At 33.4% G+C, this 144179-nt stretch overlaps 2 protein-coding genes across 2 annotated transcripts; both read right to left on the reverse strand.

Moving 5' to 3' along the window:
* Positions 1-36506: 36506 nt before the first annotated feature.
* On the reverse strand, positions 36507-37829 carry LOC126891007 (uncharacterized). Its single transcript, XM_050660185.1, has one exon. It carries the CDS (start codon positions 37827-37829, stop codon positions 36507-36509), a length of 1323 nt encoding a protein of 440 aa, XP_050516142.1.
* An 8826-nt stretch (positions 37830-46655) lies between these two features.
* LOC114339310 (uncharacterized) lies at positions 46656-99298 on the reverse strand. Its single transcript, XM_028289938.2, has 4 exons — positions 98748-99298; positions 89196-89462; positions 53955-54381; positions 46656-46897 (listed from the first exon to the last, which is right to left on the reverse strand). The coding sequence occupies exons 1-4, from the start codon at positions 99247-99249 to the stop codon at positions 46717-46719; spliced, it is 1377 nt and encodes a 458-aa protein (XP_028145739.1). The 5' UTR covers positions 99250-99298; the 3' UTR covers positions 46656-46716.
* Between the last annotated feature and the right edge of the window lie 44881 nt (positions 99299-144179).

Raw genomic sequence — 144179 nt, forward strand, 5'->3', positions numbered from 1 at the left:
TAGCATCACCGATTTCATTCAAGAAGCTTTTCTTAAAATAGTTCAAAAATATTTCAGATTCCATCCATCCGTTAGCTGTGGCAGCATATGTAGTTCCTCGAAAATCTTTTCCTTCAGGCGCAACCCATCCATCCCAAATATTTTTACCTTTAAAAACTATTAATGGGGCGCCTTATGTCCTGCTGTCGTTCTGGAAGAAGCAGTTCCCTTCTTTCCCACAATTTTTACCTTAGTAAGGGTCAAGGCAAAATCCTGATTCATCCAAATTCCAAATAAATTGTGGTTTATCTTTTAAATCTGTCATTTAGAGTCTTCTCTAATAACTGAAAATATTCGCCAATAAAAGGGTCCATGCATTTTTTCGGGAAAATTCAACCGACGGCGGTTTTTTAATAGATAAACCATGCCGCTTTGTAAATCCTAGGAACCAGTCTTCGCCGGGCACACCATTTTTAAAGGGAGTTTTAAGTTTATTGCGTGCGACATAATTACCTACGATGCTTAAGACTTCCATTCGAATTAAACCCACTTTTCCATGGTTGTGAGGCAGTCTACTAATTGAATTTCCATCTCCAACTGAATAGCCGCACTCCGGCTCTGGGTGTTGCTTTTTTTACCCCTTAGTCCTCTAATGCGATAACTAAGTGTCATCTTGGGTATCCTATTATTTCGACTTGCTTTATAGGCGGTAATTCTTCCACTATTGACTTCTTCCATTGCCAGTCTTAAATCCTCTTTTGAATATGATGAGGCCCTATTGGTTTTTCTAATATATGTCCTTCCCATTATTAAACACGATAAGCATCAATTTCTGGAACAAAGATGTTTATGTACTAAAATACATACGTAATAATGGTAATTGGGGAAAGTGTGTATTAGTACAAATTTGCCCGGTAACAATAGTACACACTTCGCCAGATTAAGATTTAAGAAGGGCAAGTGCGTACTATCAACAAATATTTAGAAAACTTTAATCTAGCATTAAAATACATTATTTAAAATGTTAAAATTATAAACTATTTCTTATCTTCTTAGTACAAAAAAAGTTTCAAAATTCAACGCAGAATGCCGATGGTAATTGATTTTAAATGGCACGTCTCGCATGAAATTCGTACTTAACCTTAGGTTCAGACAGAATGACACTTTTCTAGTCAAATAAAAGCAAACCAAATCTTGGTTTCAGTTGACCATGTAAGCTTTTGTATTCTTCTTTAACGAGTCATAGATGGCGATACTAGCAGGCGCGGATCTAGAAATTAATAATAGGGGGTCAGACGTACCGCAACTCTTTTTTGTCCAGATTTAGCCATACGACACACGCTTACTCTAAGGATAAAATTTAGTCATCTCAGATACCTACGGTATCAAAAGAATTGAGCTCTGGTTGACAGAAAAAAATAGTAAATAATAAAAAAAATACTTATAGACTAAATACAATAGGAGGGTCCATGGACCCGTTGACCTCCCTCTGTATCCGCGCCTGGATACTAGTATATAACCATATTAAAATATATTTTGACTTTACACACTTACCCCGAATACACAGTTACCCCACCTGACCTTAGTTTTAAGTGCGTTCAAGCGATACATATTAACTGGTGATATAATATATTATAGTATTTTTACTACAAAAGCGATATTACGTAGGTCAAAATTTTTGACGTAAGAGAACTGTCAAAACATTAGAATATGACTTTTCATTATTGCCATGTTTATAATAAACATGACAATAATGAAAAGTCACATTCTAATGTTTTGACAGTTATAAAACATGGCAATAATGAAAAGTCATATTCTAATGTTTTGACAGTTCTCTTACGTCAAAAATTTTGACCTACGTAATATCGCTTTTGTAGTAAAAATACTATATATGGGATGAGGAGTCTTTCATTTTGCATTTGGATATCGCATTAGTGTACGAGTCCGCTTAGGCCGATGCCACATTATGCGTTTTGACCGGATGCGTTTCCGACGCATCCGGTGAAAACGCATAGTGTGACAGATCGGTCCGGTTGCGTTGGAAGCGGATGCGTTTTGAGTCATCGGTACGCGCTTACTACCTGCACCAGACTAAACGCATAGTGTGACAGGTCGGTCCGGTTGCGTTGGAAACGGATGCGTTTTCACCGCATCCGTTCAAAACGCATAATGTGGCATCGGCCTTAGAGATCTTAATTGAATTTCGGAATGTTAATTGTTATATAATCGATCTGACTTCTTATGATCTTCTTTCTAGTATTTACTACTAGTGACTTTCTAGTGTATCATAGGCGCTTGGGTAGTTTGAATATTGTATTTGTCACAGATAGATTATTCTCTATGCCGAATTCTACAAAACGATATTTTCTGTCAATACGTTGTTCAAGTCAAAAATTGCCTACAATGTTTTCTTCTCTACCATTTCCTTTTATTTGGCATTGAAGTTTCCCCTTTTTATAATAATGTCAATATCTTGATTTTTCAGATGACTCATTACCCTTATTAAAAAATTTATCTATGTTATCTTCACTACTGCTGGCTGTGGGAGCATAAACTTGGATTTGGTTAATATCCACTGACTTTGAGTTTAATTGCATCATGATGTCTCTGTCCGAACTCTAAATTACAGATTTTATATAACTAGATACTTCTTTATGTACAACGATTGCCACGCCATTCCGGTGGTTATTGAATTCTTTTTCAGAATATAATACGCCGTGGTCGTCTTCGCTACATTTGCCAGTGCCCGGCCGCGAATTTACAAATCCTATACTATTTCAGTCATGGGGGCGACTGAATTCGAGTAGGTTTTGTATGCAGAATATTAGTTACATATCCTATGCTATTTCGGTCCAGAAATTAACTGTATCGGTGTAGGATTTGTAAGCGAATTTTTTGATTATTATTGAGCAAATGTCTATCGCCGGCAGACTCATGAGCTGAAGAGAAAGAATCGGTCTTGGGTGGGCAGCATTTGGAAAACTGAGAGAAACTTTTAAAAGTGAGTTACCCACATGTCTAAAGAGAAAAGTATTCGATCAGTGCGTCCTCCCAGTCTTGACGTACGGATCAGAAACACTTACCTTAACTAAAGCCTCGGCTACCAAACTAAGAGTCACGCAGAGAAGAATGGAGCGGTCAATGTTAGGAATAACTCTGCGAGACAAAATCAGAAACGAAGAAATCAGGAGAAGAACAAAGGTGACTGACGTCATCGAGAGGATAGCCAGGTTGAAGTGGAGATGGGCAGGACACGTAGCCAGAATGACAGATGGGCGATGGACGAAGAGGTTATTGGAATGGAGGCCAAGAGAAGACAAGAGAAGCGTCGGTCGACCGCCTACAAGATGGACTGACGACTTAAGAAAGGTAAATAAAAACTGGATGAGGGCGGCGCAGGATAGATGGGGTTGGAAACGAGGGGAGGAGGCCTATGTTCAGCAGTGGACTTTTGAGGCTGGATGATGAAATGTCTATACTGTTTCAGTCATGTAAATAAAACTAATCAAATATTTACTAAGTGGATTTATTATTATATCATAAAATTTAGATATGTTTTAAAAATTAAAATGAATAATACATATTTGGATAATGTTAAAAATGAAAAACAAATGAATAATTACTAATATACGAATATATACAGTATGTCTCTGTAAGTTGAAACCATATGGAAAACTTTTTATTATTGATTTTACGAAAAAAAAAAGATATTCTTCATAAAAAGTTCTGCATGGTCTAAAACCGAAGATGCAATCATCTGATATCGAGTTTTATCAATAATATACGAGGGATGTCAAAAAATATGAATTTGTCTCAAGAGTAAAATACCTTTATATATTTCACAAGATTGAAAATTGTTATTACAAAAATTTATTTGGACTTAAAAATAATTTTCTAATATGCAACTACATTCTTCTAATTGAAAAAAAATGATAGAATGCACGCCGGATTTATAAGACTTTCAGATATATTAAAAAAAGATCAATGTCCCTGGAATACCACAGTGCTGAAAAAATTTGTGACAACATTGGAAAAAAATGAAAACTCCGTCACAAATAGTATCTATGTTTTCTCACACAACTCGATTTGCCAGGAACCTAAAAATTCGAGTACAACCTACTGCTATAGCTCGAAGAAAGGATAGGGGACTAAAAGGTCGTCAGAATCGCATAGTCTGGAAGACCAACCACTCTGTAAAAAAAGAAAAAGAAGAAGCCTCACAACTTTAGTTTAAGCATAGAAAAAAACGAGTCTAGTGCAAAAAAAAACACTGACTTAACTCTGTTTAATAATTGAGTAAGTATCTAATATTAGTAAATATGTACCCATGTTAGATATTTTTTAATTCTTATACAATATGTCCCACTAAGTTTAAACCTTATGGAAAACTTTTTTATTATTACTTTTACGAAAAAAAGTTGTTCTTTATAAAAAGTTTTGCATGGTCGAAAACCTAATAGTCTAAGAGCTGGGAGCGGATTTTGTGCGTGATAAGTAATATGGAAAAACTATACGGGGATATGTTGAATTAGTTGTGTACATGACTTTCACCAACGGCCGGAAACCAGAGTTGGGGCCGAGGGTAGTTATAAGGGGCCAAAGTCGCGGATTTTATTATTTTTTTTATGACGCTCATGATCGAGATAGTGCACCAAAATTTGGGAATAAGTAGGTCATGACGTACCTAAGTAAAATCTCTAGGGGCTCAATGCTGCGTGGCCGACAAAGAGGTGGGTGTAGGGGTGAATATAAAAAATATAAGGGGTTTTTTGCGACGTTCGTGATTGAGATAGTGCACCAAAATTTGCGTATAAGTAGACCATGACATAAATAATTAAAATCCCCAGAGCCGGAAACCAAAGTGGGGAAGGAAGGTAGTTATAAGGGGTCAAAATTCCGTTTTTATTATTTTTTTTTGTGACGCTCATGATCGAGATAGCGCGCCAAAATTTGGGAATAAGTAGGTCATGACGTAACTAAGTAAAATCTCCAGGAGTGGAACGCTGCGTGGCCGACAAAGGGGTGAGGCAGGGGTGAATATAAAAAAATGTAAGGGGTTTTTTGCGACCTTCGTGATTGAGATAGTGCACCAAAATTTGGAAATAAGTAGACCATGACATAAGTAAGTAACATCCCCAGAGGCGGAAACCAGAGTGGCGGTCGAGGGTAGTTATAAAGGGTAAAAGTCGCGGTTTTTATTATTTTTTTTGTGACGCTCATGATGGAGATATTGCACCAAAATTTGGGAGTAAGTAGGTTATGACGTAACTAAGTAAAATCTTCAGGGGCGGAACGCTGCTTGGAGTACAAAGGGGTGGTAGGCAGGGGTGAGTATAAAAATATATGGGGGTTTTTTGCCGTTCGTGATAGAGATAGTGCACCAAAATTTGGGAATAACTAGATCATGACATTACTAAGTAAAATCTCCAGGGATGGAACGCTGCGTAGGGGACAAATGTTGTGCCGGGTCACAAAAAAAATAATACACACTGCGACTTTGACCCCTTAAAACTACCCTCATCCCCAACTCTGGTTTCCGGCCGGATTTTACTTAGCTAAGTCATGGTCTACTTATTCCCAAATTTTGGTGCACTATCACAATCTAGCACGTCAAAAAGAACCCCTTATACTTTTTATATTCACACCTACCCCCACCCCTTTATTGGCCACGCAGCGTTCCACCCCTGGAGATTGTATTTATTTACCTCATGACCTACTTATTCCTAAATTTTGTATTGTATTTAGTTACCTCATGACCTACTTATTCCCTACTTTGGGTAGCGGATAGGAACTCCTTTGGATAGTCCTACCAGGGAAAATGAATCAATCCCTGCCCTCCGTAGATTCCAGGGGTTTCCTGACCCGGGAAACTAGTACCTGTTTAGGGTCCCTTGTCCAGGGTTACGGATGAAGTCCACAACGGCAGCCATGGCGGAGAAGAACACCTTCGGTACGGTATGGATGGCGGACGTGGCAACCCCTTGATTTTAGGGTTTGTATGGAATCAAAACAGAGCAGCGTCTGACTCAGAATGAGCGGCTGACAACAGCGTCTGACCCAGAATGGGCGGCTGAATGAAAACTCGCCAACCCGTTTTAATGTCAAAAAACCCTCTTCAAAGAAAAACATGTCGAATCACAAAACAAACGGAATATTATCCCAGGTGGGTAGAGATAACAACTCACAGTCCCACACCGACAAACCGGTCCGCCTCAAGGATTCTGGGGGAGGCAAACATTCGACTAAACTAAACGTAGGTACATATAACATCAGATCCATGAATGAAGACACTAAACTCCACGAATTAGAAGAAGAACTAACTCATATACAATGGGATGTCATCGGTCTGTCAGAGATAAGAAGAAAAGGAGAACAAAAAATACTATTAAACTCGGGAAACATGCTGTACTACAAAGGTAATGAAGATAACACCAACAACGGAGTCGGTTTTATAATAAACAAGAGAATCGTTAGATACATACAATCCACCAAGGGTATATTAGACAGAGTAGCCTACATTATGCTTAAATTAAAAAGAACGTCGTTGAAAATTATACAGGTATACGTACCAACAAGCACATATAAAGATGAAGATATTGAAAACTTCTACGAAGAAATAACACTGGCTGTGGAAGAAAAGAAAACTAAATTGACGCTAATAATTGGAGACTTCAATGCCAAATTAGGGGTAAGAATGGACGAAGACGAACACAGAATAGGACAATATGGATACGGCGAAAGAAATAATAGAGGACATACATTAATGAACTACTTGGAGGAAAGAGAACTTTTTGCTATGAACTCGTTTTTTAACAAAAAACCGCAAAGAAAATGGACATGGATAAGTCCCAACGGCAATACTAAAAACGAAATAGATTACATCCTTACAACAGAAAAAGCCATCATCAAAGATGTTACAGTGCTGAATCGTTTCTCAACCGGTAGTGATCATAGACTTGTCAGAGCCAAACTCAGCATTAATAGCCAATTCGAAACAAAAAAGGAAATGGAAAATAGATCGAAACTAGATATGGGAAAACTTAAGAAAGCAAAAGAGGAATATCAACAAAAAATAAGGGAAAGTATACCGGCCACTAGAGATTTGGAAAACAAAAAGATCGATGAAATAAATCAGCTATTAACCGATACATTAGCAGAGGCGGGAAAAGAGGTAGCACAAACAAGAATAAAAAAGGAAAACTATATATCCCAGGAAACAAAAAACCTCATGAGCAAAAGAAAAACATTAATAGAACAAGATAAGAGAAACACAGTAGATTACAAAGAGGTAAACAAAGCTATCAGAGGGAACATCAAGGAAAGTCAAAGGATAGAACAGGAAGAAAAAATAGAAAAAACCATTGAACAAAATAAAAATATGAAGTGCTTAAAACCACAGCTTGGAAGCATACAGATTAATAGTATAAAGAACAAAGAAGGTATAGAGACCAATAATATAGAAGAAATTATACAAATAACACAAGAATATTATAAAAACCTCTACAATACAAAACAGAAACCAACACAAGAAATCCTTAAGCAATTACAAATAAAAATAAAAAATGTCAATTCCGACTTACAACCAGAAATCAGTAAGAATGAGATAAAAAGAGCACTCAAGGAGATGAAGAATAATAAATCGCCAGGAAAAGACGGGATAACTGTAGAAATGCTAAAAAATGGTGGGAAAACAACTAGAGAAGTTTTGTACACACTTATGAATAAAATATTAATGACAAAACAAATACCCAACACTTGGAACGAAGCAGTAACATTGTTACTATTTAAGAAAGGAGATAAAAACGATCTAAAGAATTACAGACCCATAACTTTACTAAATGTGATGTACAAACTATTAACCAAGATATTAACAAACAGATTAACAACTAAATTAGATGGATACCAGGCAAGAGAACAAGCCGGCTTTAGAAAAAGCTTCAGTACAAGTGACCACCTTTTAACGATGAAGATATTAATCGGAAAAGCTAACGAATATCATATCCCGCTATACATGGCATTTATTGACTTCGAAAAAGCATTTGATAGTGTGGAACACTGGGCAGTAAAGAATTCCCTACAAAACAGCAGAATAGACTACAGATATACCGACTTAATTACAAATATATATGATAAGGCAACAACAACTATCAAGCTAATGAAACAAACGGAGCCTATTAAAATAAACCGAGGAGTAAGACAAGGAGATACCATCTCGCCCAAGCTATTCAACCAAGCGCTAGAAGATGTGTTCAAACAACTGCACTGAGATGGTTTGGGTATAAACATAAACGGGCAATATCTGAATCACTTACGATATGCTGATGATATTGTATTAATAGCAGAAAGAAGTGAAGAATTACAAAGAATGATGGAAGAACTAGATAGAGAATCGACAAAGATAGGACTGAAGATGAATTACAGTAAAACAAAAACCATGACCAATCAACAAGAAGAACTAGTAATTACAGTGGCACAAACAAGAATAGAACAAGTAAAAGAATATATATATCTAGGAGAAATCACTAGATTAAAGAAAGAAAATCAGACCGAAGAAATAAAGAGAAGAATAAGGTTGGCCTGGGCATCATTCGGAAAACTGTCTTATATTCTAAAGAACAGAAAATACCCGCAATACCTAAAAACAAAAGTCTTCAATCAATGTATACTCCCTGTTTTAATATATGGCTCTCAGACATGGACGTTTACAAAAGAGAATATGGAAAAAATAGCAAAGACAGAAAGAGCCATGGAAAGACAAATGCTGAACATTAAATTATCAGACAGGAAAAGAAACGAATGGATCCGTAACAAAACAAAAGTGAAAGACGTCTCTACCCAAGTAGCAAAGCTTAAATGGAAGTTCGCCGGACACACCCTACGGCAGAAGGATGAAAGATGGACTAAGATGGTAATACATTGGAGACCATGGAACCACAAACGAAAAAGGGGAAGGCCACAGATGCGATGGTCAGATGACCTGAAGAAACACACTGGGTCAAAATGGATGCAAATTGCCCAAGATAGAGAGGCATGGAAGAAGGAAGAGGAGGCCTATATCCAAGGATGGGTGTTTAGGGCTGATTAGATAGATAGATCTCAATCATGAGTGTCACAAAAAAAATAATAAAAACGGCGATTTTGACCCCTTATAATTACCCTCATCTGGTTTACGGCTGTGAGGATTTTACTTAGTTATGTCATGGTCTACTTATTCCCAAATTTTGGTACACTCTCTCAATCACGAACGTCGCCACAAACCTCTAATATTTTTTGTATTCACCCCTGCTCTACCCCTTTGTCGGCTACGCAGCGTGCCATCCCTGGAGATTTTACTTAGTTACGTCATGACCTACTTATTCCCAAATTTTGGTGCACTATCTCGTTCATGAGCGTCATAAAAAAAATAATAAAATCCCCGACTTTGACCCCTTATAACTACCCTCGGCCCCAACTCTGGTTTCCGGTCGTTGGTGAAAGTTATGTACACAACTAATTCAAGAGATCCCCGTATAGTTTTTCCATATTACTTATCACGCACAAAATCCGCTTCTATCTCTCCGACTATAAGCTCCAATCATCAGATATCAAATTTTATTAAAAGTATAGGAGGTATGTCAAAAAATATGATTTTCTCTCAAGAGTAAAGCACCTTTATATTCCACAATATTGAAAATTGTTATTATCGAAAGTTGTTTGGAATTAAAAATTATGTTCTAATGTACAATTATGTTCTTCTAATTGAAAAAAAAAATTGAAGATACCTAATACCATTTTTATTTTTAACTCCGAAATTATTAATTTTACCAAAAAAAGTTAATCTTTATAAAAAGTTTTGCACGTTCTACAAAATAAGATTCAATAATAATATTTCACATTTTATCAATTTTATACGGGGTATGTCAAAAAATAATATGAATTTTGCTAAAGAGTAAAGTGCCTTTATTTTGCACAATATTGAAAAATTTTATTATAAAAAGTTGTTCAGAATTCAAAAACATGTATGAGTATACAATTACATCTTTTTAATTGAAATATTTTGAACTATAAAGGTATTTTACTCTTGAACAAAATTGATATTTTTTGACAAACCTTGCATAGAGTTATTGATAAAATTTGATAAATTATGGTTGTATCTTAGTTTCTAGACCATGCAAAACTTTTTATAAAGAATAACTTTTTTTTTTCGTAAAACTAATAATATCGAGAAAATTAATTTTGAGAATACAACACAAACAACTAACGATCACGTCTGTCTTAATTACTAATTCCCGTTCAAGAAGAGGCAATGTTTTATAAGGATGATTCCAGACATTAATTACCACATTTCTCGGTACGTTTAAAGAGATACAAATGACGCTTGTCTAATTAAATTTAATAAATAATACTCAAAATACGAAAATCGTATGCATATTTAAATTGGAAAGGATCAATAAAATTCTGTATGCAAAGAAATTCGAAAATAATATTGAACTTATTGAATATATCAGCCACAGAATCGTAAAAACGATCTTGTTAATGGCAAACATATCTTGTCTCTTGTTACATCTTGTTAACTCCGTATTACAACACTTTATACTTTAGATATAACCAAACAAGATTGTTTCTTTAGAAGAGCTTCCAACATGGACTGAAAAGGATATGGAGATGAAAAAAATTAATTCTTGAATTTCTTAATGCAAAATGCAAAAGCAGGAAATAAGAGCATAGCAAATATAAAACAGTCAGTTAAAAAAGGAAGAATAAACACACTAGAAAAAATATTTCTCAATTTTTATTATACTTTAAGAATAGAGACACATTTTTCCCATAAACTCGGGGAAAAATATTTTTGGCAGAACATACAAGATCAACAGCCAACAACAGACTACATAATAACAAATCGAGAAATAATACCAAAATAAACTGACTATTGAACGTATTTTTGATAGTCATTAGCTTAGAATTATTAATCAAATTCACCATGTCATCATCATTCTCTTTGCCATCAACATGTCCTGCCTAATCGTCTTAGAATGATTAATCAAATTCACCATGTCATCATCATTCTCTTTGCCATCAACATGTCCCGCCTAATCGTCTCCCCCTACGTCTTCTTTGGTCTTCCTCTCCTACTCCTTCCAGGAATCTGAATTTCAGCAATTCTTCATATTGGGTGATTAGCGTCTCGACGTTGAACATGACCAAACCATCTCAACCTATGCTCTCATTTTGGAATCAATTGGTGCCACACCAAGACTTCCCCTAATATACTCATTTTTAATTTTATTTTTTTGGTACTCCACTCATCCATCTAAGCATTCTCATTTCCGCCACATGCATTCGTTGTTCCTCTTTCTTTTTCACTGCCCAACATTCAGTTCCCTACATCATAGCCGGTCTTATGGCTGTTTTATAGAATTTTCCTTCAACTTCATTGGAATTTTCCTGTCACACAGCACACCACTCGCTTGCTTCCACTTCATCCATCCAGCCCTAATTCTACTGCATGCATCTCCATCTACTCCTCCATTTCTCTGTAATACCGATCCCAGGTACTTAAAACTATTGCTTTTACAATCAGTTCACCATCCAAAGATACCATTTTATTTGTAGTAACTCCATCTTTAAATGAACATTGCAAATACTCTGTCTTTGTCCTACTAAGTTTTAAACCTTTCTCATCCAGAGCTTGTCTCCACTGTTTCAGTTTTTGTTCTAAATCTCTTTCACTATTTCCTACTAACACGACATCATCAGCATACATTAAACACCATGGAATGTTACCCTGTAGTTTCACTGTTATCTGGTCCAAAACTAATGAGAATAAATACGGACTAAGCACCGAGCCTTGGTGCAATCCAACTTTCATATGAAATTTATCAGTCTCTCCCACACCTGTCCTAACACTGGTCGTTACTCCCTCATACATATCCCTCACAATCTTTACATATTCACCAGGGAGTCCTTTCTTCTTTAGTGCCCACCACAGAATCTCTCGAGGAACTATATCATATGCTTTTTCAAGATCAATGAATACCATATAAGCGTTTGTTTCTTTACTCCTGTAATTTTCCATCAACTGCCTTATAATGAAAATTGCATCTGTTGTTGATCTGACCTGCATAAAGCCAAACTGATTCTCGGATATTTCGGTCTCTTTACGTATCCGTCTATCAATTACTCTCTCCCATATTTTCATGGTGTGGCTAAGCAGTTTAATAGCCCTGTAATTTGTACATTGTTGTATATCTCCCTTCTTTTTGTAGACAGGTACTAGTATACTGCTTCTCCATTTGTCTGGCATTTGTCCAACTTCCATAATTCTATTAAATAAACCTGCTAGCCACCTTGTTCCTGTCTCTCTCAATGCTCTCCATACTTCCCCTTGAATATCATCTGGTCCTACCGCTTTTCCTTTCTTTATTTTTTGAAGTGCTTGAGCCACTTCCTCGTTTGTTATTTTGTTGACCATTGCTGCTACTGTCTCCGTTGACTCTACAGGCTGTCTGTCAAATTCTTCATTTATTAAGCTGTCAAAGTACTCTCTCTATCTCTTTTTGATATCCTTTTCGTGAACGTGTATTTTATTATTTTCAACTCGGATATATATAATCTGATTAAAATATTTTGCTTTCTTTGCTCTCTGTTTGGCTATTTTATATATCTTCGTTTCGCCTTCCCTGGTATCAAGTTGATCGTGTAGGTTTTGAATACGCTTCTGCTTTGGCTTTTGCTACTACTACTTTCGCTTCCTTTTTCGCCACTATATATTTTGACGATCTATGTCGGATCTGGTTTCTTGCCACTTTTTATATAATTTTCTTTTCTCTTTTATTTTTCCTTGTACAGCTGGTTCCTTAAAAAACTGATACGACTCTTAGTAAGATTTAATCATTTTAAGCAATGTATTTGATTCATCTGACATTATATTATATTTATTATGACAGACGAATAATAAAATAAACAAATAAATAACAAACAACAGATTACAATATGTTAATTCATAAATTGTAATAATAATTATAGGTCTAAATTTTTATATTATTTTGAATTCCGGCATTTTATAAAAAGTATATAAATGAGAGTTTTTACATAAAATAGGGTTTACATTATTATTAAGGAATAAAACAAACGACTTAACTCAACAATATATTAAATTGTAACCAAATTAAAAGGTAACTGGGCACTATCAGAGGCAGCAAAACATTTTAACATAAGCAGAACCACAATTTTTCTATTAATAAAAAATGGAGGGAACAAGAAACTCTCGAAAAAAGCGAGGAAGACCAAAACTATACTAAATTTAGGTTTGTAAAAATAAAATTAATATTTTATGATATCCCCATTAGCATTGATAACAGCTTGTGGCTTGTAGTCTTCGTTCCATCTACGTAAAAGGAACTATGAAGTTGTCTTCTTCAAAAAGCTCTTCCCAAACCTGTTGTATGCCATGCCACAGCTCTTCAGCTTTTGCTGCAGTTCGGTACCTAAGACGCGATGTTTTAATTCTTCGCCAAGTTATTTTCTTTCTTCCCGTTACATAATTCTTGCAGTTTTCACATCTTCAAAAGGATTCTCTTCTAATCTCTCCAAAAGCGTACGATCTTCGTGAGCGGTAGATATTTTTGGTCTTCCAGAACCTTGCTTTTTTCGAGAGTTTCTTGTTCCCTCCATCTTTTATTAATATTAAAAACTGTTGTTCTGCTTACGTTAAAATGGTTCGTTCGGCAGATAGTGACCAGCCATCTTCTAATTTCGTTACAATTCTTGCTTTTAGTTTTTTGCTAGCATGTGGAGCCAATTTTTGAGGTTGAACAGAATAAGTTATCTGACAAATTTTAAGATTTGGCAGTGACAATGACAGTGACAGTATGTAAATAATAAGTATTTATCCTTCAAAATACACTGCTCCACTTTCTACAAAATACGCTTTAAGAGTCGTATCAGTTTTTTTAGGAACGAGCTGCACTTCGTTTGACCACCACCAAGTCTCTTTATCCTCAAACTTTTTTCCTGACGTTTTCCCAAGTATTTCAATAGCAGTCTCTCTAAAACTACTGGCCATTTTTCTCCAAATTGTATTAGGGTTTCCTTTCATGTTCCAGCATATTTTGTCTACTATTCTTTCCCTGAATAGACCTTCTTTCTCATCTTTTAGCATCAACCACTTGATAAAATTCACCATGTAAAATAAGAATAACCTTAACTACCAATGCCCAAGAAAATATGCTCCAATATTTTTTTCCGCATTTTTTCATTCCTTGTGCCCATATATTTTAATAATAACGTTTTTTAGCAATAATTTTTCCAAGAATTGTATTCAGAAAACAAAAAAACAAGATAATAAAGAGTTTTTTTTTTAATTTTTTCGACGCATTTATCCTTTTAAAAGACTCTGCTGCTGTGTTAATTTGGGAACAAAAATATATTGTTAAATCACCAAAAAGGTTTTACATGTCTCCATTAGTTAGCTCGAGGCTTAATTGTCACAAGGTTTTTTATGTTTGTACAAATACAAGTGCAAAACAAGAGCACATATATTAGCTAAGGTAAAAAATCTGCTGACAAAATGACCGCTTTAGTCAAGAAATATGTCCGCGACCGTTCCTGTTGTACGTTTTATTGTTGGCATGAACAAAACACAGCTATAACTTTTAATTAAATCATTAATTCTCCAAAAATCACTTAATTGTGTCAGGCTAATTATTATCAACAACGTAAAAATGTACGAGGGACAAACCGTTAGTATTTAAATGAGTGCAGCCACTGAAGGTGGATATGAGCTATTATCTCCAATTCCGTTGAACCTCCATCGATTTTCATGAAAATTGGTGAGTGATTAGAGATTACCTTAAGCAACAAAAGTGACATGATGCCAAATTACAGTTTTACCCTCTAGTGGATGCCATCGACATCGACATTACCAGAAATCGACAGAGGGACAATTTTTAAGCAAAATTTTTTATACAAAGTTATTAAAACAAATCAATACTTTTTGAACTATAACAGATCAAACATTTAAATTTTTCGTGAAAAAATGCATGTTTTAAAGCGGTTTCTCATAAATAACTCAAAAACTATGTTTTTGGTACATTCCATGTCAAATCACTCAGGCAGAAAATTTTGGATCTCCGATTTGTCTGAAAATTGGTATATAGCTTCTGCGGGACGTAAAAATAAGATATTTAAGGTCAAAAATCTTCTTCTTTATTTCTCAAAATGTTATTTTATGCGATTTTACAGTGATTTGGTGTTTATTTAAACAAATTTGCATTTTCTGTCGTAAAGTATCAATGAAAAACATAATATTTTAATAGAAAGGACTCAAAAACGTCATTATATGGCATTATGACAAGTTATTTTGAATTAAAACAAGTTTTTGATCAAATTTTATACTGTAAAAAACGTTAAAATAACGTTTTTTACATTTTCCTTCATTCCCAAAATACGTCATCATCGATTTGGCTGAAAATTTGCCCACAGATAGCCAAAAGATAGGACTTTAAGTGGTTAGAAGATTTGCATTATATTACAATACCAAAAAAGTTACGTGCAGTAATATCAGACTCAAAAGTATATATTAGTTCAGTCGGGATAGCATTTGACGTTGAATGCCGAGAAGCCCAAAATTTTATTTTTCTGATCTTTAGGGGAGTCAATAGTAGCCTAAATTTAAAATCACGAATGAATTCCTCCGTTATGTTAGCCGCCATCTTGATTTTAAAGGAGAACCTGTTTTGCTCAATATCTCCGCCATTTTTAACTTTTTGACAAAAATGGTAGGAACTGAAATTGTTCCAAATAAATCGTATTTACAATTACTACAATTTCTTTTTAACAATTTTTGTCGTGAGGTCGATATTTTCGAGTTAATTTTACTTACAGTAAACGCCTATATTTTTGACTATAATATTGCATGTAACTTTTTTGGTATTGTAATATAATTCAAATCCTTCTCACCACTTAAAGTCCTATGTTTTGTCTATCTGTGGGCAAATTTTTAGCCAAATCGGTTATGATGTATTTTGAGAATGGAGAAAAATGTAAAAAACGGTATTTTAACGTTTTCTACACTATAAAATTTGGTCAAAAGCTTGTTTTGAATTAAAGTAACTTGTTATAATGCATACAATGACATTTTTGAGTCTCTTCTATTAAAATATTATGTTTTTTATTTATACTTTACGAGAGCAAATGGAAATTTGTATAAATAAACACCAAATCACTGTAAAATCGCATAAAATAATATTTTGAGAAAAAAAAGAAGAAGATTTTTTGACCTTAAATATCTTATTTTTACGTCCCGCAGAAGCTATATACCAATTTTCAGACAAATCGGAGGTCCAAAATTTTTTTTGCTCCAAAATTGAGTGATTTGAAATGGAATGACCCTTTTACAAAAAAGTTATTATTGTCAAAATTGAAACAAAAAAAAAACAAATAAATTGCTCACCCAAAAAAACTTTTAATTAGGTATGCTTTTTCTCATGAGCATCTTTCAATGCGTCACAGTTTTTCGATTTCATTCTAACGCATTAAATTGTATGTGACAGAAAAAAACGCACGTCGGTGATTACATTTCATCGGTGACATTTATAACATTTATTCTAGTTTTCAATAGATGGCGCTATAATCGAAAAAAATTGTTTACGAATTATATAATATATCTAAGAATATAATATGTACAATTTATAAGACTATACAAAGCAAAGAAAATACCGTTTTATCAATGCAATAAACACAATTCAGTTGTTTTTATGCCAAATTGCAAATAAAATATGACAACTGTCAGATTTAACTAAAATGTCATGTCACTAAAATGTATATTATCACGGACTTTTTTCTATCATTTGTGACGCACCGAAAAATGCTCATGAAAAGAAGCATATTCAGATTTAGGTAATTGAATGTATTCAACAGGTAATTGATTGCATTTTTTTGGCGAGTACTAAAATCCGAGTATTTAAGCTTAAATAACGCGAACACGATGCGTTTTATAAAATATACATACTGTTATGCTCTACTTTATCTCTTTTATTCGATTGATTAGAAAATTCTTAATTTAATTAATTACTCAATTATTTAAAAAAAAAAATAAAACGGGATAATACCCGAAGGTTGGCTGTATACCATCTAGTTAAATAAAATTAACATGAAGTAAAACTCCCTAGTGTAGTTGGTATATTTAATAAAAATTATAAAAATTTTTTAAAAATCCAAACGGATTACGTTCAAAACGTTTTCGGACTTATCAGTCCATCATCAGTGAACCTAAAAGTAAGTAATCTCACTTAGTAAAACTGAAAAGGGTGAAATTTTGAATGTTAAAAATTGAAAAGTGTGGTTACGATTACTTACTCTCTGTCCTTGCTAAATAGCCACAATGCCAAACACTGGTCAAGATGAATGTTCTAACTACATGGTGAAATCTGATCTACAATTTGGCTTACGTTGGATGCCAACGGATTAGTACTAGGTACATGATGCTCTACTCCATTAATTAAGAGATTTTTTTTATTATTAGGTCTACATTGAACTACGTTTAGTCTGTCAATGATTTAGAAGGAAGTTGAAATACTTCAAATGTCAGTAACATTGACATCCAGGAAAGGGAATTTTTAAGGTATTAACCAAGGTCAAGATCCAATGTGGTTATGGAAATTTAAGTTTAAGACTGTGTTGGAATTTTAATTTTTAATATTAGAATTTAAATTTACTATTTTTATAAAAATATTACAACCATTACTATAAACCTGACTATAAAATTAAATTTGATCGAACTTATTGTCATAATATGATAATGAAAACAAAATGTAAGATAGAATTATTGGTTAATGAAAGTTAATAATTTTTGGCCTAAAATAGCCTTGTGGGTGAAAGTTAAAACGTTGAAGTGATACAACAGTTGTTTAGTGTGTATAGAAATATAAATTTGTTAACTGTAATGTTGGTTGTATAAGTCTAGTAAGATATTGATTCTGTATGAAATTAACTATTTAAAAAAATTGGTGAGAATTGAGGTAGCTGATATAAGATTGTTAAGTGAAAAATATAAATAATTGACTGAATGTGAAAATGTGTTAGTTATACTCAAAAATATAGGAAATATAACCTTATGCATAGAAAAGAAAATGGAATTATTTGATTGTTAAATTAAAACGAAGTTGATAAAATGTGTAAATGAACAAAAGATTCAAAAGAAGTGCGTCAACCGGATGCACAAGACACAAACTGTATTTGGAAAATAATTAAAAGTTAAAAATAGTAAAATAAGAATAAAGTTGTAAAGTTAGAGATTAGAGTGGCTAGAAAGTTAAATGCAACATATTAAAATTTTGAATTTTTAAGAAAAAAATTTTTTAAAAATGAAAAATAAAAAGAAAAAGAAAAATAAAATAAAAAGGAAAAAGGACCTGTATGAAAAAGAAGAATTAAATGAATAGCGTAGTAAAACATTTTGGAAAAGACCAACGAACGAAGTAAAGACCCAAGCGGCGAATAGACAAATAGATAAGGTCAATGATTTATGAAGGGAAAGTAGGGTGAGAAAATGGCAAAGGGTGAATTAGTTGTGTTGGTGTTACTGGGGGTTGTAGAGTAAATGATTAGTATGAAAGGAGATTTTGGAAATAGAAGGAAGTGAAGTATGAAAAAGAATGAAAAAGAAGGTTAAGTTAAAGGTTTTATGGGTGAGGTCAGGAAAGTTGCTAAGTGTGAAGGATAAATTGAAAAAACAAGTAATTTAGGAAAACAGTTGACGGTGAATGGGAGTAAAATTGCGATTAAGGGAGGTTTGTCTATTCACACAATTGGGACTGGACCTCAAGTCTCGGATAATCTCCAAATCCTCATACAAGTCCAAACGGAGTGTGTTTTTCTGCTGTATATTGTGCACCAACTGGACACCCTCAGGAATCTTAAGTTCATGTCTATTGACTTTAAGGTGATGTGAGAAAGAGGAAGTAGTATCTCTCTTACTATGTTCTAGGGATCTGGTGGCAAGAGATCTACAAGTTCTACCGATGTAGGTAGCATCACAATCTGAACAAGAGAGTTTATATACACCACTACGGTTCATGTAGTTGATTGGATCCTTAGTATTGGTCAAACTCTTGTTAAGGGTGTTATTAACTTTAAAAGAAATTTTTGTATTATCACAGGAGTTGGTAATAATGTATTTAACTCTTTCAGATAGATTAGGGTTATGGAAAGGCAATGAAGCATAAATCGGAGTTGTTGTAGATGAAGTAGAAGAAAAAGCTGACTGTTGAAGTAATCTGAGCTCTCTTTTATGTTGGAGTTTATTGATGATATCAGGGTCATAACCATTGTTTATAGCAATCTGTTTAATGATGTTTAATTCTTTGTTAAATTCTGTAGATGAAAGAGGAATAGAATTTAATCTGTGGATAAAACTACGGAATGAAGAAAGTTTGTGGGAAAGAGGATGATTAGATGATGAATGAATTACCTGATCTGTTTGAGTGGGTTTACGGTAGATCCCAAAGTTGAAATGGTCATCTAGTCTGGTGATAGAAAGGTCTAAGAAATTAATGGAGTTAGAAGTTTCTAGTTCCATAGTGAAAGTGATTTTTGGATGAATTTGATTTATTTTATGAAGTAAATTCTGTGCTGAGTTGGAATCGCCTGAGATAAGAAGTAAACAATCATCTACATAACGGAACCAGTGTAAAATCTCAGTATTTTTTATGATATAGTTGGATTCTAAATGATCCATAAAAACATCAGCTAGGAACGGGGATAAGCAACTACCCATTGCTAGACCATCAGGTTGTTGGTAAAAGTTGTTATTGAAAACAAAGTAATCTTGAGATAGACAAATTTTGAGAATGTTTATGATAGACGAAGTGGTATTAGGGGTGATAAGAGTTATTTAAAAGAAGTGAGTTAACCAGACTAATAGATTCATGTTTGGGTACTGAGGTAAATAAATTGCTAACATCAAAGGAAAGCATAGTAATATTCGGATTAAGATTAATAAGTTGAAGTTTCAACTAATTGGCGAGAATTCAAAACTGTAAATTGGGGAGTGAAGTTTATGAAGTTCTTGATAATTTTTAGAATGAATTTAGATAAAATAAAACTATATCATAAAAAATACTGGGATTTTACACTGGTTCCGTTATGTAGATGATTGTTTACTTCTTATCTCAGGCGATTCCAACTCAGCACAGAATTTACTTCATAAAATAAATCAAATTCATCCAAAAATCACTTTCACTATGGAACTAGAAACTTCTAACTCCATTAATTTCTTAGACCTTTCTATCACCAGACTAGATGACCATTTCAACTTTGGGATCTACCGTAAACCCACTCAAACAGATCAGGTAATTCATTCATCATCTAATCATCCTCTTTCCCACAAACTTTCTTCATTCCGTAGTTTTATCCACAGAATAAATTCTATTCCTCTTTCATCTACAGAATTTAACAAAGAATTAAACATCATTAAACAGATTGCTATAAACAATGGTTATGACCCTGATATCATCAATAAACTCCAAAATAAAAGAGAGCTCAGATTACTTCAACAGTCAGCTTTTTCTTCTACTTCATCTACAACAACTCCGATTTATGCTTCATTGCCTTTCCATAACCCTAATCTATCTGAAAGAGTTAAGTACATTATTACCAACTCCTGTGATAATATAAAAATTTCTTTTAAAGTTATTAACACCCTTAACAAGAGTTTGACCAATACTAAGGATCCAATCAACTACATGAACCGTAGTGGTGTATATAAACTCTCTTGCTCAGATTGTGATGCTACCTACATCGGTAGAACTTGTAGATCTCTTGCCACCAGATCCCTAGAACATAGTAAGAGAGATACTACTTCCTCTTTCTCACAACACCTTAAAGTCAATAGACATGAACTTAAGATTCCTGAGGGTGTCCAGTTGGTGCACAATATACAGCAGAAAAACACACTCCGATTGGACTTGTATGAGGATTTGGAGATTATCCGAGACTTGAGGTCCAGTCCCAATTGTGTGAATAGACAAACCTCCCTTAATCGCAATTTTACTCCCATTCACCGTCAACTTTTTTCCTAAATTACTTGTTTTTTCAATTTATCCTTCACACTTAGCAACTTTCCTGACCTCACCCATAAAACCTTTAACTTAACCTTCTTTTTCATTCTTTTTCATACTTCACTTCCTTCTATTTCCAAAATCTCCTTTCATACTAATCATTTACTCTACAACCCCCAGTAACACCAACACAACTAATTCACCCTTTGCCATTTTCTCACCCTACTTTCCCTTCATAAATCATTGACCTTATCTATTTGTCTATTCGCCGCTTGGGTCTTTACTTCGTTCGTTGGTCTTTTCCAAAATGTTTTACTACGCTATTCATTTAATTCTTCTTTTTCATACAGGTCCTTTTTCCTTTTTATTTTATTTTTCTTTTTCTTTTTATTTTTCATTTTTAAAAATTTTTTTCTTAAAAATTCAAAATTTTAATATGTTGCATTTAACTTTCTAGCCACTCTAATCTCTAACTTTACAAATTTATTCTTATTTTACTATTTTTAACTTTTAATTATTTTCCAAATACAGTTTGTGTCTTGTGCATCCGGTTGACGCACTTCTTTTGAATCTTTTGTTCATTTACACATTTTATCAACTTCGTTTTAATTTAACAATCAAATAATTCCATTTTCTTTTCTGTGCATAAGGTTATATTTCCTATATTTTTGACTATAACTAACACATTTTCACATTCAGTCAATTATTTATATTTTTCACTTAACAATCTTATATCAGTTACCTCAATTCTCACCAATTTTTTTAAATAGTTAATTTCATACAGAATCAATATCTTACTAGACTTATACAACCAACATTACAGTTAACAAATTTATATTTCTATACACACTAAACAACTGTTGTATCACTTCAACGTTTTAACTTTCACCCACAAGGCTATTTTAGGCCAAAAATTATTAACTTTCATTAACCAATAATTCTGTCTTACATTTTGTTTTCATTATCATATTATGACAATAAGTTCGATCAAATTTAATTTTATAGTCAGGTTTATAGTAATGGTTGTAATATTTTTATAAAAATAGTAAATTTAAATTCTAATATTAAAAATTAAAATTCCAACACAGTCTTAAACTTAAATTTCCGTAACCACATTGGATCTTGACCTTGGTTAATACCTTAAAAATTCCCTTTCCTGGATGTCAATGTTACTGACATTTGAAGTATTTCAACTTCCTTCTAAATCATTGACAGACTAAACGTAGTTCAATGTAGACCTAATAATAAAAAAAAATCTCTTAATTAATGGAGTAGAGCATCATGTACCTAGTACTAATCCGTTGGCATCCAATGTAAGCCAAATTGTAGATCAGATTTCACCATGTAGTTAGAACATTCATCTTGACCAGTGTTTGGCATTGTGGCTATTTAGCAAGGACAGAGAGTAAGTAATCGTAACCACACTTTTCAATTTTTAACATTCAAAATTTCACCCTTTTCAGTTTTACTAAGTGAGATTACTTACTTTTAGGTTCACTGATGATGGACTGATAAGTCCGAAAACGTTTTGAACGTAATCCGTTTGCATTTTTAAAAATTTTTTAGAATTTTTAATAAATATACCAACTACACTAGGGAGTTTTACTTCATGTTAATTTTATTCAATTATTTTAATTTCTGCCTATGTAAAAACAAAACCAAATTCCAATTAAATTTTCTAATAAACTTTATTCTCAGGGCTAATTTTGCATTCGACGCAATACCTTTGATTTGTGGCTTCTAGTATCTCTAGTTGTTTACTCCTTCCAGGATAAAGCAGGGAAATTAAACACATTTAATATCAAATAAATGTAATCTATTATTATTTATCCAATATGCTGTATAAATAAGATTTGAAAAAAATGTTAAAATCTAAATTTGTTGCAACAATTTCTTACTTAATAAATCAATCTTTAATTCTGATGTCTCCTTGTTTTAACAAAAAAAAATTATTTAAATAAATTATTGTTTATTCATACTAAATTGAATAAAATTTACTTTTCTCTTTTTGAATTGATAACTTAAAGTTGGAATGACTAACTGAGTTATAGAACTGTTCAATGCAAACAAAATGAGCATATATGGTGTGGATATAAAAGTTCTCTCCATTTCGACAAATGATTTGACTAAACTTTTTGTTTCTTCACTCCTTCTTTTCACAGATTTCGTTGTCCTTGATTCTCCCACACGTACTCTTTTGATGTTGCGAAAAGGTCTCTCTCGTCCAAACTGCTTCAAAAAACAAACAAAACCAGGACTCGCTCGAAATCTCCACTCAGTTTTCTCCTTGCTCGATATCTTGTGCAAATAGATACCAATCAGCTACTCGTTCTAGATAGAACAAAGGAATCTTCCTCGGACACAGGAAAATTTTACTTCTCAACCGGTCAACAATTTAGTTTCAACTTCATTCTGCTCGCAAAGGCCGATTTCACCACTTTACACTGACTTCTCACTTTTCCAAAACTGGACTGCTCTCTCCCGATATTTATCACACAGTGACCACCTTTTCTCTCTCAAATTCCGACTTCCCATTCTCATCCTTTCCATCGATCTTTCTCTACCAATCAAAAACAACCTCTCTACCCAAACATCCATACTTTCCTTATAGAACTTTACCAACTTAATTTGTATCCAACTTTCCATTTTGTTAAAATTCTAAGAGACATCAAATTACTATCGTTTTTTCAAAAAACTAAACAAAAGCCCTTACATTGTAAACTCAATAAAATTTGTTTATCGATTAAACCTTCTACGAATTATTTACAAAAATCCTCTTGATGTTCACAAAACGAAATAACATGCACTTTCCAATATTTTCGAACCATTGTCTGTAAATCCTTTCAAAAAACCCATTAACGAAAACCACATTAACGAGTTCACCTTCCCCGAAAAAGCACTGTTTATTAACTAAATTAGACTCTATACAATTTTTGGTCATATACAGGGTGAAGAAAATCTATGATCTCGTGGTCTCTGATATAAATTTATTTTCTGAATTTTTCCAAAAAAACAATTCTACAACAATATATACTTACTAAAAACTTGTCAAAGTACTCAGAAATATATATCAAATGGGAACAAGAAAAAGATGATATAGCTCTTCAAAGTTAAATCAAAAAATAAAGTGAAACGTACGTCGATGTGTAGTATCTGTGGTAGTATCCTCGATACGTACTGTCAGAGTGTCAGTGGTAATAATTAGGAAGTGGCTACTATACCGTGAACGTATTAGTATGAGAGATAGTGTCAAATTTTTACGGTGATTTTAGCACGGATTCTATGAATTTGGAAGATAGTACTTGTTTGATAACGAAAATGTCTGTCAGATGGCGCGACTTCGGGGCTTTTAGGCAAGATAAAATTGAAAGTAGATGGAAAAACCCTAGAACTTATAAATATGTGAAATATTTATCTTCGTGCCTTACATCCATAACGGCCTAGTGGTTAGAAATCCTGGATCCTGTCTTTCACCCAGGCCAGTCGGCGTCGGAAATCCTTTTTGTTTTTAAAATTGACGTTTTGATTTGAAAAATAATTCGTTTTATAATACCACGTTTTTATTATTTGTACGACACAATATAAAAAAGTATTATAAAAACAATTATTTTTCAAATCAAAATGTCAATTTTAAAAACAAAAAATATTTCCGACGCCGGGAATCGAACCTGACTCGCCTGGGTGAAAGCCAGGAGCCAGGTATTCTAACCATTAGGCCATTATGGATGTAAGGCACTGAGATAAATATTTGACGTATAAGTTGTAGGGTTTTTCCATCTAAAGCCATGGGCCTCTAAGGCCTTTAGTGCTATTGTATATATATATTTTTCCATCTACTTTCATATTTTATCTATTCTTGCCTAAAAGCCCCGGTTTTGAGTTAGCTGACATATCATTTGTTAATAAGCTTTGGTTGTTACTGACTATAAAAATAACAGCCATGCTAAAATGCTCCGGTCTAACTTGATGCTACCTCCCGGACTATATTTTACAAAGTTATTTTATTGAAGTGTTTAATATTTTTCCACTATTGGGGAGATGGATGTGTAATAATTGTATTTATTAAATGTGGTTATATTAATATGTAAATATTGATCTGATAATACGTGGTAATTATTAGGAAATGGCTGTTATCCCGTGAACGTATTTTATAAAGTTATTTTATTAAAATATTTAATCTTTTTCCAGTATTGAGGATATTGATTACCTCGACATTAAACATAAAGATAAGATCTATAAAGCTAAATATAAAACAGTAACAAATAAATTAAGAAACGGTCACAACCAAAAAGTTAATATTGTTAAGAAGATTTGTGAATTACATAAATAAATCATTAATCTTTTGAATATATAGTACCTTTGGGAAAACAGTGATACAAGTGCAAATTTTTCACAAATTGAGTTATCAACACTACGATACTATTAATACTGGTCTTTGCCTGGGGACCAAAAGTCAGTATTACAACTATTCCTTTATTTAACTGAGATATATTTATTTTTTATAAATATAAAACTAAATCAACTTTATTCACAAATAAATAAAACTTTATTGATTTATAAAACCAAATAAACAAAAATGCAAATAAACCAATAAACTGTCACTCTTTGCCTTATCCCTATGCGGGGTCGGTTTCCCCAATTGCATTTCTCCACAAAGCCTTGGGTCATATCTAGACTTAGGCAAATATGCAAATAAAAAGGTATTAAATATGCGCATAAATATGCAGTGTTTTACTCAAAAATATGCAAGTTTATCCAGAAAATATGCATGTAATAAAAAATATTTAAAATATTTTTTAATTTAAAAAAACGATATTCTAATTATGGTACAAAAAAATTTTTGAAACAAAAATATAAATCTGGCTTCTATCTGAATACATAGAAAAACTTCTTTCGACATCAAGTGATGTAACTGGGACATTTTTCAAATTCACCATAATAGTTGGTTAATATTTACTTGAACCAAAAATGTCTCGCTAATATTTGAACCGCTCAGAAAGAACCTGGTAACCCCTATTTTTTCCATGGTTGTTTAAATTTTTGAAAAGTTTACTTTCCAATATGTATTACTTTTAACGTTTTAACACAATGATTCTAATTCTTTTATTAAAAATGTACTGTCTAACAATGATAATTTGGAGGAATCCAATGAGGTAATAGTTTTCTGAGAAAAACTGTAGTTTGATTTTATGAATCACACTGAACTGTTTATTTTCGGCATTTTCAAAGTACCACAATTACAGAGACAGGTGTTCACGGCTTATTTTACAACAAAAGTTAAAAAGACCGTCAAAGTAAAAATGTATACCTAGAGATATAAACTGGCAGATTTTGGAATTTTGGTCTTTTATTAGTTACGATACCAAAAATTTTGATACCAAGAGATTATAAAACAAAATAAATATTGAGATGTATAAACATTTTCAATTTCTTTGCAACACGAAAATGCAGCAGCTGCATAATACTCTCTGGTTAAATCACAGAGTGCACGAAGAGTCTATAGCAGTTTCGGAGGTTTTTTCCTCCTCCTCAGTAGTCCCATATCCTCTTCTCTCCGATTTCCCCAGGCATTACACTTTGGGCCTTTCCTAATTGCAAAGAACGAAATGCCACGGATGAACTAGAGCCATCTACCGAAAAACAAAGTAAGTTATCAATCGAAGTAGCACAGAAAACGACAATAAATATCGTTCCCATGCCACCAGATTGACAACAGGTGGAATACTTTCTTTGGATACAACCTCCCGAGATTTTCAAAAATTATAAATCATACAGGATGCCGAGGAAAGTAAGATGAGAGAATTCTAAATAATTCACAATTCGCAGTGTATAAAAGTTCCAACAGGAAAGATTTCTTTGCAACACGAAAATACAGCAGCTGCATAATACTCTGGTTAAATCTGAGAGTGCAGAAAGAGTCTATACCTCGGCATCCTGTATGATTTATAATTTTTGAAAATCTCGGGAGGTTGTAAACAAAGAAAGTATTCCACCTGTTGTCAATCTGGTAGCATGGGAACGATATTTATTGTCGTTTTCTGTCCTACTTCGATTGATAACTTACTTTGTTTAAATATTGAGATTTCCAAGCTATTTGTCACATGAATATAAAAATACATATACAGGGTGAGACACCCTATATATTTTTTTATATTTATATTCCCCTCATAATTCTTGTTCATATAATATATGGTTTTGCATTACTATACAGAGTATTTAAGTTATGACCATTTTTATTTCGAAATCACTATAAGATTAACACCCTGTATATAAAGAAGTAATTCGTAGACAATAATTTGTTTTATGTAATAAGATAAACAATATACTGTAGTTTTTAAATTAAGTCCAATTCACATCATTGACGAATATTTGTATACAGGGTGACCTACAAAACCAAATTACGATTTTCTCTATTTTTTTTAAATGGATCACCCTATATTTTATTTTTCAACATTATTGTATTTAATATACTTTTTCATTTTTATATAGCATTCCCTATATCTAAACTGATTACTTTCCAAAATATTTTTAGTTTTCTTCAAATTTCGGGAATACATTCAATTTTTCTATTAGAAATAAGTTAGTATTGAGTGATAATTAAACAAAATTATTTTTATTAGATAAATAACTAACACAAAATATAAACCATAGCAATTTGCAGTGAATATACCAAAAATGTGATATTAAGAAATTATCATATTTCCCTAATATACAAGAATCGTAAAATTCCTACAAAAAAAAATTTTGTATTGTACATAATAATATAACAAGATTATTTTTATTCAATAAATAACTTACATGAAACATAAATCAAAACAATATACAACTGATGTAACAGTTTTTAGATTGGTATATCAACAGCATTATAAGCCAATAATTTTTTAGTAGAACATTCATTTTTATAAGCACTTTTAAACTACAAAACAAAATTAAGATTTTCTCAATTTTTTTTTAATAGATCACCCTATATTTTATTTTTTTTTAAATATTGTATTTATGATACTCTTTCGTTTTTATACAGCATCTTCTATACCTAAACTTATTAGTTTCTGAGATATTTTTAGTTTTCTTCATTTGCCGGGAATACATTCAATTCTTATAAATATAAATAACTTAACAAATAAGTATTATGTAATAATATAACAAATATTTTCATTCAATAAATAACTAACAAAAAAATAATAAACCATAACAAAATTTAATGAATGTACCAATTAATGTGATGTTAAGGATTTAAGTCTAAAGTAAATGTTGAAAATGAGCACTTTCAACGTCTATGCCATTTTGTAACCGATATTCAAATGACCGAGCCACATTTCTAACATTTTTGTAATGGTAGGGGAGCAAAGTATGCTAAATGTGCAGTCACTCAAGCGCTTTGGAGACCTATTGGGTTGTGAAGAGTAGGTCCTAAAACCAAAAAAAGTTGAGTAAAATTTTCCATTTTAGTGGGCGCTTGTCATTTTTTAATTTAAATTTCCATTTCCAACAACCGTCTTTCCCGATTATAACGCCATCTATCCATAAATCGAAAAAATGTTTCGAATAAAAGTTACTTATTTTTACGTAAGGAATCCAAATCTGCAATAAAAAATGGGGGTTCCTATTTAAGATTTTAAAGTAACCCCCCACTCCATCTCCATGGGGGTCGTGTTTGGTGCCATTCGATAGATTTTTCAAAAATATTGAGTAAGTGTATTTTACAGTTTTTCAATCTGATGTTTATTTCGCGAAATATCGCGGGATTCGTATTTAAAATATTAAATTTACCCCTCACCCCTCTCCGTGCAAAGTCGTGTTTGGTATCATTCGATGCATTTTTAAAAAATATTGAGCACATATTTTTTAGTTTTTCGATCTGTCATTCATTTCGCGAAATATTCGCACTTTTCTTGTGAAACTTTGGGACTCATCCATTTCCTTACGCCCGGCTCAAATCGTCAGATTTTCGAAATATACAATCTTTTGCATGTAATTAGCTTACCTTATCTTAATCTAACAATTTTGAGTTGTTTTAAGGACAGATTTTTTTTCGGGCCCCCCTTAACGAACTCCCCTGTCTTAAGAGCCAATATATGGTAGAGGTACCTCTGCAGGGTACCAGGTTTCTCCCCATATGCTAATCTGACGCGCTCGAGTAACTGCAAAAATCCCCGCTTGGGCTCCCCTACCATAATATTACCGTCAATATTATTAAAAGCTTCTTTTATTCTATTTTTCATATCGTCAAGCGTTGTTGAATGCTTCTGGTATACAAGGTTTTTTATATAGCCCCACTTGAAAAAAATCAATTTTGGTAGAACTGGAGCACCGTCGTATAAAAACCTCAACCGTCAAAAAATGTGGACCAATCACATAATCTCTAACAATATCACCTTAAACATTTATAGATCACCTAGTTTGAGTGTTAACAAAGTAGGGAATTCTTGATGCATATTTATGAAATTTAATATGAAAATTATATTATTATTAACTGCGGGTCACAATCTGCAATTAGGAATGTGTTACTAAAAACTTCTTGGCTTAGAATGCTGTTGATATAATAATCTAAAAACTATTAAATTAGTTGTATATTGTTTTGATTTATGTTTTGTGTGAGTTGTTTATTAAATAAAAATAATCTCATAGAGATTTCGAAATAAAAATGGTCATAGCTTGTTAAATACTCTGTATAGTAATGCAAAACCCTATATTATATGAACAAGAATTATTAGGGGAATATAAATATGAAAAAATATATAGGGTGTCCCGGTTAAAAAATTATATATTTGATATACCACGCTGTTATTGATCACCCTGTAGAAATGGACATATTTTCCAAGCGTGGAGAATATCATTGTCTACATTTTTTCTCAATAACTTTTTTCGATATTCTATACCGTAATGGAATTATCGACCGATCCCGCACTAAAAACTCACCCTGTATGTATACAACCAAAATTTCAAATTACATACACTTTATGCACATTTATATAAAAATATGCAGAATTGGAGATTTTATGCATAATATGCAAAATATGCAATTTGCATATTTGCCTAAGTCTAGTCATATCAATGTTAATACCCTTTTCCAACATCTTCTCCCTTATCGTCTCCCCTCGGGTCTTCTTTGCTCTTCCTCTCCTACTCCTGCCAGGGATCTTCACTTCAGCTATTCTTCGTATTGGGTGATTAACGTCTCGACTTTGAACATGACTACAGTCGGAAAAATGAAAGAATACCCATGAACGAATATATAAAACACGCTGTATTTTCCTGTCACCGTGTCACAAAGAAAATTGCCCAGCGCAAGTACATGTAATAATAATTATTACATGTACTTGCGCTGGCCAATTTTTTGTATGACACGGTGACAGGAAAATACAGCGTGTTTTATATGTTCGTTCATGGGTATTCTTTCATTTTTCCGACTGTAAACTATCTTAACCTATGCTCTCTCATTTTGGCATCAATTGGTGCCACGCCTAGACTTCTTCTAATATACTCATTTCTAATTTTATCCTTCTTTTTCACTCCACTCATCCATCTAAGTATTCTCATTTCCGCCACATGCATTCGTTGTTCCTCTTTCTTTTTCACTGCCCAACATTCAGTTCCGTACATCAAAGCCGGTCTTATGGCTGTTTCATAGAATTTTCCCTTCAGCTTCATTGGAATTTTTCTATCACACAACACACCACTCGCTTCTTTCCACTTCATCCATCCAGCCCTAATTCCACTGCATACTTCTCCATCTATTTCTCCATTACTCTGTAATACCGATAATAGGTACTTAAAACTATTGCTTTTCACAATCATTTCACCATAAAAAGATATCATTTTATTTGTAGTAACTCCATCTTTAAATGAACATTCCAAATTATCTGTTTTTGTACTACTAAGTTTTAAACCTTTTTTCTCCAGAGCTTATCTTCACTGTTCCAGTTTTTATTCTAAGTCTCTTTCACTATTTCCTATTAACACTACATCATCAGCATACATTAGGCACCATGGAATGCTACCCTGTAGTTTCGCTGTTATCTGGTCCAAAACTAATGAGAATAAATAAGGACTAAGCACCGAGTCTTGGTACAATCCTACTTTCACCTGAAATTTATCAGTCTCTCCCACACCTGTCCTAACACTGGTCGTTACTCCATCATACATATCTTTCACAATCTTTACATATTCGCCAGGGACTCCTTTCTTATTGAGTGCCCACCACAGAATCTCTAGAGGAACTCTATCATATGCTTTCTTAAAATCAAAGAATACCATATGAGCGTTGGTCTCTTTATTCCTGTATTTTTCCATCAGTTGCCTTACAATGAAAATTGCATCTGTTGCTGATCTGCCCTGCATAAAGCCAAACTGATTCTCGGATATTTCGGTTTCTTCACGTATAAGTATATTAATTACTCTCTCTCTTATAATTTCATGGTGTGGCTAAGTAGTTTTATAGCCCTGTAGTTTGTACATTGTTGTATATCTCCCTTGATTCGGTAGACAGGTACTAATATACTGCTTCTCCATTCGTCTGGCATTTGTCCAACTTCCACAATTCTATTAAATAGACCTGATAGCCAACTTATTCCTGTCTCTCCCAATGCTCTCCATACTTCCCCAGGAATATCATCTGGTCTGACTGCTTTTTCCTTCTTTATTTTTTGAAGCGCTTGAGCCACTTCCTCGTTTTTTATTCTGGTAACCATTGCTGTTACTCTCTTCGTTAACTCCACAGGCTGTCTGTCAAATTTTTCATTTAATAAACTGTCAAAAAACTTTCTCCATCTCTTTTTGACATCCTTTTCAAGAATTAGTATTTTATTATTTTCACCTCGGATACATCTAATCTGATTAAAATCTCTTGCTTTCTTTGCTCTCTGTTTGGCTAGTTTATTACATTCCGTATTGTTTATTTTTGTTTAACTTATTGTGATTTCCATGGAAAAGCGGCTTAATTTTGCGATACTAGTTTCTGTCAGTTAAAAGGAGACCTAGTATAAAAAGTAATTCGTGAATAATTTCATGCATGGGAAAAGATAGCCTGAAAGAACTATATCGTTTTCACGAAAAGTTTTTTCCTACTTCTTAAACTACCTGACATCCTGAAGGACAAAGGGCCGGTTGTTCGAACGCTAATCAACAATGATCACTATCAAATATTTAATTACTGTCACCAAAACTGTCAATGTCAACTTTTATTGGGTTGCTGAAAACATAATTGATTAAAATTATGAGATTAGTTAATTAATTAACATAACAATTATTAACATAATTGATTAAGTAATTTCATATTATGTTTTCAGCAACCCAAACAAAGTTGACATTGACAGTTGGTGACAGTAATTAAATATTTGATAATGATCATTGTTGATTAGCTTTCGAACAACCGGCCCTAAGTGACATCCTAAACTAAATTTATATTTAAATTTAAAACTAGGACATAAGGCAGTGTGTTCTATACGATTATAAAAATAATGAGCCTCTAAAACTTATTAAATTAACGTTATTAGACTAGTAATTAATTTTTTCCAAGACGAAAAACTAAATGGTTATTAAAGCCGTAGCTCAGTGAAAAGTAATTCGCGGACATGAAAAATCCTTCTAAAGAAGTTGGAGCTTCCTAATATTTCTCCAAGATTTGTGAGTGGAAACTTTTTAATTAATCGTACTTAGTCCTTTTAATTCTGGTAATGGAAAGACACTGCAAAGTTTCGCTTTCCAGAAATTTGGGATGTCTTTATTCGCCGTCGGAGAAACTAATTATCTACAACTTTATTAATTATGCAAGATTGAAGAACTGCATGTCTAATAAAACTCGTAGCAAGGCAATGAACACTGGTTATCCGCTGGCAGTGAGAGAAGCAAACAGTTGCTGTAATATTGCTAAACTTTACCTAACTCATATTTAAGGTTGTCCCAAGTACTGGAAGATCACAGCCAGAAGAGTGTCTATCTTAAATGTAAATTGGAAAAGTTTGACATAAAATTACTGAAAACCTCACGAAAAATAATTACAAATTTACTCAGAACAGCAATCAAAATATTACAAAATGTCTTTACTTATTTTCTTTTACTGTATATTTAATTAAAACTGTAATCTAATCTGTAAAGATCAATAAGCAGTTTTTGCCTGACTTAAATTACTAATAAGAAAACTTAACTAAAAACCTACTGTTGTTCTGAAGCTATTTTCTTGTGGCATTTTTTATAATCAAGTATATTCAAATGGGAAATAAGCCACAATTTTACCTAAAAATGATTTTATTATATATAAAAACCTACTCTAGTGTAGCCAACGGTTTCTTCACTTCGAGGTAAACATGTGCAAGCAAGCAATTTGATTCAACCCGACCTGTGGGAGATGTCCACCCAATCGAAAAAGTACATTCGGGTGTAACAATTCATTGGGGCCAGGTGTTTTGATCCGAGTAAAAACAGGGATCACCCCACCTCGCTCCAATGCCCCAGGCCATCCATTCCCCCCCCCCATAGCACGCTGATGCCCGAGGGGGCCACAACTATCGTAGCCAATTGCTCTTCACAGTGGAATTCTGAGTAATAAGAAAATTTGGTGCCCTACTAAACGAATTCAAAACTAGGCCAGCGTGAAGCGCTCTATGCCTTTATCTTCTAATTACTTATCCGCGGAACTAAAAATTGCTTGCTTGGGCCCCAAGTCATTGTACCAAGCCCCACTGAGCTCAGTCCAATGGCTTGGTGCTCAAGTAATTTTTTGTTTTTGTTTTTTTGGGCTTGCGCCTTTTTGTCTATTTTTCTATGGGCTGACTTTACCTGATCGTGATGTTGGACCTACGCTTTGGTTACGTGTTTCTTCGGCACTTGGTGTTTTTCGAGCTACGAACTATCTACTATTACTTCCCAAGTAGCAATTTGTCGACGCGACAACGTTGTCTACCGCGTGGCAACGTTTTGTTACAACGTTGTTATTGCCTAGAAGACGACCCTATTCTGCACTAATTTGGTGGACGATTTTTGAGTTGTCTTGACGTTGCCTAGGCAACCTCCTATGAAGCAACATCGTTTCGTAAGCGTTGCATAAGACAACTGTCAGAGTCAGACTAGTTATGTTTTTTTACCTATATTTTTAACACCTGTATGGTGAATGCGAAAACCAAAATGGTAACTATTTTGACATCGTATTAGGTATTTAAATTTATATAAATACATAAAGGACTTAAACAAAATTACCTGATCTGAAATTTATAAACGCATCTCAGATTACCGTCAAATATGGATATTTCACCCTTAAAAAACACACGCGCTACTTTTTTACGACATTTTTGACAAAAAATATGCGAAGTTAAAAAAATCAAATTTTAATATAAAAGTCAAAATTTATGTTAAAGATGTTCTGTATAAATTTAATGTATTGATGGTGCTTTTAAAGGTATCAGAAAATGCCTGCATTTTTTATATTCTGTATTTTCATTTTCTTTACATCCCAAAAATCTTAAGTAAAACCAAAATGGTGCATTAAACAGTATTACCTTATTACTAAAAAAATAACTTATTACCAACCCTAGACCCATAAGACAACTTAGAAGTCCAATCGCCAACCAAGCCCGGCCGCGCTTACTATCCCAACCATTTTAGAACGCACCCTCTTATTGGGTGACAGAGAGGTCATGTGACCAGTGTCAAAAGTGTAGCATTCTCCTTAACAGCGTTGCCACATTTAGAAGATTTCTACTTTTTTGGTAGATTTTTGATATTTTTTAAAATATTCTAGTAGGTAATATTTTTTAGTAGATGGGGTGGCGATTGGGCTATGCTGGTCTATTACGCAATCGAATTTAAAGCGGACTGTATGGAAATAATAACAAAAAAATTCTTACCTTATTTTAACTGGTAGGTCGAGAAGTCTTCAGTTATTAGTAAGGTGAAGGAAGGAGGGAGAAAGGGTTAATTTATTTTTTACTATAACTGAAACCGGCGTTTTTTGGCGACACTTGATAACTACAGGAAACGACTTAACAATTCAATTTGTTCTTACTTACTGACGACCACGACTAGTTAGTACTAACGAAAGGTAATTAAAGAGAAAACAAAAAATTTAGTACAATATCTGGGCAAGAAAATAGGCCAGGTACTTCGAATGAAATAAATTTAATGAGGCCAAAACATCCTGCCCCCCCGAGTTTATTTTTAAAATAAACGAAAAATCAACGAAAACTAATTTAATTTTAATATGCTAAGTCTGCACATGAACCCATCACCCTAAACTAAAATTTTAACTATCAAATAAAATAAAAAAATCCTCTCCAGTTTATTGACTGGGTAGAGGACACAGTTTAACGACTGGGCGCATGTAACTACCGTGCTTGGTTCGCACTTTTACGATTCGAACAATCCCATCTTTTCCAGGATACAAAGTCTCTATGACTGCCAGAGGCCACTGTAAAGGTGGGATAGTTTCATTTTTTATTATAACTACCATTCCCTCTTTGGGAGGGTTCGAGTTAGTGTTCCATTTTAAACGAGACTGCATAGAAGACAAATATTCTGAATGCCATCTTTTCCAATAATGTTGAACAATGCAATCTAATAATTTATATCTTTTCAAAGTACTCATATTTTTATCAAGATCAATATCCATCGAGGGTAATGACACTAAAGGTTCTGTACATAAAAAATGCGATGGAGTCAGCGCGACTGGATTTTCAGGGTCGTTACTTTGAACACAAAGAGGACGCGAATTCAAAAGACACTCGATTTGTGTCAGAACAGTTAAAAATTCTTCGTAAGTAAGGATTTGATTCCCCACAACTCTATTTAAATGAAGTTTTACACTTTTTATATTGCTTTCCCAAATACCACCGAAGTGACTGCCATAAGGTACGTTCATTTTCCAAGAAATTTTGGTATTATTAAGTTCCTGTTGGAATGCATCTTTATAAGTTTTTGAAGTAGTTAATTGATATATTTCATCGAGGACTCTCTTGGCACCCACAAAATTTGTGCCATTATCTGAATATAAAACCTTACAATTTCCACGACGAGATAAAAATCTTTTGAAAGTGGCTAAGAAACAATCTGTAGAGAGCGAGGAGGCTAATTCAAGATGTATGGCTTTCGTACTTAGACAAACAAACAAACATACGTAAGCCTTTTGAGTTTTTACGCCACGATATTTTCCTATAGTAATGGAAAACGCACCAGTATAATCTACACCAGTGTGTAAAAAGGCTTTTGCCTGATTGACTCTTACGGCGGGTAAGTCAGCCATCATAGGATAGGTAGGTTTAGGATTAAGACGAAAACAACGATTACATCTCCAAATTCTATTTCTGATGGCCTGACGACTAGATAGTATCCAATAATTTGTTCTCAGAAGATTTTGCAACAAATACGCTCCAGCATGTAAATGCAATTTATGGAAATAATCTATTAACAAAATGGTTAAAGGATCGGCTTTGGGCAACAAAATCGGATGTTTTTGTTCAAAACTACATTGGGAGTTGGACAAACGTCCACCTACTCTAATTATTCCATTTTCAAACGACGTATGGAAGATTTTACAACGAGATTTTGAGAAAGGGCTTTATATTCTTCAGAAAAATGCTTTTGCTGGACAGCTCGAATTAATTCAATTTCTGCAATTTTTAAATCAAATAGAGATATCCGTTTATTTAAAGACAATTTTCTAAGAAATCTCAATACGTATACTGTGGAATTTAAAAGTTTCGACCAACTGGAAAAATATTCAATAAGAGTATACAGCGGAGAAATTACACGAGTGACATTACCAAAGAAGGTTTGTGATCTATATTCAGAATCACAAATCATAATTTCCTGTCCGTTGACAGACTGAATAGGCCAATATTCTGGCTCCAACAGTAACCAATTTGGACCAGTAAACCATGTGGAATGGTTGACTAACGAAGAAGGAAACAAACCTCGAGAGGCGCAATCAACAACATTTTCCTTTCCAGGAACAAAAAACCAATACTCTGACGGAACCATCTTATGAATTGTAACAACTCTATTTTGAACAAATATTTTGAGATTTTTCTCTGAGGACTTTATCCAATTTAATACAATCATGGAATCACTTAAGGCAAAAATTTTATCAATATTATGTCTAGGAGAATAAGTTTCAATAGCATGTGAAAGAAGCTTTGAGAGAAGAAGCGCTCCACAAAGCTCTAATCGAGGAAGAGTTATTTTAGACATTGGAGATACTTTAGATTGAGAGTACAGTAAAGTAACTTTAACTTGACCTGTACAATTAACAACCCTGGAATAAACAATGGCTGCGTATCCAGCAGCACTTGCGTCTGAAAATCCTACAAAAGACAACGACGAATTAGGTGTAACTGCTATATGGCGTGGAATTTGTATTTTGTATAGGACACGAAATTCATTTTGAAACTTTTCCCATGCTATTTCGATTTCTTTTGGTACGGTACTATCCCAATCTACCTTTAGAGTCCAAAGTTTCTTTATCCAAATTTTAAGCAAGAGGGTTATAGGAGATAGGAATCCCAAGGGATCAAACATACGAGCAACAAGTGAGAGCATGTTTCTTTTTGTACAACGGGTCGATGAGGGTATTTCTAACCCAAAACTAAAATTGTCACATTTTTCTTCCCATTGCAATCCTAACACTTTGGAGACTGACTTATCAAATTGTTTGGTTTTGACCAATTGAAGGGGTTCGGGGATTGTCGATAGTAGATCGTTCGAGTTCGACATCCATTTGGTTAATTTAAAACCACCTTTTTGAAACAAATTCACTAACTGAGTGTGTGTAACTATAGCTTCAGAAACATTTGGAAAACTGCTAATAAAATCGTCTACATACATATCTCTTAAAATTGGGATGATAGCATCAGGAAAACTTTTAGATTCGTCATTACATAATTGTTTTATTACCCTGAGACTAAGATATGGTGAGGCTTTTACTCCAAAAGTTAAAGTATTTAATTGGAAAATAGAAATAGGATCATTGGTATCAAATCTCCACAAAACTCTTTGAAACGAACAATGAGATTCAACCACTTTAACCTGCCTATACATTTGTTTCAAATCAGCGACAATTGCGATTGGAAAAAGACGAAAATTCAACAATATTGTGGTAGGATTATTTTGTAATTTTGGACCTTTATAAAGAATTTCATTTAATGACGGTCCTTTACTAGTTTTCATAGAGGCATCAAAGACTATTCTACAAGGAGTGGAAGGGCTATCTGATTTAAAAACACAATGATGGGGAATATAATACGACAACGAATCAATGGTTTGAATGGGAACTAAACTCATGTGCTTTTGGTCTAAATAGTCTTGAAAGATATCACAGTAAAGTTTTCTAAGTTTTGGGTTTGGTGCTAGGCGATTTTCTAAGGACAACAATCTATTTTTAGCAAGAACAAAAGAATCACCCAGTACATTAGGATCATTTTGGAACGGCAATGAAACTGTGTATCTACCATCTGCATCTCTACATACATTTTCTAAAAATAAATTTTCACAAATTTCATCTTCTGATGAACTATTAGTAACAGTGGGCAAATCCTCTAATTCATACATTCTTTCGACCAAGGAATCTAAATTCAACAAAGGGTTACAGACGAAAGACAAATATGTGTGGATTTTTTCAAAATTTGGTGCAGCTGAGCCCATGAATACATAACCTAAACTAGTCTCAATAGCTGATAGAGAATCTTCGCATGACACTCTATTACAACCAATGATATTTGAAAAGACAGATATGCCTAAAATACCATCTATCTTGCCAGGAAAAAAGAAATTCGGGTCAGCTAATTTCAAGTGTTCTATACTGTTAATACAGTCTTTGTCAACTGGTTGATCTGGCAACTTATTAGAGATTGTGTCTATAAGCAACACTTCTATAGGATATTGTATTTTTTTATCAAAATGGGAAAAGATAACAATGTTGGTTTTACCTACTATCGGGGTGGTTGATCCTCCTATACCAGAAACTGTCAAATTTAATTTCGAATAACTTAGGCCTAATTTTCGGGAACAATCAAAAGTAAGAAAATTAGCAGAAGAACCACTATCTAACAAAAATCTAACCTTGTGAGCACTACCCCATTTATCAACAACTTTAACCATTATTGTCCCAAACAGACTAACAGAACTCGATTCTGATTCATTTGGGATATTTTTAGAATGGCGGACATGTAAACTAGAAGGATTATCAGAAGAACCAGAGGTAGGCTCAGTACTAGTGGAGGGAAATGGAACATTCTCATTAGGCCGAGTAGTATTTGGCTTATGCAACTTGGAATGGTGCCTAGCTTTGCACACAACACAAGAAAATTTTGACGGACAATTGGATACTCGATGCTTTGAAGAAAAACAATTTAAACATAAATTATTTTCCTTCACTAATTTAAATCTGGATTCAAATGGTAGCCCTAAAAAGTGCTTACAGTCTTTAATTAAATGTGGGCCTTTTTTACAAACAACACAATCTATGGAGGAATACGTATTCTGTTCTTGCAAATGAAACGATTTGTTCGGTTTTTGAAACGAAAAATTATTTTTGGAATTCCTTGATCTATCATTTTTAATAAGAGATTTACTACGTTGGCGTAAAAATTTCAATAAATCATCATAAGCGGGTAAATCATTATTATTTCTTATTAAATCAAATGAATCTATGGTATCTTGTGGTAATTTTAACATAGCTAAATAAGTTAAAATATGATCATCTAAATTATCGAGATTTAATCGTTTTAGTGCAGAAACATTAGTATCAAACTTTTCCAAAAATATTTCCAAATATGATGGATTATTAGATTGCAAACCGCGAAAATTAACAATTCGATCCATATAGAGATTAAACAAATATTTTTTATCATTATATCTTTCAACAAGCATATTCCAAATAATGTCATAATTATTAGGAATGGGTTCTATTGAGCTACAGCTTTTCAAGGCTTTCCCGGAAATACAACTCAACAAATACTGTAGCTTATCGGACTTGGGATATTCTATTTTGTTATGAACAAATTGTTTGAAATTTTCATAGAAAACAGGCCACAGAGATATATCTTCACCATCAAACTTAACTAATTCAAATTTGGGCATTTTAATAGTAGAATTATTAGTACTATTGGGATTATTACTCAAAACAGCAGGTTTATTTATTAATAATGAAGCTAAATATTCAATATTGGAGTAGAGATCATAAAATGCATCTAAATGCGTATGGTATGCAACGCCAGCATCTGGCTCCATCTCTTGTTTTAATATAACGATATCTTGAACAATTTCCTCATATTCTGATAGAGTTTTTTCGAAAGTACTATATCTAACTGCAAAGTTACGCATTTTTGAGGCATTTTCTGGATCTTTTTCTAAGGCCGACCCGGCATCGTAACATAATTGAGCCCTACGAAAGATAGTTTCACGTTTAGAGCATAATCGCTCCAATTTTAGTTCGTTTTGACTTTTAGGCATGTTTAATAATAAATATTGAAATTCTTCCAAAAAATTATCAATGATGAAGAAATAAAATGGAACAAAACCCAAAATATGTCAAGAATAGTAGTTAGGTGTATATATTTTTTCAACAATTACTAAAATTTTATTAAACTAAATCCAAACAAATTATTTTTAGGTTTGCAAAATATCCAAATCAAATATATTTACTTAATCAAAATCGATTTCACTAAGCGATGGGTTCAGAAGCAAAAACACGAATTCAATGTTCCAACTATAGTCGACCGAAGAACAAGGTTTTTCGATACACGACAAAAAAAGGGTACACTACGATTTAATTAGATTTTAACACGACAAATATACTATACCGATTACAATTATAATTTTAAATAAATTTATCCAATGCGAAAAATACGATAGATCAGATCTTGAACCGGCAAAGCAACAACGAAATTGATTCAAGACGATCCGGCTCGAAGGACCAAACTTATGGGGTGGCGATTGGGCTATGCTGGTCTATTACGCAATCGAATTTAAAGAGGACTGTATGGAAATAATAACAAAAAAATTCTTACCTTATTTTAACTGGTAGGTCGAGAAGTCTTCAGTTATTAGTAAGGTGAAGGAAGGAGGGAGAAAGGGTTAATTTATTTTTTACTATAACTGAAACCGGCGTTTTTTGGCGACACTTGATAACTACAGGAAACGACTTAACAATTCAATTTGTTCTTACTTACTGACGACCACGACTAGTTAGTACTAACGAAAGGTAATTAAAGAGAAAACAAAAAATTTAGTACAATATCTGGGCAAGAAAATAGGCCAGGTACTTCGAATGAAATAAATTTAATGAGGCCAAAACAGTAGATTTTTGGTATATTTCAACATTTTGTTATGACTAAAATAAAATTTGCTTTTTAATAGTATTTACCCCATTTCTAAATTAATTTTCACACATTTGGTTACCATTTCCCAATCCGAAAATAAGACCGAAAATAAGATTCAGAATAAATAGGTCATTACCGAAAATAAGATTCAGGACGTAGATGATGAATATTACAGAGAAATGAAACTGGAAACTGGATTCTTGTGTAACAAACTTGCAGATTTCAAGTAACAGTGCAAGCAGTATTTCAGGTGTCATTGAAGAGTTCTGGCATTCGGTGAGCCTATTACAAGCTAACGATGGAAAACTAAAATATCTAAACATATGTAACTTTGCAAAACACAAAATGTTGTGTTCACGTGTTTCTAATGTTAAATGCGAAACAATTGTTTGAAGAATTTGATCCAGACATGCAGCTGTTAAAATTAGTGGATGACAAAATATTCTAGTTGTTAAATGTACCTATTCATTTTTTTCGAATCATGAGGAAACTATAATAAGTATTTTTGAAAAATTTAAACGCAGAATGAAAGACTGCATTATTTAGAAAAACCAAAACGTTTCTTTTGAATGAGATATTTGGAATTAAAATGACACTACATTTTGTCTTTTTTTCACCCCTGTAACTTATTAAAATAAACATTATAGAAGTTTTCAGGGACTTTCGGTCCTCGGTAATAACGTAATCTTTCTTTCTGCGTTTAAATTTTTCAAAATACTTATTAGTTTTCTCAGGATTCGCAAAAAATGAAAACATTTAAAATACATTGAACATTTTAACGGGCGACATTTTGCGCCTATCCCCTTAAGTTAGCTGTTGTTTTTATTATCAAAAATCCCAAATATATCCCAAAAATCCTTAAGTATATTTTAGTTTTTGATTTAGTAGATTTTAGCTAAAAATGGTAATTAAAAGTTGTTTTTTTGGAATAATTAGGTTTCCAATTTTTTGGAATTCCTCTTGGGACAGTTAAGACGGATATGCAGATTACTGTATAAGTATACTGTATTTACATGGCCTAAAAAGAAACTACTGATTTTGTGAAAGCAAAACTACTGAAAGAGTAAAAACTGACCTGGCAACCCCGTCTAGCAAAGCTGATACAAAGATTGAAAGATTAAGGTTATCAAATCTACTGATAAAACAGTGGACAATGGAATGGAAACCAGCTATTAAAAAAACAAACAAACAGGTTGTTAAATAAATCGAAAATTTCCAGCAAAATAAAACATATAATAATAAGAAAAAAATAAGGTTATAAAGTAAATTCTTTTTCTCCTTCTGAAGTTGCCGCAAAGGTGTCACACACCTAGAACAACACCTAGGGTCGTGACAGACAACTTCAGAGTCGGCCAGGGCGTAAATTAGTTTAGCATTATAACGTTTTTAAGTCGTTGTGATTGTTGAAAAAACTGAACTGTGATATGTAGTTGTCACAATGGTAATAAATTTGTTGCCCGTGTAACTAAAGGTATTACTTAAAGTTGTAACATCGCAATGTCAGTCGGGATAGGGGACGTTGGCCGAAACAACTTAAAATGCTCTCGGGCAACGTTATATACAGTGCATTTGTTTGTACTGACAACCAATGCGTCGAAAAATTGCTACTTGGGTTATTTTTACTTCTTTATCACTTTACTTTCGCTTTCTCTTTATGTCTCTCTTTATTTACTTTATTTCTCTTATTATTTATTTTATTTACTTTATTTCCCTTTATTTTCACTTTATTTTCTTTTTACGTTAAACATCTGCATTCCGACATACAAGATAAAGAGCTAGTATAATAAAACAGAATTTCATCTATACATTTTATTCTAAAACATTAAAAACAGTTGTTTGTAAGTTTATTCAATAGCCAACGTTATACAATATATGAAACAATCTTTGTCCGACAAAAATGTTGGGCATTTTAACGAGTCAGACACGTAGAACATACACAGGACAGGAAGTATGTTGGTGATAAAGTCTGATTTTTGCATGGGAGTTTAATGAAAGGTTAAAAAATCAATTGGAAGTTGTGTCCGAGAAAATTAATGGGAGTTTTCGTAGTCCGAATATATACTGAATATAGTGAATAACCTTGTACATCCATTGGGGCCGACCGACCGGCTTTGTTCCGTCATACAGCTTACCGACTATAATAACTTTGTAACCTCGGAAACCTTTTTTTGGATGGTGCTAGAAAGGTCACCAATGTAGACACTGCGACGGCAGCCAGATGGTAGGTGGAGAGCGAGTCGTGGGTTCGAAACTAGCTTTTGGAACGTGGAAGGGAGCCAATAGAAAAAATAGGTAAAGATAAGACAAGAGAAGGTAGATAAGAGAAGAGAGAGAAACAGATAAAAAAAGGTAGGTAAAGTTACCTAAGATAAGAGAAGAGATACCCCTTAACTTTTTGGGGTTGAAAGGGGAAAATTAAGAAACCTTAGAAACGAAAACAGGTAGGTAAGAAAAGATAATGAGGTTCTGAGACCAAATACAAGAAAAGATATAGACAGTTAATTAGTCCATATTTAGCGGTAATTTCTTTTATCAGGGAACTTATTAATAGTAGATAAATAAAACTAGTGAAATAAATAAAAAAACAATATATTAACAAATGGCTCACCAGAAGGGTGAGTCAAAAAAAAACACAAGAAATAAAGAGAAAACAATGTATATACACCCATCAAAACTGCACCAACAGTTAATGTGTTGTGGTGTACAGTTAGAAATAAACAAAAATTATGATGGAAGAAATACAAGTAACATATTATAACAAAAACATGCACAATTAAAAACACAGTAAAGAGAGCCTGGTTATGAATAAAAAAACAAATCAAGCATCGTTCGTGAAAAGTCTCTCTTTACTGATTTAGGACTTATCTCGAGATAACTGATATGGTAAATTTAATGATTGAATAGAAGATATAAAGTACAAAGATATAATAAAAATAAAATGCAAAACATACAAATTTAACAAACGTTTACTGTTCAAAAATCAAAAACCAACCCGCACTTGGTTTTATTAACAAAAAGCCAATCGCACAGCTATTAATGAATTAGTGAATGTACTTGGTTTCGATAATGAAAAGTTTACTAATGAATAAAAAACTATTGAGGAAATCGCGGATGAGATTCATCGAAGGTTAGCCTTAACCACAGATGAAGATATGTTGAGGTAGATAGCCCATAGATTGCTCTAGTTTTGAAAATAGTTTTAGGTAGGATTATTAAGACACTTACAGTTGCTCTGCCTCTTAATTTGCACTGACTCTATATTATTTACTTTACTTAGTAAACAAACACTGAAGTTATTTGGTAATTGAATCTAAGCGGATGTTAGATCCAATTATAAATACGATACGAGAGTGAATATCACTCAGATAAGATATGTTGTAGGTAAGGTAGATGGTAAGAAAGATATACGGTACTCTAGAGACACACGTCTGTAATTCTAGCCATTCAGCCGCTAAGTCCCTTTCGCAATCTTTGCGGTGCTTTTCCTCTAAAAAAAGTGGGAGTATATCCCCTCTCAAAAAAAATTTCATTTCTCAAAAGGAACCGACCTAATTGCGTTTTTAAGTAAAGTAACGTTATTTGAGTTGTAAAGTGTTAAAAAAATAGATCCTTTGAAATAGGGTCGCGCTTCAAACAAACCGCAAGAGAAAGCAACGAACCTAACGGAGGTTTTCGAAAGGGACAGTGATTCCTTTGAAATCTTACAGAAACGGAAAGTCCAATAAAACATCGCAATACCATGCCGCTTTGTATAAAATGTAATACCTAACGGAATGTAGGTAGTAAACTCCTTGGAGAGGTTTCTTAACGGAAACTTACTGTTCTCATACTAACAGATAACAATAGCACCATAAATAGGATGCTTTGGGTCTATTTCCAAAACATTGTGTACCGGCAAAAATGCAATAAAGAATGGTTCCGTTTATAATAATGGACTCCAGTTATTTGCGTTGGTCATACCGACACGAATTGTGCCAGTACCGTTATGATAGCCAATTTTAGATAAGGGTAGTTATTTACGGAAACGGCCATAGGCGTACCCGTAATGAGTACTAGTGGGTTTAAAATTTACTCCAACGGGTAAATTAATTATTAACTAATCCTAGTATATAAAAAAATGTTACAACTTTTATTCATATTCAATTTAGAATATGTGTACCGATTATCAGCCTTAGTAAATGGATTTAATTACCTCCGCAGGTAAGCAACTTTGACAAGCTGTCAGTACCACCTGTTCTACGTTTCGCTTGACTGACCGCAGTATGTTTCTCTACACAATCACGGTAATCAACTGTGAAAAACTAGCTTTAGTAAATTCAGAGAGATTTTTCGGCGCTGCCTCTCCGTCTGTAGGTACCTAAATGATTTTGAACTAAATCGAAAGATAGCGATAGTAACCGATTTTAGGTACTTTTGACATAGAAACCCGTTATTGAAATATCAGATATTATTTTTTTAAATTGTCCGACTACCCAATCTACCCCTTATTTTTTTATGACAACAGTCATTCTTTGTAAGGAACAGTTTACTTAATTAACACGTTGACGCACAGTGCGTCAAATGTATAAGCAAGTATAAAGTAGAATAGGGAAAAATGCAACGTCTTCAGACGTTGTGTCACATTACATTAATGGAGATTAGACGTCTATAGACGTTCTGTCCGTCAACGTGTTAAATGGCGTTTTTGTCGGAAAGCTATTTATCAGCAGCATTTTTGGCTATAGCTTACTTGTTTAGAACGTCGGACTACGAAAATTTCCCATTAATTTTGTCGGGCAGATTTTCCGATTGATTTTTTAACCCTTCATGAAACTCTCATGCAAGAATCAGACTGCTATTAATCACCAACATAATTCCTGTCATGTAACATGTTCTACGTGTGGGACTCGTTAAAATGCCCAACGTTTTTGTCGGCCAAACATTTTTTATATATCTATTATATAAGTTGCCCATTGAATAAACTTAAAAACAAGTTGATATTTTTCACAATCATGAAATTGTCAGGACGACACGTTTATCATGTTCCTCAATTAAAACTTCCCCTGTTCCAGTGTTCTCATACATCAAAGTTTGTCCGACTTGACACTGTTAAGCTATGAACAAATTTCTAGCTTGCTATTAATTAACTTTTCTTTGGTACGCGGGATCCAGGTCTAATATTAGTTTTCTCGGATTTCGAGAAATATGAATGCATTTAAAAAGTATTGGAGCCAAAATTTTGCGCCCATTCCCTTCAGAGTTTACACCAAAATTGTATTTAACAACCCGAGAATTTAGAAGCCAAACCGCCATTAAAGTGTAACTATTAATAAAATTTAAAAATAGTAAAAAGTGTTTGAAGATGTACCTTTAATTTAAACATAATTACTAAAAAAATATATAATCATTTTGTCCTACCACCCACTAAGCATATCTTCTTGCACTGATAGTTTAAGGCTGGTAAGAGATTTAGCTAGGGAGTAACTAAGGAATGACTTCTGTTTTTCAATTTCACCATCAATATCAAATTTAATACCAACATCTTGTAAGAAGCATGGACGGTATCTATACAGTTCCATTTCCTTTTTAATGTACCTTGAAAAAACAATGGTTAATCTGGTGGAAAATCGTAATATTATATGATTATAGACCCATCAGCCTCTTGACACAAAACTCTTTATGAAACAATTGATGGATTCGACCGTTACTTGATGGAAGTTTATTTTATCTAACAATAAAACACTGAAAACGTTTGTTTTCTATTCTTCCACAAAATTTATTTCAACTATGTGACTACAGCTGTTTCGGCAGAGTGCCTTTCTCAAGTGATTTAGTTTACAATGGTTTGCCTATTTAAAGTCTTTAACTGAAGAGGTTGAGGAGTAGGGAGCTGTTTGTCTCGAGTTGGTCATTCAGAATTATATCTGTATTTTTTAATTTATTAATTTTCATAGATTCTATTAAAGATAGCTTAAGGCCTTTATTTTGAATATGCAGAATTTGAAACTGTTCATTAAAAGAATGATTATGATCTAGAAGGTGAAGTGCGTATGTAGAAGTGTCTGTTTTTCTATTGTTGAAAGCCCTTTTGTGTTCTGCTATCCGTTTGTCAAAAGTTCTGCCAGTTTGACCGTTGTAAGTTTTCGGACAGTCACCACAAGTTAGTTTGTAAACACCACTCTGTAGTTGTTTGCTCTTTCGGCCCTTATTGTTCTTAATATATTTGCTTAAGTTGTTGTTAGTTCTGACAGCTGGTGTTATTCCTTAGTTTTTTATGTATCTGGATATTTTTGTTGTTACCTTCCCAGTGTATGTGATAGAGCAGAAGCTACTGGGTCCTTTCTGTGGTGGTGGATAGACTAATTTCAGCGCTTTCTTATGGAGTTTTTGGTTTAAAATTTTGTTAATTGTTTGTTCGTTATAGCCATTGTTTACTGCTATTTGTTTAATGATGTTCAGTTCTATCTCGAAGTTATTTTTGACATGGAAATTTCATAAATATATCTGAACCAGCTTGAAACAACAATTTCTAAACATCCCGTATTAAGCAGTTTTTATATTGGTGGAGATACGTGGATGATATACTAGTATGCTTTACAGGAACTAACAGACCACTTGACCAATTTCTACCATACATTAATTCACTTCATAGTAACATTGACTTCACAATAGAATCAGAACATAATAAGTTCATAAACTTTCTAGACGTAACAATTACCAGAATACACAACAAAACATGAATTCTCCGTATATCATAAACCTACCCATACTGACACAACTATACACAATTCATCATCCCATCCTACACAACACAATTTAGCAGCCTACCATAGCATGATACATAGACTGACAGAAATTCCCATGTCAAAAAATAACTTCGAGATAGAACTGAACATTATTAAACAAATAGCAGTAAACAATGGCTATAACGAACAAACAATTAACAAAATTTTAAACCAAACACTCCATAAGAAAGCCCTGAAATTAGTCTATCCACCACCACAGAAAGAACCCAGTACCTTCTGCTCTATCACATATACTGGCAAGATAACAACAGAAATAGCCAGATACATAAAAAGAAAGGAGTAACACCAGCTTTCAGAACTAACAACAACTTAAGCAAATATATTAAGGACAATAAGAGCCGAAAGAGAAAGCAACTACATAGTGGTGTTTACAAACTAACTTGTGGTGACTGTCCGAAAACTTACATCGGTCAAACTGGCAGAAATTTTGACAAACGGATAGCAGAACACAAAAGGGCTTTCAACAATAGAAAAGCAGACACTTCTACATACGCACTTCACTTTCTAGATTCTAGATCATAATAATTCTTATAATGAACAGTTTCAAATTCTGCATATTCAAAATAAAGGCTTTAAGCTATCTTTATTAGAATCTATGGAAATTAATAAATTGAAAAATACAGACATAATTCTGAATGAACAACTAGTGACAAACAGTTGCCCACTCCTCAACCTCTTCAGTTAAAGACTTTAAATAGGCAAACCGTTGTAAACTAAATCACTTGAGAAAGGCACTCTGCCGAAATAGCTGTACTCACATAGTTGTAATAAATTTGGTGGAACAATAGAAAACAAACGTTTTCAGTATTTTAATGTTAGATATTTATGAAACTTTTAACGAAGAGACTAACACCTAAACTTAACTTCTATCAGGCCAAAGAACAGGTTGGCTTCAGACCAGGATTCCAGGATATGACACAAACGACCATTTCCATACCATAAAGATATTAATTGAAAAATGCATCGAGTATTCTTTTGATTCTGTAGAGTTTGAAACAGTAATGGAAGCCTAAAGCAAATCTCCAATGGGTACAGTTTGTATGATACATTCGCTTTACTTTTTCAGGGGCGACGGTACCCAAAATGTACCATAAAAAAATTCATTGAAATGGGCAGTAGCATACAGTGATGAGCGCACTTATGACCGGCAAAATAGCACAAATGATGGAAAACAATAAATTGCGAAACAAAATGAGATGAAACTAGTGGAGGTGGAAATGGTCGTTATAAACGTATAAATTAACATTTTATAGTTTATAAATTAACATTACAAAGTTTCCCACCTTTAGACGTCTGTGACAGGAATATTTTATAAGATTCTACTGTCACAGTGACAGTTATCCTACTCCTTTGACACATCTAAAGGTGAAAAACTATGTAATGTAATGTTAATTTATATGTTTATAACGATAATTTCCATCTCCACTAGTTCCATCTCTTTTTGTTTCGCAATGTATTATGTTTTCCATCTTTTGCGCTATTTTGTCGGTTATTAGCGCGCTCATCACTGTATATTTCGTACCGCATTTACATTGATTTTCTCTAATCCGTCCAAATAAGGTAAAATTTTCTTAGCATTTCCGCCCGTGAAAGATTTAAGACTCTGTCTCTTAAATATATAACTATTGGTAATAATACCATACAACAAGCAGACACTTACAAGTATCTGGAACACGAGATCAAAATAAGCCGAGACAATCAAACACATGAAATCCAGAGGCCAATAAGCCTAACATGGGCAGCATTTGGCCGATTAAGCCAGATTCTAAAAAGTTCAATTCCCATGTGTGTCAAGCAAAAAGTTTATAACCAATGTGTTTTGCCCGTACAAACTTATGAAGCAGAGACTTTAACACTGACGCAAAAATCCGCGAATAACCTCAGAGTTACACAAGCAGCCATGGAACGTGCAACGCTAAACGTGAGCCTTAGAGACCACATAACAATCAAACAAATCAGGAAAATATCAGGAGCTCAACGCGTCATCGAAAGAATCACGACGCTTAAGTGGAACTTAGCAGGGCACTTAGCTACAGCACAAGAAGTGGACAAGATGAATCATGGAATGCAGGCTCAGAAACTATCAAAAAAGCCGAGGACGACCACCGACTAGATGGACCGACGACATAAAAAGAGTAGCAGGAAATTATCTACAAGTGGCCCAGTGAAAACTTTAAAGATTTGAGGGATGCATATGTCCAGCAGTGGACGCGATTGGCTGATTGATGAAATCGTACTATTGTTGTTGATGGAAGGGTTATTAAGCAAACGGCTTCTTATAACTACTTAAGGTATGAAATTCGGTTGGACAGAGATAACCAGACTTGTGAGCTCGCACGTCGCATAGGATTAGCCTGAGCAGCATTTGGTAAATTAATCTATATATGTCCTATTTAAATCGGACTTACCTACATGCCTCAAAACGAAAATCTTTGACCAGTGTGTGTTACCAGTACTCATTTATGAAGAGGAAACATTGACACTCATAAAAAAGATAGTGAACAAGATTCGCGTAATTGAGGGGGCTATGGAGCACCAGATGTTGGGTAGAGACCAAATCCTAAACGAAGAAATACGTCGTAGTACAAAAACAACAGACGCTGTCGGAATAATCGCTTGGCAATAGTGGAACTGGATAGAACACGTCGCCAGATTATCAGATAACCGATAAACAAAACGTATTGTCGAGTGGAGGCCACGAGAAGAAGCACTACGGAGCAGGGGACGCGCACCAACAAGATGAACCGACGATCTGAAGCGGATGCAACTTAAGTTTAGAAGAGACTATTAAGAGTTATAAGACTTTTAAGTATTTAGGGTCAATGATAAGTAGTGTTGCCCAAAATCGGTCTTGGTCTTGCAGTCTTGGTCTTGTTCTTGCGTTTTCACAAGACCAAGACCAAAACCGCCTAATTTTAGCAAGACCAAGACCAAGACTTGCCGTGCAAGATTTGAGCAAGAACAAGATAGCCTGCGAGACTCTTGCGTTTTGCAGTTAGAACTGAGGGTAGTTTTAGGAATTATATTAGTTCGGGTATATTCTTAGATTATACCCGCATTACGAGCATTACTTCATTCTTCATTCTGCCTCCATATTGTAAAATGTAGAACCTACTGGCAATTTAATTTATCTGTTTTGTCCCTTGTTCAGTGTTTAGTTAGATGTTAATTTAAGTTTGCCACCAACATTATTTATTAATAAAATGACATTCGAGGATACCTTCTTTTTATTGACGAAATGCCCCTGAGGATGCTCTTGTGAGCGAAAGTATACTTGGGCAAGATTTAATTAAATTCAGTGCTCGATATCTGCCTTTTGATTTTAAAATTCATTTATTCGAGCATTCAACCATTTCCTAATATTCTTAGATATTTTTGAGAGGCAAAAAATTTGTAAAAAAACTTTGGAATGTTGGACTTCGCGCATTACGAACAATACCATAAAGATACTCAGCGAATCAAAATATCCATTAAAAGAACACTTGACACATTTAACACGTACTCAAAAATCATTATTACAATGTAAAAATAAAATGCATATTTAGTACAATCTTTCCCAGCAGACGACTTCTTCGCTCTGAAATTAATTGTCCTCTAGTCATAAAATAATATGCTTTCCTAGTCGAATGAAAACGGAATATGATTGCATATTGTAGAATTCTTTCCGTTTTCCACATTCGTTGTCTCTATGCCTTTTAAATTGTGGAAGACAGAGATTTAGGATGTTAACAGAGAAAGGTTCTAATAACGAAAGTTTTCAGATTTAAATTAGTGTATATTATTATTTTTAATAATGTATTCTGTATCTGGGACCTTCCTGTTCTCTGTAATTTTCTTGCGTTGCGATGCCAACTGTAATATCATATCGAAACTTTTTAAAAATACGTCACTTTAACTGATAATAAATATACCTAATAAGTAAATAATTTTTTTTTCGTATTAGTTTTCTACGAATCTAAACATCACAAATATTATCGGTATATAGTAAGCCTATTATGGATATTAATTCTGTTGAGTGTTTGGTTAAACAAAATTTGCTGAAAGAGCGCAGCTAATAGTTAAAAGTATTATAAAGAGACAAAGACTAATATCAAATAATGCCGGCTACCGTGTAAAAAAAAATACCAAAATATTTAATAGCGAATACACTTCTAGAAGAAATTAACGCACTACCTTAAAAACGGGTTATTTTTGGTGTCTCCAATTTACTGTTGTCGTATTTAAGTGATTTTTTAGTAAGTTATGGCCTTATTATTTACAATATCGCTGTAAAAATATTGTTGCTAGACAGGTAAATTGTCATTGTATGCCGGGTGTACCAATGAAACTGTGTTTTTCCTCAAAGTTCGCATCACCCTGTGGAATATTCTAGCATTTATAAAATACTGAAGTTAAAACCCAACTATAGCCTCATATTTTCTTAATATTCTGTCGTACTTTTTTTAACTAGACATGTTTTCATTAATACAGGGTGTTTTTAAATAAGTATAGTAAACTTTAACGGGTAATTCTGCACGAAAAAGTAATGACAGTTTGCTTTATAAACATCTGTCAGCAAATGCTTCGTTGCCGAGTTAGGGGGTGTTGAAATTTTTCTTACAAACTGTAAGCAAATGAAATTTGCTGGGTTTTAAGAGGTAGTTATTGCGCATTTTTGATATACAATTAAGAATTTAATATTTACCATTGGCGCGCATATGGGTAGCATGACCCGTTTGTGTAGAATTGCCCCTTAAAGTTTGCCATGTGTATTTAAAAACACCCTGTATTGATAAAAAACATGGCTGGTTGTTAAAATACCTAACGTTTTTGTTATCCAACATAAGCGAATGAAGAAAAAAACAGAATGTTAAGAAAAAATCAGACTATAGTTGGACAACTGACACCCACCCGGTGTCAGTTGCTTAGATATTTATTAATTTGGTTGGTCTTTACTATGGCTACGATATTCAAGCTTAAAATGTACCTTCTCTGTTAGGTTGTTCTAAGGTATGCAATAGGCTAATGGGCAACTGCGAGACTTGCAAGACTCTCTCTGCAAGACCAAGACAAAGACCAAAACCAAGACCAAGACTTGGAGCGCAATACCAAGACCAAGACCAAGACCAGCTGTGCTGGCGCAACACCAAGACCAAGACTGTTTAAGTCTCGTCTTGGTTTTGCATTTGGGCGACACTAATATAAGCCGAGATGGTACTTGCATGAAACATATAATTGAAAAGAGTAAGGGAAAAACAAGCCCCGAAATTACTCCATAGAGTGATATGGAACAAGACTCTAACTAAAGAAAAAAAAAGGATATTTCAGAGCATAGAGCTGAATATTAACCTATATGGAGCGGAAGTATGGCCAATGACAACAACAATACGAAATAAAATACAAACAGTTGAATTGGAGTTTATGGTAAAATCTCTACAAATCACCAAAGGGGATAAGAACAGAGTAAATATGGCACAGAATAGAAGTAGAATGCTCAATTACAACAAGTTGGAAAAGAGAGCCCTGGAATGGTACAAGTATGTACCAAAATAGTATGTAGAAATAATGGCACGAATACGAGAGGCCGAAAAGAATACTGGTCGGTGACCTGTCGAGAACAAGATGGGGAGGAAGACCTGAAATGCGATGATAGGTAAAGACCTCAGAAATGAAAATTGGGAGAATATCGTGCTGTGAGGAATAAAAACGACGAACTCAAAATGGAAAAAAACGAGGAAGAAGGATGCAAGCCGCACAAGACAGATATAGATGAAAAGAGCTGAGGGAGCAGTGATCCAGTGATGATGATGATGGTGATGAAGATGATGATAATGATGATGTTGATTATGATTGTGATGATGTTGTACCTTGGAAATGGTATAAATTCGCCTGTTGGCAAGTCCAAATCTTCTCTGTCTTCATTAGCAGATCGTTGAAGACATTTCTCCTGTGCATTTTTAGTCTCTTTTGGGATGAGTTTTTTATCGGTAGCTGTCAGTTCGTAAAACACGTGTTTTATCTTTTGCCCCGGAATAGATTTTTCTTTCATTGCTTTCTCGAAAATTTCTGGATCAATAGCTGTTTTCATTTTTTCTAGGGTATCGTTCAGCTTTAGTCTGGTTGTTCTTTCCTTCAAAACTTCCGATATAACAAATGACCAGTAAGCGTTAACTTTTTTTAATTTTACCAGGTCTGTGTTGCTTAAGTAGCAGAGTATTTTCTTGACGATCCAAATTGGTAACAACTGAAACATTGTAACTTTCTTTGCCTCCGACTCTTCTTTAACTTTTTTATCTAAAAAAAAATTCTCTTCTAAAAAACGATTATTCAACATCTCTTTAAAGTCTATAATTATTAACATACAAAAAACAAAATTTCATTGAATATAATAAGGCAGTATTCGTGCCTTTTGTAAAAACTTATTTAAAATAATTACAATTTTCTTTAAGGGGATGGGTACGTATTTTCGGCTGCAATGCTATTCAAATGGGGATTCATTTTTTTTTCGAATCCTGAGAAAACTAATACGTATTTTTAAAAATTTAAACGCAGAATGAAAGATTACGTTATTAGCGAGGGCCGAAAATCCCTGAGAACTTCTATAATGTTTATTTTAATAAGTTACAGGGGTAAAAAACTAAGAAAAAATTTAGTGTGATTTTTAATTTCAAATATCTCATTCAAAATAAACTTTTTATTTATTCTCAGGGACTTTCGGCCCTCGATAATAATTTGGTCTTTCATTCTCCGTTTAAATTTTTCAAAAATATTTATTGGTTTTTTCAGAATTCGAAAAAAATGAACACAATGTCCGTGGTAATATTTTCCAAATATATCTTTGTCTTGCTCACTGACTCACTTACTCTTACTGACAACGAACTCAGTCTAATAGAAGGTTTGTTCTAGCATCAGTTTCAAACAAAGATCTTATACACATAGATTTGGCCAACTCGGAAAAATAGCGTACCGCGGAGCAGTCGGGGCGGTGGTCTTACTATCTCCCTCTACCGGCGCTTAGCTTTCTCTCTCTAGCATATGATGGCCGCCGCCTCTGTATTTCTGTCGTTCCGTTACTCCCACCTCCTGGTAGATACGCTCACACTCGCACGATAGACAAAGATAGCTAGACCACCGTACTTAATATCGACGTTACACCCCGATGCATTGAGTAACATATCCCTAGCCAGATCTATTATTGACATATCTCTGGTTTCAAACGGTTTGAAACCATCAGCGAATAATGGACCAGCGCGAGTAGAGGGGATAGCACTGGTGACTGTATTATATTCTCTCACTGACCAACTGTTTGCTGACGGTTTCTGACTAGTTTGACTGTTTGCTAGAACAAACCTAATGTCAGCATATTGTCAGTCAGACAGTGACAATTTTACGTATTTGACACAGGGCCGGACTGGCTCATGAAAAAGGCGCCAACCCAAATTCTAAAAAAGGCGCCAACCTAATCTCCAAAAAAAGGCGCCAGACCCCCTTTCCTAATCTTTTACATCAAACGTTTTATGTAAAGTACATCAATATTACTTGTGAATTTTTTTAAATTTAATTTTAATTTAAATCCATAAAGTAATTTATTATTTTTATTGGGAAGAGTAAATTATATAAAGATACCGCAAAAATATAGCTTCAGTTTCCCAGTATCTCTTTTACTCCGTTACGCTCTTTGGTAGGTACTCTCTGGAGACTCCAAACAAATTTTTGAAAAGTGTGAGTAATTTTTCAACTGCTTTAACAGAAGAATCTACTGGTTCAAAAACATTTAACAAAAATCATAATTACTGTTGTTCAACAGAATCTTGTTGAATGTTACCAAATTTTTAGAGCGCTCTAAAACTCCATACATAATATAAGAGTACACCTCGATAAAAAATCTGCAATTCCAGGGGAGGCAATCTTTCAATAGAGCTCCTTACTTGGGGAAAAACATCTAGAGAGAAGGATGAGAACTACGACATAAGGCTATGGTAAGAGCAATGGAGAAACTTAATAGAGACATAAATAATTTGGTGAAACTAATGTCATTGATTAATAACTACATAGATACCTCACTCTAAGGTAAAACCGAATTCAGTGTTAAACTCCGCCCACTTACACCTCTTTGCCCCTCAAGTCTAAGTACTAACTGGCTGGACGGTGGCGACATTTATTGAAATTTTTCCCAAGATTGAAAAATAAATTTGAGTCGCTTGGCTGGCGTAATAGACAACGATATAAGGGTAGTATTCGGCACTTTAACAAATAATTTTAACGCGATTGTAATCTCTATTTTGGAATTCCGATTTTACTTCAGATAAAACGCTAAAAATTGATTAATAAAAATAGTGAAGAGGTTTCTTAAAAATTATTTAATTATTAATACACTACAAAAAAACAACAAAATAGAAAATACATAATAAAATAAAATAATAAAATTCACATGTAAATTATTTTTTGCAATTTGTAAAAGAATGATATTTTCAGAACTAATGCGAAATAAACTATTTGAAGTTGATATACAGAATTTCTTTCCAGATCTAACCCATTCACCCCAGGTAAAATATTGCAAAACCTCCGAATTTTAAAGAATCCATTGGATTGGCATGAAATTTGGTATACATATATCTTGATAAAATGACAGGGAATTTCCAACATATAAATAGTTGAGGGCCATCTGTCTAGGAACAATAGGTAAAAGCTGATAAACGGACAGGATTAGAAAGTTTAAAACATCACTAATTAGATCATATTTCAAAACAAAGTAAATAAGTATATTTGAATGTTAATTCTTTTCAAACTAAGATAGTAAAATTAAAATTTTAGGAAAAAAAGATATTTATTATTTCTTGTTCTCAAGAAGTACTTTCATTATTGACAATATCGAAACATTTTATTATTAAAAGTCGAGAACAATTAAAAACCACGTTCATGTTTATATGAAAGTACTTTAGAAATGAAGGTATATTACTCTTGAGAAGAATTAATATTTTTTAACAAACTTGGTATACGACTCATAATATTTGACATCTGATTCTTTCATTTTGAGTTTTAGGACGTGCAAGTTTTTATCAATAATACATTTTTCCCTAAACTGAATAAAAAAGTTTTCATATGATTCCAAGGTTTTAAGACATACTGATATTGTTTTCCTGATATTATAAAATACTTGTTAATATCTACTGTATATATAAACTAAAGCTAATAGTGTAGTTTAACATTCAGTTGAGTCCACGATTATTTACCCGTGCGTCATTAATACCTGACGAGATAAAACACATACTTTTGATCTAGCATCATTCTCTTCCACGCATGAAACTAAAGACAAACCAGCTACCGCCTGTTATTAAGTAAAAACACATGTTTTTTTATGAACGCACTAGACTAACTCTATTGCGCACAATAGAGAAAAAATTTTCTAGAGGATTTTGGTTCAAAAAAGATGTTAAAAGATATGACACATTATATTATTTCTGAAGTTCCTCCCACAAACATAAAACTGACAAAATGGTCCAGTAAAAGCCGTGTAGACAGTGAATATTATTTCTCTCTTTTTGATTTTCAAAAACTTTAATTTTGTTAAAATATTCTAAACCTGCTTTTAAGTTTTCAGTTGACTTGCTTAAAGTTGACATTGGCTTTCTGTTTGGATTACTATCACTACAATATTTGCTGTTAAGACCATCAAAAATATTATTTATAATTTTCAAAAATTCGGCAGTAAGAGAAGCCGTTTTGGTGTGTAACTGCCCTACAGACATTGCTGTTGATATTGCTGAGGCAATTGAGTTGGAAAAAATTTGTGCTGCTAATTTTACACGCATTTTTTGAAAATTATTAGGGTTTATATGAACGTTTGTCATTTTCACCATGCATCGTGCTCTCACACTGGTTCTATCGATGTTGTATGTGTATTCAATATCTTGCCACGATATTTGTTTAGAATCGGCAAAAAACGTCAACGTTTTGTTAAGAAAATTATTTCTTAGACTTTTTAATAAGTGGGGTGTATCGAACACAGTGAAAATCCTCTGATTTCCTATTTCTATTGCAGGCTGATCCTTACATGCGCCTAACAGCTTAAATAAAGCTCTATTATTAGATGCTTGATCACACAACACTTTTGGTATATACCCAATATTTTGTAATTTTGAAACAACTTCAACTACAATGTTTTTTAAGTTGTCGCTATGTATTGGACCACCTGTAGCAAGCCGCGTAGCCTTATGTAGCAAGCTGCGCATCATGAAAACCAGACCTGTGTTGGCAAGTTTGTTTGTTCTGTTCTTTCTAAAGCACCTAAATCTTGAAACCCTTCTATAATGTCATCTAATTTATTGTACTCCAATTGTTTTTTCAAAGAAATTTCATCAAACATTAACACACAAATTTTTTCCCACTCATCCATTGTCTCTACTTTTTTCTTCAACTTGTTAATTAAGGAAATGTTTAAACCAGTTCTTAATTTTATGACACGCAACCAAGTTTGAATTGTTTTTAGTGAAGGTAAGATAAAGTTAAGAGATCTAATTAAAAAATTTTAACAACTAGGAGACTTATAATAAATGGCCAGAGCTAAATCCTTTTCATTTTAACTCCATTGTGAACGAGTTTTGTGTGAAAACTGCATATTAACAAAAGTGTGCACGTGTATGCTTTTATTTTCTAACAGTACCTCTATCATGAATTTGGTTGCCGATTTTCTGTTTTTTGTTGTTCTTCTACAACGCTGACTGTTCTTCTGACGGCACTTCTTCTTTAAAGCATTTACTTGATACTCCAATTTTTTTACCTCCTCCGTCAATTCAGTTTCAAGTTTTGTGGGCAAATTAATATCAAAACTGGAAATATCACTGAGACTACTACTTGATCTCTTAGGCGATGGAGTTGACCTAACCATACAATCGCCACTTGTAGATTTTTTACGTTTCGTACCGCAATAAACGTATGTAGAGCATAATACTGGTGGGGTATCACCTAAAATAGGTAATCATTGAAATGTATGTGTAATAATTTTAATTAAAGCAAAACAAGCATCTCCGTTATTTCTGGAGTGATACTAACAACGCATTCATATTTAAAAAAAAATCTCTTTTGATTTAATTGTATAAAATACTGGAGTGATACTACTAAAATTGGAGTGATACTAACAACGCATTCATATTTAAAAAAAAAATCTCTTTTGATTTAATTGTATAAAAAATATATAAATCACTCAATATCAACTGATTCTATATAAAATATATTTTAATAGTATTATTCTCATTGACAAAGCGCATTAGGCAAACATAAAAATAAGTTGAGTACTCACCTAAATCAGTTGCTAACTGTGCAAATTTTAGAGGAACAGTATTTTTCCTTAATAACTTTGTTTGGTCACTTTGGTAAATATGTTCCACTGCATAATGATGCTGGCAAATTACCCTCTGTTTCAGGTCACTGATATCCATCAATATAATATCAATATTTCCGCAGTTTTTTTGCCAAATTTTTGTGCGCTCTACTATTCCGTTCTTTAACGGTAAAATATTGCAAAACCTCTAAATTTTAAAGAACCGCTTGGATTGACATGAAATTTGGCATACACATAGCTAACAAGTCAAAGAAAAAAAGTTTCACCCCCTCTTATGGGTGAAACAATATTCATCCAAAGAAAGTCAGGAAATGGATAAACTGGCTAATTTTAATTAACTTTTGTTCTATAGAGTTTTTTCACTAAGTCAATACTTTTCGAGTTATTTGGCAGTGACTATGTTCATTTTTCAACCACGCTTTTAGACGGTTTTTCGCAAATAACTCAAATAGTAAGTATTTTGTCGAAAAAACATTCTTAGCAAAAATATAGCCTGTAAAAAATTTTAAAAAAAATTGTGTATATATTATCACGTCTCTACACCTAGTAGAAGCAGAGTTATAGCTAATGAAAAATAGGTTCATATTCGTCAAATTCCAAATGGAATATTTTAACGTGAAATAACCAAACATGAAGCACATTTCGGGGAAAACTCATTACAACTTATTTAAAGTGTTTAAAAATCTTCATTTTTTTTTTATAAAAAAAAATTCTAGCATCAAAATTAAACAAGTTACGCTCAAAATAAACTTAGTCCCTTTTGGTTTTGGTAAAAAAATCTAGAAAATCACCCCCTAATTAGCATCTTAAATGAACTTAATCGTTACGACTTCACGTATCTTGACTTGTGTATATATTGTTTATATGATCTGTAAGTTTCATCGGTTGAAAGTCCTTATTATTGAAAGGGCTGTAGTTAAAAGGGGTTGAACGAGTCATTGATCACGAATGTATGCAAATTTAGAAACACCAAATCTTGATCAATTTTTGTCTAACAGAAAAACAAAAAAACACATGATAATCAGAAAAGCAAATCTAACTATTTTTGTTTTTCGAGATTTTTGGTATCTCTAACAATTTTTAAGTTATTTTGAAAAAAAGCATATTTTTCAAAATTTAAATTTTTAAAAATTTTACTTTACAGATCATATATAAACACAACATAAGTAAAATAATTTTTGGAGCGGTGACGATTAATTTCATTTAAGTTGCTAATTAGGGGGTGGTCCTCCCGATTTTTTTTTTGCAAATACACAAGGGACCAACTTTATTTTGAGCATAACTTGCTTAAATTTAATGTTAGAAACTTTTCGTAAAAACAAAAATAAAGCTTTTTTTAAACACTTTAAAAAAGTTATAATGGGTTTTCCCCAAAAAGTGCTTAATTTTTTGGATATTTCTCGTCGAAATATTCTATTTGAAATTTGGTGAATATGAATCTATTTTTCATTGGCTATAACTCTGGTTCTACGAGATCCAGAGACCTAACGCGTACAACATTTTTTTTTTTACTTTTTTATAGGCTATATTTTTGTTAAGAACGTTTTTTTCGACAAAATACTTATAGGTCTGGATCCCGCGTATGAAAAAAAAGTTGATTAATAGCAAGCTGAAAATTTGTTAATAGCTTAAGGGTGTCTAGTCGGACAAACTTTGATATATGGGAACACTTGAACAGGGGCAGATTTAATTGTGGAACAGCTTAAAAATTTGGAACGGTCAGACCACGAAAACGGCCCATTTATTTTGTCCGACAGAAGAGACTCAAACTCTCCGAACAGAGATTAACCTCTTATGCAAAAATCAGACTGCTATTTATCACCTGTCATAATTCTCTAATAGAACTAATAGAATAATAAAGCTCTATAGAACAAAAGTTACTTAAAATTAGTCAGTTTACCCATTTGCGGACTTATTTTGGACATATATTTTTTCACCCAAAAGAGGGGGTGAAAGTCACCCCCAGGGAAAAAGCACACATCGGCACAATATCACTTTTTCTCTTTGACATGTAAGCTATACGTATGCCAAATTTCATGTCAATCCAAGCGGTTCTTTAAAATGTAGACCAAAAACCGTGAAAGAATGGACTATACTTCTTTCAGGGGAAATTTAAAGAAAGATATATTATTATTTGTTCCATCGTTTCTTTCAAAACATCCCGCGTAAACACACTTATGCGTTACAGAGGCCATTTTATCTAGAATGTGAGTCCTTTTTTTTAATTTTGCTATAACTTGTCACAACACTTGTCACAGATAATACACCTATAGGGTAAGTTCGGCCCTGACACTACTCCTACCTCCTCGCAAGTCAGAGAGGGAATGAGAAATCTCGATACGGTTTTCGAGTAGCGCCATCTAGTTGTTGATACGTCTTTCGGTTACCAAGAGGTGAGCTATCTAGAGGAATATTTATAATCAATGCTAATGTCCAACCATACAAACACGAAGGTCGAGATCAATAATGAGAGGTAAAAACCTTAAGAGAGTCACAGAAGACACTCTCAGACAAGTCGCCCTCGGCAGTCGCAAAGTCGACAAGTCGCAAAACCGGTCAGTGGCGGATCCAGGGGGGGGCGATGGGGGCGATTGGCCCCCCCCTCTCAACCCAAGTGATTTATTTATTTTTTTATAATACAGTAAAAGCTGTGTGACCGGCCACCTGCCAAAATCGGCCACCTGTACTAACGGCCAATTTAAAAAATCCCCAAACCAATTATAAGTAGACTACAAAAACTGGCAATACCGGCAGCCTTTCCATATCGGCCAATGGTTCTTTCATTTTTAGTGGTCGTTACTGACAGGTTTTACTGTATAAAGATTACAATAACATTCATTTATTTTTCAAATGGATAATTATACATGTTTTAAAATTACAATATTATATGAATTACATATAAATATATTTTATTAGTATGGGACTTGGCTAAAACGGGCCAGTGACGCCAGTGTATTCGGAAATGAGTAATTTATAATTCTTAGGTATATATTAAGAATTAAAAATGATTACAATAAGCATATTTAAACAAATATGTAATGTATATACTGTGAACGCATACCTAAGCATGTCCACTCTCGTATAATTATAAAATCGGTTGCAGATAACGGATTCTTCGAAAATCTCTCGAAAATAGCGCGCTCAGCAAAACTATAATTTGCCGAAAATATAAATGTATTACATTATGTTCAAACGCCGATTGCTGACCACGAAAAAAAACATCCTTTGCTTATTAATTATTATTAGTCTATTAGTTATTAGTGTATTTTGTGTATCGATGCAAGTAACATCTCTAATACTGATTCGTACAGATCTTAGTTTGTGATTTACGAAGAGTTATAAAATGTCAAATAAACGAAAAGAAGCTTCTACCGCGAACTTGAAAAGTAAAAAATTCAAATGTCGCAATATAGCTGATTATTTTGTTAAAAAACAACGTAATTTGGGTGATAGTGATAATATTAATAGTAATGAAGATAATAAATATGTACAAGGGGTATATCTTATCAGATAGATCATACTATGAGACCTACTGATCTTGGATCAAATTTAAGTTCTGAGAGCATTCAAAACAAGTCATGCGATTTTTCAGTGTGTCCGATACAAATCAACGATGATGCAGTAAATACCAATTCTACTTTCGAGAGTTTTATGGAAAAAGGTATGTCTTATATATGCATGAAATGTATGTCTTATATATTATATAAATTTATTCTATATCACGTTTGACAGACGTGAGTATTTATGCACGAGTACGATAGATAGTCATTTATGTCGCGGGATGCAATCATCCACATATAAAATTATGGTAATGAATTAAATTTTAAACTTCATATGGGAAAGTACATCATGTGACACCTCATTTAAAAGCTTTTGAGATAGTGATTACAAAAATGTATAGGTAATGCTTGTGCAAAATCTCGGTCCAATGCTTTTTAAATGCATTCAATTTTTTATAATCCTGAGAAATCTAATAAGTATTTTTTAAAAATTTAAACGCAAAATGCAAGATTACATTATTAAAGAGGGACGAATGTCCCTGAAAACTTCTATAATGTTTATTTTAGTACGATACAGGGGTGAAAAAGAAGAGAAAATTGAGTATGATTTTTAATTTTAAATACTTAGATCATTCACAAGAAACCTTTTGTTTATTCTAATGGACTTTCGGCCCTCGGTAATAATGTAATAGGTATTTTATTGTGTTTAAATTTTTCAAAAATTCTCGTATTAGCTTTCTCAGGATTCGAAGAAAATGAATGTGTTTAAAAAGCATTTGACCAAAATTTTGCGCATGTAGGTATTATACATTTTTGTAAACAGTATTTCAAACGCTTTTAAATGAGGTATCACATGATGTACTTTCCCAATACGAAATAACATTAAAACTATTTAGACTTGAATTTGTTTGCATTGAAAAAAGTAAAGTAGTTATTTTGATTTTTTGAAAATTACATTCGTTTATAATTGATTATTACATTTCCGAAACTACTGTAAGTTGTTAACTTATAAAGTCTCACTTTGTAGGTTTTTTAAATTTTAATGATAATTCACTATATATTATATTTATTTTTCTTTCATCAACTTTATGTATTATGTATATGGTGTCCCAACCCAAAAGTAGCGGAACCGTTGAATATTTCGCGAAATGAACATCGAATCGAGAAAATGAAAAATATGTGTTCAATATTTTTAAAAATTTATCAAATGATACCAAACACGACCCCCCACTCGACCCCCTGAAAGTGGGATGGGGGTAACTTTAAAATATTAAATGGAGACCCTCAGTTTTAATTGCAGATTTGGATTCCTTACGTAAAAGTAAGCAACTTTTATTCGAAACATTTTTCGAATTCTGGATAAATGGCGCTATAATCGGAAAACCATTAATCGTGATACCATAGGTAATTTATAGAAATGGTTTAATATCTCTAAAAACACTCTTAAATGAAAAATCAACAAACACAAGTTTAATATTTTTTAAAATCCTATCGAATACCACCAAACACGACACGGTATCATCCGATAGGTTTTTGAAAAATATTAAACACGTGATGTTTAGTTTTTCATCTGGAAGTGTGTTGCTCGAGAAAGACTATTTCTATATTATTCTATTTCTATATTCTATATATTATAGCGCCATCTATCCAGAATTTGAAGAAATGTCACGAATAAAAGTTGCTTACTTTTACGTGAGAAGTTCAAATCTGCAATAAAAACTGGGGGTTTCCATTTACGATTTTAAATTGAGCCCCTACCCCACCTCCAGGGGGTAGAGTAGGGGTCGTATTTGGTGTCATTCGATAGATTTTTAAAAATTACTGAAAAGGTATCTTTCAGTTCTTCGATCATTTCGCGAAATATTCGACCGTTCCGCTATTTTTTGACACCCTGTATATACATATAGTTTAGCTCTCCAGGGCTCCAGGCCTAGAAGGCCCATGGCTTGGTTTACTATTCCTTTCCATTATTTCCTCCTTGCTATTTTATTTTTCCAATTTGTAATTTTAAGTTCTTCTGTCTCTTTATCTCTTTAACACCTATGTCTTTAACACATAAAAAAATATGAAAAAAAAATTTATGAAACGCTTTTCTTTAGTTACTAGTGGCCAAAATTAAAAGTATTATAAAAAAATCAACTAAAAACCAAAAAATAAAAAAAATTGAAAAAGTCTAACACATTCGTTAAAGAAAAGCGTGGGGCGAAAACCGTTTATTCGATCAAGACGCGCCTTGCTTTTCTTTGACGAATGTGTAAGAATTTTTCAATTTTTTTTATTTTTTGGTTTTTAGTTGATTTTTTTAAAATACTTTTAATTTTGGTCAATCGTAACTAAAGAAAACGGTTTCTTAAATTTTTTTTTTCATATTTTTTTATTCAATTTTTTATTCATTATCAATATCTTATTACAAATTTAAGTACTTAGATAAAATGAAATGATTTCATTTTTGTATAAAAAATTTTAAATATACTTTTGTATTATCTACATTTTTACGCCTACATGATTATTTTTATTATAATTATTATTATCCAGATTTAGCCATACTGTTCACACTCCCTCTAAGAGGAAAATTTACTCATCCCGATAACTGCGGTAACAAAAAGATTGAGCTCTGGTGTGACTTTTTCCGTGTTATCGAGACCTAGGTGACGTGGTATGCTGGCTGGAGTATCTCCCAACAATTTTCATACACATCTGGCAGTCGAGTCGAGAGTCGAGTCGAGAGTATATAATATGTACAGCTTTCTGCATAGTCTTTTAAAGATATTCATTTAGAGACTCAGCTTTTTTATGTTTTCGAGGAGGTTCTTCGGAATGACTCCAGTAGTAGACATAATAATCGGTATTGTTAGGGTATTTTGCATTCTCCATTGTCTTCGTATTCTTAAAGCCAAATTATTATTATTGTTATTGTTATTACAGTAAAACCTGTCAGTAACGGCCACTAAAAATGAAAGAACCATTGGCCGATATAGAAAGGGCCGGTATTTCCAGTTTTTGTATCTACGTATAATTGGTTTGGGGAATTTTTAAACTGGCCGCTAGTATAGGTGGCCGATTATGGCAGGTGGCCGGTAACATAGGTTTTACTGTATATAGAAATTTAGCCAATCGGCCCCCCCTCTTAATGATGCTGGATCCGCCACTGCCAGGAATGCATATTGACTTCGAAAGTTCTTTCCCGAAAAACTTAGTGAAAGAGAGATAGAAATGATCGCAACGGTCCTGAACTCAGGTGAAAGAGCCTTTGAAAACATAAACGACATTATAAAGTCGAATGGGAATAAAATAACTATATGCGGTCGCCAAACCCGAAAGAGGGAATAAATCTGCAGGCGACTTAGTAGTGGTCATGGAACCTGGACTTTCCGGTGAGGGGATAAGATACCACGACCTGATAAGGAAAAAACCGGTAGTATGTACAGGAGATATATACAGACAAGGAGGGCTGAAGTAGCTCCAACTTAATACTATGACCACAATTACAAGGAAGGGTCAGGAGGAAGACAACAGGGGAAATGGGTGAAGGAAATGGACGGGGATAAGAGACTACTGGCAATTCTTTTGAAATTGAGGGAAGACATGGAGACACTGGAGATCAGAGAGGCGTCCCTAAGAGTAATAGGGGCCTAAAGAGGTAGGAACATCAGGAAGCTCCTGAAAGTAATCTTTATGGCTATAGACCTCCACCTCGCACTGGAGGAGTACGAACGCGGGGACGCAGAAGGTGATTGTGAAGGGAGGTGGAAAGTCCTACGCCGAGTTGCTCAAGCTAATTAAGGGTAGCGCAGACACGAGGAAGGAGGGGATTAGCGTCAAAAGCACTAAGAAGACTAGGGGCGCGGGGACCTCAACCTCGAAGTGATAGGAAAAGAACAAGCCGATCTCCTGAAAAAGACTATCGTGGCCCGCCCGGAAGGAAACACAGTAGAGGACGACCGGGGCTATCAGGACCAGGTGAACATATTTGATATGGACGGAGATGTCACAATGGAAGAAATCCTGAGGATCCTTCGGAGGTATACAGGCAGCAGGAAGCCTTGTTCTTCTTCGTCTAGCCATTCACGTCCACATCTGAACATAAGCCTCTTCAAATCTTCCTTTCAATTGTTTTTTGTTGTACGCTACTTGTAGAAAATTTTTCTCGGCACTCCGTTTCAGATCATCTGTTCATCTCATAGGAGGTCTGCCTCTGGGTCTTTTGTGTTGGTATGGTCTCCAGGTTAGAATTGTTCTGTGCCATTTGTTTAGATCGCTCCTAGCTACATGTCCAGCGTATTCCCATTTCAATTTTAATGATTTTTGTACCACATCGGTGACTTTGGTTTTCTGTCTTATCCATGGTTTTGTTTTCCTGTCCTTAAGTGATATGCCAAGCATTGCTCTTTCCATCGCGTGTTGAGTGACTCTGAGTATGTTCATATTCTTTTTTGTGATTGTCGGTGTTTGTGCCCCATATGTTAATATCGGAATATTGCATGCATCTCGGTATAATGCATGAATGTAGGAAGCCTAACGACGTCAAACTCATCTCCATAAGGAAAAATAGAGAAGGAAATACAAAAGTCACAGTCGGACTGACGCACATCGGAGCCAAAAAGGCACTGGAAAGAGAAAATGCCCATTCGTTGGGAGTCGTGCAAGATACGAGATAGACTGTGCATATCCAGCGGTGCCTCAGATGCCTGAAATTCGGGCATAGTAAAACTGAGTGCAAGGGAGAAAACAAGCTGAACTCCTGCTACAGATGTGGCAAGGGGGGCACCAGACACGAGAGTGAAGTAGTGAGATGACTTTTTGCCTCACTTTTAGAGTCCGGTCACAGAGCCGACCGCTTACAGTGCTCGTAGTATAAAAAACTGATCCTGGAAAAGCGGGGCTCAAGAAAGACCCTGGCACAAGGAACGAGGAAAGGATGGATGAACGCATCTAGGATCAGGAATCGGCAGCGTACGGGTAAGTAAGTTAGAGAGATAAAAACCATATAATAGGAGGAAGTTTCTTCAAATAAATGTGGGAAGGGCGAGAGCCGCTCACGACGTTACGGAGGCACTTGCACGACGGAAAGGTTATGACGTGACCCTCTTTCAGGAGACCAATGTAAAGTTGATCTCTCGACAAAGAATAATTAATGATACGAGATCTGATGGGAAAGTCACAAACCAATTAGAATGGATCCACGCCATGAGGTGTACTGTGCTAAATGTCGGTAAGGCACCTACATTCGTGAGAGGTAGTAGTAGTAGTGAATCCTTTCTGGACATCTCACTGGTTTCAACGTCACTTCTAAACAGGGTCATAAGCTAGACTGTTTTGGAAGAAGAATAGCTCAGCTTACATAAGTATGTGAGTTTTGAAATAACGAACAAAAGGAATCAACAGAAAGATAGAGATATCGATATAAAGAAACTTAAATGAAGAGGTTTTGTGGATGCTTTTGGTCCGAGATGCGAGGATGTAAGTGAGTTGATTGTAGGTCTGAGTGCAGCATCGGAGTTGGCTTGTGTGGAGTCAAATGAGAGGTATGAAAGGAAACAACCATACTGTTGGAACGAGCGGCATACATATTTGAGGACAAATTGTATAAGAGTAAGAAGAAAGTGCAAGAGGTTAATAAGAGTTCAAGAAGGAGATTAATAAGAGAATGAATGAATTGAAGCGAATGCAGAATGGGTACAGAAATGAGATTAGATGATCGAAAAGAGAAAGGTGGAGTAAGCTTCAGGATCTCAAAAGAGATATCTAGGGCAAGGTTTCAAGATTGTGTGTAGCGAATTGAATGGTGTAGTGCTTTGCATCTAGGCTATTAACATAAAACCCTGGGCACCATTTTCAAGCTATGTGTTTTAGCCTTTGATTATCTGAATTTAGTTATCTTAGTTGAATTTTGTTGTAACCACTGGTTTCATTATGTAGGACTCTAGGGCGCAACAATCCTATATGTATAATGTAGTTACATTAAGAGCGCAGAAAAATGCACTCATGTATTTTATGCCAATTGTGAGATGTAACACTCTTATAGTATAATAGAAAAAGCGGATATTGATACCTATGAAAGGCGCTTGAATCGCAAAAATAATCTTCGAGGGCGGCGCGCATCGCAACTAAGCTATTTGATTATTTGATACCTGATACAAGATGACAAGTTGTATTTTGTTAATTGTCTGGCTTCATTATTTAGGATTCTGGGACTTAACAATCTATTATGTATAATGTAGTTATGGAGAGTTAACACTCTTTATATCAGATAATCTAATAGCTTAGATAGGACGCGCAATGCCCTTGCAAACCATTTTTACGATTTGGGCGCCTTTCGTAGTTCTAGTTACAAATATCCGCTATTTCTATTATAATAGAAACAGCGGAAATTAATCCTACGAAAAGGCGTCCGAATCTTAAAATTTGTCTTTGAGGGCGTAGCCCGTTGCATCTAAGCTATTTATTATAATAGAATCAGCGGAACTTGATACCTACGAAAGGCGCCCGAATTGTAAAAATTTTCTTCGAGGGCGCCGCTCGTTGCATCCAAGCTATTATTTATTTTAAAAGAAACAGCGGATATTGATACCTACGGAAGGCGCTCGAATAGTAAAAATGTTTAAATTAAAAGTTGTATTTTGTTATACCGACTGGCTTCATTATGTAGGTTTCTGGTGCGCCCTCGGCGTTAAAAGGGGAAGCCAGAGGCAAGTAAAAACATTTTTTAGGGGAATGGTAGCTGCATCATCTTTGTGTAAAGGTTCAAAAAGAAATTTTTTCAGCGTTTAATTTTTTATGGATAAATACCAACGAAAGCAAAAGGCGCACCGGCCCAAGGGCTGGTGGGCCGGCGGGCCAGTCCGGGCCTGATTTGACATGGCATCGGGAATATTTCGAGTTGTTAATTAAATAATATTGATAGTGTATTTGATAAATGATTGATTTAAGACGTGAACTTAATAGAAAGTTATTTATTGTCTATTATTTGTGGAAGATCCAAGCAGAGAATACATCAGGATAATATATTGTGTGATCCAGGTATTTTGTTGTTAAAGATGTTCAAAATTGTAAGCGTTCCATAGTAACAATGTTTTATTAAAATATAACTTTAACACTTTTCCTCTTTTCTCAATTGAGCATTAGTTTTTGTTGTACATATAAATTATTACAATCACTGAATACATAGTTAGTGAAAAAATTATCAGTAGTAATTGCACAAGAGCTCTAAAATTATCGAATTTTTCCCGAGTGACACTTTGACAGTTTTAATTTCACGGCCCAAAGTGGAGTGAAATTATGTCAAAGTGTCATGAGGGCAAATTTCGATAATAATTTTAGAGATCCAGTGCAATTTATTGCGATTATTTCATGAATAAAACTGTTCAAAACCAAAATTTTTTTGTAATTTATTTATGTAAGTACAAATTATTACAATTAAACACACAGTTGTTATAAATATTTGACGGTTGAAAGTTATCACTTTTATAATTTTTAATACACTAATTGTCATTAATGTCACTGAATGTATTTTTCGTAGCAACGAAGGGCATCTGACGTAATATACTTGACGACGGGATATTATCAAAAATTATCAGTTTAATTTTTATTTATGTAGCTTTCTATTGGTCAGAATCTTTGAAGTCCATCCCTTTGAATCGACAATTTTCGACACTTGTTGGAGTCTCATCGGAGAGAAAGTAGGCCTGCTTCTCCATACTTTAAGTGATCAACACCGAGAGTTTATCCCCCACACCGCAACTAACGTAAATGGATGGAGTTGAGTTGGATGAATGGATGAGGCTCCAACAAGAGTCGAAAATCGTCGATTCAGAGGACTGGACTGCTCTCCGTATTTTAAGTGAAAAATAAGATTGTTTTGCCTTCGCATTGCAACTGAATTAAAAATGGAATTTTTATTTTATTTTTATATTGGTCGTTACTTCTTTGAGTAACTTAGGTCCATTTTCTGTTGAAATTTACCAGCTGAACAGACGGGGTCCTTAATTGTAAGTTTTTTGAATTCCCTCTTATCTTCTTCGCTTCAGCATCCATCTGGCTTGCAAATTTTAGAAGTCATGAAGGTGTTACCAAGAAAATTTACCAATAAGTTTTCAATTTAAAAATATTTTAGTAATATTTTAATATTTTTAAATATTAATGATATTGTTTTTAGGATTAAAAACTACTTCATCTTTAAACATTTTTCTGTTTTCTGATAGCAGCAAAAAGTATATTGAATTAAATAAATTACATACACTCTTCATTTTAAGAAGAAAAAGTATAGATAATTGTGTTAATGTTTATATTACTGAACAGAGAATGCAATAACCTTTCTAATGAACTAACACGCGAACCCTAGTCTCATTTTAAAAAATCATCGATCACGTCATTATGCCCTGACGGCTGACGTCATTAGTGTGATGTATATGCCAAAAAATCATAATTTAATAAAGAAAATTGACCTGTTTCGGGATTTTTCTTTAATCTCGCCGGCTTAAGAAATAACGAGTTTATTCCATACATTTGCACCATACTGTATACGGTCTAGTAATCGTAGTCTATGGAATCCATTTTCTATATCGACAAAGCAAATTATGCTGATTTGTTGTAATATATAGACACCTCAACGGTATCTGATTATAAAGGCCGCAGTGTTATAAGATCTTCCGTTTTTGAATCCTTATTGTTTGTTGATATGACATATAGACTAAAAGCCGCTATGGGTGAAATTTCTTAATCATTTTAGGCACGATGGGACCCTATAACTTAAATAGTAGAACCTAAAAGAAAACGTTTGAACACTGTGCCGTCACTTTTCAGTGGCACATGCGTCGACAGTGGCGCATCAAACTTTCCACTTATGGACGGGATAAATAAATTAAAAGTTACCCTCCCTTACTAACAGAATTAAATTTTTTTTATTTTTTTAAGTTCTATTTGATTAACACATAGGATTCAGCGTAATTTTAACCCACCACCCCCTTCCCCCTGTCCCCAACATCAAAAACTTCATTTTTCGTTTTTATTTTTTTTTGGTGGGATGCAATCAATTTTAAAATTTCAAAAAATTCACACGCATAGCTGAGGCTTTTATAAAACATGCCTATTTTTATAGACCCATAGGTAGAGCGTACATAACCTCAAAAAATTAAAAGAAATTTTTTTTTTCAAAAAAACGTGTAACTTTATTTGAGGAATATCTGCAGGTCTAATTTTTTCTTAATATTGTGTGTTTTATCAAACACTATATTTTTAATTTTCTTCAGATTTTTCCGTAAGGCTCCCCACCTTCAAAAATCCGAAAAACTGTTTTTTGGGGGGTTTTGGGGGATTTTCCCTATTTTATAGACTTCATAATATATCAAATCAATTTTTTTTTATAGGTTATATGTAACTTGAAGTAACTTAGTCCTTAAAAATATTTAAAAATCAGAAAAACACGTTCAAACCTCCCAAAACCCCCTTAAAAAACAGTTTTTTGGATTTTTGAAGGTGACCAGCGTTACAGAAAAATCTAAAAAAAATTAGAAATATAGTGTTTGATAAAATACATAATACTAAGAAAAAATTAGATCTGTAGCTATCCCCAAAAAAAGTTATTACTTTTTTCAAAAGAAAAAATTTAAAAATTTTTTTGAGGTTATGTACACTTAACCTACAGATCTATAAAAAATAGACATGTTTTATAAAAGCCTTAACTATGCTTGTGAATTTTTTTAAATTTTAAAATTGATTGCATCCCACCAAAAAAAATAAAATCGAAAAATAAAGTTTTTGATGGTGGGGGCAGCGAGAAGGGGGTGGTGGGTTAAAATTACAATGAATTTTATGTCTTAATCACACAGAACTTAAAAAAATGAAAAAAAATAAATACTGGTAATGAGGGAGGGTATTTTTTAATTTATGTATCCCGTCCATAAGTGGAAAGTTTGGTGCGCCACTGTAGACGCACGTGCCACTGAAAAGTGACGGCACAGTGCTCAAACGTTTTCTTTTAGGTTCTACTATTTAAGTTATAGGGTCCCATCGTGCCTAAAATGATTAAGAAATTTCACCTATAGCGGCTCTTAGTCTAATAATGAGTATTCTTATAACTTATTTATTGATACTTGTGTTACCCTTGAAACGATACTAGTAACACAAAGAAGATAGACTGAAACAAGTGAAACAAAAATGAGAATCCTAAGAAGAATAACAGGATATAACTAATAGTCGAAGATCCGAATAGGAGGTCTAAATGTACCCATCTGCTTGCCGGATAAAACATTTTTTTTTATTAAATTTCATACACCCCTATCAAAATCGTGTCATAGCTATCCTTTAGGGGGGACCGTAAGGGTTAAAATCAACATTTCAAGCACATTTTGGTGAAGTTTTTTTGAAAGTATGATAAAATTATTTTAGTTTTAAATTAAATAGGCGTATTCACTATAATTCAAAGAATAATCAAAAAACATTGCAAGGAAAAATATTGAAAAATAAGCCAACGGTGATAAATTTTTAAAGACACCTCGAAAAAAATGAATTTTGCGGTGGACATCCGAACTTATCATTGGATCATGGTAAACAAAAAATTCAAAAAGATTTTATTAACTTATATGTTTATCAAGATAGCTCTGTCGAGTTTTTTTAGTTATAATGATTTTTGACTTTTTGGTATCACTCAGAAATCAAAACAACGAAATTTTTTGCACAAAAAGGGCGAAATCAACATATTTATTATTTTTAAATAAAAAATAAGCATAGAACAAAAATATATCGACAGCGTTACCTCAAGGAATGTCTAAAGAAAATATGTACAAAATTCCAGGTGGGTCGGTCAAGTAGTTTTTGTGTTACAATGTCTACAGCCTTTGAAAAAAGCAGTTTTGAGGAAAAAGCGTTTAAAGTATTGCCAACTTTTATTTTCAATTTCTGTTTTATTTTCAGTTTGTCTGTCAAATCGTAAAATGATGCACACCGGCATATGTTTATATTCCGCCGGAAGTTTATAAACCGGAATATGTTTATATTATTAGCTTATATGTTTATCGAGATAGCTCTGTCGAGTTTTTTTAGTTATAACTATTTTTGACTTTTTGGTATCATTCAAAAATCAAAACAACGAAACTTTTTGCACAAGAAAGGGCAAAAATCAACATATTTATTATTGTTAAACAAAATATAAGCATAAAACAAAAATGAATGTGTGTACTTTGTACGCACGTAAGAAGTTATACTTCTACTACATATTATGTGATTTTTAAGACAATACCAAAAATTTAAAAAAATAAAAGAATAAAACGCACACAAACACATTGAAAAATGCCACAAAGAAAAAATGATTTCTGAACGATAATAATAATTGCTGGCAAAAATTTTAAATACGCATTTTCTAAAAAAAAAATATATAACAAATATACTTACAATCATAAAATGCATAAACAAAATAAAAAATAAAAACTTTCATTGGGAACCGAACCCGTGATTTTCGGGGCGCTTTGATTCGTAATCGAAGCCTAGACTCACTCGTCCAATTCCACATTATTTGTCATGTGGAAAAATAGGGTAACTGAACGTTTTACTGTTTGACAGTTGTTTTGAATATAATTAAATTATGTAGTTTAAATTTTGTGGAAGAAAATATTAAAATATAACAAAACAGTAAGAAAACAATATATTAGATGAAGATTGGTAGAATTTTTTGTTGGTAATCAAATTAAGTATGTAAATCAAAGCATTACATACCTACTAGATAAATAAATCTACACAAAAAATCATAATTTAAAAATAAAAATCGTACCTAATTTGGGATTTCTCTCTAAAATCCCCATTCTTGAGAAAATAAATGTACAGTAGAGCGTCGATTATCCGAGCAAGCGTTAGTAATTGACGCTTAAACTATCTTCAATTTTCTTCAATATTGAATCCAAAAATAACTATGTTGTTGCAAAGACTGCACTTTTTTTTTAGTTGCTAGTTGTCATTATCAAGATATAAATAAATATGTAGGTATATAAATATGGCTTTTATTCACTTGTGGATAAATATGTATGACTATAAATATGTATCAATATATTGTAGTTCGATTATCCGAACAAATCGGTTTTCCGAACACCTATGTCCCCCAATTAGTTCGGATAATCGACGCTCTACTGTATTTCAACCTAATCCAAATATATAATTACAATATGATTATAATAAAAACTACTTACCAAATTAGAATGAGTTTTCCTTGTCCAAAATAGTCCAAAAGTCCAAAAATATAGGTATATGAAAACTATTTAAAAGGCAGTATAACTATTAACTAAGTTTTGTTTGTTGTTTCTTTTCACACAAATTTTAAAACGCAACAACCATAAATAATCTAACTACAGCTGTGCCACAGCCGCCATACTGAATAATTTTTGACATGTCATTTGAACATCCAATCAGAACAAAGTTATAATGCGCATGCGCCGGGATCATAGGTTTTAACATATAAAAATTCACCCTCATATCGCCGGTAAAGAAGTATAACTTCAAAAAATATCTAGACAGTGTTACCTCAAGGAATGTCTAAAGAAAATATGTACAAAATTCCAGGTGAGTTGGTCAAGTACTTTTTGAGTTACAATGTCTACAGGCTTTGATAAAATCAGTTTTGAGAAAAACTGCTTTTAAAGTATTGTCAACTTTTATTTTCAATCTTTTTTTGTCCGTCAAATCGTAAAGTGATGCACACCGGAATATGTTTTTGAATCGCGGGGTAATTTACAAAAGAAAATGAGAACAGCTGTTGACCGTTGTTCATTACGTTCAAGTGCGCTGACGCGAACTTGCTGCAAAGCGAGTCGAAGTTAGGGATACTCAACACAATCTCCCTACCTTCGACTCGCTTTGCAGCATCTTCGCACGAACGCGATTGAACGTAATGAACAACGGTCAACAGCTGTTCTCATTTTCTCTTGTAAATTACCCCGCGATTCAAAAACATATTCCGGTGTGCATCACTTTACGATCTGACAGACAAAAAAAGATGGAAAATAAAAGTTGACAGTACTTTAAAAGCAGTTTTTCTCAAAACTTTTATCAAAGCCTGTAGACAATGTAACTCAAAAACTACTTGACCAACTCAGCTGGAATTTTCTACATATTTTCTATAGACATTCCTTGAGGTGACACTGTCGAGATATTTTTTGTTTTATGCTTATATTTTGTTTAACAATAATAAATATGTTGATTTTTACCCTTTTTTCTGTAAAAAATTTCGTAGTTTTGAATTCTGAGTGATACTAAAAAGTCAACAAAGATCATTAAAACTAAAATAAACTTGACAGCGTTACCTCGAGAAACTCATAAGCTAATAAAATATTTTTGAGTTTTTTGTTTACCATGATCCAATGATAAATTTTAATGTCCACCGCAAAATTTATTGTTTTTTTGAGGTGTCTTTAAAAATTTACCACCGTTGGTTTATTTTTCAATAATTTTGCTTGAATTTTTTTTTGAATATTGTTTGAATTATACTTAATATGATTATTTAATTTAAAAATAAAATTATTCTCTCATACTTTCAAAAAAATCACAAAAATGTGCTTAAAATGTTGATTTCAACCCCTACGGCCTCCCATAAGGATAGCTATGACACGATTTTGATAGGCAACCGATGCTGGTTGTGTTTGTCTATGTATGAAATTTAATAAAAAATACGTTTCATCCAGCAAGCAGATGGGTACGTTTTGGCCTCCTATTAGGGTCCCGTACTATAAGAAGAAAAATAGAAAAGGTACATTCCATGTCAAATCACTCAGCCAAAAAATTTTGGATTTCCGATTTGTCTGAAAATTGGTATATAGCTTCTGCGGGACGTAAAAATAAGATATTTAAGGTCAAAAAATCTTCTTCTTCTTTTTTTCTCAAAATGCTATTTTATGCGATTTTACAGTGATTTTGTGTTTATTTAAAAAAATTTGCATTTTCTGTCGTAAAGTATCGATGAAAAACATAATATTTTAATAGAAAGGACTCAAAAATGTCATTAAATGGCATTATAACAAGTTATTTTGAATCAAAACAAGTTTTTGATCAAATTTTATAGTGTAAAAAACGTTAAAATACCGTTTTTTGCATTTTCCTCCATTCCCAAAATACATTATCATCGATTTGGCTGAAAATTTGCCCACAGATAGCCAACAGATAGGACTTTAAGTGGTTAGAAGGATTTGAATTATATTACAATACCAAAAAAGTTACATGCAGTAATATCAGACTCAAAAGTATATATTAGTCCAGTCGGGATAGCATTTGACCTTGAATGCCGAGCTGCCCAAAATTTTATTTTCTCTGTTACGTTAGCCGCCATCTTGGTTTTAAAGTAGAACCTGTTTTGCTCAATATCTCCACCATTTCTAACTTTTCGATAAAAATGGTAGGAACTGAAATTGTTCCAAATAAATCGTATTTACAATTATTAAAATTTTTTTGAACAATTTTTGTCGTGAGGTCGATATTTTCGAGTTAAATTGTACTTACAGCAGACGCCTATATGTTTGACTATAATATTCCATGTAACTTTTTTGGTATTGTAATATAATTCAAATCCTTCTCACCACTTAAAGTCCTATGTTTTGTCTATCTGTGGGCAAATTTTGAGCCAAATCGATTATGACGTATTTTGGGAATGTAGAAAAATGTAAAAAACGGTATTTTAACGTTTTCTACACTATAAAATTTGATCAAAAGCTTGTTTTGAATCAAAGTAACTTGTTATAATGCCATATAATGACATTTTTGAGTCCCTTCTATTAAAATATTATATTTTCCATTGATACTTTACGATAGAAAATGCAAATTTGTATAAATAAACACCAAATCACTGTAAAATCGCATAAAATAACATTTTGAGAAAAAAAGAAGAAGAAGATTTTTTGACCTTAAATATCTTATTTTTACGTCCCGCAGAAGCTATATACCAATTTTCAGACAAATCGGAGATCCAAATTTTTTTTTGCTCCAAAATTGAGTGATTTGAAATGGAATGACCCAAAATAATAAATGTATTGAAAATTTCGATATACTATATACAGTTACAATATTATAACAATAATTGAATTATTATAGAGTCAAGAAAAGGCAAGTATCACTCGCTTCAATAATATGTGTCCATCACAATTCTGGATACCACTCATCATTCGACTTCGCATAGAACTGTTCACGTATTGGATGTTCGTTTGGGGAAAGTGGATCATCCCTCAATGAGAACCTTTTGAAGCTGTTCACATGTTGGAGCAAGTATACGATGTCTTAGACGCCTTTTGAGAAGGCTTCATATTTGCTCAAGGTCTGGACTTTGAGCATGCCAGTCCATACCAACATCTTCAAGATACTGCGTTACAATCCTTGCCATGTGTGATCTCGCATTATCTTGCATTAGCAGGAAACCAACCCCTCAATCAAGACGAGATCCGTGTGTGCCTCAGAAGAAATCTCTGTTCAAAACATTACTGAGCCACATCAAAAGCAACCCGGTGTGACCGAGTGCAGGCTGCATAAGGTTCTTAAGCTTATTAGCTTAAGCTTATAAGCTTATAGTCTGTGAGCCTTGTTCTGAACATATTTATCAAAAATTAATATGCTACACTCAACCGTAACTAATACTTTTTCCCAGTCATCTATTGTTCAATTAACGTGCTCACGGGCAAATGTAAATCTGCGTCTTTTGTGAGCAGCGTTAAGAGGAAACAGTAGCGATCAACAGGTAGCAAAAACGCGTTCCAAGATTGCGGCTGTAATTTTGAATATTTTTTCGAGATATTTGGTACACGTATTCGTAATATAATAAAGAATGTCCGTACAGAGCCCAATTTGAAAAATATATTAATACATATGTGGAAATCACTCTGTAATTAAATACAATATTTAAAAAACGAGCCTGTACCACCATTAGGAAGAACAAAAAAATACACTTTTTTCAAATAAACTTTTTTATCCGATGCCTAGATTTTGTGTAATTTTGGAACTACTAAAATTTTTTATTTCATTAGTAGTTCCAAAATGACACAAAATCTAGGCATCGGATAAAAAAGTTTATTTGAAGAAAGTGTATTTTTTTGTCCTTTTTAATGGCGGTACAGGCTCGTTTTTTTAATATTGTATTTAATTACAGAGTAATTTCCACATATTAATATATTTTTCAAATTGGGCTCTGTACCGCTATCCTTTATTATATTACGAATAAATGTGCCAAATATCTCGAAAAAATATTCCAAATTACAGCCGCAATCTTGGAACGCGTTTTCGCTACCTGTTGATCGCTACTGTTTCACCTTAAGTAATAGCCCCGTTGTTGTATTGCAAGCTATCAAATTCTGTTCTATTAAATTGTCATTCCATCTTTTCCTTGGGCGTCCTATACTTTTCCTGCCTAACGGTGACTTGTCCCTGGCTATTGTTACTATCCTTGATTCAGACATCCTGCTTATGTGCTCATTCCATTCTTCTTTTCTCTTCTTTACCAGGTATTTGTATTGTCTACCACATATTAACCTTTATCGAATAAGAAAAATACTGATTACTGGTCGTTGGGCTTGCTGAATATAACATTGTAGCATTTTATTAGCTTGCATCCGGTTTTGCATTGCAGCAATAGTGAGAACTCGATCTTCTCTGACTCTTATCTTCCTTATTGCACCCGTGCCGTATCGCTGTTGATGAGATCGGGTCTCAAGAAATCGTTGGTAAGTTCTTAACACAGTTGGATGGCTAACATTCAATTGTCTCGCCATATCCCTTTGACTTGCTCCATTTTTCAGCAATGTATTAATCTGAACAGACTTATGTTATTTTCCCATGGTTATTAAGCAATACAATTCACCGTACGGAGGTAAGTGTAACAGTAAGATGATATCTCAGAAACTCTTTAGAATAGAACACTACAATAGTTCACAGAGTTCTCAAAACAATCAATTTCGCGAAACTTACTTGATTCATAATATAATGAGCTCTGAGCAGTTTATGATTTTAATATGTTTAGCGAATTTGTTTATTCCCTTTAAGGCCATCGGTATATAATTCGCAAATATTTGACGGCTATCCCTACTTTTTCTGTCTTTACACGGCAAATTACGTGTAATAAAATTCTCAATGATATGGATATGTAAACTTTACTTGACAATGTCATCATTAACTTTAAAGATGGCTTTTGAATGTTCTTGGATAACTGTTACTTGTTTAATTAATTGCCTTAATTATTAATTCAGCTAATTAATATGATAATTGTTTCACTAACTATGTATTCAGTGATTGTAATAATTTATCTACTGTACAACAAAAACTAATAATGAATCAAAAAAAGAGAAAAAGTGATAAAGTAATTTTTTAATAATATATTGTTTGTATGTGTCTTTTGTGTTTTATTGGCACTGGTTTCCACAGCCAACTGGCCATTCAATTTCATAATGATTTTTTAGAGTATAACTTATAACTAACTCAGGGGAGAGATGTGTAGTGTGTGTGTTGAGTAAGTGTCTTGTTACTTTGCAAAGTCGACGTCATTGTCTTTGCAAAGAGATGCTAATTGTATTCGAACGTCTGCGGTCCATCCGGTGAGTACTTATCAAACAAGGGCAGAAACTATTTTCATTTATTAATTTATAATAAAGGAAAAATTTCTGACCCTGGTGAGATTCGAACTCACGATCATTCGGACCTTTCGATCCAAAGGTAGGCGCTCTTACCACTGAGCCACAGAGGGGGTTATATTGTTAGTATGAAACGCTTACAATTTTGAACATCTTTAACAACAAAATACTTGGATCAGTGAATATATCCTGGTGTATTCTCTGCTTGGATCTTTCATAAATAATAAACAATAAATAACTTTTTATTAAGTTCACGTCTTAAATCAATTATTTATCAAATGCACTATCAATATGATTTAATGAACAACTCCAAGATATTCCCGATGCCATGTCAAATATTTAAAATTTTCACTGTCTGACTGACAATATGCTTACAATATTCCATTCGACTGAGTGCGTTTTATGACAAAGATAGATTTGGAAAATATTACCAACGACATTGTGTTCATTTTTTCGAATCCTGAAAAACCAGTGAATATTTTTGAAAAACTTAAACGCAGAATTAAAGACTAAATTATTACCGAGGGCCAAAGGGCCCTCTGAATAAATAAAAAGTTTATTTTGAATGAAATATTTGAAATTAAAAATTACACTAAATTTTCTCTTAGTTTTCACCCCTGTAACTTATTAAAATAAACATTATAGAAGTTTTCAGGGACTTTCGGCCCTCGCTAGTAACGTAATCATTCATTCTGCTTTTAAATTTTTCAAAAATACTTATTAGTTTTCTCAGGATTTAAAAAAAAATGAATCGCATTTGAATAGCATTGGAGCAGAAACTACTTACCCATACCCTCAAAGGCTCGTTCTAGCTTCTCAGTACACGTAATAAGTCATTTTATTTAATTAAGGGGTAGGCGCAAAATTTCGACTCCAATGTTTTTTAAATGTATTCATTATTTTCGGATCCTAATAAAAATAATATGTATTTTTGAAAAATTTAAACGCGTAATAAAGATTACTTATTATCGAGGGCCAAAAGTCCCCGAAAACTTCTATAATGTTTATTTTAATAAGTTACAGGGGTGAAAAAAGACAAAATTGAGAGTGGTTTTTAATTTCAATTATCTCATTCAAAAGAAACTGTTTGTATATTCTGAGGGACTTTCGGCCCTCGGTAATAATGTAATATTTTTCATTCAGTGTTTAAATTTTTTAAAAATGTTTATTAGTTTTCTCAGCATTCGAATAAAAATTTAATGCATTTATATAGCAAAATCCACGAGGAAAATAAACTTCCTGTAGCTGGCTGTATACCATAAATCACAAAAATACCAAGTTTCTTGTAAAAGGTATAACGTTTTCGGATTAAGGAATCCATCATCAGTGTTTAAAAGCCAAAATTTGCATGCCTGAGCCACCAAAATGTATAGGGTAAAAACCCTTTAAATGTAAATAATAAAGTTATTTTACATATTTATATAAAATTCATCGGATGTTACAGATAAACCTGGATGTTACCCAGGGCAACACAGGACTCTCCCCACGTGGTTGGAACTTTTTTTGAAGAAAAAAAAATGGTTTTTACCCTATACATTTTGGTGGCTCAGGCATGCAAATTTTGGCTTTAAAACACTGATGATGGATTCCTTAATCCGAAAACGTTTTGTATTGTGACCCTTATTTAGGGTATTTTAATATATACCTTTTACAAGAAACTTGGTATTTTTTCATTTATATAGCATTGGAGCTGAAATTTTGCTCCTACGCTCTTAACACAGTACAAATTAAAAAAATGGAGAAATATATAAAGAAATATAAAATTATCTAAATTTTTTGGATGGTCCGTTTTCTCTGACGTGCAGTGTAATATAATCTCATCTTTCTTAGATTTCTTTGGTTCCTTTTCCTTTTGTTTCTTCTTGCCACTTTTTTCGTCTTTCGTCAATTTTATTTTACTAGACACAGGTATTGGGTATACTTCACTTTTATATTTGTTTAGAAGCTCGGTCCACCTTTTTCTTTACTTTTCGACTTCAATTGACGAAGGGTGTTTCGGATCATATTCAGGCGTAATAATATCATCTTATCATAACTTCAAAGCAAAAACAAGTAAACTGCCCTATATCATAAAACTTTGTACTCACAGCAACATTAGGATTTTCCGTTTGGAAACATTGATACATTTTTGACAAATTTAGATCAGAACTCAATTATTCTTTTTGTGTTTTACCTAGAGAATAGTGCGAGTGTGAGTGCGACTCTTTTGGAAATTTGTTGAAATAATTCGTAAACAAGTTCCTACTCTCATGAATTCGCCGTTGATCTATTATGATGCTTGCCTCTCTGATCTACAGGAATATGAACACCGAGTTTGAGTGTGTCTTGGATAGTTTGAATTCATCTATGAGTGAGTTTGAAAACGTCGAGTAACATTATTTTGCATTTTACGTCATTTTACAGGAATATGAACACCGAGTTTGAGTGTGCCTTGAATAGTTTGAATTCATCTATGAGTGAGTTTGAAAACGTCGAGTAACATTATTTTGCATATTTTCTTTTTATTAATGAAGTATGCGAACACAACTTTAATGAAGTGCCATCGTTAAATGTCAGGGAGATAATTAACGAAAATCGAAGACTAAGAAACACATGGCAAAGAAAAAGGCATTCGCAGATAATAGACGAAGATACAATCGAGCTGCAAGACAGCTAAAAGAAACACTTAGATGACTTCAAAATAATTCATTCATAGAATATCTACAAAACTCTCAGCCGATACTGACTGTAGGCTCTGGAAAGCCACAACACACCTAAAACATCTTGGAGATCAAATCCCACCAATTAGCAAATCTGATGGTACATTGGCCAAAACAGATGGAGAAAAGGTAGAAGTTTTCGGTAGATACTTGGAGGAAGTATTTCAGCCGTTACCACCTACAAACGGAATTAATGACGACGAAATATATGCATTCCTTGAGGAAAACGAGCAACAAATGGAGCGTATTAAAAACTTTGCCATTCAAGAAATTCACGACGTTATAAAAAATCACTTATATCGCAAGAAAACACCTGGATATGACCTGGTATCGTATAAAAGAACTCCCGAGAAAAGTGGTCGTTATGTTGACGCAACTTTTCAACGCAGCTCTAAGACTGAAATACTTCCCTGCACAATGGAAGGTAGCAGAAATCATATTAATTCATAAACAGGGAAAACTGTCACATGAACCTAGCTCCTATCGATCAATCAGTTTACTACCAGTCTTGTCAAAATAATGGAAAAGTTACTGATGAAAAGACTGATGGAAGCTTTCGCAGCAAAAAGCTTAATCCCAGACTATCAGTTTGAGTCTCGTCAGAAACCCTTGACAGTAGAACAAGTGCAGCATGATGTTAACACAATTATCAAACCATTCGAAGATAAAAACTGTGAATCAGTTTTCTTGAATGTGAGCCAAGCATTTGACAAGGTGTGCCATGAGGGACTCTTTTACAAATTAAAAATGCAGCTGCCAAAAACAATATATTTGATACAAAAATCCTACTTAGAAAAACGACACTTCAGAGTCAGGTACAGGGTGAGTCATGAGGAACTGTACATACTCCTACCTCGTATAGAGGCCCCTATGGGGAATAACAAATGACCATTAAAAAGTGTCTGCTCCCATTGTTTAATAATATACAGAGTTTCGCATTTTGACAGAAATTTGTATTCGTCATAATTTTTGAACAGTCAGATCGATGTGTCTCTTATTTTGGTCAATCGTTACACTATTACCACCTAATCAACTGATTTATTCAAACTAGAAAAAAATCAGGTCCGGCTTTAAAAAAAATTAGTTCGTTTTGGTCTTAAAAAAAATTTCACCCTGTATAAGCTTTTTGAAAACTCTAATATGAATTTTACAAATTAGACAAATAGGCAATTAAAATAACATATTTATTTTTCTCCGCACACGATTGCTTAATTTTTTATAAAAAAATAAAATTTGATTATGAATTAAAAGTTTGGTAAAGCGAACCATATATTTAACAAAATTAACTTTTATTACCAAAATTAATTTTTGTTGAACAAATATTTAATTTATGTTACCACCAATCAACTGATTTATTCAAACAAGAAAAAAGTCAGGCCCGGATTTAAAAAATAAGTTCGTTTTGCTCTTAAAAAAAATTTCACCCTGTATACGCTTTTTGAAAACTCTAATATGATTTTTGCAAATTAGACAAATAGGCAATTAAAATGGCATATTTATTTTTTCCCCACACGATTACTTAATTTTGTATAAAAAAAAAACAAATTTGACTATGAATAATTAAAAGTTTGGTAAAGTGAACCATAGATTTACAAAAAAATATCTTTTATTACAAAAATGAATTTTTTTTGAATAAATATTTAAATTATGTTATCACCCAATCAACTGATTTATTCAAACTAGAAAAAAATCAGGCCCGGATTTAAAAAATTAGTTTGTTTGGGTCTTACAAAAAATTTCACCTTGTATACGTTTTTTGAAAACTCTAATATGAATTTTACAAATAAGACAAATAGGCAATTAAAATGGCATATTTATTTTTCCCCACACGATTACTTATTTTTTTATTAAAAAATCAAATTTGACTATGCATAAAAAGTTTGGCAAAGTTTTTGCATAGATTTAAAAAAATTAACTTTTTTTACAAAAATTAATTTACAAAAACAACGTTTTTCTTAAAATTAAAAGTTTTACCATTTTTTTTTTTTTTTTATAACACGTCTAGATCTAAAACTTCCCATAACACTTCTTCTGGACTCTATAGTTTAACATAGACGTAATCAAATTGATAAATTTTAAATTTTTCCACCTAATTTTTGCGATTTACAAGTTTGCAACTTTTACAAGAAGAAGACTGAAAGTCTACAACAATTTTCATAGTCTTCACAATGGTAAGAGGTATGTGCTGTAAAAATTTCAGAAAAATAAATATTAAAATGGAACAGAGTTGTAGCGAGTTAAACCGTGAGTTCATTTTTTTTCATTTTTAGGTTAAAATTCCGACAAATTTGATTTTTTAATAAAAAATTAAGTAATCGTGTGGGGAAATAAATAAATATGCCATTTTAATTGCCTATTTGTCTTATCTGTAAAATTCATATTAGAGTTTTCAAAAAGCGTATACAGGGTGAAATTTTTCCTAAGACCAAAACGAACTAATTTTTTAAATCCGGACCTGATTTTTCTCCAGTTTGAATAAATCAGTTAATTGGATGGTAACATAAATTACTTATTTGTGCAAAAAAAATTAACTTTTGTAATAAAAGTTATTTTTTTTAAATCTATGATTCACTTTACCAAACTTTTAATTCATAGTGAAATTTGATTTTTTTATAAAAAATTAAGTAATCGTGTGCGGAAAAAAATAAATATGCCATTTTAATTGCCTATTTGTCTAATTTGTAAAATTCATATTAGAGTTTTCAAAAAGCGTATACAGGGTGAAATTTTTTCTAAGACCCAAACGAACTAATTTTTTTAAAGCCGGACCTGATTTTTTTCTAGTTTGAATAAATTAGTTGATTAGGTGGTAATAGTGTAACGATTGGTCAAAATAAGAGACACATCGATCTGACCGTTCAAAAATTATGACGAATACAAATTTCTGTCAAAATGCGAAACTCGCCCTGTATATTATTAAAAAATGGGAGCAGACACTTTTTAATGGTCATTTGTTATTCCCCATAGGAGCCTCTATACGAGGTAGGAGTATGCACGGTTCCTCATGACTCACCCTGTATGAAAATAAAGTAACTAAACTACAGTCGGAAAAATGAAAGAATACCCATGAACGATCACATCAATCACTTATTTTGTATTTGCTGTCTTTTTCTATTACAAACGTTTGTTATTTATAGAAAAAGACAGCAAATACAAAATAAGTGATTGATGTGATCGTTCATGGGTATTCTTTCATTTTTCCGACTGTACGCATCATCAAATCACGAGTCCCACAAGGGAGTGAGTTAGGGCCAGTCTTAAACTACTCATCACGAATGATCTGCCATGTACTGATGACACAGTCACCTCTACGTTTGCGGATGACACAGCTATATTATCAGTAAACAGAAATCCCAAAATAGCAGCGACCTAACTACAAGCGCGTCTCAACAATATAACAACGTGGGCAGAAAATGGAGAATTAAAATAAATGAAATTAAATCTGCACACTTACAAAATACCATAGTGAAACGCCAAGCATCACATGTAACAATGAACTAATACGTAAAACAGACAGCGTAAAATATTTGGGAATACACCTGGACAAACATCTAACCTGGCGTACTTACATATGAAAAAAATGAAAGCAGCTGGATACTAAATGGAAAAAGCTGTATTAGTTTCTTGGCGGAAAATCACAATTATCATTACGGAACAAATTACTAGCGTACAATACCGTTTTCAAACCAGTGTGGACCTATGGAATCTAAATATGTGGAACAGCATCTAAATCGAACGTTGCTCTCATCGAGAGATTCCAGTCAAAAGCCCTGCGCAGTAGATGATCTCTGGTTTGTAACCAACCGAGATATTTATAATGATTTAGAGATGCCAACGGTTACTGCAGTGACCAAAGAGCTTATTAGCACAAACGACCTAAGATCCTTAGAGAAACATCCAAACACACCGGCAATAGATCTGCTTGACAACAGTGAAGAAACCTGAAGGCTGAAAATAAGAACACCTTTGGATCTACCATTCTAGCAGCAATTGTACATAAGAAATTAATTTTAAATTGTGATAGTTTTATTCTTTTAACAGCAATGAAATAATGTGATGTTATAAATTTTTATTCTTTTTAACATTCTTCTTCTTCTTGTAGTGCCTATCAGTTTCGGATGTTGCCGACCATCATGGCAATTTGTACACGACTGCTCTAAAAAGATTTGTGGTTGTTGTGTTAAACCCCGTACGTAGATTTTTCAGCCAGGAAATCCTTCGCCTTCCTGGTCCTCGCTTTCCTTCTACTTTTCCTTGCAACTTTTTAACATAAATGTAAGAATGTAACAGTGCATACAGAGAGTGGATCATTGGACAAACTCTCTTTCAGGACATTGTATAAATCAACACAAATGCTTATACATATAATATTATTATTATTGTATAATGTAACAAGAATAAAAAACGCTAAACGCCGTAAAAATGAGTGGCGCATACAATATTCCAGCTACAAAAGATCTGACTTGAATATTACGTGGCGCGAAAATTTATTTTCATTTTGATGCAAGTAACTTTGATACAGTTTGAATTTTGAAACTCTTTTGTGACGCGTTTACTTCAAATTTAGCAAATATTATGGAAAAATCGTTTAAAATAAAACTTAAAAAATAAATTTTATTTTACATCAAAATGAAAATACATTTTCGCGCCACGTAATATTCATATCAGATCTTTTGTAGCTGGAATATTGTATGCGCCACTCATTTTTACGGCGATTGGCAGTTTTTTATTCTTGTATCAGTAGTTTTTTAAAGTTTTTTTTAAATTAAATATATGAAGTTGAATGCAATTTTTCTCGATTATACGTTAATCTTTATAAATGGTCGCCTTTGTCGCATTATCTCCCAAATGATCTAGTGTCCATCGAATGTACACTAGATTTTTTTTCTATTCCAAATAAATTGAAAAAAATATTGGGATGGCCGGTTAATGAACTCGGATTGCCCGTTGCCAGATCAAATTTAGCGTCGTATCCACTACAATTACATAAACCATTTTGGGAATAATCCTTAATTTTATTATACATTTGTAGCTTAATAACTTCTAAACGGCTTAACCGATTCTGATCACTAAACATAAGTTTGAAACGTATTGACAAGTAGTATATGATGCATCTAAGGTCAAGTATGATAACTGAAGCTGTTACAGGAATTATTGAGCTTGAAAAACCGTTTTTCCCATAGGAAATAGATTTGATCATATTTATGAACCCTACCAAACTTAAACCAAACTTAAAAATTGGAATTTTCCCGGATATGAGGTATACACCGTCAGATTCGTCTAGAGTCCTTCTAGAAACGTTCAGTTATTGGCGCAATTCGTAGGTTGAAATTTTGAGTAATTGTTGAAAAACAAAAATTTTCAAAGTTTAGTTTTTCAGTTTTTCGGCGATACTGAGCCGTGTGTATGTCTCATCCTGACCACTTAGACACCATTTGAAAGCTTAACTCAACACTATTGATTTGGTTTATTTACAGTTCTCATGTCTCTTCTTGAACCGAAAATATATACCTCCAAAAAATATGCCATTTTTTACCTACCAAGTCCTATAGCTGGCTTATGGGTAGTCAAAAGTCATAAACTACAATGGTTCTGAATCGGCCCTGGCTCCCTCTTCAAACACAGAAAAAAAATTCAGATCGGTTTAACTTTTCCAGTCACATACATACATATCCATATTTTCCCTTTTTTTAAATAGAAATTGAGTCATATTTCTGAGCTCGGCAAATTTTGAATGGTATAACCGATTTTCAAAATTATTGGATAGGTAATGATCAGTACTATTAGAAGCCGCAAAGGTGGGACTTAAATTTTCGAAGTTTTTGGGAGTTTTGCAAAATAAACATTAAACAAAAATCAATTAAGCACCCCACCAAGATACCTTGAAAAAAGTAAAACAAAAATTAGAATCCGATGAGGAATAACAGGATAAACAACATCAACACAATATTGATTTAATATTATTAATTTAATATTACCGTCTCACCTTTCTTAGATTTCTTTGGTTTCTTTTCCTTTTGTTTCTTCTTGCCATTTTTTTCGTCTTTCGTCAATTTTATTTTACTGGCCACAGGTATTGGGTATACTTCACCTTTATATTTATTTAGAAGCTCCGTCCACTTTTTTCTTTGCTTTTCCACTTCAACTGACGATGGATCTTTCGGGTCATACTCAGGCAAAATAAGATCATCGTCATCACTATCGTCATCTATCACCGATTTTTTGGAATAAGTGTGAGTTTTTACAAAGTCACCTACAATAAATAAATTTAATGGTAAGTAAGTAGTATGGACCTTCATAAAGGAAAATATGGAGAAGATCACAAGACTCAAAGGGCAATGGAACGGCAGATGCTGGGTAAAGGAGACTGTACCTCCACACTATTACAAAAGATTGAACAACCAGATCTACAAGCAGTCTCCATTGAAATAGAAGATTGGATCGTACCAATCTCGATAGCTGCTGTATACTGCCCACCAAATTATAGAGCTAACAAAAATTCTTTAAGTAATCTCTTTAACCAACTTGGTAACCGTTTCCTGGCAGGTGGAGACTATAACGCCAAACATCCTAGTTGGGGTTCAAGACTGTGCGCTCCTGGAAGAGGCAGGGTACTACATCAAATCATATCAGAACAACACTTGGACCATTTGTCTACGTATCAGCCTACATACTGGCCATCCGACCCGCAGAAAGTTCCCGACTGTTTAGATTTCTTTGTTACAAAAGTGTTCTCAAGGAAATATATAAAAGTATCGAATCAAATTTTGATATAGAGTTTGATCATACTCCTGTAGTAGCAACTGTGCATTCAGGAATTAACGAAAAGGAGCCTCTGCCCAAGTTGCACAATTACAAAACCAACTGGCAAGCTTTCAGAGAAAGGGTTGAAGCAAATATTGAACTAAACGTATGACTAAAGTCACCAGAAAAACCAGAAAAAGAAATCCAAAATTACACAACAACGATTCAGGAAGCCGCATGGAAATCAACACCTCCACCAACAAAAGCAAAAAAAAAATTAATTGTCCAATAAATATCAGAGAAAAAATAATTGAAAAAGGTATCTGAGTAGAACTTGAAAGCAAACTAGACATCCAGATGACAAGTTAAGGCTCAATCGAGCAGCACGACAATTGAAAGGAACTACTAAAACAAATAAAAAATAATATCGTTCAAGAATACCTAGAAAATTTAACGCCGTCAGATGCCAGCGATTATGCGCTATGGAAGGCTACAAAAAAATTAAAACAGCAACATCGTCATATCCCATCCATTAGAAAATCCAACGGAACATGAGCCAGAACAAACAATGAAAAGGCAGAAACTTTCGACGAATACCTAGAAGAAGTTTTCAAACCTATACCAGCTGCTGCAACAAATAACGATCAAGAAATCTACAGTTTCCTACAGAACCAAACCCCGACAGGAGAAAACACACTACACGTTTCATTTCACCCAAAGAATTTCAAAACATAATCAACAATAATCTAATAAAAAAGAAAGCACCTGGCTATGAGTTAATCACAGGTGAGGTAATTAAAAATCTACCTACTAAAGCAATTAAAATGCTAACTCAGTTGTGTAATGCGGTACTAAGGCTAAAACACTTCCCAATCCAATGGAAAATTGCGGAAATTATCCTTAAACAAAAATCAGGAAAACCTCGAATGAGCCCACTTCATATTGACCAATTAGTTTATTGCCAGTAATGTCTAAGATCATGGAAAAAATAATCGAAAAAAGACTTCTACAAATACTAAGAGACAGAAATATGATACCCGACCACCAATTTGGCTTTAGGAAAGAGCATGTTACCGTCGAACAAGTTCACAGATTGGTCAACGTTATAAATAAAACATTTGAAGAAAAAAGTTACTGTTCAGCAGCATTCCTCGATGGTAGCCAGACTTTTGATAAAGTTTGTCATCAAGGACTGTTGTATAAACTGAAAAATAACTTACCAGAGGAACTATATACACTCCTTAAGTCGTATTTATCAGAAAGATACTTTCGAGTGGAGTTTGAGTCAGCCTATACAAAACTATATCCCATCAGATCAGGGGTACCGCAAGGAAGCGTTCTGGGATCACAACTGTATCTGATTTACACAGCCGACCTACCCACAAATCGTAATACAACGACCACCACCTTTGCAGACGATAATGCAATCCTAGCAGTACACAAAAATCCCGTCGAAGCTGCTGCAAACCTCCAGAGAGTAATAAATCAAATAAGTACATGGACACAAAATTGGAGAATTAAATTGAATGAACATAAATCAAACCATATTGTTTTTACAAAATGTCACGGTGAATCACCTACAGTAACAATAAATAATAAGGTAATTCCCTCAGTTACCTCTGTAAAATATCTCGGCATGCACTTGGACAGGGGATTAACTTTGAGAACCCATATATGGAATAAACGGAAACAACTGTGCATAAAATTTAGTAAGCATTATTGGCTTCTAGGGCGTAAGTCTAAGCTTACGACAAGAAATAAACTGCTAGTCTACAACACAATATTCAAATCAGTCTGGGCATATGGTCTGCAGCTCTGGGGAAGAGCATCCAAGTCGAATGTATCCATAATTGAGAGATTCCAGTCCAAGGTGTTACGTTCAATAATCGATGATCCGTGGTTTGTTACTAACAGGGATATTTACAATGATCTGGAAACGAAAACCGTCAGTGAAGTGATAGTGGAGTTAAGTGCAAAATACATCGTACGTCTTGAAAGCCACGCGAATGTGCTTGCAATTAATTTGTTTGACAACAGTCAGCAAACAAAACTGTTAGAGAGACAGACACCATTAGATTTACCGCACACACATTAATATTGTTACAGTAGATAAGTTAATATATATGTAATACAGTAATTTAATATTATCTCTATAGAGATATGTGGCGCTGGTCACAATCTCTTCATGTCCTTATTTCTCAGATAAAATTTGCCTATTGTTATATGTTATAACAGATTGCCTAATAAACACATAAAAAACTATACAGTCCACCCTTCTCTACGGAACTCCAGTCTGGGTCGAGGTTCTACGCTATAAAAAATATAGAGACCTGCTAAACAAGGCCCAGAGGAAACCTCTGTTGAACGTAGTCAGCGCATACAAGACTACGTCTACCACGGCCTTACAGGTGATAGCAGGCGCTCCTCCTATCTACCTGCTAGCCAGGGAAAGAAAAACATTATACGAACAACAAAACGGTCAACTTCCGGACGTAAGAGTGGCTGCCAGAGAGCAGCTTCTCACGGACTGGCAGGCAGAATGGGAGGCGGAACACAACAAAGCCCAATGGACCAAAAACTCATTCCGATTGTAGGGACGTGGTACGCTTGCAAGTTTAAGAGGGTTAATTTTTATTTTACTCAATTTTTAACTGGACACGGGTCCTTCCGGGCGTTCACTCACAGAATCGGCAAGAGAGTGACGAAGTGTGCCGGACCTGTCACGTGAGAAGACGCAGAACACTGTGTCTTCCGGTGTAGCGTCGTAGCTCAGGAACAGATTCGTTGATGAAGGCCCAGATAATATAATTAAGGTCGTGATCGAGAACAAACTGAATTTTGAATTTATAATTGACATCGTTACGGCCATCGCATCGTAAAACGTAAAACGTCTCTAGAACGGGCAGAACAACAAAACGGGTGAAGTGGGCCCTGAAAGTCAGCAGAATAAAAAATAAAAAAAAATAAAAAATAACAATAAAAAATAAAAAAAAATTAAATAAATAAAAAAGTAAAAAAAATAAAAATTACAAAAAACAATACTTTTCTCAGTAAGATTTACAAACATCGTATACAGAGATATACCCCTATTCCCTATCTTACATTAAGTATAAGATTTAGTAATATTGTACACAGATACACATGACCTCAACCCCTACCTTATCTTTATTTCAATTCAACACGTCCCTTAAAGATCTCCCCTAGCCTCCTTTCCGCTCTTAGGAAGGTGAGGAGAGCATAGCAGGGCTTATGCAAATCTTCTTGGGACCTACTTACAGACCGCGCGGAATATCCCTATGTATCGTTCACTAATGAACACGCCCAGGGATGTTCCGGGTCGGAAGAGGGGGTGGTTTTAGTTGGTAGGCGGATGGTTATGGGGGGCACGCGGGACGCATGGAACATACTCTAGTTCTCCTCTCCTGTCCGAGTCCAACAGTACTAGGGACACCTTCCCTAGTCTGCTAAGAGCTTTCCACTTTAATCCAAAAAAAAGATGCTGGGTATCAAAATAAGTGATAAAAAGAAAAATACATGGATCAGAAATAAAATCAAAGTAAAAGACGTAAACAAACATGCAGCTACTCTCAAATGGAACACAAAAGCAGACAAAAAGACGGAAGATAAAAGAGAAAAGAGCAGACCAGAGATGAGATGGTCGGATGTCCTAAAAAGATACGCATGGACCAGATTACCCAAGGACAGAATTAACACTGAACCGAGAAGAGTGGAAAAATAATGGGGCCTACGTTCAACTTTGGACAAATGAAAGGCAATAGAGAGATAGATAAATAGAAGTAGTAGACAAGTAACTTGAGCAAGTTGATTAAATTATTTACCTTGGATATCAATTAAATTGTAACGCAGAGACTCACGGCGAACTTAGATCTAGGATAGAGCAGTCTAGAGCCGCTTTTAGAAGGATGTCAAAGGTATTATGTAACAGAGACCCAAAATTGGCATTGAGGATCCGCCTAATATACTGCTACGTGTTCTCGTTCATACTTTATGGTGTCGACTCATGGATTGTGATTGTGAATAAAATCGATCTAAATCGACTTGAGACTTTCCTGATCTGGAGCTGTAGAAGAATTTTAAAAGTTTCTTGGGTGGAGAACATTCTAAACTCCACAATATTAGAACATCTCAGCACATAAACTCGAACTGGATTCTCGCTCGGAATAGGTTTTAACACAGCCATTTAGACATCGAAAGAGCCACCGTAGTAAGCCACAAGAAACGCATCGGTTACGTTCGTTTCGATTAGGGATGGCATGATGGAACTGGAGCGGGTACGTCGGAATTATGTTTCAATCGACTATTCCACGTATTACAAATGACAAAACTTTGACGGCATCGGTTTCGATTCCAGCGTCGGCCGTAGTTGAGTACACTTTCCGGAACGACCGGGCAAGAGATTTGAAATGAAACTTGAACTGATCTCTCGGAATAGGTAACATAGAGAAACGAATCGGCGGCATCTGTTTCGATTCCAACATCTCACATCTGTTTAATGTGATGAGTGCAAAAGAATTTCAGGTCGATACGGCTGTAACAGATTTCTAATTTATATCGGGTATAGTTGTCATTTAAAACTGTTAAAATCTTGACTCTTTCGCATTATGTTTTTATTTATATGACTATAATCTAATCGATCCTATCTTCTGTAATAACTTGGTGTCTTCATTTTACATTTGCATAAACGAATTCTGAATAAACCTCGACTTTAGGTCATTTAAAAACCCATAATAACATGTAAGAAAAATTTGTTTTAATAGTTTTTTTTTTTTATTTAAAACACAAAACCACATCAACCGCGCAGGGTTATTAGTGGATATAAACAATACAAAGTATTACATTAAGTAGAGTTATACAATTTGATGTCTTTTAAATATGTTAACACTGATGAAACTTTTTTGGTGAGGATTGTCTTGAGGTCATCGTCTGTGATTCTATGGGATCTTCTTTCTTTTTGAAATTGAGGACACTCTTAATGTGATTGGCTTAGCTTCTACGTCTGTTCTTACAAAGATGGCTACTCCGCCACTTGCCTGTTGTGCTATTCTGTTTTTTGGAAAACATTGGTAGTTTTGAAGATTAATATTGGATTGCTTAAAATGAGTTTCTTGAAGACATAAGATCTTTGGGCATGTTTAATTTATTAGAAGTTTTAATTGTTCTAAATGGGTGTAGAACCCATTAATATTCCACTGTAATATATAAAGGTTAGACATTTTCGAGTTCTGACTGAGAATGTGTTTCATCGGTCTCTTCTGTGGAAGAGAAATTATTGGGGCTTAGTTTCTTTCTTAATCGAGTTATATTATTTTTTAATTTTGAATTGTGGGTATAAGCGTGAACAAAATTAAGGATCTGAATTAATTCGGCTGTTTCGTTCGAATAGTTTTTTGAGGTTATTTCGGGATGTTTTGCGTTTAATGTGTTTTCGAGAAAGTCACATATTTCGTCGAAGTTAAGGACAAGTGGTGGTGATCTGTTTGCGATTTTGTCTTTTATTGTCTCTAGGGAAAGTAAAAGTTCATCTCGAGAATTTCTTTTAGACGTTTTTGTTTTTTTCTTTGATTTCCTTGTTACTGGAGAAGTGAAGATATGAGAATCGGTCTGTGTGGTATTTTGGTTGATTTCTGGAGACGATGAGATGAGCCTTTTTTGATGTTTTGTGACGTTTGGAATAATTTTAGGTTGTGTTATTTCTAATGGAGTAAGATTGCTGATCTTGTTGGAAGTTGATGATGTTGGGATTTTTAAAGTGTTTGTTTCATTTGTATTATTTGTAGGTCTTGACATGTCGTCAGTTTCTATGGTAGATTCTAATTGGTTATTAGAGACCTGTACGTCTGGGATCTGATCTAATATGTTTTGGAAAGATGCTGGGTGATCGTTAGAGGTGGATATTAAGGCTTTGTCAGAAGGTTTTTGTTCTGTTTGGTTATAAGGTAGATTTGTTATATATTGTGTGTTTTGGGAGGTTTCTGGAAGAGCTTTAGAAGTGGTTGGATTATAATTGGTTGGGTCAGGATTTGTTGTATTAGAAGTGGGTGAATTAGAATTGGTTGAGTCAAGATTGGTTGTATTAGAAGTGGTTGCATTAGAAGTGATTGTATTAGCATTATCAGGACATTCTGTTTCCTGGTGACCAATAGTCTTGCATTTTGAACAGTTGAATCCTTCTATAGAAAGGTATAGTCTGTAAGTGGTATTATCATGAGAGATTATGAAAGAATCGGGAATGGACATATTTTCTAAAGGTGTGATAAATGTTTGCCTTCTAAAACTCAAGACATGGCTGTATTCACTTTCAGGCATTCCTACCCTAAGAAAAGTCATTTTAGAGATGGCGTTTATACCCATTTTACGTAGTTCTTGTTCAATTAACGTGGTTGGAACAGAAGGACCAGCGTTTGATATTATCAGTCTTTGAGCTGGGGTGATAAGTCTTCTTATTTCTACTTGAGTTTCTTTTATATTGACGTATTTGTGGGAATGCAGCAATGAATCAACCATATTTTTAGAAGAGAGATACATACATATTCTATTATTGGCTATTCTGGAAGCGAAAGATACGTTACGTGGACCAACTATTGAACCGACGGCTATGATGTACTCTTGAACTTTGGTTCCTTCAATACTAGAAAGAACTATGGCTTCGTCTTTTGTTGGTTGTTTAAACGTGTTAACAACACTTGAATATGAGATGTGAGATGTAGTTTGGGTAGTGTTCATGGTGTCATTCGACGTCATGTTTGATTAATTTTGGAGACGTTGCAAGGCCGGCCCTCTCGCCGGTTCAAAAACCGGTGTGGATCTTGGCCCAAAACTGGTCCTATTTATATTTCTTGGATATTTTATAGGTTATATTATTATTAATATAAATATAACATGATGTGGTTTTTGGTACTCACGTCAGGTTTGCGAGGTTTACATGGTGTTTCCACTATAACACTGTGGAGGAACTAACAAAATAATTTTAAACTGTGTTTTTATCATTTAAAAACTGATAAATTTCGCAGCGGTTTACAACGTGATGTATATTATCATTGTCAGGACCGTACTCTCTGTTTTAATAGTTGTTATAATATAGATTTACGAATTGTAGGAACAACATGCTAAGAAATAAACTGCTCGTCAAAAGTTAGGGATATAGAAAATTTGCTGAATTTTTATAGTAGATTTTTTCGTGAACAGATTAACGGATTTCGCAAATTTTTTTTTAATATTTTAGACTTCTCTTTAGTATTTACACAGTTATGCAAAGGTTTACTCAAACTTTTTTTTACTTATACCGGGTGGAAGAAAAGAAATGTTTTTTATTATGTTAAGTTTGAGACGCCCTGTAGGGAGGACGAGGTACAAATGGGAGTATATATTGAAATTGTATTGTACTCTTGTGTTTTGTGAACATTTTGTTTTTTGAATGTCTCTGATATCTTGAGAAATAAAAAAAATAGACGGTTTTATAATTTAGCATGTGTTTTAACCGAAACAAAAGTTTGAGACAGCTTGTAGGGAGAAAAAGGCACAAAGGTGAGTACACCTTGATATTTTGTTGTAGTCTCATATTTTCTGAATATTTTATTTTTTTAATTTCTCTAATATCTTTAAGAAACTAGACGATATTCTCTTTAATATGTGTTTTAGCTGACGACATCTGTCACATCACACATGTGAAACATAGAAAAACATATTAAAGAGTAATACTGTCTAGTTTTTATTTGTTTCTGCTTATTTTCATAGATATACAGTGAGCACGTAAAGGTTGGAATAAATTCATTTTTTCACGAACGGTCAATTTTGGAAATAAATCCCGAAACAGGTCAATTTTTATTCTTAATTTACGACCCTTTTTGGCATATATATCATACTAGTGACGTCACCTATCTGGGCGTGATGGCATCATCGATGATTTTTTTAAACGAGAATAGGGGTCCTGTAGTAGCTCATTTGAAAGGTAATTCAATTCTCTATTCAGTAATATAAACATTAATATAATTATTTATACAGGGTGTCCAAAAAAATTTGTTTTGAATTCAATTTATTGACATAAAAGGAAGAATGTGAAATTTATTTAATTCAAAATACATTTCACTGCTATCAGAAAACAGGAAAAAATGTTTATTTGATAAATAAATATTTTTTTGCTTAAATTCAATATTAGCAGCCATCCACCTGCCTCTTGACAGTTTGAGCAGTTAATTTAAGCGAAAAGCAATGATTACTTTTCAAATTAACATTTTTTTCTGTTTTCTGAGGGCAGTAAAATGTATTTTGAATTAAATAAATTACATACATTCTTCTTTTTATGTCAATAAATTAAATTCAAAACAAATTTTTTTGGACACCTTGTATAAATAATTATCTTAATGTTTATATTACTGAATAGAGAATTGAATTTCCTGTCAAATGAGCTATCACACTACCTATTTACACACGACTTCTTATTTAAAAAAAATCATCGATGACGTCATCACGCCCAGATGGGTGACGTCAATAGTATGATGTATATGCCAAAAAATCGTAATTTAAAAATAAAAATTGACGTGTTTCGGGATTTTTTCCAAAGTCGTCCATTCTAGAGAAAATGAATTTATTCCAACCTTTACGTGCTCACTGTACAACTAGTAGAAATCATAGAATGAATGATAATTAAAGAAAACGTAACAATCAAAAGATTCAGAGAAATAGAAAGCTACTAAACAATATATAAAACCAAAATTCGGGAGTTGGAGTTTAGTAATGCAGGAACACCAATAAAAAAAAGAAATTTACTACTTACCTAAAGTCTTTTTATAAATTTTATACAACGGCATATACAAACTGCCTTTACCAGAACCTCCAGCTATCCGAATAAGGTGCAAGGTAAAATTCATCTGCTCATGCTCATCTAATGTTGCAAACCATTCTAAGTCTGTAGCTATAGCTTCTTTCAAAGTTTTCTTATCCAGCATTCTATCATGATCTAATCCAAGCTTTTCATGTACAAAGTTTGTCTCTGGATCCACGATTGAGTAAAAATCCATCTTAGCATGTCCTAGAGACAATACGCTAAAGATCTGATACAGACTTAAGTGCGACTTTAGATTTTCCAGTAATTGTAAAATATACTGCTTTTTGCTGTCAGCTGAGAGTCTAATAAAGTAGCCTTCGATCGAATTGGTTCTAAGGTTAAAATGGTTCTCTAGTATTGCTTCGTGTTTCTTTTTATCTGCTTGTTTTCGTATAGCGCTTTTTATTACCAGTTGTTGTTCTTGGTATGTGTATGCAGTTATCGCTTCCATTACTTTTATATTTTTAGTATTTAACAAGGTTAATGTCGAATAAATGACGTTATTTTCGATACTTTTGACATTCTGTCAAAATGATAGATAAAGGCATAAATAGAGGCATAAATATTTTTTTGCTTCTTCCTCTTTTTTTTTTGGGTTTGTATTCAATTACCCAAAATGCAACGGATACAACATAGAACTCTTGGAAACGCTACATGTCATAGACATTAGTGCCCAAGAATGTCTCAACCGGGACAATCGTAGGGCAAAAGTCTTTTTTTTTTTCAGAGAGCCAAGCGTCCTAAAAGCTATAAAGTCATTTTCTTGTGACTCAAAGTTGGTTTGGGACTGTAAACAAAGTACTTTGATGTAGGTGCTAGGTCACAAGGAAATTGCAGGAAATGAAGCCTTGCAAAAGAAGGAGCTAATACCTCATTCCAAGGTGCAGAAGTGTTCTGTGGACTATCAAAAAAAGCCACATCAGAAAGGAACTCCTCCTCTGGGAACTCAATCAACTACAACTATATTGGTCCAACAGACCAGGACAAAGGCGATTAAAAAGGCTCATAAAAGTGTCTCCTACTGCAATATACCGCCTTTGAAATAGGTAAAAAAGATAACGGCAGAACATATAATATGCAATTGTTTTTTTTTTTATTTTTTTTTATTAGAAAAATATGTCGCATCCACCAAAAGGTTATTAGCGACGGAACAAAATATAAATAACAAAATTAAACAATTACAGATTGTACAAAATGTTTCTGGATCTGAGATAATTAACTATATTATTGTCACAGGAACAGTTTTGACCTAGAGCCTGTGGTAGAGCGTTTGTGATCTTGTAGCGCTGTCTTTCTTGGTCATATTTATTACAATATTGTTAAAAAGTGTTCGACTGTTAGTCGGACGTTACACTGATCACATATAGGAGGATTTTTCTTTGTGAATATGTAAGAGTGCGTTAATCTGGTATGACCTAGACGTAAACGCGTAACCACAATTTGTTCTCGTCTATTGCGCGACGATGGGAGCCACTGAGACACATTATTTTTAATTTTATTTAGCTTGGAATTAGTTTGAGACCACCCATTTCGCCACAAAAACAACACTTTATTTTTAAAATAAGCTTTTAAGTCACTGGAAACACACTTGTCTATCGGCTCTGAAAAATCACTTAAAATTGCCTCTCGTGCGGTCCTGTCACCTTCTTCATTTCCTATTATTCCGACGTGTGAGGGAACCCATAAAAATTGGACGCTTCTTCCATGTTCATGAGCTTGGGAAAGCTGGTATTTTAGCAACTTTTCAAAAGGATGTTTCGGAAAAATATGTATTAATGAGTTTAGAGAGCTAAGGGAATCTGTTATGATCAGGGCTTTTGTGAGTGTAAGCTCGTTAAGAAGTTTCACAGCGCGGTATATGGCGTAGAGTTCAGCTGAATATGTGCTACATGCTGGGGGTAAACAAGTTTTTTTTTTCATTTTATTAAGTGCAAATTTACAATCTACTCCAATTACAACACAGAGTATTTAGCAAATAGTAGCAAAGTCTTGAATCCTGGCATGCTTTGGGCACCATCCATCGATGGTTCTCCAATACACCTAATCAGTTAGGTCCTCTGGCCATGTCCTTTTCAGTCTTCTTCCCACAAGTGGCGGCTGGTAGAGTTGTTGAATAGTTTGACTTTCATGGGCGAAATTTCTTTCTTGGGCTTTGGTTGCCTGTAGTCTAATAACATCTTCGATGAATGGTATCCCAAGGTCATTATGGATAGTTATATTGGAGACGTACCATGGTGCATTCGCTATCATGCGCAGCGTCTTTGATTGAAAAGTTTGCAGTATTTTAGTGTTGCTCGGTTTGCTGTAGCCCCATAACTCTATGCCATAACTCCATATCGGCTTTAGTATAATTTTGTATAATAATACTTTGTTTTCTAATGATAACTGGGATCTTTTACCTAGCAGCCAATACATTTGTCTGACTTTTAAATTTAGTTGAGCTTTCTTGGTTGTGATATGGTTCTTCCATGTCAGCTTTCGGTCCAAATGGAGTCCCAGGTACTTGACATCTGATTTTAAGGGGATAGGAATGTTATTAATATGAACCTGTGGACAGTCGATCCTTCTTGTTGTGAACGTAATTTGTGAATACTTTTCACCGTTTACTTTAATCTTCCATTTTGTTAACCATGTTTGAAGTGAACTTAAATAGTTTTGCAGTTTGTTAGAAGCTCTATCTGGGTTATCGTCTGATGTAAGGATTCCTGTATCGTCGGCAAATGTGGCCATAGTAATGTCATCATCAGCAGGTATATCAGCAGTGTAAAGGAGATGAAGGAAGGGACCGAGGACACTACCTTGAGGTACTCCGGATTGTGTAGGATGATATTTGGAAAGTGAGGTATTTACTTTGACTTGGAAAAATCGCTCGTTCAGATATGATTTTAATATCAGGTATATTTCATTAGGCATATTCTTTTTCACTTTATACAACAGGCCTTTATGCCACACCTTATCAAATGCTTTTTCCACATCAAGGAATACTGCCGCACACATTTTCTTTCCCTCTAAAGTTTCTTTTATATAATTTACAATCCTATGGCACTGCTGTATTATTGAGTAGTTCTGTCGAAAGCCAAATTGATGGTCAGGTATTATGTTATTTATGTTTATTCTTTCGAGAATTCGGACTAAAAGAAGTCTTTCGAAAATTTTTGACATTATTGGTAGAAGGCTTATAGGACGATAGGAGGAGGGTTCTGTAGCCGGTTTGTCCGGTTTCGCAATCATAATTATTTGTGCGTATTTCCATTGAATAGGAAAGTGACACAATCTTATCATGCTGTTATATACAATAGTTAGCAGGACTATCGCTTTTCTAGGCAAATGCTTTAGTACATCACCATTAATTAAGTCATAACCTGGAGCCTTATGAGGGTTTATTTTATTTATCGCCTTCCAGATCTCTGTTGGTGTACATGGTTTCAGTGGTAGTGATAATTGACAAGGAGCGTCGAGAAATGTGTATACTTCTTCATCTTCAGCATTGACTTCTGTATGTAGACTAAATACCTGGGCGAGGTGTTGTGCCAATGTGTTTGATTTTTCTTCATCAGTTTTTGCCCAGCTTAGATCCGATTTTCTAATTGGTAGAATAGATGTTATTGGTCTCTTGAATTTTTTGGTCGCTTGCCATAATGAATGGTCATTAGGTGTTAGGTTGGAGATGTAATATTTAAAAGTCTCATTACGGGCCTGGATTAAAGCTGTACGCAGTTGATGTGTTAACCGATTTAATTGTGTTTTATCCCGGGGATTCCTTGACCGCTGCCATTTGGCTCTAGCTCTTCTTTTTTCATTTAAAATTTCTTTAATTTGTAAAGGAATGTTATGATCAAGGGTGGTAATTTTTGTATCATCTGGAGTTGACTTCCATGCAGCATCTTGTATTACTTCTGTTAATTGTTGCACTGCTTTTTCTATTTCATGGGGTTCTTTAATTCGATGTTTTAAGCTTATATTTGTGTTAATAATAGCTTAAAATTGGTCCCAGTTGGTTCTTTTATTGCAGAGTTTTGCCACAGGTTCCTTCCAAATTACAGTTGTACTTAGTGTTATGCTTATTGCGGTGTGATCTGAACTTAAATCAAGACTGGGTTCTATTTTGTAATGTATATTTGAGATACCTTTGATAACGGCAAAGTCTAGCAGGTCAGGAATCCTGTTTTGATCGGTCGGCCAATACGTTGGCTGACCTGTCGAAAGGAAGTTTAAATTATTTCTCTGCGAGCACGCCAATAAATTTCTACCCTTTGGTGTTATAAGCCTCGATCCCCATACGGTGTGTTTGGCGTTCCAGTCTCCAGCTGCTATAAATCGGGGTCCTAGTTCTTGAAAAAAGGTCTCGTATTCTTCAATTGATATGGAGTGTCTAGGAGGACAGTAAATTGCTGCAATGGCAAGTGGCCATGTAAATGTTTCTATTTTTAGTATGGTTCCTTGTATTTTAGGTGTGGCGTAATTTTGTAGGAAATAGTGCTTAATAGAAGATTTAGTAATAATTGCTGTTCCTGCGTGAGCAGTTCCATCAGGATGATGAGTAAGGTACGTTGTATATAAAGGGATTTTTACTACTGTTCTTTCGGTTGAGTGTGATTCTGAGATGAGAAGAACATCTAATTTATTTACTTTTAAAAATGCTGTGATTTCCTGTACATGGTTTGGTAGCCCGTTGGCGAACCAGGCGGCTATTCTAATTGATGGAGCCATTAATTCGTTATTTTACTAATGACTGTTGTTAGCATGTTCAGGATCATGCTATTTTGGTTCAGAAGTTGATTAAATAGATTTTTGAATTCATTTAAGAAGCTTGACATCATGTGTGTTAAATCTTCACCATTATTTGGTCTGTTGATGTGTCCTGAGGTTACTTGAGCATAATTCATTCCATTTTGCGCATATTGTTGATTCATTTGGTGCAGTGCTGGATTGGGATTTATGTATCCTTGTGTGTTTCTAGGTCCAGTTGTGTCGTTATTCCTGTTCTTTGCTTTTAATAAGTCTCGATAAACAGTGCAGCCTTTATAGTTCGCTGGGTGGTTGCCCTTGCAAAGAGTACATGTTGCAGGTGTGTCTTTCGGCTTTGTGCAACTTTTGGTGTCGTGTGATCCTCCACATTTAACACATTTATAAGGTTTATAACAGTATGACTTAGAGTGTCCGTATGCCTGACATCGAGTGCATTGCACAATGGTGTTCTTGTGTTTCGGAGCTTCTACTCTAATTCTGGTATTGTATATAAATTCCACATTAAAAACTTTATTATTGTTGTTTTTTGGTTCCAAATCGACGAAAAATAATGGTAGGGGTTCTTTTGTTACTCTGTGCCGGATGTTTAAAACATTTCTGACTGTGTGGTCTTGCCTTAATAATTCAGATTTTATTTGCTCTAAGGGTATAGAATGGTGTAAACCTCTTAGGACGACTCTATATGCTCTTTCTTGTTTGAGTTGATAGCTATGGTGTACTATTTTTTCTTCTCTCATGTAATTTATTATTTTTCTATAAGAATCAGGTGTTTTAGCAGTGGTAAGAGTGGTAGTATAGGTAAGAGTGGTAGTATAATATGTTTCATCTTCAGTAACTTGCGCTATAGAGTCAGTCATTGCTTTGTAGTCTATTACTCCGTAAACATAAATAGGGGGCGGCTTGGGATCTTTCGTTTGGGTATTTGGGTTGTCATCGTTTCTTTTACTGGTATGGATTTGGTTTGTATCTGCGTTTTCTTCTGAGAGAGTTTGAAACCTATTAGATGTGCTTACTGAAGCACCTTGCTCAGTAGTTTCTGCTATTTTTCTACGTTTTCTTTTTGATCTCGACTGTTTTAGTTGTTGCCACGGACAAGAATTTGCATCACTTTCCATGTTTTCATCGTCACTTGATGAGGACGGTAGGGAATAATCTATTCCTTCTTCGAGAGTTTTTGAGTGTATCTCTGGCTGCGGAGGAACTGAGTTTTGGCTCATTTGAGGTAAGGATAAATTTTGGAAATTAGATGGATGAGTGGACATATTTGGAAGAGGTGGGAATTGATTTTGATAATAGTGCATCATGTCTGCTGATACAGAGTTGTGTTGTTGCATATATTGATGATTTGGTTGCATTGGTATCATTGTATTTGAGGGTTGATTCATTTGTGCATTATATATATATATATATATATATATATATATATATATATATATATATATATATATATATATATATATATATATATATATATATATATATATATATATATTGTTGACTGGACCGGATCCGTTCCCATTTCCAGCCAAAAACATTTTTATAAATGGATGATTAATATTTCTTGTCTAGTGCAATTGAGTCGCACCCAAGAATAATAAAATAAAAACATTTGAAAATAAATTGCTGATAAAAAGTCTATATAGTCTTTGTGTAATTCTAATTCTAATTAATAGTCTATTTGGACACTTTGAATTTGGTAAACACTTACCCAGCTTGTGGATAGTGTAATGTTCTTGCTGGACCACTTTCACTATTTTTAAACGATGCTAATTCACTATTTTGAGGTATTAGTACTCAACAAACAATGGCTGATGTTTACCATTTGATGTTACAGGATAACTGGGGGTAAACAAGTGAAATGTTTTTAATTATACAACTGATTGGTCTTTAAGTTTGTCTCCTGTAGACAAATAATATCTGGAGAATATTCAGATAAAAGAAGCTGTAACATAGGGAGACGATGGAAAAATCCATCAATGTTCCATTGAAGCATCGCGTTGAATGTTGTTAACAGATTCGGAGTTAGATGATACTGAACAATTGTCTGCAGAAGAGTCACTGTCTAAGTCAGAAATCTCATTCCCTAAATAGTTGTGTAGTTTTTTTTTAAGTTTTGTAAACTTGGTTTTTGTAGATCTATCATTTGCATATTGATAGCTCCTTTGTAAAAGATAGAGTAAACCAGCCATATCAGTTGTAAATTCTTTAACGACACTAATAGTGTCGGGGGAGCCTTGGACATTATCAATAAGTAAAGACAATTGGTGGTAATTTAAAACGAATGGTGGGGTATGATTATCAATAAAATTTTCAAGAGTTACCCGTGTAGATGGGACTTTAGATGAGCGCGGTTTTTTTGGTTTAGATGATTTGGGTTTTGCAAACAGATTTTGTGATGAAATTGCTGAGTCTGAAGGAGGCGTATCGATCTCACCAATACTGCGTTTTATGGAATAACTTGCGTTTTCGCAAGTGCTATTAGAGTTTTCACTTAGATGTTGTGGCTTTATTACATTTGGAGGTACTGGAGCAAACTCATTGGCAGTGGCAGAAGTCGAGCTTGAGGTTTTATTTGTAAGATTGGTTGAAATGGTTGTTTCAGAAAATTGTGGTGATGTATTAGTTTTGTTAGACTTTTCTGCAGTTGTATCTAATGGAAATGGTGCTGATAAATTGGAGGATATTGCCTCCGAAGTTTGTGAAAACGGTATTGCCGCTGAATGAGGTTGATTGAAAGTGTTGCTATGAGTAGGAGTATTAGTAATTTCTTGGTCATGGAGATTTGTAGGTGTAGGTGATATGCTCGGATTTGATAATGGATAACTTGATGACTGCTGAGTGTTTGGTACCTTGTGTAATATACTTGTTGGATCTGTTGGATTTGGTACTTCATTGTTTGACTCAATATGAGTTGATTCCGTTACTGAACTGCTATTGCATTGGGATGATATGTATCCTGTATTTTTGCAAATAAAGCAGGTGAGTGTACCTTGTGACAAAAATATGCGGTGAGGTGTTTGGTCGAAATTTATTAGAATAGAATCTGGAATTGCTGATGTTATAGGGCTTACATAAACTTGCCTCCGAAAGCTCAGTATGTGACTATATTCGGGAAGAGTGGAGCTAATTTTCAGAAATGTTATTGGGGAAATAAGCTTTAAACCGATATTCTGTAATTCTTCAACTAATACTTGATGAAGAATTGACGGGCATACACCAGACAAACTAGTCTTTCTGCTGGAGAGACAAGTCTCCGTGCTGTTACAACTTCGCCGAGTACTTTTATAGAGCCATGTTGTGTCATGAAATTATCTACTACGGTTTTGTGTGCTAAATACATGCAGATTCTATTATGAGATAATCTAGATGAAAAAATAATATTTTTTGGGTTGATGATTGTGCCCAAAGGAATTAAATAATCCTGCAGTTTTGCATTATCGATACAACTAAATACAATTGCTTGGGTCTTACTCGGAAAAGACTGTGAAGCGGCTGAAACTGTTTGTGATGTTTGAACGTTGATTTACTGGACTGGTTAGATCGGAAGGTGTGTTTACATTGTGTGAAGTCATTTTAAGCTGCGGTGGCGAAAGCTTCAGTCCGACTCTGGTAAGTGACAAACCAACCGCATGCTAGCTAACCTCACAAAATGATTGTACGGTGGTGTATTTTTCTTATTTGACGTTTCCTTTTCACAATAATAAACTAATAATTACGTATAGATGACTTACGTAGTAGTATCTAGTAGATAAACACTTTAGTTTTAAAAAACTATTTAATAATACCACTTGTTTTTAGTAAAAACTAGGAGTACAATATCAGTACAACTTCACCATACCTTGCCAGGGCCGGTCTAGTATGCAATTGTGTAGCACTACTTTTTTCTTCTTTATCTTCTTTCTTTTGGATTTGTATTCAATTACCCAAATTGCCACGAACACAACATAGAACTCTTGGAGACGCCTCAACGCCGATTTCTGTCTTTTAGGCAGAAATACATGCCATAGATATTATTGCCCAAGAATGTCTGAACCGAGACACTCGTAGGGCAAAAGTCTTTATTGGGACTGTAAACAATTCCTCAAGAAGCTGGCGGGTAAACAATTCCTCAACAAAGTACTTTGCTCTGGGAGCCAGTGGGTGTCAGTGCTAATAAATATCCCATTCCAAGGTCCAGAAGTCTTCTTTGGACTATCAAACAAAAGCCACATCGGAGAGGAAGGAACTCCTGATTTGAGAACTCAATCAACTACAACTACATTATATATTACTCCAATACACCAGGACAAAGGCAAGTAAAGAGGCTCATAAGAGTGCCGCCTACTACAATATACCGCCTTTTCGAAATGAGTAAAAAAGATAAAAATGGTCACTGGCATTCTCATTGGTCACTGCTCTCTGAGATACCATCTCAAAAAAATGGGCAAATCAGATAGTGAGAACTGTCGTTTCGGTGACAACGAAAAAGAAACGGCAGAACATATATTCTATGCAACTGTGTAGCACTGTTCTGCAAATTACTAAAATTTCTAGAAGAGTTCACTCTAGCGCCCTCTGACATAGTAAACAAGTCACCTAGGTCAACTTCATCATAAGCATTGACATCCTAGATTTTAACTAGATTAAGACATGCACAAAAGACCTCTATAGGTCGACGTGCGGAAACGCTGCATAGTCTTAAAGACCATATATACTCTGAGTCTGTAGCTATAGCTATAGAGTCGTGAGACAATACCCAAGATATTAGATGTCGCATCGGAAAGGCAAAAAAAGTACATTCTTGACTATGAGCTCTGTGTTCAAGGACCATGACCTCACCCTAGGAACAAAAAAAAGGCTCCTGAAATGTTACGTATACTCCAGTGCTTTTATACGGTGTAGAAACATGGACATTGTAGGCGGAAACTCTATCGAAACTTCAGGCTTTTGAACTGTGGTTGTACAAAAGTATCCTGAAGATACCATGGGCACCCAAAGTAAAAAATGAAGCACTACTGAGGATGAACACAGCCGCAGATTTGATCAACATCGTGAAGGGCCGCAAGTTGCAGTACTTGGGACATATAATGAGAAATCAAGTCGGATACGAGCTACTCCAATGCATTTTTCAAGGTAAAATTGAAGCAAAAGGGCTCCAGGACAAAGAAGAATATCTCGGCTTGCTAACCTGAGAGCATGTTATAGAAAGACCTTAACACAAGTATTTCGATAGCAACAAACAAAATCATCATAGTCAGAATGATCGCCAACGTTTGGATCGCCCTAAGAAAAAGCTATATCTTCTTTCAGAGTATTTGTATCCAGCATTCTATCATGACATAGTCTAAGATTTGTACAAAGTACAAAGTTTGTCTCAGGGTCCACGATTAAGTAAAAATCCATTTTAGCTTGTCCCAGGGACAATACGCTAAATATTTGGTAGAGACTTAACGGCGATTTCAGATTTTCTAGTAATTTTAGCCCAGTCGGGATACCATTTGACCTTGCATTAGGAGCTGCCCCAAATTTTATTTTTCTAATCTTTAGGGGGAGTCAATAGTAGTCCAAATTTAAGATCTCGACTGAATTTGACTGTTGCGTTAGCCGCCATCTTGATTTTAAACAAGAACCGTTTTTGCTCAATATCTCCGCCATTTTCAACTTTTTGACAAAAAGTATAAAAACTGAAATTGTTGAAAATATGATTTTATATAATTTCGTTTATTATAATTTTTTTCGTGCGGTCCATATTTTCCGAGTTATGGGGAAAAACAGTGACAGTTAAAGCGTAATTATTGATTTTTTGAATTATCTCGTTTATTATTACTTTTTCAACAAATTTTAACCTATACAAAAATGAAAACAATTAAATTTTGAACAATTTTGATCTCTTTCATTTTTTTGATAAAATCAATATTTAAGGTAGTACGTAAGCGGTAAAAGCGCGAGGGTAAGACCCGATTGATTTTAAAGCAATTGTTTTTGTTTAATATCTTCCCCATTTTCAACTTTTCGACAAAATTTGTAAGGACTGCAATTGTTGCAATTACGATTTACTACAATATTTCGAGAGAACCAGTGGCGGGTCTAAGAGGGGGAATGGGAAAATTCCCCCAGCGGGGTCCAAAATTAAAAAAAAAATTGAAATATTAAAATATGTTAGCTGACATGAAACTTAATTATCTACAGACAAAGTCAACCCATAAAACCCGCTAGGTAATAAAATTACGTTAACTTAATGCATATAAGTTACTATTTATGTCTTTTATGTACTTAGTTTGGTTGGTGTTTCATTGGAAGTTTCAAAAATTGTATAAAATGTAATTCTCTTTATTTTTATTTATGTACAATTATGTCGTAAAGTTAATAATAAATGAGACAATTCTATAATTATGCTTCCCCTCCGCTTCCACTATTTTCCTCCTTAACTCGGAGAATATTGATCGGCTAAAAAATTGTGGAAAAGAAAATGTAGGAAATTGCGTTTCCAACAATTTTAGTTTCTACGATTTTTGTCGAAAAGTTGAAAATGGCGGAGATATTAAGCAACAACGGTTCTCCTTTAAAATCAATATGGCGGCTAATGCAACCGCGGAATTCAGTCGAGATTTTAAATTTACACTACTATTGATCTCCCCTAAAGGATAGAATTATAAAATTTGGGGCAGCTCGGAAAAAAGATTCAATTCAGTAATTATGCTCCCCCCACCACTTTTTATTATTTTCCCACTTAGCTCGGAAAATATCAACCGCATGGAAAAAATTGCTAAAAATAAATTGTAGGAAATCATATTTGGAACAATTTAAGTTGAAAATGGCGTAGATATTGAACAAAAACAATTGCTGCAAAATCAATCAGATCTTACGCTCGCGCCATTATCGCATAAATACTACGTTAAATATTAACTTTAGCAAAAAAATGAAGGAAACTAAAATTGTGTAGAATTCAATTCTCTCTATTTTTGTATAGAAGCATTTTTGTCGTAAAACTAACAATAAACGAGATAATTCAATAATTATGCTCTATTTATATATAACTGTCAATATTTTCCGCTATAACTTGGAAAATATCGATGGCCCGAAAAATTGTGAAAATAAGAATGATAGAAAATTACATTTTCAACAATTTTGGTTGTTATACTTTTTGTCGAAAAGTTGAAAATGGCGGAGATATTGAGCAAAAACCGTTCTCGTTTAAAATCAAGATGGCGGCTAACGCAATGGCGAAATTCAGTCGAGATTTTAAATTTACACTACTATTGACCCCCCCTAAAGAATAAAAAAATAAAATTTGGGGCAGCTCCTAATTCAAGGTTAGGCCTGTTATTCGTCTAACCCGACTGGACTATTTTAAAATATAATGCTTTTTGCTGTCAGCTGAGAGTCTGATGAAGTAGCCTTCGATCGAATTGGTTCTAAGGTTAAAATGGTTCTCTAGTATTGCTTCGTGTTTCTTTTTATCTGCTTGTTTTCGTATAGCGCTTTTGATTACCAATTGTTGTTCTTGGTATGTGTATGCAGTTATCGCTTCCATAACTTTTGTATTTTCAGTATTTAACAAGATTAATGTAGAAGAAATGACGTTATTCTCAATGTTTTTGACATTCTGTAAAAATGATGATAAAGCAACGAACTGTCAATACTAATGGAATGGGCGTGAAGCGAATTTAATGCGGCCAACATACAAGAGAGAGGTCCTAGAGAGAGACAGAGAATTCCAGGGAAAATTTGACAGGCCGTGTAATTTGAGTTGCCTATATAAACTTAAATCGGGGAAATGAACCTCATAATATTCTTTTAACTTGGTATTAGGGCTGATGGGCAGTATTTCAAAATTTAAATCCTTTTTTTATTTATGAAAAATATGAGGTCCATTTCCCTGATTTAAGATTATATAGGCAACTCAAATTACACGGCCTGTCAAATTTTCCCTTGCATTCTCTCTCTCTCTCTCTCTCTCTCTCTCTCTAGGACCCAGTGACGACGCGTGACTTTTTTTAAAGTGTTACCAAACCAGATGTAAAAAAATCTTATTTAAAAAAAAAATTACTTTGAACCTCCCAAATATAAGTTTTTGTTTTCAATCCTGTGGGATAAAATTAAACAAATCACTATTCCCAAATTATATGTATGTAATTATGTATATGTAGCAGGTATAACAATAAATAATAAACAAACTAAACGTATTAATCTACCATAAAATTAACATAAAAAAATGAACAAGTAGGAAAAAGAGTAGATTTTGAAAACTATTGTGTATATTTTAATTCTTCCATTTTCAATATCATTTTTTTCTTCAAAATTATATATAAAAAAAATATACAAGGAGAATAACTTTTCAAGTAGTTGATCAATTACGCAATACGTAGCAACACTCTTCCATGTTTAAATGCACGCACACTGTAATCTGTAATAGGTACTAAACTAATGTTACCAATCCTCAAAATGGTTACAATACTGATATACACAGCGTGCCCGCGCGCCGTCTCTAACAGAGCCGTCGGTCTTTCAAAATTTTCAGAAACGAGCTAGTCCCGAGCGATAGCGAGGTTTCTCCTGCGTTACCACTGCCAGTATTGGTAACAGCATATAATAACGTGCAATGGATTGACATATCTCGCCAATATTTTCGTGCGTCTAGTTGGCTATTTACTGAATTAGGTAATATTAACAAATATTTTCTGTTGGTAAAAAATATAAATGGAATTATTTCATAACAGTCATAAAATATTTATTGCAAGATTTTGAACTGTTACCAATGGTAACAGTGGTTACATGGACGCTTCGCCAGTGCTAGGACCTCTCTCTTGTATATTGGCCGCAATCTCGCTTCACTGTTTGAATGGGGCGGGGCCATTTCATCTGTATTAACAGTTTGTTGTGATAAAGGCATAAAAAATACATCGAGATTTTTCTGCTTTTTCATCTTTTTTTGGGTTTGTATTTAATTACCCAAAATGCCACGAACACAACATAGAACTCTTGGAAATGCCTCAACGATTTCTGTCTTTCAGGCAGAAATACATGCCATAGGCGTTAGTGCCCAAGAATGTCTCAACCGAAACGCTCGTAGGGCAAAAGTTTTTGTTTTGTCAGAGAGCCAAACTGCTTTAACCCGGGAGGTGTCGCGCTCTTTTCTGTCACGTAAGCAGTGGCGCGTTTGTGTTTATCTAACAATACGAATTTAAATACGAATTTAAAACAAAGTTTTATTTTATATTATTTTTATTCACTTTTTGTGTTAAAAATATATATGTTTCTAACAATTTTAAAGCTCATTGGTTCTCACCGAAGCCATAAATTCCACGAAAAAAAAATAAAAAAAAGAAAAAAAAAAAAAGAAATAAAAAACATACCTACGCATTACTAAAATGTTCCTCGAGTCACTTACGAGTGGAAAGTTATGTTGCAAAGTTTTTTATCAAATTATCACGGAAAATGATAAAATGTTAGATTTTTCTAACAGCCCGACTACTCTCGGGTTAAAGGCTATAAAGTCATTTACTTGTAAGTCAAAATTGGTTTGGAACTGTAAACAATTCTTCAAGAAGCCGGCGGAACGCAACAAAGTACTTTGATGTAGGTGCCAGGTCAAAAGAAAATTGCAGGAAATGAAGCTAATCGAGTCGTAGCCATAGAGTCGTGGGACAACACACAAGAGATTATATCTCGCATTGGAAAAAGCAAAAAGTGCATTATTCACTATGAGCTCTGTGTTCAAGAGCCAGGACCTCACCTTAGAAACAAAAATAAGGCTCTTTAAATGTTATGTGTATTCAGTGCTTCTATACGGAGTAGAAACCTGTACATTGAAGGCGAAAACTGTATCGAAAATTCAGGCATTTGAGCTATGGTTGTAAAGAAGGAACCTGAAGATACCTAGGACAGAAAAGGTCGTCAATGAAGAAGTACTAGGTACGGAGGACGAACACAACCGTAGATTTGGTAACATCGTAAAGGGCCGTAATCTGCAGTACTTGGGACATATAATGAGAAATCAAGTCGGATATGATGCATTTTGCAAGGAAAAATTGAAGGAAAAAGGACCCCAGGCCGAAGAAGAATATCCTGGCTTACTAACCTGAGAATATGGTATAGAAAGACCCCAACACAACTATTCTGTATAGCAACCAACAGATTTATCATAGCCAGAATGATCGCCAACGTTTGGAACGGACAGGCACCCTAAGAAGGGTCTTCTTATTAAGCATTCCATCATGACCTAGTCCAAGATTTTCATGTACAAAGTTTTTCTCCAGATCCACGATTGAGTAAAAATCCATGTTAGCATGCCACAAAGACAATACGCTAAATATTTGATGGTGGCTTAACGGAGACCTTACGGAGACGGAGGAGTAAACTAAAAAGACATATCCACACCCAAGAAAGTCAGTAGAAAAATCACCAAATACATGTTCTATTTGGTTTATATATACCAAAATATCACCAAATACATGATCATATCGGCTTCGACGATGATCCATACAATATTATATTATATAGTTGTTCCATTTTATCTTTGCCCATGCGTCATGATTCATTTTCAAAGAAATTAAATCAAAACATAAAGTGAAACGTACGCCGATGTGTAGTATATAGGGTGAGGCAGATAACTGGCCTATTAGAAATATCTCGAGAACTAAAGGCAACAGAATCATGAAAATTGGAATAAAGGGGTTTTGAAGGATGATCTATTAAATGAAAATATTTTCATCTCTTTGCAACTTCCGGTTATACCGGAAGTTGCTTATAACTTCGTTTTTTTAAATAGGACACCCTGTATATTTTTACATTTTTGGATTCTCTTCGATGCCTTCTTTCTTAAAATATAAGGTTTTGTAATATTATACAGGGTATTTTAAAAGATAATTACGTTTTTTTATTAATTTCGTAGCAATATTCACACCCTGTAGATATTAGTTTGACATCTAAAACTCTACTTACGTTCAAATGATTTTTAATATACTCTACTATTGTTAAGAATCATTAGTATAGCTAAATTTTTAATTTTATCATACAGGGTTGGTCGAAACTCGGAATGAGTATTTTCTGAGTTTTCTTAAATGGAACACCCTGTATTTTTGTATTGTAGTGAAATGATATTTTATAGTAATTTTTTATTTCTTAAGCATTCCCTATACCTAACTGCTTTAATTTGTGAGTTATTGGTGATTCAAGCTAAACATTAATTGCAACAAAAAATACGTAAAATTTTATTAGGTTGGCCGTGAAAATACTCAATCCCAAATAATTTTTCAGAAATAAATACATATTAATCCAGACTGGTCCTTAAAATTACCAATAATGGTTTAGCTATCGAAATACCTACTTAGTTAAGATTGTTGGTGCGATTAACAATTAAGCACAAATTAAAGCAGTTAGGTATAGGGAATGCTTAAGAAATAAAAAGTACCATAAAATAGCATTTCATTACGATACTAAAATACAGGGTGTTCCATTTAAGAAAACTCAGAAAATACTCATTCCGGGTTTCGACCAACCCTGTATACTAAAATTAAAAATTTAGCTATACTAATAATTCTTAACAATAGTAGAGTATATTAAAAATCATTTGAACGTAAGTAGAGTTTTAGATGTCAAACTACTACAATTCTACAGGGTGTGAATGTTGCTACGAAATTAATAAAAAAACGTAATTATCTTTTAAAATACCCTGTATAATATTACAAAACTTTATATTTTAAGAAAGAAGACATCGAAGAGAATCCAAAAATGTAAAAATATACAGGGTGTCCCATTAAAAAAACGAAGTTATAAGCAACTTCCGGTATAACCGGAAGTTTCAAAGAGATGAAAATATTTTCGTTTAATAGATCATCCTTCAAAACCCCCTTATTCCAATTTTCATGATTCTGTTGCCTTTAGTTCTCGAGATATTTCTAATAGGCCAGTTATCTGCCTCACCCTGTATAGTATATAGTATACAAAATGTATATACATATCGAGGTTCGTTTCACTTTATGTTTTGGCTTAATTTGTTTGAAAATGAATCGTAATGCATGGCAAAAGTTAGAGTGGAAGAACTATACTAATACGTCGCTGTTTTTTTTTATATAAAACTAGACTTAAAATCTAAAAATTAAATAGACAAGGCGAAACAGCAGCTTCCCTGAAAAAATATTCACATGAGATTTTTGAAGTTATACTGCTTTAGGCACGATTGAGAGTAAAATTTCACAATACTGCGCGCATGCGCACACAGACAGTATGGCGTTTAGTTGCTGAATCTTTCAAGTTATGTAGAAATATATCAGTGCAAGAAAAGGTGTGAAAAGGATATATTAGTGTTTTTAGTAAATGTATTATTTATTATAATTTTTGTGTCTTTGGATTTGTCTTCCTCGGGAATAAGATATTTTATAATAATAGCACAGATTAACCCAACACAGATGCGAAACCCTGGCGATAACTCTGGTACCGAGTTTTGGTAAACTCCTCCTACTTTGAGTTACCAAAAGGGTAGTCGCTTAGTATCTCGCTTAGTATGTAGGCTTAAGCTTATTGTCAGTTCCTGAATAACCTCGACAGTACATGCGCTTATTGTAGTGTTAAATTGACTTGATTATTGGGAATTTTTTCTATTTATCAAGTGTGTTTAAATAGTTTTGTTATATTTTTAAAAATGGTTGGATATACGTGTATTTGTGAAGGGTGTTCATCTAAGACGGGTCAAGGAATATCATTTTTTAGATTGCCAAAGGATAAAATAAGGTATGTAGTGTCATTAATAAATTGATTTACTTTCTAAATACTGATTAAGCGGCATATTACTTATATCATACTAATTATATTAATCTCGAAACACACATAAAATGGTTACTCAAGCTATGTGTGTTAGAAATAGTTCCAATAGTATTTTTTCAAGAAATATTTTGATAAGTCTGAAAAAAATCCTGTCTTGAAAACAGTAAATTTTAGTTACTAGTAAGAATGAATAACGCCCTGTTATTGAAGATAGTCAAAATAATCTTAAAAAATTAAAGAGATATTAACAAGACATTAAATTTTTATTAAAAAACATCTTATGTTATAGGAGTGAGCTATGGTTAAAAGCTACTAAAACACAAGATTTGTTAGAGGAGGATTTAACTAGATACAGAATTTGCGAAAAGTATTTTGAAAATAAATTTTTATGCACATCTTCACGACGAAAACTCTTGTATGACAATGCTTTGCCGTCAATTTTTACCGAATCTAAAGGTATCTGCGCGAATACGTCTGAGGAGCCGCCGAAAAAAGTTCAAATATTGTCAGGTAAAAAATTAGGTAAATATCAATAATTTCAATAATAAAAAGATATGATTTTTCAGGTAATAGAATAACGCCTGCGACGGAAAATTTACAGTTAATATCCTCTAAACAAGAACATTACTACAAGAATTACAAAAGATGTTTCCCAGTTATCACCTTCAGTATTATTACAAACACTAGCATCTTTTATGTATAACTTGCCACGTGAATCTAAACTGAAATATAAAATCAGGTTTTTAAAAAGAAAACTTTTGAATAGAAAAATATGTAAAAAACAAAACGGTACAAAACAAGAGAGAGCAGTTTAAAAAATTATGTGACAAATTTCTTAATAAATCATTGGCCGAAATTTTAACAACTCAGGCACTGTTGCAGAAAAAAGGCCCAAAGGCCAGAAGATATTCTTAGGAATACAAACAATTCGCTCATTATACTTTTTTGGACCCAAAACTTATCACTTTTTGAAAAAAAATCTTTATTTACCAACTAAACGTTGTTTATATAAGTAAATTTGATTATATAATTAAATAACCTGGAACTTGAAAATTATTATATTAACAACACTTTATCTGGTTTTTTTTCTGGAAGGTCATACCTGGAATTCACAAATTACTGTCACCAAACGATTGTCACTTTTCTAATACCTAGTTTACTTTCTCTTGTTTTATTAAGGAAAAACTTTGTTTTGTTTTTTTTGTAGCTAGTTTACTTTCTCTTGTTTTGTACCTATTATATTTATATCGTGTTCACTTCCAAGCAACTTTTTATTATTTTTCAATATACACAGAAATTTAATAAATGACCATTTATATATAAATATTTAACGATTGTCATTTTTCTAACAATTAGTTAACTTTCTCTTGTTTTGTTAAGGACATATGTACCTAGAATTCCCAAATTACCTATTGTATTTTTATTTCCTTTTTCGTTTAACACATAAATTTATTAAATTGCCAATGTTTTGTTAAGTTTTGTTTGTCTTAATTTTTAGTGTAAATATAGTAAACATCAAATCAGGTGTCAAAGTAAGTATTATAGACCAAATGAACTATTTTGTAAGTTATCAATTGTATTGGTGCAAACACCGGCACAACAACTGTGCTCCTTAGTTTCAAGGTTACCAATTTTTGTACCGGCATCATAGCATAGCTTTCGCATCTGTGTTGGGTTAATCTGTGATAATAGTAAGTATATTTAAAGTATTTTTGTATTAAATTTGTCAGTATGTATGATAAATTTTGTAACCTGTCAAAGCAAAAGGGATATACCTCAGTGGTAGAGCGTGTGGCCGGAGATCAAGAGGTCCCGGGTTCAAATCCTGGAATTCATATTTTTTTTATATTCTTGGTATCGCTTTAATAAAAATTTTTTAAAAGTGGTAGGTAAAGAAAGTTAGTTTAATATTTAAATAAAATACAAATAACCTGTTAAGTATATTAATTTCGTTGAAATCATAATAATAGAAGTATAACTTCTTACGTGCGTACAAAGTACACACACATTCTTTTTTTGCATAATCACATTCGTGAGACACCCCATAATAAGGATCAAGAAGTCGCCCATGCGAAAAGTGGTCCTTATTTCTTCTTCTTCTTGATGTGCCTATCCGTGACGAATGTTGGCGATCATCATGGCAATCTTCACTTTATCTGCAGCAACGCGGAAAAGCTGCACAGATGTTGTGTTGAACCAGGTTCTGAGGTTCTTTAACCAGGATGTTCGTCTTCTTCCTGGACCTCCCTTTCCAAATATTTTTCCTTGCAGGATGGCTTGTAGGAGGGCATATCTGGATTCATTTCGCATAATGTGTCCAAAGTATTCCAACTTTCGAGATTTGATGGTGGTTAGTACTTCTCGGTTCTTCCCCATTCTTCTAAGAACCTCCTCATTTATGACCCGATCAGTCCATGGGATTTCAAGCATTCTCCGATATAGCCACATCTCAAATGCTTCCAATTTTCGGCACATATCCTCGTTCAAGGTCCATGATTCAACACCATAAAAAAGGACAGATAAGACGTAACATCTCAGCATTCTTACTTTTATACCAAGAGAAAGGTTGTGGCTCTTGAAAAACGCCCCCATAAGGTTGAAGGTGGCAGGCAACCTCTTATAACAGAATGACCTAGTTACCTTTTGACCCACTTAAAACATGTGGGAGTCATATGTTGCCCTAGGGCCGTATCCCTAGGAATTTTATCCATCCTTTGGATTTTTCGATGTTTTCATTTATATAAGACTTTTGTCTATTTTTTAAAATACTTTGACCTTTGTACTTTTTGGTTGGTTCACCATGTTCTTGTAACACTGATGATGCTCTTGTTACAGAGCGAAAACGTTTTGTTCATATGTTTGTATTCCTTTAGGGCTTTTTAAACTAATATACCTTTTACCAAGAAGAAAATTTTTTATTAAATTTCACTTGTAATTAATGGTATACAATACAGCCAACTACAGGAAGTTCTTCCTTGTGGAAATTTTTTATAGATTTATTTGAGGATTCTGAACAAAAAAGGTCTTTTGTATTTTTCAATAAAGTTGATCGTTTTCGAGTTATAAGCTATTTAAAATTTGTAAAACGCGAAAATGGCCATTTTTAAGACCATAACTCGGTTAAAGATTATTATTATGAAAGTCAGAAAGTGAATAAATCAAATTTAAAGCCCCCCTTTCATGATCCTGAATAAATTTGCGTCATTAATTTATTACTAAGCTGTTATATTTAATTATTAACCATGAGCGGTAATATCGTATTGAGGCGGCCGTCAATGTGAGTACGAATAAGGGCGGAGTCCCATGTATCCGATTTCCGACAATACGTTGATCCGAATGTATTCTCATTGGTCAGAATCGAATCAGAATATGTTCGCGCCCAATTTTATCTGAAATTTTTAACCACGCTTCCGACATCGGATAAAGATGAAATTATTTTAACTTTTTCCGATAAAACGGACGTTTTTGAAGTTATACTTCTTTAGGCGCGATTGAGATTGAGGGTGAATTTATATTGATCTGCGCGCATGCGCACACCGACAGTTTGGTATTAGTCTTTATACGGGCTCTGATTGGGTGTTGAAATGATCTGTCAATAATTGTTCAATATGGAGGTTATGGGTAAACAAAAATGTTGTATAATATATTAGTTTTTATTGTTATGAGGACAAAAATAAAATCAAATTTATAATTATAGTAACTTTTTAAATAGTTTTGAAAAGCCACAGGTACGTAATTCTAAATGTTTCAGTTGTATTCCAAAAAAAAATTATCTTCATACCTATTTGGAAAATGTAAAAAAATTAATGTACTTACCTAGTACTTGCTATGCTATACCCCTAGTAGGCAATGCTTTACCTAATTCACATAATCTGATTACGAACAAACTTTCTACAAATTTTCATCTAATTTTTCGTTTTCTTACTCTATATATTGTTATATTTTAATTCGGCAAAAATCAAACTAATAAAAATTCATATAAACAAATTGTCAAAAAGTTGTTCAGTTTGTGAAATCGTTTCGACTCTCGTACGGCGGGATACACGGGAAGTAGGTTCAAGCCCAATGCAAGTTATATCATTTTTTAATTTTTTTTTATAGATTTTATGATTGTAAGTATATTATTATATAATTGTTTTCAGAAAATACGTATTTAATTAAAATTTTTGGCAACAATTATTGTTCAGAAATCATTTGTGGCATTTTTCAATGTGTTTGTGTGTGTTTTATTCTTTTATTTTTTTAATTTTTGGTATTGTTTTAATAAAAATTTGTGGAAAGTAGTAGAGAAACTGTTTAAAGTATATTGATTTCGTTGAAATCATATAATAGAAGTATAACTTCTTACGTGAGTATAAAGTACACACATTCTTTTTTTAATTGTAACGTAACCTCATTTTATTTCTGTGCATTCAATTTATTGAAACATGGATTTAAATCGAAGAAGTTATATTCGTAAAGTTAATAAAGTCCTATTATTATGTCTGCTTCTTTTTATTCTCAAAAACAAACCAAAACCAAATTAACCAAACCAAACCTACAATGCGGCCAAGAAGATATTGGGTCCGTGAAATATTAAAACACAAAAAGTCACAAGGGGCTTTTAATGATTTATTGCAGGAAATGAAGCTAAATGATGTTGATAAATATTTCAACTCTTCCATAGTTTCTTGCATCTCCACCATTGTTTCTTCAACGTTATCCATAGTAACAATTACAATTTACAACAATATTGCAATTACTAACCAAACCAAACAAATAACAAATGTCAAGCAATAAACAAAAAATTGACAGTTGATAGTTTATACAGATTTTCGTATCCGATAATCGCAACCATGTGATAGCTGCTAAACTAGCTACTACGAAAAGAGACGATTTTCGGATATCGGAAATCGGATACATGGGACTCCGCTCTGGATGCACCATTCGACTGCCGGAATGGCATCTGTTTGGCACTCACCATTGACGGCTGTATAGTACAGTACGTGCACGGCACTTGTTAGCAATTAAAAATAACCGCTTAGGAATAAAATAATGAGAAAAATTTCTTACAGAATCTTTTAGGGGGCTTTAGATTTTGATTTAGTCGTTTTCTGACTTTCATAATAATAATTTTTAACGGAGTTATTAAGCCTTGAAAATCGCCACTTATCGTTTTATTTTTTCAATTTTAAGTTGCTTATAACTCAAAAAGGATCAACTTTAGAGAAAAACTACAACCGAACTTTTTTGTTCAAAACGGTCCAAAAAACCTAAAAAAAATTTCCCGGGCCGAAAATATTGATATTTGCAATTTGTTTAAACAAAAATTGTTTAAACAAATTGGGACCACTTTTCCCGTGGACGACTTCTTGAACCTTATTCTGGGGTGTCTCACGAATTTGATTATGCAAAAAATCTCATGGGAATATTTTCTCCAACGAAGCCGCCATTTTCGCCTTTTCTAAAAGGAATACCTAACGCAGAAATCACAAAAAATCGCCGATATATCTTAATTAACCTATAAAATGACAGAACTGTCAAAATTTCATAAATGTCATTAGTGTCAAAATTTCATAACAGTGGAGTAAACTTGTCTGAAGTTGGACCAATTACAAACAAGCATTACGGCGCGGTCAATTTGAATTACTCTTCTTGGTTTAAAAACAGACCATAGTAATTGTAAAATATACTGCTTTTTGCTTGTCAGCTGAGAGTCTGATGAAGTAACCTTATATTGAATGTGTTCGAAAATTAAAATAATTCTCTATTATTGCGTCGTGTTTCTTTTTATCTAGCGCAGTGGTCGGCAAAGTGCGGCTCCAGAGCCGCATGTGGCTCTTTGGCTCCTTAAGTGCGGCTCTGGCAAAAATATCCACGAAAAGCGCAATAAAATTTTCATTTAAAAAAATTTGGTAGGAAAAAAATTACATCTTATTTTGATAAAATTAGCATTTACAAAGTTTAGGATTTCTCAAAAATCCTGTTAATGCTACGATAACCAAATTGATATTTTCTCCTTTCAAATTGACATTGGTAGCATTGAAATACAAATGCTGGCTTTAAAAAACAAGGAAGTATGGCGCTCTAAATTTGAACGTCTGTATGTTGAATTTAAAATATCGGAGAAAAAAAATGTGATCTTCGTTCACAACACAATAGGTGGTCCGCTTTGAATGACCTGGAAAAGGAAGACATGATAATTTTCAACGCTTGGAATAATATTCCTGATTCTTACGATCAGCTGAAAAGCTGAAAAAGCGTTTGCTGTTCTTTCTTTCTTCGGTACTACATATCAAAATTTCAAACAAAAATTGAATTTTGCGCCAAAAACTTTGTAAAAACTAACATGTTGTAAGAAATAAAAACCGTATAACACAAAAAAAATAGAAGTTTCTACGATGATTACAACCAAAGATATCGCCAAAAATGAAAAATCACGTTTTAATTTTTGGGGGGATACTGGTGGGGCTAGAGGTCTAATTTTTTTTGGTCGAACATTGTTTCATCTCGAACATTTTATTTTTATTTTTGAAATATCGTTGATGAAATTTTTTACTACTTTAACCGCCTGGAGCCTTTAGTTTTATTTAGCATACTACTTATTTAGTGTAATAAACTTTTACTGAACAAGCTGATTTGGCTCCCAATTTTTTTTAAATTGTTGTAATGTTCATATTTGGCTCTTTGGCCAATAAGTTTGCCGACCACACTGATCTAGCGTATACAGTCGAACCCGCTTATTGGAATAGCCTTCGTGCCAAGCAAAAGTATTCCTATAACCGGGATATTCTAATATAATAATCGATCATTATTGGCTAGTAAAAACATTTCTGGACCTCAAATTTCTATTCCTTAAACCGAGATATGGGAGCGTTCAAGTATTACGTAACGCGATTTTTGAAGATTTTTAACCCCCCCCCCCTACGTAACGCAGCACTCTTATGGGAGTTTAACTATTGCGTAACGCAATTTTTTAAGATTTTTGACCCCCCCCCCCCCAACCTGCTTTACGTAATACTTGAACGGTCCCTATTCCTATAACCGGTATTCTAATAAGCGGGTTCGACTGTAGCACTATTTAGCCATTTAGCGTATGTTTTCTTATAGCACTTTTTATTACTAATTGTTCTTGGTAAATATGTGTATGCAGTTATCGCTTTCATAACTTCAGTACATATTTAACAAGTTTAATGTTGACAAATAAGGTTATTTTCGTTACTTTTGACAATCTGTCAAAACTATATACAGGGTGTTTCATTGGGAAACGGAAATACTTTAATGGTGAATAGAGGTCACCGAGGCGGTTCTAGATGTACTAAATTTTTTGCCCCACCGACTTTTATAACCGAGTTACAGGGTGTTTTATCGATTTTGCCCATTTCTTTCCTAAGCCATAACTTTAGAACCACCCTGTATATTTTTTTGATATTTGTCACACATATGTCTCATTCTAAACCCAAAACGACCGACATACTAATCACTAGAAAAATCCAGGTCCGGATTAACAGAAAATTATAAAAGTAATTGTGACCCTAAAACAACACCCTGTATATTGAAATTTTGAAAATCTGTTTGCATATTTGAAAAGATCACAAAAAAGTAAGTTTATTGGTTCGCTTCAATTTTTCGGCCAGACAATTTTTTGACTTTATTTTTGAAATTATATTGATTTTTTTAAGTACTCTAACATTAAAAAGCAGGTATTATTTACTTTTAATTATAAATTATTAAAGTTAATGAATAAATACTCATTTTGAAATAATCAATAATTATTTACTACATTGGAACGATCCAATTACTAATGACAAGAAAAATCCAGGTCCGGATTAACAAAAAAATATAAAGTAATTTTGACCTTGAACCAACACCCTGTATATTGAAATTTTGAAAATTTGTCTGAGCATTTTAAAAGAGCATAGAAAACTGTGATTAAAGGTTCATTTTAATTTTTTGCGCAGATGACTTAATTACATCAATTATATTGAAATTTTAAAGAACTCTGAGATTAAAAACCAGGTATTATTAACTTTTAATAATTTAATATTAATGGAACAATACTCATTTTAAAAATACTTAATACCTATTTACTACGCTGGCTTCATGGATTCGCTGGACTTGAAGCTGTATGTACATCATTAAAAATTAGAATTGCAAGAATTGGGATATTTTAATGATTTAGTAAAGAATTAAAAAACAGCTATATCCAATAACAAAAATCGTTTAAACAATTCAACAATTTAACAGAAATTAAAAATATTTAAACTATAGCAGTTGCTCAAAATGTCCGCCATTTTGTTCGATGCATTTACTTGCTCGTTTTAAAAGATTTCGAATCGATGTTCTAATTAACTTAATTTTTTTGGCAGCTTCTTGTCACCGTGACAGAATTAATCAATATGATTTCAAAATCGCCGTAATTAAATTATCTGCCCAAAAATTTGACATGCACCTTTTAACGCAGTTGTTTATTCTCTTTTAGAATATGAAAACAAATTTTCAAAATTTCAATATACAGGGTGTTGTTTCAAGGTCACAATTACTTTATATTTTTTTTTTGTTAATCCGGACCTGGATTTTTCTTGTGATTAGTAATTGGGTGGTTCCAATGTGGTAAATAAATAATGACTATTTTTAAAATGAGTATTTCTTAATTACCTTTAATAATTTTTAACTAAAATTAATAATACCAGATTTTTAATGCCTTACACAGTTCTTAAAAAATTCAATATAATTTCAAAATTAAAGTCATAAAATTGTCTGGCCGAAAAATTGAAGCATAGCAATAAATTTAGTTTTTTGTGCTCTTTTCAAATATGCAAACATATTTTCAAAATTTCAATATACAGGGTGTTGTTTTAAGGTCACAATTACTTTATAATTTTTTGTTAATACCTGGATTTTTCTTATGGTTAGTATGTCGGTCGTTTGGGTTTTGCATGAGACATATGTGTACCAAATATCAATAAAACATACAGGGTGGTTCCAAAGTTATGGCTTAGGAAAGAAATAGGCAAAATCGATAAAACACCCTGTAACTCGGTTATAAAAGTCGATAAGGCAAAAAATGTAGTATATCTAGAACCGGCTCGATGACCTCTATTCACCATTGAAGTATTTCCGTTTCCCAATGAAACACCCTGTATAATAAAGACGTAAATAGAGAATGTGTATAGTGTAGATGTAATATTAGAAAACATTCCAAATTATTTTAATCCAAAACAAGGTTTAGTACACTTTTTAACAGGACATGGACCGTACCCAACGTATTTGGAAAGATTTAACTTAAAAGATGATGCATATTGTGAATGTGGAGAACTAGGTACACCAGAACATATAGTGTTACATTGTGAAAATACTATAGAAAATGAAGAACATAGAGAAATGAGAAGAAGATTAGAAAGAATTGAAATAAGAGATATATTACAAAATGAAGAATATTTTGGAATATTAAACAATCTAACAGAAATAATATCTAAAAATCAACAAGAAATATATAATAATAGAAGAAGAAAACAAATAATCCAACCCTGATGAAGTTGAGTAAGATAAAGTTAAAATAAATAAAATAAAATATAAATTAAAAAATAGATATTTACAATTATAATAATAATAATTCAATATAAAATAAATAAATAAAAATAATAATTCAGTAAATAATTAAATTTATAAAAAAAAAGAAAAAAGACTACCAACTCTTTTCTAAAAATAGAGGAACTGTCTTTATAACTTAGAAGGGAGTTGATGGCACCAAAAATATTTTAACAAATGTATATTGTTTATTTAAATTTGTTAAATGTATTTGTTAAATGTAATTAATAGATTATGGCAAATTAATTAATAAATTGTAAAAATAGATTTAGTAGTTTAGTAAAAAATGTAAAAATATAAAAAAATATCTCTAATCCCATCAGGAAAAAAACGACCTGGATTAGTCACTAGAGGCCAGGTCATATGTATAAACAATAAATAAAAAAAAAAGTGTAGATGTATTAGACACACCCAAGAAAACGCTTATTTCTCGAGATACTGACAGCGGTGTGGTGAATGGCTAATTTTGGTCATACTTTATGTTTTTGATAGTGCTGAAAACGAAAGTGGGTTTTATTTAGAATTCTATGTGGGGGACATTGTCAAAATCACAATTTTACCCTAAAAATAAAAAAAAATGAAACCACGTTTTTTTTAATAAAAGTTGCACCATTTTTTTTATAAAAAATTTTGATCTGAAACTTGTAAGAAAACTTCTTTGTGCTCTTATCTATACTTTAACATTAACGTAATTAAAAAGCTAAATTTAAAATTTTGTCACGTAACTTTTGCGATTTAACTTTGCAATTCCCGAATCTGCACATTTTATTTTAAAAAATTCCTAATTTTTATAAGAATAAGAACGAAAGCTTACAGCAGGTCTTGTCGTTTTCATAAAGGTGAGGGTTATATCCTATAAAAATTTTAGAAAAAAAAATATTAAAATGGTAAAGAGTTGTGGCGAGTTAAACGCAAAAAATGTAATTTCATTTTTTTTATTTTTAAGGCAAAAGTGCGATTTTGACAATGTTCCCCATATGCAACTCAAAATATACTTCAGTTTCATTTTCAGCACAATCAAAACATAAAGTAAGGCCAAAATAAGCATCCTCTATACAAATTTTTGTCCTGTCTTTGTCTTGAAACATCTCTTCCATGTATTCTCTCCATCTGCATATTTGATCTTCTATGTTCAGTAGTGGGTTCCAATGCGTATCTTCGATGAAAGTGGTAGGTGTTCGTTTCCATATTCCAGTGGCTTCTTTTACTATTTATGTAGGTTGAAACTATCATGTCTTTGTTCCAACTCTTCAATTTCAATTTCTTGGCATATTTCACTTAGCCCGGTTTCTTTGGCTTGTTTGATCTTTATTCTGATTTTCTTGTGTATTTGCTTGTATGTTGTTTCATTTTTACCTCTGTATTTTCTTCTTTCGCCCATCATGTTTAAAATTTCTTCTGTTATCCATGGTTTGTTCTTTTTTCGTGTCTCTTGTTTAAGGTAGTCTTCGGTTACTCTTGTCAGTGTTTTCTTAATATAGTGCAAGTCTTCGTTGGAAGTTTGTGTCGACTGTACTGGTCTTCTGCTTAAGTGTCTATGTATTTCTTCCCTTACTTTATTGCAAGTCTTTAAGCTTATCTGGGTTAACTACTATCATTTTCTTATTTCTTTTTGTTCATTTAAATCCTATTCTTATTGTTGCTAGAATAAGATTGTGGTCGGTGAGGATGTCAACTCCGGGTTATGTCTTGCATGCTTTTACTGCGTTTTGTATCTTTTATTAACAACTATGTAATCGATTTGCTTTTTTAAAAATCCCACCAGGAAAAGAAAAAAAATTCCCGTAGTTGGCTGTATAGTTTACACTCAACGAAAATGGTACGTAATATCAATAAAAATGTTAATTGAGACAACAACCGGAATACTTAAAATTTGTCCAATTCTTGGTTTTATTGGAACAACAAAGCGATGTTCATCAATTCATTATTTTCGTTAGTTGCGCCAATGTATTGCGTTTATTGAATGAATGAACATTCATTATGTATACCATAATAATATCACTTTATTGATATTACAAACTCTGTTCACTGAGTCAACGAACACTATTAATTGAAACAATAACGTCGTTAATTGACCGACGAAGACTATTCGTTGTGACAATAACAATGTTATTTCTCCTAAAGTATTTCTACAATTGTTTCAGCTTATTCTTACAATTAATTCCGTTCATTCCCACAATAAATACGGTTATTCTTACAAGCAATTCTATTCAATCTTACAATCAGTTTCGTTCATTCCTACTATGAACGTATTTTATATTAATAATAATTACTGAATGCATTAGCCCAATGTATGATATTGATTAATAATAATTTTTTAAATCCCCCGTTTTTGTTCTAAACCTAATGGACTTTACACTGTGTGATTTCTCATATGATTTTACTTATACAGTGAGCTGGAATAAGTGTGATATTTCCCCCCCTTATTAACTTATTTATTTTTAGCACATAAGCAAAACGCTCGGACAGGTCGATTTTTAAAATAATCAAAGTATATTTCATCAATGTTTCGAAGTTTACACAATCCTTCTTCAGGTGACAGGCATACCTTTGATTTTTTTTAAATGGGAAAGTTCATCATGTGACAGCTATTTAAAAGCGTTTGAAATAATGATTCCAAAAATGTATAAAACTTTAATCCTTTTTGAGAGCGCAGGTGCAAAATTTCGATCGAATTCTTTTTAAACGCATTCATTTTTTTGGAATCCTAAGAAAACTAATAAGTATATTTGAAAAATTTAAACGCAGAATAAAAGATTACATTATTACCGAGGACTGAAAGTCCTTTAGAAAAAACAAGCAGTTTCTTTTGAATGGTATATTTAAAATTAAACATCATACTAATTTTTTTTCTTTTTCGCCCCTGTGACTTATTAAAATAATCATTATAGAAGTTCTCGGGGACTTCAGATCCTCGATAATACTGTAATATTTTATTCTGCGTTTAAATTTTCAAAAATACTAATTAGTTTTCTCAGTATTCGAAAAAATTAATACATTTAAAAAGAATTCGACCGAAATTTCACGATAATAGACACAAGAAAACTTCCTTCTACTACGGACTACACTTGGAAATGAAATGAAATTATTATTCGGCACTTCGGCAGAGGTGACAGCATTGTTTAACAAATAATTATTTTTTAAACAATGGTAACACAGAGAAGCTAATTGTATCACGATAAGGAAAAGCCGTTACATTTAAAATGGTCAAGCAAAACATTTATTGTCTCAACAACTACGTTTATTGTCACCATGACCGCATTGATTGTGGTTATTAAACGCAGTAGTAGATTGATTAATGCATTCGTTGTCACAACAATCAGTTTACATATATACAATAATCATATATTACTCTATATTAACAACATTTGTACATTGTTTTAATGAAATCTGTACGTTGTCACGATAAACCAAGGTAATTGCTTGTCATCTACGAAATCAAGAAAGTGAGTTGCTGCCAGAATTAACATTATTTATTAAATATACGAAACTAAGTTATTGGCTGAATAAATTGAGTGTTATTGATTAATGTACTCTAGTTATTTTCACAATTATTATTCAGTCATTGTGACAATAACCAAATACATTCGTCAATGTCGAAAAGTTCGTTGAAACAAAAAATTAAATTGTTGTTACAACGAAATACTATTCAATAATCACTGTTAATCAATATTACGAACTAATTTTTTTTGAATGTACCATCAATCACAAAAATTGGAAAAAAATCCTTTGTAAAAGGTATGAAATTTTATTGAAGTCCCTCTAAGAACTACATCACAGAACGTTCTCGATTTTATTAAAAATCATCATCAGTGTTTTAGTAGACATGTTGAATGCCAGCTGAGCCACCAAAGAAATACTAAGGTGAAAACCCTTTACATGTTATGTAGTTGCATTAAAGGTGCATACTTGTTTAAAACTCCATAGGATGGATATAAATAAAAAATAATAATGCCCTTAGGTAAGATGTGGACCTTCTCAATACGTGGGATGTAAATTGAGTTGGTTATATTACGACAATTTAATGACAACACGTTGCAAATTATTTTGTTCATTAGATTTCTAAAAAAACGGAAGATTTGACAACAATGTAATTACCACTATAATGTGAGCGGCCGTGGAGTAACGGCAAAATCGCTGGTCTCATACGCCAGTGCACGTCGGTTCGAGCCCTGCCAAAGACAAACCATTTTCATTTCCAATAATGACACGAGCCGTCTCACCGTGCCTCGGAGAGCACGTTAAGCTGTCGGTTCCCCGTCGGAACTGTCCGAAAGGATATCCCCGGCAAAAATGCCATACGATATTAATATTATTATTATTATACCATTATAATATCGGCCGCATTAGAAGACCCTTGCCCACCGAAAGCTATAAAAATCGTTCTAGCGGTTTCCGAGAAATTACCGTGTTTCCATACTTTTCCGCTACCCTGTATAACGACGGGAAAAAGATTTGTTGGTATATTGATTGTTATTTTGATATTTGTTTGTAGATTGATTGGTATTTCGCTAAAGCTTCATTAACACATTCTGTGGTAATTTTCATGTGAAAAACCGAACATCGAAATGCGCGATAGGTAAAAACGGTCACCGAACCATCCTAAATGTGCTATTTTGAGAGCCCTAATTGGGTTAGCATTGCAGCGCGGAAATTACTGCACGTCTTTTATAGGAACGCTCGCTATGAAGGGTGCAATTAATTAGATATCGACAGCAGTTCTCGAGTCAGGAGAGTAAAATGCGGAACTAATCTGGATATAACAAGTACATTGTGTAGCATGTTCTAAAATTGATATGGGAGTTATTAGATATTAACATGTTTAGAAGCAATCACGATTCTGCTCTTGTTAAGAGCTACAGGTAAAAATGTATTATTACAATCTTTGCATAATATTATTATGGTATTATTGCCAAAATTATGAGGTTGTTGGATGTTTTTGTAACGAATTGGAAAATATGGTAATCCTGTATAAAGTTACCCCAAGGTTATCATTTGTAATTAGGTACACAAGAGCTCTAATATTACAAATTTGTATCCCGAGCTCTTTTATTTAACTATATTTTTGCCCTTTCAAATTTCCACTTTTCAAATAATCTTATATTTGCCCTCTTAGTAAGTCAAAACAAGCAATTGGACGTAGTAAGTCCTAGATTTTCACCCAAAGTGACCGAAAGTAGAACCAGAAGTCGATATTATAATATAATAATAATAATTTATTCAACAATAATAGGTACAATCTTTTTAGATATTTACAGCTAAAGTGAATAAATTAACCCGAAGGTCTCCGAGAGGTGTGGATACACCTGTTTCGGTAAATATGATATAAAATAATAAATAATAACATATTAACGTAAATAACATAAATAACATAAATAGCAACATAATTATATAATATAATACAATAAATAGATAGGTACGTTTTTTTAAATTGTAAATACACACTTATGTTTTAGTAAATATGATACGTAGAATAAATAATACAATGAAAACAATAAAATAGATACTTAGTTTAACAATAAAGCACGAATAATTAATTTTTTTTAAACAATTATTTATGGCTCAATTAGTTAGTAATATTTTTGAAGAATGGTGTATATACGCATGTTTTATTAAATATGATAAAAATAATAAGCAAAATAAATCAGTTTAAAACAATATAAAATTTGAAATATAGGTATAAAAATTGGTAGTGACTCTAGAGTTTCATTTATTTTTTTTTGTTTTTTAATGTATGTAAATTTAAGCTACTATAATGTCACAAAAATTTCTTGTTTGTTCCATCAGAAATGATTTTAATTTCTTTTTAAATAGAAGAACATTCTTAGTATTTTTGATATCACTGGGGATATCATTATATATTTTTGGGGCTAGAAATAGAAAACTTCTTTGATAGAAGGACTTTGTCATTTTCGGAATCATATAAAGGTGTTTGCCTCTTGTATCATGCTCATGTGATGGTAAATTTTTGTCTGTTTTCATGGTGTGATATTTTAAAGACACACAAAGAAAGTATAATTGTTTCAAGTCAAATATATTACTATCCTTATATAACCTATCTGTAGAGTAGGTGTATGGTTTAGACATAATAATTTTCAGAAATCTTCTTTGTATGATTTCCAGTGGGAGAATGTGTGTTTTTAGGGCGCTTCCCCAAGCCAGTATGTATACCATAACGGAGATGACTTTCTACTAGTCCGTAATATAGTGTGCGAAGGTATATATTAGGTATGTGTTTTTTAAGATGTTTAAACTTATACAGGATAAACTGTAGCTTTTTAATGATATATTTAATGTGAAAGTCCCATTTTAGATGTGTATCTATAAAAACTCCTAGATATTTAACATTTGTTACGGGTTTAATATAAAAATTTTGTTTATTATGTGATATTTGAAGGGGTTTGAAAAGATCAGTGGTCAAGTTAGAGTTAAATATTGGTAGATAAACAGTTTTCTTAAAATTGATTGTTAGTATCTTGTAGTCAAACCATTCTTTTATTAGTTGTAGATCACATTCTGCTTTTGTTTTTAATTCATACCAATTCTCAGCATCATAAATAATAGCTGTATCATCAGCAAACCCAATTATGTGCCCTGTACTCTGTAATGAAAATAATCCATTTATATATAGATTAAACAGGACAGGACCTAATACTGTTCCCTGTGGCACTCCATATGTTATACTTCTTTGTCCGCTTATTACTTCGGAGACCCTTACTACCTGTTGTCTCTCAGAGAGGTAACTTCTAAATAATTGTAAACAGTTGTCTCTTATACCAATTTTCTCTAAGGTTTGTAAGAGGTTATTGTGACTAACAGTGTCAAAAGCTTTGGCCAAATCAAGAAATACGCATAAGCAAACTTTATTTTTGTTAAGTGCTTCATATGCTTTAGATGTTAAATTCAAAATGGCATCTTGGGTGGAAGTATTTTGCTTAATATTTGAACTTTTCATGTAAGTTTGCGTCTATTGATATTTATGATTTCACTAATTTTGAGTCATTTTTACTAAACTGTCATTTTTACTATCTTTATAAACGGAAATGACTTCAAAACCAGAACTGAAGATTCAAGCTCGACTTTTCCATATGCTTCGATTGGTATGATACACGTACTATTTCTGCGACTATAATATGGCACTTCCATATTATAGTCACACATCCATCCTACACTTAACCGGAAATGATATAAAAATCAAAAGTATACACATGTTCACATCTTGATAAGGCACGTCCAATAATATCTCCCGTACCCTATTTCGGTGACTTTAAAACGGTACTTTCGGTTTCAACTCTAAAACCGGAAGTCCGAGGTCAAATTTGTGATGTTTATTGTAGCAGATGGATTTCCGCTACAATGTTTTGTTAATAGTATTCATTAATTTTATATCCTATCTCAACAATATTATCTATTTTTCTAATTTATTTTGTGAGTTTATACAGGGTGTCCCGAAAAGAATGGTCATAAATTATACCACAGATTCTGGGGTCAAAAATATGTTGATTGAACCTCACTTACCTATATACAATAGTGCACAAAAAAAAAGTTACAGCCCTTTGAAGTTACAAAATGAAAATCGATTTTTTTTCATATATCGAAAACCCTTCGAGATTTTTCATTGAAAATGGACATGTGGCATTATTATGGCAGCAACATCTTAAAAAAAAATTAAAGTGAACTTTGTGCACACCATAAAAATTTTAAGGGGGTTTTGTTCCTTTAAACCCCCCCAAACTTTTGTGTACGTTCCAATTAAATTAATATTGTGACACCATTAGTTAAACAACATGTTTTTAAAACTTTTTTGCCTCTTAGTTCTTTTTTGATAAGCCAGTGTTTATCGACCTATTTTGAATATTTGTCGAATCCACCACATATTTGTATATGGTTAAATACGATTATAGAGACCTGTTAATAATCTGAAAATGTATTTATAATTTACATTTTTAGGTATATTTTGAAAAAGAAGCCATATCTCGATAAAAGGTGATTTCTCAAAAAAAGACTAAGAGTCAAAAAAGTTTTAAAAACACTGTGTTTAACTAATGGTACCGCAATAATAGTGTAATTGGAACGTACACAAACATCTGGGGGGTTTAAAGGAACAAAACCCCCATAAAATTTTTATGTAAATATATTAAAAAAGAAGCCGCATCTCGATAAAAGCTGGCTTATTGAAAAAATACTAAGAGTAAAAAAAGTTTTAAAAACGTTGTGTTTAACTAATGATACCACAATAATGAATTAATTGGAACGTATACAAAAGTATGGGGGGGTTTAAGGGAACAAAACCCCCATAAAATTTTTATGGGGTGGACAAACTTCACTATAATTTTGTTTTAAGATGTTACTGCCATAAGAATGATACATGTCAATTTTCAATAAAAAATCTTTAATAGTTTTCGATATATTGAAAAAAATCGATTTTCATTTTGTAACTTCAAAGGGCTGTAACTTTTTTTATGAGCACATTTGTACTAAGGTAAGTTAGGTTCAATCGAACTATTTTTGACCGCAGAATGTGTGGTCTAATTTATGACCAATCTTTTCGGGACACCCTGTATATCAGGGGTGGCCAAACTGTGGCTGCCAATCACATGTGGCTCTTTGAAGGAATATTTGTGGCTCTCAATAAATAATGTCCTGAATTACTTTTAATTTTTGTTTCAAAATGTCTTAAATTACTGACAACAAATATAAATGACTAAGCGTAACATCAGGACTTAGACAGGGAGACCCCTTAACCGTTGCTATTCAATTTGGCCTTATAACATGTAATAAGTAAAATATCATCTGAGCTGACAGGGGGATTTGCGAATCGAGGATCAAAGACCACTATTATTGGCCTTTGCTGATGATCTACAAAGATGCAGGCGCTCATTCTACAAGAGACGTGAGAGAGGTGTTTCCACCGCTCGAGTAAGAGACAGATAGTCTGGGTTTTCGAATAAATGAAGAGAAGCCGAAATGCATGCTAGTAACCAAAAATCCAAGACCAAGTGTTAGGCAGAACATAAATATTAATGACCACAACTTTGAAGTAGTAAAAGAGTTTAAAAATCTAGGGGTGGTAATCAAGATGACATAAAAAGACGTCTCAGCAAGGATAGCTGCGTGGAATAGAGCATTTACTCCCTATCATGTTCCATTTGTGTACGTTCCAATTAAACTATTCTTGTGGTACCATAAGCTAAACACACTGTTTTGAAAACATTTTTGGCTCTTTGCCTTTTTTTGATAAGTCACCTTTTATCGAGATGTGGCTTCTTTTTCAAAATATACCTAATAATGTAAATTATAAATAAATTTTCAGATTATTAACATCTCTCTATAATCGTACTTAACCATATACAAATAAGTGGTGGATTCGACAAATATTCAAAATATCTCGATAGACACTGACTTATCGAAAAAGTACTAAGAGGCAAAAAAGTTTTAAAAATACTGTGTTTACCTAATATTGCAACAATAATAATTTAATTGGAATGTACACAAAAGTTTGGGGGGGTTTAAGGGAACAAAACCCCTATAACATTTTTATGGGGTGCACAAATTTCACTTTAATTTTTTTTAAGATGTTGCTGCTATAAGAATGCCACATGTCCATTTTTAATAAAAAATCTCTAAGAGTTTTCGATATATGAAAAAAAAATCGATTTTCAGTTTGTAACTTCAAAGGGCTGTAACTTTTTTTATGTGCACTATTGTATATAGGTAAGTGATGTTCAATCAACCTATTTTTGACCCCAGAATCTGTGGTATAATTTATGACCAATCTTTTCGGGACACCCTGTACAATTCGTTTAATTAATGACTATGATACATTTTATTGTTATTTATTCACCAGTATTATTTCTCGTTATCTCGACGTTTACCTAGCACAGGTACAAGAAAACAAAGAATAAAGAAAATTAAAAAACGGATTTTATAATAATTACATAATTGTTTAAACAAAAGAGATCCAGCCAGAGCAAAACTAACAGAACAGCAAAAAAGCCAATAATTTCCATTTTTCAATCAGAAATTTTTAGGTTATCATGAATCATGAAATGTGATGACCACGCTACATAAATACACGCGCGGCAAATTTGAAAATGAACACAAATTGAATAGTAAATGGCCTCTCTTAAAATATAGATCATTGGTAGTATGTTCATAGAATGTCTTGTGTGAATTCCACCAATAATTTAATCAGATGTTCACCGAACGTTCCTTGAATGTCCAGGACATTCAAACATCAATAGAACTTTGATAGTACATTCCTGGAATGTTTTATGTTGTTAGGGTGGATGATTCAACGTTTTCACATTTTTTCAAAATTCAGTGAAAACAACAAGAAAACAAGGAAACTCCTTAAAATATAAGTATCTCATAAAATCAAAGGCACTTATCATTTTATGTTACATTCATCATTCACTGTTAACTAATATACCTGTGTATAAAATACAAAATAAAGTTTTTGTCAGCAATATTTTTGGATCTTTACCTATACTATTTTTATAGATTATCTCATCTCAAAACTTTGTTTTTGGTACATTGGCCCTTTCTAATTAACCTAATTGCCACTTAAATCTTATAAATAGTTGCCCTCTTAGTATAAAACTATTAAAAATGTCGAATAAAAGTATCTATCTATCTATCTATCTATCTTGCTATCAGCAATATTTTTGGATTTTTACCTATACTATTTATATAGATTATCTCATCTCAAAACTTGTTTTTGGTACATTGGCCCTTTCTAATTAATCTTATTCCGGTGGTGTGTGTTGACGGAATTAATTAAAAATACGTGTAACAACGAACAGTAATATATTTATTTATTTTGGGTAAACAAACGTGTTTTGCATCTCGAAAGGTTATTGTTAGCGAGAGCGAGGGTGTGTCTGAATCATTCGCATGCTGTGTAGAGACTGACTTGCCGGATCACCAACTATTATGTCAACTGGTTTGCGGTTTTGCGATAATGGCCAGAAGGGCAATAAATACTGCAGCTGCGTTTTAAAAGATGAGAACCTTTTTGTATTTTAAGAAGTTGACATGAAGAGTGTGGCAATCTGGCATAGTAATCAATTAGTGTTTCCTTGAAAAAAACATTAATTTTATACAATCTGTTTACGGATACATTTTTGTTTCTCGAAATTAACGGCCCTTGTCGGCATATGGTTTGTGTATTACATGTGAATTTTAAATGACTAATGTTGTTTGGTTTTCAGAAAAGTTATTAAAAATTAAGAAAATAAAATTAGCAAAAATAGTAATTAAAGCGTATCGCTATAATCTAATTGCCATTTAAATCTTATAAATAGTTGAAACCTCTTAGTATGAAACTATTAAAAATGTCGAATAAAAAATGTATCTATCGTATGAGGTACAAATATGTATAATTTCATAGTCTTTAGGCAGGGCCGGCGATAACGGGCCTGCAAGGGATGCACTGCAGGCGGGCGCCCCTGTTTGGGGGGCGCCAAAATGAGCTTGTTTCTGCTGGTGTTATGTAAAATACTAAGATAAAAAAATTCATTTTTTAAATGTGGTTTAAATTCGTCATAATACCCTAATCTGTGTTTGTTAATTTTGCATATCACACGACATGCAAAATATACAAAAATATGCAATGCGGCAAAGAATTCTTTCCATGTAGTAATATAATTTATTGGTCAAAGATATTATATCTCAACCAAACAACCTTGCTCTTAATAGGAATGCTTTGATTATTTTCTCCAAATTTCCTTCAAGTTGTAGTTTTGTCAGCAGTTATGAGAGGAAGTGAATCATTTCTAGTAAAATAAACAAGATTGTGATACTGCTTTCTTGCGGCTTGTCTAATTTAAGTATTATGTATTTTACCTCTTAATTTAAGTATAGAGTTAAGGATTAATTCCATAAAAACATATGTATTTAAAATAAACGTTTTAGTATTATTTCATGTGATTATAATACAGAATAATTTGTCAGTTGTATACTCTTCACCTGCAGTTAAAGAATCCAGTGTTGTATTCAATTAATATAAAATTATATTTGTTAAATACTCAGTACTATTATTAAATTACACTTTCACATTACTACAGAAGCATAATCTTGAGGTTTTAAAGTTATTATTTTTATGTAGGTAAATAAAAATGCATTCAAAAAAAAATTAGCAGAAAAGCCGAAAAAAAAGAAATGACAAAAAACCATCTTAGTTCTTTTAGCTAATTTCTTAAAAGAGTTAAAGTGAAGTTGTTTTGTTAGATGATGGGTTCAATAAATCTGTACGGAACTTTATTTACCGGGGACATTTGCGGATAGCAGGACACCGACTTAGTCGGTGCCCGGAACACACATTTTTAGGACACAATCCAAAATCAAGCATTAATAGAGAGAAAAGCTCTTCTAGCTACCCCTAAAATCAGGTTGTTTAACCATATAAATTAAACCGAGGTAAACAAGGGCATCCTAGCAAGGGCATGCGAGGGCATCCAACGTAACGTTTAGTACAAAGCCTCCTCATAGGGCTTTTCATCGATTGTCATTTGTTTCGAGCTTCTGTCAAACGTCGTATAATCCGTGTATAATATTAATATACACGGATTATACAACAGTATGACAGAAGCTCGAAACAAATGACTGTGAATGAAAAGCCCTATTCGTTCATTAAACACTGCGACGGGGGGAAGGGGGATAGTGGTATAGCTTGGGGGTCAGATAGGTTACAACTCTAAGTTACGCAGTGTGACCGGTTTGATTTTCGTACATGTGGGTCTCACTGTTCCATTAGAACCCACATACCCACATAATGTCCCCGAGGCTGGGGTTGTACGAGTATCTGTGTGTATGTGGGGGGGGGGGCGCCCTTGCTAGTTTTGCAGGCGGGCACTTTATACCCTAGCGCCGGCACTGTCTTTAGGTAATAACACAATACTTGAATAGTGGAAACACTGCATAAAAACAATTTAGTAAAGTTCATTTATAATGAATTATCCCAGCTTAACGCTGTGATTTACGTTCCCAAATTGGCCTATAATCAATTTAATATGCTTTCAAGAAGCAATTGCAATCTACCAAAAGCCCCGCATCAATGCAATCATTATAAAAGCTCTGAAAATGACGCACCTTCTTTTTCATAAGCGCCTAATACACTATGCAACCCATATATCAGATCGTCTTCACATCTCATTTCCTAGCGCGCGCGAAACAAAACGACTAAGCAAAATCAAAGCAACTCAGTATTCGTTTATTCTTTACTACGGAAGGTGCTACGCGTCGACACCGCTCAGCGATACATAACCTGCAAATCGGCGTTTTCTCGCGATATGTTAGAATCCCGTCAAGTACATTCGGTGGTTTTCGAGTTTTTTGTGAGTGTTTTGTAAAAATTGTTAGTGTTTGTGTTTTTTTGTACTGTTACCACCAACATGAAGGCGATATTGATGCTACTAGTTGTATTATTCGCTAATCAAACACGTAAGTTAGTATTTTTAGAATTGTATTTTGTTTTGCCAAATATTCGCTAGTCGTTTGTCAATATTTTAGTGATAACTAGGTACACATTATTCACTACGTATTTCATAAATATTAACACCTTTTTTCGCAACTAGTGAATATATTTGATGAATTATATAAAACAATTCTGCAGGTAGTACTGATGTCATAAAAGAACACCTGCACAAAGTTGTATGCTAACGTTTTATTAACTGGCTAAGCAGTTTTTATCACTGAGGACTGAGTTTTCACTGAATTTGCAAGTTGGTAATATTATAGGAAATATAATATGTACTAGGAAGACATTGAAAAACAATACTTGAGATATTAGAACAACGCATTTCTACTGTACCTACCTGTTGTCTTAAATTTTCTTTTGAAAAATAAATAAAATAATTAAGTATAGGCCTGGATACCGCGTACCAAAAAAAGTTGATAAATAGCAAGCTAAAAAATTTGTTATAATAGCTTAACGGTGTCTAGTCCGACAAACTTTGATGTATTGACATATCCGACTATAGTTTAAGAACAAACCATAGTCGGATAAACTATGATGTACGAGAACACTTCAACAGGGGAAGTTTTAATTGTGGAACGTGTCATCCTGACAAGTTTATGATTGTGAAAACTAGCAAGTTGTTTCAGTGCCGGATTTACCACTAGGCCGACTAGGCCGCGGCCTAGGGCCGCAAGCAAAAGGGGGCCGCAGCTGTTTGCAAAAAAAACATTTTTGGTACGAAAATTAAATTTTTATTTTCCAAAATTAATTAATAATTACCTCTACTGTAAATCGAGTACATTACTTTTGTATATAAACAATAGGTACAATCTAATTAAAATAACCAACGTTCATATCAAAACTAAATATTACCGCTTATTAATACTATACAATTATTATTATTAAAATTGATTAATAAATAAAAAATTAACGTTTATTCAAGAATTTTACGTTTTCATAAGTACATCTACTTCAAGATGGGCCGTGTTGGAAAACTTTGTCAAAAATAGCAATAACGAAAAGAAACTCCTTCCAAAAAGAGTACACGTTACCAAATGGCATGCTGTAAAAGCTATTTTAGTACTACTGGAGCTACTACGATGCAATCAAAAAAATATCAGCCGATACAGGGGAAACAAATTGTGAGCCGAGCTGAAACTAATGGAATCAGTAAACAATTTTTCAAATTAGAGAATGCTATTCTACTAAATATGTGGTACGATATTTTACCACGTTTTGACAAGAGAAGCAAAACATTGCAAAATACTACTACAGACTTGAATGTGACTTGCAACATATACAAATCTCTACACTCTAAAGAAAAGTGTTGAGTCTGAGAGACAACTTTGATTCCTATGAAAAAAGAGGAAAAGAGTTGTCTAAAACTGGAACCTATATTCTTGAAATAAAAAGACTACCGAAAATCCAAGCTCTCCCTGGCGAAGACAAAGAAGATGAAGCCACTGAACCCCAATTTAATGGCAAAGAAGACTTAAAGATTAATACATTCAATGTTGTAATTGACAGGCTTTATTCAGAATTGAATAAAAGTTCCGAAGTTTATTTCAGCCTTAATGAAGAATTTGGATTTTTAAACAAACTTATTGTCAATTGCCAATGAAGAAATCAGGGAAAAAGCTTCTATTTTGGCTAAAAAGTATCGAATCTACATAGACGGTGACTTTGGAGAAGAGTGTGTACAGTTCAAAGGCTTTGTTGAAAGTATATTTGATGAAGAAAGAAAACCTCGTCATAACAAGATTACCAATTTACCAAGCCTCCGAGGAATACACTTTTGGTGTATCTGAAACTCATTCGTGAAAAACAGTTAACAACATTATTTCCGAATATGGACACGGCTTTGCGCATTCTACTATGGATGATGACATCTAATGCATCTGGAGAAAGATCATTCAGCGTGTTGAAAATAATCAAAAACTACTTGAAGAACTCGACTTCTGACGAAGATTCTAGATTGTCTAGTTTGGCTAGTTTTGTTTCAAATGCTGAGCTTTTTTAAACCTTAGACTTTAACGATTTGATTAAACATTTTGCAGCCAAAAAAGCTGGAGTGTTTAAAGTTTAGATATGAGATTTATTATAAGTATGGAGTGGAGTGAGTGTCAGTGTTAATCGCTAATACAACTTTATCCAAATTAAGAACATGACATTGACATTTTTCAGTATAAGAGAATAATGTGAGAATTGACCGATCTACCGTAGCCTATTACTATTACAGTTTATATATGATTTTTCTTGTTCTTTTACTTAACATGTCTTTTCAACTCGGCTTTTTTTAGTCTTTTGTTGTCACTTGTACTTTTCCCCCCGAATGAAACAAATGTTATTTAATTTTAACAATTAACTGCAATGCTAATTTATAATATAATAATTTTAGCAATATTAATAATTTTTCAAATAACTGCTGTTTGCTAACTTTTTGAATTATATATTTTCTATAAAAATAGAAATTGTTGGTAGAGCTGTTTTGAAGTTTTAGCCAAATTTGTAAACCAAGATTATTTAATTAGCGAATACAACATTTCAATCTATTTATGTACCATATTCAAATAAAACATCAGTGGCATTTCTATTCATTTATGTTATGCTTTGTTTGTTGTACCAATTTTAAAAAGTTAAATTAAAATAAACGTTATGTGTTAATATGAAATGTGCTTTATGCTTTAATTACACAATCGTGAAGTTATCGTGTGTCGCTCGGGGTAATTTGGCCTAGGGCCGTAAGTATCCTAAATCCGGCACTGGGTTGTTTTGAAGTTTACTCAATAGCAAACTTTATATTATAATATATGAAAAAATGTTTGTCCGACAAATATGTTGGGGATTTTAATAAGGCCGACAAGTAGAACATGTCAAATGTTCTACGTGTTCAGGAATTATATTGGTGGTAAATAGCAGCCTGATATTTGCATGAGAGTTTAATGAAAGGGTAACAAATCAATTGGAAGTTCTGTCCGACAAAATACATGGGACGTTTTCGTAATCTGACGTTTCAAATTTTTAAACTGTTTCAAAAATAAAAACTTCCCCTGTTCCAGTGTTCCCGTACCGTACATCAAAGTTTATCCATGGTTCTTAAACCAAGAGGAGTAAACTAAAAAGGCATATTCACACCAGTCCCGGATTAAGAATATTGAGGCCCCTAGGCAAACCTTGCTATGAGGCCCCCAAAGAGACCTGCGCCTTCTCCTTCCAAAACCTCGGATAACCCCTCCATCTCCGACCGGTATTCCTTAGATAAGTGGATAACTCTATCTAGTGCTGCTTGGTCTTTTAAGGACTAGATCGTGGCGAATGGGATTGCTTAGTCGAGTTTCATTTAAGCATTTGATCATAACTTCAACTTCCTAACGGTGGGTAGAGGCTGAAAAAGAGTTGTACACGGACTGAACAAACCCAAAATACGATTTTGCTCAAACGCAACTTTCAGCAGTACTTACCCCAACAAAATTAGGTGAGTGTGCGGCACAAGGAATGTAAATTGCAAGTTTGTTAATTTTAGATAAACGAGCCGGAGACTATTTTATTTGCCTGACATATTTTCTGCATTGTCGTATGATTGTCCCCTCATGCCGTTTTAACATCAGTGCCACAGTCGTTTAAAAATAATTAGTAGCCAGAGAAGAAGAGTAGTCATAGTGGAGGAGATTTTCTCCACTAAGGCTATTTATGGGTATGTATGTGAGAAAATGCTTAAGTATACATTTTGCCATCAGATGAACTAATATAATAATAGTTAGTTGGTCAATATGAGACAAACCTGATGTTGAATCAACACTTAAGGAGTAGTATTTGATTTCTTTAATTTCTCCAACAATTGTATTCAAAACGTGCTTTCCCGTTACTTCTTCACATATTTTTGAAGATAAGTAAGAAGGTTTTCCAGTACCCTTATTACCATATTTAGCTAAATGAGAGCTTAAAAAAGGATCTTACTCTACAAATAGCTCTAAAATGACTAAGTAGTTCTTGTGAACCCAGGAACTGTGTATGACCTCTAAACGCTAATCCGCGAGAAGTTAGAAACTTAAACACAGAGACTACTCTTTTCAGAAGTTGCATCCAGTAATCTCGTTCTTGATTAAACTGAATTTCCAAAGAGCTATCAATTCGACCACCAAGGCGCTGCCTGTCGATGATTGTTTTCACACATGATCGGTGAGATTTACTTTCTTCATGTGACTTCATTCTATAATAAGTATTTTTTCAATCCAGATATCCTGTTGTGAAGTAACCAAATCAAGAAGAAATAAGAGGCTAAATGATAAATTCCGCGGCAAACTAGAGCGAAAGGCTTGGGTAGTGAAGGAGAAGGAAAGGAGGGGGCGCTAATTCATTTGTTCCTTTTGCTCTTACTACTTTTCTAAGAAATCGTGCAAACTGACAGGTAGTAGTGTTTCTTTTACCAAACGACATTCATTAGCAACTTATTCTCACATTTATCGATATGCATAGGCGTAGCGTGACCTAATAATTTGGGGCGGCACGGGGTCTACGGGGGGGGGGGGGGAACTTTTTTGAAAACTACCACTTAAGAACTAAAGTAAAGTATATGTGTATTTTTGTTAAACATTGGTTTTAATCAATTTTTACTATATTGATGGATTGTAAAAAGACTCAATTTCAAAATATACAAGTTTATTCTATTCTAGACATAACTGCATGGACATTTATAACACAAAAACGAATTTGTGTACAAGACAAAGTTTTAAGGTGAACAGAACTACAGTAATGGTTTTCAACGAACCAATTTTCGTTAGTTCTAATGAAGCATTAGCCTCCTATCGGCTAGATTTGAAAATCTGTCAACTAACAGATCTAGTTTTTTATCTTTCATG

Source organism: Diabrotica virgifera, chromosome 9, assembly GCF_917563875.1.
Source record: "Diabrotica virgifera virgifera chromosome 9, PGI_DIABVI_V3a".
Classification (NCBI taxonomy): domain Eukaryota; kingdom Metazoa; phylum Arthropoda; class Insecta; order Coleoptera; family Chrysomelidae; genus Diabrotica; species Diabrotica virgifera.

Bases quoted from the DNA above. Each gene is read 5' to 3' on its own strand.
- LOC126891007 (XM_050660185.1), bottom strand. From the start codon at position 37,829: ATGTATGTAGACGATTTTATTAGCAGTTTTCCAAATGTTTCTGAAGCT.
- LOC114339310 (XM_028289938.2), bottom strand. From the start codon at position 99,249: ATGGAAGCGATAACTGCATACACATACCAAGAACAACAACTGGTAATA. The intron at 89,463-98,747 runs GTAAGTAGTAAA...TATTTATTGTAG, and splicing joins AATTTATAAAAAGACTTTAG to GTGACTTTGTAAAAACTCAC. The intron at 46,898-53,954 runs GTACAACATCAT...TGTTTTTTCAAG, and splicing joins GAATTTATACCATTTCCAAG to GTACATTAAAAAGGAAATGG.